The 144,179-nt window shown below is 43.0% G+C and overlaps 1 protein-coding gene across 1 annotated transcript; it reads right to left on the bottom strand.

Moving 5' to 3' along the window:
• Positions 1-1,440: 1,440 nt before the first annotated feature.
• ADAM10 (ADAM metallopeptidase domain 10) lies at positions 1,441-118,002 on the bottom strand. The gene is made up of 16 exons (XM_055118351.1): positions 117,687-118,002; positions 86,884-87,034; positions 76,913-77,031; positions 70,983-71,141; positions 44,449-44,549; positions 37,269-37,418; positions 33,659-33,751; positions 30,759-30,942; positions 22,707-22,870; positions 20,006-20,189; positions 17,907-18,057; positions 15,293-15,476; positions 13,717-13,825; positions 12,796-13,016; positions 6,036-6,162; positions 1,441-4,050 (listed from the first exon to the last, which is right to left on the bottom strand). The coding sequence occupies exons 1-16, from the start codon at positions 117,739-117,741 to the stop codon at positions 3,956-3,958; spliced, it is 2,247 nt and encodes a 748-aa protein (XP_054974326.1). The 5' UTR covers positions 117,742-118,002; the 3' UTR covers positions 1,441-3,955.
• Between the last annotated feature and the right edge of the window lie 26,177 nt (positions 118,003-144,179).

A 144,179-nucleotide genomic window follows, 5' to 3' on the forward strand; every position in this document is an offset into this window, starting at 1 on the left:
CTTCCAGATCCTTACTGGTGTGGCTGTTCTCAGCCTTGACCAGTGAAAATGTCAGGGAGTTTCTTAATCTCTTGAACAGACTTCTCACAGCTTCCTCGACCTCAGATGTGACAGTTGTTCCCTAGGCTCTTACTAGACACAGGGATCCACCATTCATCTACAGACGGCTGGTTTCTTTGGAGAAAATGGCATGGAGAGCACAACAATGGGGTGGGACAGAGGACTTCACTTTCCAGGTAGGCTCAGGTTGGCGAGTTACACATTGTTTCATTGCTGGGAAACTGAAACTGTTTTAGTTCTGTAAGGGAACCTGAGGCCTAGCTGATTTCTGCTGCCTTTCCGTAGTCAGTTTCACCCTCACAGACCCAGGGAAAGCAGTGAGCTAGCTACTCTGGCATCCAAAGGGACCTGGCCAAAGTGCCCTAATGCTTAACTATAAGTTAAGAGCATAGTCATGGACAAATTTTGTCATGATCCAAAAAGTAATAACTAGATTTGGACCCTGTGGGGTTTGGATGATTAATCCGGCCTGAGCACTGTAGTCTGAGCCTGTGGTGAGGTGTTCCCAGGAGAGTCACCCTAAGCCTTAAAGTTTCTATTACTGTGTCCATACAGAATGATAAATATTAGAAAGGAGAATTAAAGATGTTAATCAAGTTGCAGATCTAAGGACAGGAGAAACACCTGAAGGGTGTTATGCCTCGTGGGTTGCAGGTGGTTGTGGCCCCCAAACAAACAAAAACCAGAGGAACACATTTCCTGTTATTTATAGCTTAGGTATCTAGATTGTTCGTTATTTTAAGCACATCTACAAGGAAAATCCTTGGCCTAATATTAATATTAAAAGAAATTTCCAAAGTGGAATTGTTGGTTTAAAGTTTTTTTAGGTCATTAATAAAAATTATGTTACTGGGCTGGAGCGATAGCATAGCGGGTAGGGTGTTTGTCTTGCACACGGCCGACCTGGGTTTGATTCCCAGGTTCCATATGGTTCCCTGAACACTGCCAGGTGTGACTCAAAAAGCAAAGAAAAAATGCTGACATGGAAGTGAAGCTCTGTGTGACTCAGTGATCCTTTTGGTTTCTCAGAAGTCAAAATTACTTTTCAGAAAACTAATTTCTTTCAACTTAAGTTTCTTCTCTAAAGATGAACTGTCAACTGATCAGTACAACATGGATGATGTTTGCCTAAGCAGCTGACCCAGGCTCAACTCTGCCATCCCAAATGGTCCCCCAAGCACTGCCAGGAGTAATTCCTGAGTGTAGAGCCAGGAGTAACCCCTGAGCATCGCCAGGTGTGGCCCCCCAAAAAATAAATATAGAAAGGTGGACTATCCCTGGCTGACTTACCTATTAATTCTCATCACTCTCTTGAGTCTCCCTGGCCCTGAGATGTTGGGTGTTTTTTTAGTTAGATTGAGTAGAAATAATGAACAGCAGTAGAGGTTTATACTTTCTATTTTTTAATGTTCATTTGTGTGTCAAAGGAGAAATAACAAATCACAGAATTTCTACGTGAACATGTAACTAGGCAGAAAGATTTCTGTAACTGTATGAAAAAAGACAAATCCCTTCTGCGTAAGTCTCCTTCACCCAGCAAGGCAGTCTGTGTTGCTCATGCTTTCCCCCGGGTGCGGGGTTTCAGGAGCCCAGCAGTCCTCAGGCAGCCCTGCCATGCCAGAGGCCCTGGTGCATGCCAGGGACGCGTCCCCGCCCTGGGAGTCGTCTCCCTCGGCTGGTCAGGAAAACGGTCAGAGACACTCTGGACAGCCGTGTCCAAAGAGTAAGGAGCCTTTAAGTTGATTTCATCAAGTCTATTTATTAATGCATTTCAAGTTTCAAAAAACCTTACATCTTTGCACAATACTTTATTTTTTGCAGTTTTTAGTAAAAATTTTCAAAGTGAACAAAAAGATACTGTATAAAACACAGTGGACATTAAACTGACAGTAGTATTAGATCTTATTTGTCTTGATCCTTTCATTTAACCACATCTTGATTTGCAGTGGAAAGAGTTCAGTGCATGTATCTCTTCTCAGAAAACATTTAACTTAGAGTCAAAATAAAAGAGGGCAGTGTGTGACTGCCAAACCCCTACCACAGGATAACATCACAAGCAAAAAATGTACATGGTTCAAAGTCTACCACGCTCAAGAAGTTACTAAGAACCCTTGCAGAATAAAAGTCACCATTTTAGAAAGGCAAGCCCACCTCCAACCTCTGCACAGTCCAAAACCAAAGGCATTTAAATGATTTTAAAGCAATTACATACATATCTACCTACTTGTTTGTTTAGATTTATAGTCTATCTGGGGTTTCATGTACAAAATTTATCTCTAAATCATGTACAAAAAGCTGTATTTTGAAAAAGTCACCACATACTGTACAAGTTTACAAGGAAGAGATCCATTATTTTCTCTAGCATTTTTGGCCTTGCTGGCTTGCGTCACATTATGAGAATGATTGTGTAAACCTTATACTCTTAAGAAAAAAAAAGGAAAAAAAAAAGTCAAAACGCAAATCTAATCAGCTTTCCCTAAATTACCTCCTATGCGAGGCCAGGAAAATCATAGCCTTTTACTTCTAATTTAAGTGATGTCGTTGGAAAACAGAAGCAATAAATACATCATAAGCTTAAAAATGTTTCTGTAATGCCCCATTCCTCTCCTGCATAGCAATAAGCCTATTAATACATTAAATGCATTTGCTTTCTTTCTTTAAAATGCCAATTATTTACATCTGTTTAAAAAATAAATCTGGAATGGGACATTGTGCTATATTACCACCTTCATTGTTGTTAAAATATTTTAGGGAAAATTATCAGAAGGCCTACCTATGTTATTACTAGTTGAGTGATTCACTCTTCTTTAGTGGTTACAAATGATCAGTGACTATATGCTGGGGAAAAAAAAAACTGTTGAAACATTTTCATTAAAAAGAAACAAAAAGACACAGCTTTTTTTCCCATGTCAGACAGAAGGAAAACATAATTAGCATACTTTAGATACATGGGGGACACAAATAAGTGGCTACACAGAAAAAGAATCACTTTGATGAAGTCATTCCTACCAAAGCATGAATAGAAGCTCACCTATCAATTCAAAACTGGAATTGAATTAGAAGTCTAAGGGAGGAAGAACCCAGACACAGACTAAGAGTGAACTCTGAAGTAGTATCTGCCACCCCTGGGCTGCGCTGCGTGTCCTTCAGCGCTGTCACTCCTGTGCTCTTAGCAGCCACGGGGTAAAGACAAAATGAGTATCAGAACCAACTCTATCTTAGGAAAAGGAACGTTGATTCTTGTTTCCAAACTGCCTGTGTAAAGCATTTTAGAATCCTGGACCACTGAATACCACCATTCTCTGTTATCCTGAGTATGTCAATTAAACAGTAATTTTTCATTTAAGAGCGGAAAAATTTTATAATACAAAGAAACATCCATATTGCAATTTGTTTACAATTGCACACAGAAGTACAGTGTCTGTAAGAAATACATATCTGCATATAACAAGGTATGTACATTGGCAAGTGATGTCTCCGATGCTGAGGCGGCTGCACCTCCAAGCCTTGATTGGCAGTTGAAAAAAATAGAGATTTATATTTCGATTTGTGATCAAAGTTTCTCGAGAGCCAAGTTTGCCTGCAAGTGAAGAAAATGCAGCAACGAAGAACAGGGGACATGGGGCACATAATAATATCCTAAGACTTTGTGCCATTAGGTTAAAAATATCTGTCCGTAAGAAAATTGGGTTCCTTTCCCACCCGCCACCCCCGAATTGGAATTTGCAGGCTTTAAATTTTAGGTGATTCCACCCGGTGTGAGGACATGATTTCTTGCCATCTGTCGTCGCCGGGCGTCGGTGAGAGCTAGCGGGGATGCTGACTGGAAGGGTTCTCTTTGGAGTGAAGTTTCCCACTGTAGGCACTAGGAAAACCAAGGCAGGAGCTGCTGTGCTCAGCGTCGCATGTGCCCCATCTGGTAGCTCTCCCGGGGTCGCTGCCGTTGCGGCTGCTGCACGGGCTGTGGAGGCCGCCTCCGCTTCAAAGTGCCTGCGAGCCACCAAAAGAGAAAACATTTTACTAGGAGCTTTGTATGGCGTCAACCTGGGGATTCTGCCTCAGGGTCACACCTGCGGGTGCCTGGGAGCTACTGAGGCAGGCCAGGGAGGAAGCCGGGCTGCTGCATGCCCAGCTCCTGGGCCCTGCGCAGAGCCCCGTGACCTCCCGAGACAGCCGTTATCTCAGTAAGAAAGGTCCCAGAAGAACACTGTCCAACAGAAGCAACGACAGGAGTCGTAGGTGTCACTATATTTTTCTGGGGGCCAACTGAGTAAGGTAAATAAAGGAACAGGCTGTATGATTTGAATAACTGGAGTAGGGGCTGGGGGGCATCACCCGGCAGGAAGAGTGGATTCGCTCCATGCAGGAGCCCAGATCAGCCCAAACCAGCATGAGCAGCTCCAGTCCACTGTGCCCAACAGAAACAAAGGAGCATTGTTAAAGAAACACTTCTTTATTTAATACTCATTCTGTCAAAATCTGGTGTGTATTCTATATTTAAAACACATCAACTGATATTCTTCGTATTTCAAAATGCTAAAGAATCCAGTATCAGATAAATATAGATTCTGAGCAAAGAATCTATGATAAGGAAAAGAGTATTTTTTAGCAAATGATTAACTAATCTAAAACTCAGGAGCCTTGTTTGTCAAACAAGCTTGATAACTAATTCATGATAATTGGTGTGAGGATTAATGCAAATTCAGTACATACCACTTTTTAAGAGGGTTTAATAAAAGACAACTAGGATTTCAAAAACTTTTAAAGGTGAAATCTGCTTAAAGTAAAATCAAGTTTATTGAGTAATGTCCCCCCAGATGAGACCAGAAACTGTAATGTCTCCCATTCCCCTACCAAATAATGAGGCTCTTTAGACCTGCTAAAAGAAAGAGGTTAAAGAAATTGCTAAAATACCAGAGTGCTAACACTGTAAATTCATGTAAAGCATTATGATATTAAGTACAAAAATCAAATTTGTTCTAATGTATGTTATGCCTCAGTGTAAATAATGGGCTCCCTGGGGCCGGAGAGGCAAAGGCGGAAGGACACCTGAGGGGAAACAGGAACTAAGGAGGTCCTTGTTTGAAGCCAATTTGAGAAGACAAGTGGATCTGGCTTATAAGGAAGCTTCTGGAGAAGTCTGTGGAAGCTGGGAGAGGGAAAGAAGGATAGGCTTCACTGCCTAGACAATACAGTTCACAAGAGAGACAGATGCTATTCCAGGCACCCTGAGGGTGGCACAGACCACAGGCTAGGAAGCAGCTGCTTCCTGGCCTTCTCCAAGCTCCTGGAGCTGCAATAAAGAGGGTTCCGCCCAGTGCCCTATCAGACTGAGAGGTACAGGGTGAGGCACCCCGAGGGAATGTCTGCAGGGGTGGAGAGTGGTGATTTGGTGATTTCTCCACAATCAGAAACTCAGAGACCAGGGGGCTGCTTTGCCTGATAAATATCACCCCTAAGGAAAATGGTCCCCCAATATTTCTGGAGTAGGAATATTAAAAATAATAAAAGAAGCACAGCGACAAGATACAAAGACCAATTGCTTAAAAGTAGTCTATCAAAGGGGCCAGAGAGATACTGTACGGGTTAGGGTGCTTGCCTTTGCATACGGCCAACCAGGTTTCAACCCCCAGCACTACCAGGAAATCTCAATCTCTCAATCTATATCTCTCTCAATCTCTCTCTCTCTCTCTCTCTCTCAAGAAAAACAAAAACAAGTGAAGATGATAGAATGTAAAAGAAAAATAAGAAAATAAGTATCAAGCACCAAGCATTCAGGACAGAATTCCACCCCAGTGGCAAGCATTATCCATATTAGATTGCTTTGAGCACTTAAATATTAACTAGATATCTCATTCTAGTAATCCTGAACTCAGTGAGGAAGTGATATAAATTTATAAAGGTTCATTTATAATCCAATCCTACTTGAACAACTGGGAGTTAAAACAATAAATGCTTTGTCCAAACTGGCTCACCTGGGAGAGGTTTGGGAGGGGGCAGCTTTGGATTACTGCTCGGAGTGTGGACACTGCATATCTTGATGAAGCCGGCCATCAACATGATGAGGGCAATCCCCATGAGCAACACTGCCCACCAGTGCGCCTAGAAAGAAACAGATGTTTGCACTGAAAGAATGAATGGTCAAATACTTCATGCTACACAAAAGAGAACATACTGTTTTAGCTTTCAAAGAACACTTATTAGTGGGCATTTGTATAGAATGTCACATAAGGCACATACACAGTCATTCCTTAAATGTTAGAAAAGGAGTGAAATAGTAAAAGGAGTATAAAGGAATAAAAAAAAAAATGACTGTAATTTTATTTCTTAAGAAAACCACCTTAGGGGACTGGAGCAATAGCACAATGGGTAGGGCATTTTGCCTTGCATGCGGCCAACACGGGTTCAATTCCCAGCATCCCATATGGTCCCCTGAGCACCACCAGGGGTAATTCCTGAGTGCAGAGGCAGGAGTGACCCTTGTACATCGCTGGGTGTGACCCAAAAAGCAAAAAAAAAAAAAAAAAAAAAAAAAAAACCACCTTATTTTCCTTTGTCACATATATATTCACACACACATAAACAAAGAGGTAACCCTACATTCAAACTGGGATCATTTTACCTAAAGTCTATACTGCATTTTCATCTATTATTCGGTATCTTCTGGTCTGATACTGCTTCCACTTCAGTTTGACACTCCTGTTGTGTATGTATAGTTTGCTTTTATAAATAACATAATATGAGACTGACATCCAAAGACACTAGTAGAGACAAGGACCAGGAATACTGCTCCATAGTTGGAAGCCTGTTTCATGAGCTGGGGGAGAAGGCTAGAGAAGGGATAGAGAAGGTCACTAAGTCAATGATGGTTGGAGGAACTGTTCAGGATGGGAGATGTGTGCTGAAAGTAGATAAAGAACCAAACGTGATAGCCTCTCAGTATCTATATTGCAAACCATAATGCCCAAAAGGAGAGAATATGGGGGGAACTGTCTGCCAGAGGCAGGGGGAAGGTTCGAAAGGGGGGTTAATACTAGGGACATTGGTGGTGGAGAACGTGCAATGGTGGAGGGATGGGTGTTGGATCACTGTATGACTGAAACTCAAATATGAAAGTTTGGTAACTGTAGCTCACAGTGATTCAATGAAAAATATTTTTTTAAATAATAATAATTTGCTTTTATTTATAGTCTGCAGAGACTTAACTTACTTTAAATTCTTCAATTTGGACAGACTGGATTGGGGAAGGGGACAGGACAGGGGAGTACCATACACAGCAGTGCTCAAGACATTCCTGGCTCTGGCTTCAGGACTACTCCTGGCAGTCTCGGTCATCACATGGGATGGCAGAGATCGAACCCGGGTCAGACACACGCAAGGCGTGTGCCCTCCCTGCTGTGAATATCGCCAAGGCGCCTGGACAGATTTTTAAATACTCTTTAACCGTTACATGTTTTAAATTATCATAGCTAAGACTAAACTTCTTTACTGAAATTTCATTTCCTATTCTTTCACATTTCATCTGGAATTAAAGATCCGTACTGCTGCTATGAATTTATTTTTATATGACATCTTAATTTTACTGACAGATAAATTTAAAGATTAATTATCACTGGAAAATATACAATTCTAAAAACAGGCAAAGGTTACCTTATCTAAGAAACTATGAGTTTTATTTCTGACTTAAATCATACTGAGCAAATAAATTTGCTAATGAAAAACATTTAAGGAACTGGGGTGCCTCAGTGGCAGAGAACAGGCTTTGCCTGTGTGAAGCCCTGAATTGGATTCCCAGATTTGGTCTCCCCCAGCCACACACACAAAATAGCTCTAATATGGGAGATGAACCAAGAGCCGCGGCACGAGAAGCAGAGCCTCCCGCCTACTGACTGTGATCCTGAGGTCTCCTAACCCATTTTGGCACCAGAGCAGATTCTTGCAGCCATGCATTTTGACTGCGAACTGAACTACAACCTCGTGCAGCCCGGGGAGGGATTTTTTCCTCTCCACCCCATTTTTCTGAGTGAAAATGGCGGCAGCGGCAGCAGCCACGCGGTGAGAGCCACCCTCTAAGACCCCTACACCAGGAGGTAGGACTTTCTTTAGTGACGTAGCCTGTAGGTGATCCTGGGAGGGGAGGTGTTCCCGGCGCGCCTTCCGCCCAGAGATGAACCAAGAGCCGCGGCACGAGAAGCAGAGCCTCCCGCCTACTGACTGTGATCCTGAGCTAAAGTATTAGAAACCCAAAACCGCGCGGCCGCGATAGCGGCCGCGCGGGCTCAAAGTCTTCACTTTTACCAAGGAAGAGAAATTATTAGATGATGCTTATTCAGCAGGCCTGATTGTTGGGGAAAATTTCCAATCAACAATAGTGAGTTCTGTATGGAAATATGAAATGTACTCAATATATAGAGAGAATAATGGGAATATCATCAACTACTTAGATGGGGGTGGGGTGGGAGGGGGGTGTATTGGGGTTCTTGGTGGTGGAACGGGTGCACTGGTGAAGGGATGGTGGTTTAATCAGTATTTGACTGTGACTTAAACCTGAAAGCTTTGTATTTTTTTTTGTTTTCACGGTGGTTCAATAAAATATTTCTTTAAAAAAAAAAATAGCTCTAATATAATATTTTGGGTGAATATAAACTTCGTTATAGAAAAATAACTTTTCACTTTTAATTGTAATTCTCTTATGCAAAAATGTACTGACTAAACATCATATGACATAGCCCAAGTTTAAAACTATGAAACATCAAATCAGCTTAACAAACTGTTATAATACATATGTAGTTATTGCTAGTTATTGCCAATGAAACTAAGATTTTCTTTTATTTTCTTCTTTAAAAAAATTTTTTTATTGAATCACCGTGAGACAGTTACAAGCTTTCATGTTTGGGTTACAATCACACAATTATCAAACACCCATCCCTCCACCAGTGCACATTCCCCACCACCAATATCCCAGGTATACCCCCCCTTTCCCACCCTCCCCCTGCTTCCATGGCAGACAATATTCCCCATACTCTCTCTCTACTTTTGGGCATTATGGCTGGCAACACAGAAACTGAGAGGTCATCATGTATGGTCCATAACTGCTTTAATATTTTCTTGAGATAACAAAACAGAAAATATTTGAGAATAGTCCTGGGACCCCACAAGAAACCACACCAAGAAAAGAATTAAAGTCAGGGCGCCCAGGGGCAGAGTAACAGTACGGCGGGTAAGGCATTTGCAAGTGTCCAACCCATGTTTGACCCCCAGCACCACATACGGTCCCTGAGCTCACCAGGAGTGACCCTGAGCACTGAGCCAGGAGTACACCCTGAGCACCATTGGATGTGGCCCAGAAACAAACAAAAATGTAGGCACTCAAGCCTCAAATTTCCAGGAGATTTTGTGCTGTGGAACAAGGAGAGATGCTGACTTGAAAACTCAGCCAAGTCCTGCTGAATGATGCTAAGAAACATCTCTGGACCCAGGTACTACTCCCAGAGAAGAACACTGCTGTGGAAAGAAGCATGAGGGTGGCTGTGTCAAGCCCAGGATGGCGGTACCTGGAGTGCCTGCAGCATCCCAGACGGGGTGCAGGGGCCCGAGGAAGGCAGCCCGGGGGATGCGGAGGGCCCAGACTTCCCGGACTCACAGCTGTGTTTCCACATCCACTGTGCTGGGGAGCAAGTGACTGAGGAGCAGACGCTTGAGTCAAGGGCTGGCACTGGGGCTGTCTCAGCTGCTGGCAGCTCCTGAGTGAGCCCCACCAACGAAGGCCAGCAACAGAGCAAGCTCATGGCTGGGCAGCACTTGCTCAGTCGAGCCAACAGACTCGGACCCTAGCCCTCCGTCAGCTGATAGCAAGGTCATGCCTTCCCACGCATTTCCTGCCAGCAAGAAGCAGAAGTTCAAGTTCACATGACAAGGGTGATGCCTCAGGCGCCAGAGCCTGGTAAGCAGGTCTGGATCTCCACACCCAGGTTATGCAAACACAGGAGACGGCGGGAACTGCTAAATGCGTGGAGCAGAGTGCCCAGCTCTCGGCTAGGGTATTCCAACAGAGGGTCAGCACCATGGCACATTTGTGCTCCGACACTCAGCCCTGGGAGGGACACATGACCACAGACAACAGTCACTCCACAGGTCAGCCAGACTTCAGTCTCCCATCTGCTGCCAGATCTGCGCCAATGGACTTTATCATTACAAGCCACAAGTGACCACAGATCTCTAGTAGACATCTAGGCCCGCAATCAGAGATGCAAACACTGATTTTGATTTTACAAGTCAAACTCCTGATGCTTCCTCAGGTCACTGAGAACTCAGATCTCCACCCCCAGTTTCTCATGCAGCACCAGATATAATGAAGAAATGGAGAAAGGCTTCACCCTCGTCATGGATGGGAACAAAAAGGAAGATCTTCAAACATTCCAGAATTTTCTAAACTCTTTGAGGAACATTTCCAAGCAACCCCAAGCTAGAGAAAATGTTAGGGGTAAATCCAGAAATGAAGGTCCTAAGGAGGAAAAGAAGTCAAATGCTATCTTTTGCCTGACAGGATCAAATACCTAGAAAATCTTAGAGACTTCACCAAAAAACTGTCAAAAAGGCAAAACAGGAGAGAAGCCCCGCTGCACTGAAGCTGGTAGGGTAGTGTCTAGGCCAGACGGCCGGAGCCCGCGCGGAGCGTGCAGGCTGAGCCCCTGCCCTGGGGGAAGGCCCAGGTCTCCATGGGCATCTGCTCCTATCTAAATGGCCCAGCCTGCACTGACTGCCCACAGAGAATGTGGCAGCTGAGCTGGGCAGGCCCAGGACGTCCTGCTGCTGAAGCTCCCCAGGGCCACCGCACAAGAGCAGGCCCAGGCCAGCAGAGTCACATCCCCGAAGTCCACACAGCTGACGGCCCAGCAGGAACAGAAAAGCAGAAGGGACAGTTGTGCAGAAGCCCACCAAGCTCAACCAGGAGCAAAAACCATAGCACAGAGGCTGAGGGAGCACCTAACAGCTCAGCAAATCCCCAGTGACGCGTTATGAGATATGACATTACTGATGTATTATAACCAGAAATATAAAGGACATTAGTTTGTGTCTGCTAAAGGGCGGGGGGGGGGGGGGGGTGGCTGGTGGATGGGTTACTTAAAACACTGGTGAAGGGAAGTCACAGTGGTGACTCAGATGGAATACAGGATACCCAAAATGATTATATTATGAACAGGCTACAAAAGTGCCTGTATAAAGTAACAGGCTACAAAAATCAACACACAAAATATCTATTGCATTTTAAAAGAAACCCAATTACAACTATGTACAGAAATACCGTGCACTTAAGTTTGCACTTAACAAAAAAGGTGAAAGACAAATACTATCACTATCACCGTCATCTGTCATCCCATTGCTCATCGATTTGCTCAAGCGGGCACCAGTAATGTCTCCATTGTGAGACATGTTACTGTTTCTGGCATATCGAATACGCCATGGGTAGCTTGCCAGGCTCTGCCGTGTGGGCTAGATACTCTCGGTAGCTTGCTGGGCTCTCCGAGAGGGGCAGAGGAGTTGAATCTGGGTTGGCTGCATGCAAGGCAAATGCCCTCCCGCTGTGCTATATATCGCTCCAAATACTATAAATCACTACAAAAACAAACGTAAGACTCAGAGAGATCGAAGTCTCTCTATATGTAAAATATTATTTACAACAAAACAAGAAACAAACCAGATTTGAACCATGGTCTGCAATTTGTCTATTCCTATCATTTGTCTTTTTGGTTTTGAACCATCCCCATCAGTCGGGTACTGAAATACTGTTTCTGGTAGTGCTCAAGGGACCATGTAGGGATAGTACTGGACCCAGGGACTCACACACACAGGTCAAGTGATCATACCCAGCCCTGCCATTGTCGATCCTTTACCCACATAGAGCACATCAGTTTGGGAGACTCAACCTACATGGATCCCATCCAACACTGACTACAGTCTGACCTCTATCCCTCTACCTGGGGGAAGCTAAGAATAACTTACTGGCTATGGAAAGAGTCCTGTGATTTGGACAGTTGCTCAAGCAATCAGCACTCACATGCCAAAGAAATGGCTCCCATCTCTAAGCAAAACCAGAAACTACCCCGTATTAAAACACAGATAATCAGTTTACAGCCTTACAACCCCCAGTTCAGATGTTCTGGAGTAGGTCATACAGTGACACTGGTGCGGGGCCACACTGGCATCTTCAGGGTCACTCTCCTCCCTGCAGTGCTGAGGATGGAACCTGGGCCTCAGCATGCTTGAGCCTGTTCCTGAACCCCAGAAAACTGCATTTCAAACAAGTAGACTAATGGTCAAGACAAGATGAGCATTTCTTAGACAGCGTGCACAAACTGGGGCCTGCAGTATAGGGTCATCGTAAGCACAGCAGGAACTTTAATCACCGTTGCCTTCACCAATCGAGTGCCTCAGCTACCGTCTAGGGAGGAACCTCTACTGAGATGAAATCCACAAGTGCAAAGGAACAAGAGTAACACAGGAATGTCAGCAGAAATATGAAATTTGAAACACTGACACATAAGGCAAATTCTTTTAAATGCCTGATTAATCTGCTTTACTGTATAAGTTGCTCTTATGATCAACCCTTTCCCCTCCTTCCCCTTTTTTTCTTTTTGTGATGCAAAGGATAAAACCCCTGGCAAGTGCTCTGCCACTAAGCTATATCGCTGGCCCAGGTCAAAACATGTCTTTATAAATAAAAACTGCACTTACCACAATCCATTCAGCAATATTTTCATAGAGCTCCGGACTAAAAATTGCCTTTTTAAGTCTTGCAAGAGGACCATCAGCGTCTACTAATCTGCACCGCATGAAAACATCACAATAGCCTCTAAAATCATTGCAAGGGGATCCAGGCTGCAGGGTGATAGTTCGGCCAATGAAGTGCTTGCTCCACTGCAGCGACCCAGTGCTGGCACAAGTTAATGGCTCCACTGTGAAAGAAATATCAAAGGTCAAAGAAGGACCACCCACAGCCAACCAGCTGGGCACAGAGGGAGGAAAAAAGACACTGCCTGAAATCATTAACACAGCATGCACTGAATTTCATTACAGTTAGACTGCACACCATGGTAATTTAACTTACATGTTAGAAACAACCAACCAGGAACTCAACTTATGGCATACAATGGCTTTAAACTCTTCTGGCAATATTTATATTGATTACTGGCATACAGTTGCAAGTTTTGGGACTAGTACATCATTTCAAAGATACTCTGGGGACTAAACAGCAGAAACATAATGCTGTACTATTTTGAAATTTTCCTCAAGACGACTGGCCAAACTGGGAACAATCTGTCCAAAATTTTGTTCAAGTTTGGAGTTAGCTTTGGAGTTAACTTAGTTCTTAGGAAGGAAATAATGGGTTGTGAAGCAAAATAGTTTTTTATGGACTAAAATCCTTAGAAAGATGTATTTTGAGGGGAGAGAAAGAAAAGAACGTGTTCAAGAGAAAATAAGGGGGGAAAAAAAAGAGAGAGAAAATAAGAGCTTCGCCAGAGTGGAAAGTATGTGTGGGGGTGGGGTGGGGTGGTCCTTGAAAGAGTGAGGGCACGGTGGGGGAGTGGGGGTATCCAAGGAAGAATGAGGCTTGAAAGAGCAAGCCTGGATGGATTCCTGTTTTCAAACACTCACTCTTCTTCATACAGCAGACATGGCATAATTCCTTGTCATCTTTGCCATCAGAGCTGGCACAGGTACACTCCTCCAAGCCATATTTCTCACATATAGAACCTGCACATTGCTGAAAGGAAATAAGAAACAAACTACTTAATCTCTATATAGATAAGTCCACTGCTCATAAAAACAGGCATGCATATGCTTCCAGTGTCAAACATAATTAAGTAGAAATGTAAAGAAATGTCAAAGGAAGCAGAGAATACTGTCATAACTGAAAAAGAGTGAATGTAAATAAAATAGGAGATCCGGGGCTGAGCAATAGCACAGCGGGTAGTGCATTTGCCTTGCAAGCGGCCAACCTGGGTTCGATTCTGGCATTCCATGTGGTCCCCCAAGCACAGCTAGGAGTAATTCCTGAGTGTGGAGCAGGAGTAACCCCTGAGCATCGCTGGGTGTGACCCAAAAAGAAAAAAAAAGGAAACCTGTTTTAGTTTTGTGGCCACACCTAGTGATGCTCGGGGCTCATTCGCTCATTCCTGGCTCTGTACTCAAGGGACCATATCGGGCACCAGGGATTAAACCAGGCCGGCCTTGTGCAAGTGCCCTGCCCATGACACTATGGCTCTGACCCAAGACAAGAACTCTCCTAAGCAATGGGAAGTGGCCGGGGAACCATGATGTGGCCTGACAGACATGCAGGCCTGAGTACAGACCCCATGCAGTGTCCCTCCAGTGCCAAGTACATACCTGGCAGCTCAGACTCCCAGCCAAGTGTCTGCAAACATCCCCCACAAATAAGGGGGTGCGGCCCTACAGCATGAATAAAAGATGCGCCACAGCCCCGTCCGAAGATGTGGCCTGGAAAGCCTGTGAGCACCACACTAGGGTTCCCAGGGTTCAGAGTATGCCTACAGGGAGCACTGTCCAGGCAGTGAGCCAAAGGCACAGACCACGCAAGCAGCGCTGATGGCACCCCAACCACACCTCAACCTGCCACTGGGGCGCCAGCAGGCTCTGCAGACAGGCCCACACAAGCCCCTGCTCTCCAGCAACAGGAAGGGAAGGGGAAAAGCGCAGCAATGAATGCACAGAAACTGGGGCTTCCAGACACCTGGGCAGTGGCCCAGAGAGCGAGCAAGCTGGAGTGCAGGCCTCGCGTGCTCAGGCTCAGGCTCGAACCCCACCACCAACTGCTCCCCACACGCTAAGGGAACAATCTGTACTATATTGGTCACTGTATCTCTGGAATAAGAGGAAAAAGGCTTCCATTAACATTTAGAGAAAACGGAACCAGAGAGCTCCTTCACGGAGATATGAAAGTCTGAGACCTAAAAGCAGCATAAAGTCACATGCCCCATTACACAACTATTTTTCTCTCAAGAATATCAAACACACAATGTTGAGAAAATTAAAGACAAGCCAGTAGTTGCTCACACGCTGTCACACGCTACCAGGCAGGCACGTGCCCCAGTCCCTGTGCCGTGCAGGTAGACAGGGCGAGGCTATTCACACAGCGCTGGAGTCCATGGACAAGCACCACAAAAAGCAGCTTTACAAGATTAAATGGGACACACATAACCCCAATGCTCACCCCATTAATGCACACTTGTGTATTCCTGTTACAGTCTGTAAAGTTCGGCTTCGGGTCAGACGCGGGGCAGAGCGCGGTGACTCCGTTGCATATTCCTTCTTTTGCACAGTCAGAATCATCCCGACACTTCTCAGTTTTCGATTTGAATGCACACTGCGCTGTACAGCAGGGTCCCTGGCTGGGGCTGGAGGAACATTGAGGGATTCAGGCCACAAGAGTACTTCTCACTCACTTATCTATGCTCCAAGTTTTAATCCTAAATCTCACTTTACAAACAAGGGAGTTACTGGCATATAATTCTAATAATAGAATGAGAGGATACTAAATGTCAACATTCTAATAATTGCAAAAAAATGACTCGGTTTCGGGGCTGGAGAGATAGCACAGCGGGTAGGGCGTTTGCCTTGCACGCGGCCGACCCGGGTTCAAATCCCAGCATCCCATATGGTCCCCTGAGCACCGCCAGGGGTAATTCCTGAGTGCAAAGCCAGGAGTAACCCCTGTGCATCGCTAGGTGTGACCCAAAAAGAAAAAAAAAAAAAAAAAAAAAAGACTCGGTTTCTATCTAATATAGACACAGTATATTCTGCATTCTTTGTCTGCCTTTAGAGAAAGACTACCATGGAAAAAAGAATTAATAGGCAAGTTATTTAATTACTTTATACATCTGCCAATTTACCTATTTTTCTCACATTGATACACTAAAATCCAGGGTAACAAAGCAGTTATTTAAAAAGTATCATGCATACTACTTTAGTTCTTATATCTATCATTACCAAAGTTAGATTTAATGAGTGCCATAAAACTATATATTACTAAACTGCATGAGTGTGAATTTCATATAATCTAAATATGTGATGATTATAAAAATATGGAAAATAGCATTTAAAATATAGGGTCAAAATAATATGTATTTTATTAAGCGTCCTATGTATGTTCTTTTTAAAGACCCTGTGCACACCAGAGCGGATTCTTGCAGCCATGCATTTTGACTGTGAACTGAGCTAAAATATTAGAAACCCAAAACCGCGCGCGGCCGCAATAGCTCAGAGTCTTCATTCTCAGCAATGAAGAGAAATTATTAGATGATGCCTATTCAGTAGGCCTGATTGTTGGGGAAAATTTCCAAACAATAATAGTGAGTTCAGTGTGGAAATATGGGATATACTCAAAGTATATAGAGAATAAAGGGAATATCATTAGCTACTTAGATGGGGGGGTGGGAAGGGAGGGGGGTGTATTGGGGTTCTTGGTGGTGGAACATGTGCACTGGTGAAGGGATGGGGGTTTAATCAGTATTTGACTGACTTAAACCTGAAAGCTTTGTAATTTTTTTTTTCACGGTGATTCAATAAAATATTTCTTAGTAAAAAAAAAAAAAAAAAGACCCTGTGCACAACTAAAAATCACAAGTAGAACCTCACCAGACTGAGATCTCCAAGTCCGCTTGGATCAGGACTGAGCCTCCTCCCCGCAGGTCCCCAGTTTTCCAGAAGTTTGGCAGTCACACCCACAAACTGCCCCTGGTGCCATGTAATCACATCAATGGCCAAGGCCCAGAGACTATAAACTAAAGCTCCCAGAGGAGAGCGCTGCAGAATGCCCTGACCCCACGCCAGGCTGTCTTCACCGGGACACCTCAGAGGGTGGAGGGCTGAGTTTCCCTCCCTGCCCCAAGTAGAACCCCAGCAGCTGAAAACCTCCAGCACCCAAACACGGCCATGCCCAAGGCCACTCTCCACATGCTCAGATGAGCCTCACCTAAAACGGGATGAACCTCACCAGAGAGCAGACTGGCAGGAAAATCCAGATATGCAGGAACCTGTGACTGAAATCTCTAAGCCCACTTGGATCAGGACTGGGCCTCCTCCCCCCCATATCCCGTTTTCCAGAAGCTTGGCAATCACACCCACAAACTGCCCCTGGCGCCCTGTAATCTCATCAATGGCCAAGGCCCACAGACTATAAACTAAAGCCCCTGGAAGAGAATGATACAGAATTTCCTGGATATTATATTCTATCCACAACAAGCAATACAAAACAAATCATCTAGCATTGCCTTTTTGGCAGGTTTGAGTGGTGGTGAGACTGGTGTCGAAATGGCAAATGTAACCAAAGTAGATAGAGAGAGTATGGGGGATAATGTCTGCCACACAGGCAGGGGAAGGGTTGGAAGGGGGATGGAATACTGGGGATTTTGGTGGTGGAAGGTATGACTGGTGAAGGGATGGGTGTTTGATGATTATATGACCCAAGCTAAAATATGAAAGCTTTGTAGCTGTATCTCATGGTGAATCAAAGAAAGGGGGGGGGGAATAATAATAAAATACAGTTAAATTCAGAATAGAATAAAAAAAAAGTACTGTGGAGTTCATGTTCAATTCAATCAGCTTAATCAATGGCTGAATAAATAAGAGTACTCCTACATTATTAAGAGATAAAAATCACAAGTAGATCTAGTTGTTAACCACCATTCATTATGTATTGCTATTCCAGAAAAATAAATAGCACAAAGATAAAGTTTCAAAATCATGTGCATATCTTAATCTCAGTTTTGAATATGCCTGAACTGTGTTTGAGTGGCTTTATACAGAACATGAATGTTACATGGTACCTGCACTGCTTTCCAGGTTTCAGCTTGCATTTTCTCCCCTCTGGCTGGTTTGCATCATAGCAGCATTCATCTTTACACTGATCACTGTAGCCACAGTCACACTCTTCACCTTCCTCCACCATTCCATTTCCACAAATAGGTTGGCCAGATTCTGAGAAAAATAAACCATATATAGTAAATGTTGTATGTATACATTAATTTTATCTAAAATTCACAAATTGGGCTGGTACAGTGGATGTGGCAATTGCCTTCAAAGAGGCAGACTCCAGTTAAATCTCCAGCATCCCATATGGTCCCCCAAGCACTGCCAAGAATTGAGCACAGAACCAGAGTAAGCCCTGAGTACTACTGGGTGTGGCCCTAAGACCCCACACCCCCAAATAATATAAAACAAAATAAAACTCATCAATTTTTTAGAACTCAAAAGAGAGGGAGAAAGGAAAACAAATGCATAAAAGAGTGGGACATGGGCCAGAGGGATAGTACAGGGGGTAGGGTTTGACTTGCACGTGGTCAACCCAGGTTCAATCCCCAGCATCCCATAAGGTCCCTGAGCACCGCCAGGAGTAATTCCAGAGTGCAGAGCCAGGATTTGAGCATTGCTAGTGTTACCCCAAAAAACAAACAAACAAAGTGGGACAAACCACAAACATCGAACCAGCGAGCGAACCCCAAGGACAGAGCCAAGAGTAGGCCTAAAAACCACTGGGGACAGAGCACCATGGGGTACGGCCTTCATGTACTTTAAAATCTTGTAAAGAGGACAGGAGTGCAAGGAAAATGATTACAAATATAAAATTTAAACCACATTAAGTGCCACAACAGGCATATAACATAGATGAGTAAATACAGTATATCAATACAATGCTCACTCAATGGAATACTACTGGGCCTTGAAATACCATTCTGACACATGGTACAAGTTGGATAAATCTATAAAGTACTATGCTAAATGAAGTAAGCCATACACAAAAGGGCAATTACTTAATGATTTCATCTATATAAGGAACTTAGAATAGGTAAATTCACAGAGAGAGAAAATATACTAGTGATTCAACTTTTAAATTCAATTTTTAAAATAGAAGAAAAGGAAAAATAATATGCTAAAGGCTACCAGAGGCTCGGAAGAGGGAGCAAGAATCATTGCCCTAATAGCGACCAGATTTGCACGGAGTGATGAAAAGTTTAGAAATACATAGGGATGATGGCTGAACATTAGCTCTATACCACACTGTACACTTGAAATTAGCTAAAATACAAACTACGGTGCCTATTATATTTGTATCTTTTACCAAATAAGAAAAAATTTTTCACGGCAGATTTATTCATACTAGTACAAAACTGAAAACCAAGGCAGTTACAAAGAAGAGTGACAATGCAAACTGATCCCTATCATGCAAGCACATTACACAACATACACAAACTACACAGAGTAAAACTTCTCAGCCAGGAAGAGGAACAAAGCTCAATGATGAAGCTTCAGGTTTTACGCCTTCCACAAATGGGTGTCAGTTGAATGACTTCATTCGTAAACCATACAACAATAACTTGAATAAAGTTGAGATATATTTAAAAAAGAACATTTTAAAGGACGGTGAAATAATCAGAAAGGTGGTTGCCTCTGGGGGCGAGTTGTGGGTAGTGTCTAATTGGGAAGGAAAACAAAGAGTTTTCTGAGGTTTAGAAATGCTCTCTATGTCTTGATAGCGTTTAGGTTTAAAAAATATTTTCTCAAAGTTCATAGAACAAGTGAACTTATGATTTATATTCCATGTTATATATATTACAAACATAAAGAACTATATGTAATATTAAGTTCAGTTTGTGACATGCAGATTCTAATGTTTAGGAATAATGTCTATAATCCACATAATATGAAACAAAAATTATGAACTGAAGGATGGATTCATTGATAAACGTGATTAAAACAAGTACAGAAAAGTGTTAACAATTATAAAACATAGATACATGGTTATTCACTAATAGAGACCAGATTTGCACGGAGTGATGAAAAGTTTAGAAATACATAGGGTATTATTTCCTTTCACACTTTCTGAATGTTCAAAAATATCCATGAAATGTCAGAAACATATACATACCAACAAAACAGTTGTTTCTTTTCTTCTCAAGCACTTGACTTATATTTCTAATACTACAGAGAGAGAATTTGTTGTTGTTAAGTTTGTCCCCAGATGTTGCTCTTGCGTACATGATGTAATTGCCATTTTCTTTTTGGCCTAAATTCTTAGATTCTCCTGGAGTGCACTCTGTCCCAGAATCATGCTATCAAACAGAACATATAAGTTATGTAAACAGGAAGAAAAATAAGGTTTTCAGGTCATCTGATTAAATATAATATTTTTATCAAAAGAACAATGGATGCTTATGAATTTTCCAGTAGAAAAGGATCTTTCAATTGAGTAGGAAAATAATTTGATGTTACAGTAAGAAGAAAATCAATTTGCTCTATAAGGGACTACTGTCTTCAAAGGGACGGAAAAAACAAAAGATCAACTACAACAATTTATTGCTTTTGCAAGTGGAAAGTAAAAAGAAAGCAAATAGCAGTAATAGTCTATTAAAAATAAGCTCACCCACAATTGGGGTGGAGGGTAGGGAAGCTGAAAACAACCAGCAGCAAGTGCTCAGGGGCTACTCCCAGCTTCATATTCAGGGCTCAGACCATGAGGTGCCAGAAAACAAACTTGGGCCTACTGCAAGCAAAGTATACACTCAGCCTCAACTGGAGTTACATCTCCAGTTCAAGCTTACCCATTTATAAGACTAGTAACAAGGGGCCAGAGAGATAGTATAGCAGTAGGGCACTTGCCTTCATGCAGCTGAACTGGGATCAATCCCCAAAACTCAACAGATTTCCATGAGTCCACCGGAAGTGATCCCCAAGCACAGAGCCAGGAGTAAGCCCTGAGGACCAGAGTGTGGCCCCGGAAAATAAAAATAAATAAATCTATTAAAAAAGAAATAAACTACTTTTAAAAACTGTATCACTGTATCACTGTCATCCCTTTGCTCATCAATTTGCTCAAGCGGGCTCCATTGTGAGACTTGTTACTGTTTTTGGCATATCGAATACGCCACGGGTAACTTGCCAGGCACTGCCGTGGGTGGCGGGACACTCTGGGTAGCTTGCCGGGCTCTCCGAGAGGGGTGGAGGAATTGAACCCGGGTCAGCTGCATGCAAGGCGAACGGCCCACACCCACTGCACTATGGCTCCAGCCCTTTTAAAACTAAGTAATTAAAAACAAAGGAATCAAAAGAGAATTGTAGAGGTAAGTACAAAGAGAATATGCATGTAAGAGAGTTGACATACCAACTAATTCATAAAAATGATAACTAAAAAATGAAGGAAAGAAATATAAATGTTGAGTAAGAATAGAAATACAATAACCATTTCTTTAAAAAATATTTTCTTTAGTTCCCTTGAATCAGAGTTACTCGTGTTTGGATTTCAGGCATACAACTTTCCAGCACCAGTCCCATCACCAATGTCCCTTGCCCTCTATTTCCATTTTATTTTTGTGGTAAGGGTGATGGTTGGAGTCACATGCAGCAGTGCTCAGAGCTTAATCCTGGCAGTGCTTGGGGGACTATCTATAGTGCCAGGGATCAAATCAGAGTCACCTATTGTAAGACAAGCTTCTTAGCCCCTTACTATCCTCTAGCCCTCCAATGATCTTGAAGAAAAGCCAAGAGGTTAAAAAACAAAATTTGCTTTAAAAACTAAAATAGAAGATACATGGGTATATGTGCAGAAATAGTATCAGATATGGACAAAGACATCCTAAAACTATAGTCCCATGAGTTTTCTTCATGAGAGCCATATGGCCCCTGAGCACTACCAGGAGTGATCCCAGCACCGATCAGGTGTGGCCCCAAAACAAGAAAAGAGAGAATATATAAAAGAAACAGCATTGGGACTGGAGATAATACAATGGATAAGGTGTCTGCTTGGACTCAGTTGACCAGGGTCAATCCCCAGCATCCCATATGGTGCCCTAAACACTGCCTTGTGCAGTCAGGGGGAAAGAAAGAAAAGAAAGAAAAGGGAGGGAGGGAGGGAGGGAGGGAAGAGGGAGGGAGGGAGGGAGAGAGGGAGGGAGGGAGGGAGGAAGGGAGGGAGGGAGGGAGGAGGGAGGGAAGAAGGGAGGGAGGAATTTGTATGTTTTTCCCCAAAAAAAGAAACAAAGAGAAGCAGCACTGTCAGAACACAGCAGCAATGCCCCTATATGCATTTAACAACAAAGTGAACCTGACATGTTCCTCAACCGGCCTGTGTCAGGAAGGGTCAGAAACCCCTCTCTGGTCAAAGGTCACACACGTAGGGTTATATACACTGTCAAATAGAAATGACATGATCACAGCTAGACAAATATCCTCTCAAAGTCCACCAGCATTAGGATTTTCATACCAAAAGAAACTGGCCTTGACGACCACCTCTCCCAGGAAAGCTTCCCGGAGAGCCAGAGAGAGGAAAGCAAGACTATCACTGTGCACACAGCTGGCTGGGTTTGACCCCAGCACCCATCATGGTCCTCAGATTGCTGACAGGAATGAAGACTGAGTGCAGACCTAGGTTTAGAGCCTGAGCACCACCAAGTATGGCCCCAAAACAAAGAAGAAAGAGAAAGCAAGCAAGCTTACAGGGCCAGGAACAGCTCAGACTAATGTGCCAGACCTGCATGGATTTGCTTTTGTTATAAACAATGACAAAAATTATTCATCGTAAGAGTGAATATACATGCACTACATTTTTCAGTTAAGAATCAGGCAATACTTACTGGAGATCCAAAGTTATGTCCAACTTCATGAGCAAAAGTAATATGAGAGACTTTGGGGGGCACATGAGACCCGTAGTTCTGAACAGTGATGATTCCAGTGTTTAAGGACTTCCTCTTACCATCCGAATAGAGCTTACTTTTTTCACAGATTCCTCCAGAGCTCCCTAAATCAAATCAAAAGATGGCTAAATTAGCAACCATTTCCCTCCAAAATCAACTTTCATCTTGGAAAGTCCAAAAATGCCATAGGTTGTAACCACATAAACCAAATACTCAAAAAACGAGTTGGAGTCATTTTAAATAGAATGACTCTTCTATTTAACAGTACACACATAGCCCTAATATGATGCTCCTCTTTAGAATTAAAGAATTCCCTAATTTTCACTCCTGATAACTAAGCAAAGTATTTAAGTGTCTATTAAATTTTAATCGATATTTTCACTGAATAAAAATCTCTACTATTTCTCTCTATAACCTGTCAGTGCTGGAGGGTCGCATGAGGGAGGAGCAGGGAGAGGAGGGTGAAAGAACACAAACTTTCAGCTAGTAAGATCTGAGTTCAAATGTTCAACATGATTACAGCTGATAACACGGTATTATATAAAAGAACTTCATAAAATTAGAGTTTCATAAAATTATCAATACCAGAAACTTGAGCACTCCATTAACTATACTATAATAAATATATAAGTAATAATTTTGATACTATTATTTTTAAAAACACCTCAAAACAGTCTAAAAAAAGGGTAAGTATTTGGGGTAACAAGTATTTAACTTGGTGGAGGATCCTTTCAAAATGCATAGAAATATCAATCATCAACTTGTACATTTTATCTGACAATTTTAATTATTGATTATACTCAGAAAAAAACTGCAAGGAAAATAATTATGACCAAAAAAGGTAAAAAGGCAAAAAGATGACATAGAAGGAAAGAGATTGAGTAGCAAAAGACAACATATTTGGTCAAGTATTAACTGATACACAACCTATGTATTTATATACACTATACCAAGATGACTATAGTTCTCTTTATAAGTCTTAGCAAGTTCTTTATATTCACATTGAAAAGTCTTATTTCGTTTTTATTAAAATATTATCAAACAAACTGAGGCACCACCCAGGGAAGGGCGAACCCTGAAGAGAGGCGACAGAAGAATTTAAAAGTCATCTAAGAATAAAAGGCCATCAGCAGTGCAAGGCTTTCCCTGTAACAATGCCCAGACTCACTTCTATCTACATAGAGGGCTTTGCCTTGCATGCAGCCGACTGGGATTCTGTCCCTGCACCTCATAGGATGCCGAACCCCGCCAGCAGTGATTTTCAAGTGCAGAGCCAGAAAGAAGTCCTAAGCACAGCCTCAAAACAAAATGAAATAAAAACCTTCTCCAAAGGCAATTACAGGCTTTTCTTCCAAGTTTACTTTCTCTATTGCGTACTCTCTCTCCACTCCCCCCCCCACAACAACCTCTCTTAAATCTCTTTCAACAAAAACTATTGTCACTAAAAACTAAGTTAAAAATAAAATACCATCAAATAGATTAGTATAGTTTGATGACAAACCAAAATATATTCATATTAGCTTTCTACATCTGTTTCAACCAAGTTATTAAAATCCAGGGCTGGAGCGATAGCACAGCGGGTAGGGTGTTTGCCTTGCACGAGGCTGACTTCAATCCCCAGCATTCCACATGGTCCTCTGAGCACGGAGGAGGGGGAGGGGGAGGGGGAGAAAGAGGAGGAGGAGGAGGAAGAAGAAGAAGGGAGAAGGAGGAGGAGGAAGGAAGAGGAAGAGGAGGAGGAGGAAGGAGGAAGAAGGAGGAGGAGGAGGAGGAGGAGGCGGCGGCGGCGGCGGCGTCTTGGGGACCTTGTGTGGTACCAGGTATTGCATACCTTACCTGCTGCAAGACTGAGAACAGAACTTGGGGCTTCTGAGTTATACGCAGTAATGCTCAAGGCTTACCCCTGGCTCTGTGTTCAGGGAATCACTCCTAGTGGTGCTCAGGGAGCAAAAGTGATGCCAGAAATTAAACTGGACTTGGCCACATGTACAAAAAGCACCCTTAATCCCTGAACTCTCTCCAGCCCATCTGTCCTTCCTTTAAAACAGATAATCCTGTCAAGAAAGAGAGAAACAACTAGTAATATAATACCTTTTGTAAGGCTGGAGAGAGAATACAGTGGGTAGGGGACTTGCCGTGCATGCAGCCAACCTAATTTCAATATATTTTGTGATTTCAGCTGATCTAAAACCTACTATGCTGAATATATACTATTTATCTGAGGGGACGGAGAGAAAGTAGAGGAATAAGGTACTTGCCTTTCTTACTACTGACCTCAGTTCGATCCCCAACATCATATATGGTCCCTCCCGCACCAATAGGTGTGATCCCTGAGTACAAAGCCAAATGTGTGCTTGTGACTCCTAATCATGTGACTCTCTTGGTCTCTTGGCCTTGGAATGAGAGGCCTTCATAATGGAGAAGGTTAATTGGTAAACTGAGGATTATATTGTTGGAGTCCTGTGTCGAGGTCCTTTTTAATATTTACATTAACATTTACATTAATATGTAAAACCAAACTAAAACTTCTAAACTAAAAAATTACTAATAATTTCTTCTGAAAGAATTACCTCAAGTATGTTCTTAACAAATGGCAGGTGGGATGTAGAAACACCCAGGACTAACTATGAAGATGAATTCCAGAAGTAATCTTATGCAGTGAACTCAGACCATATTAATTAGGCTAACTTCTAAGATTAAGATAAATAATAAGTAGGCAGAACATATCTTAAAGCAAAAAATGGTCCTTCAAAAGAAATGTTAACAAGTACAGCAAATTAAGAACAAAAAGGATTACCTAATATAAAGAATTTATAGTCTCTAAATCCTGAGACTAGTCAGAAGCTTCTGTAGACTCCTTTCTAGGCACTGGAATATGTCCCCCTTATCTCTCCTTTATTACTGTTGTCGTGAAGACTGGGGCTGTACACTTGACCTAGGATTAATTTCTGAGTCTTGCCGGGAATGGCTCCAAAACTATATATGTATATGTATATATACATACATACACACACATGTTTATATATATACACAACCTCACACACTGGGGCCAGCATAGAGCCCAACAGCAGTGCTGCTGGATCACACTCGGAACACAGGCTATGATGGGGATCACACTTCCAACCTCACTGAGACTCTTGCCACCGGAGCTACCCCAGTACCCTGGTTACATGAAATGGGTGCCCGCAGGCCAGCCCAGGAACCGAGTGTCCGACTCATGCAGGGCTCAGGCAGGAGGCACTGCTCTCGTCACCAGGAAAATCCAAGGCAGGGGCCAGCATGGGGGGAAGGGGTCACGGTGCTGCTGAGCTCAGCAGACCCTGGTCTGGTCTCCAGTGCTTCAGATGCCCCCCAAGACCACCAGGAGTGATCCCAGCTGCTCCAGGACGATGGAACTACTCTACAAATGGAGTCTTCCCTGCTATGCTGCCAGGGACAAGACTGAAGCTCAGCCTCAAACACGCAGGACATGTACTAGAGCCCAGCACAACGCGGTCTCTGCCAAGAGCCACAGCAGCACGAGCATTCCAGAGAACAGAACCATGCTCCTGCAGGCGCAAAGTACCACTAATGAGTAATCGTCTGGAGTGAAAAATGGCAGAACCTTTTTAGCTGAGATCACTAATCATTTGTGCACAAGCTTCTTTAGAGACAAAAATATTAATATAGTGACTCTCAAACCTTAGATTGCATCAGAATTTCCTGGAGGATCAGTCTGTTAAAAAAGAGACCGTTAGGTTTGTATCTGGAGTCTGAATTAGCAGATACGAGGAGGGTCACGAGGTTATATTTCTATCAAATTTCTAGGTAATGCTGATTCTACTAGGTCAAAGAGCATGCTTTGTGGACCCACTATTATAAAAATGATATATGTATGTATCGCATTGCCCGCTTAAGCAAATAGATGAGCAATGGGATGACAGTGATACAGTAATATGTATGTATATGAATTACCTGTTTTCTAAAATCAAATGAATCTTATAATACACACTAATGAATAAAGGGAAGGACAGGGCCAGAGAGATAGTACAGGTGAGGCTTGCATATCAACACTGTAAGCCACCAACGCCACTTGGATCCCAGCTCCACATATGGTCCCCCAGTACCGGCAGAAATGATCCCTGAGCATAAAGCCAAAAATAGTCCCTGAATATCATCATATGTGTAGAGAGAAGGAAAGAGAAAGAGAAAGAAAGAAAGAGATGATTAAAAACTTGTGGATAAAACTATCCAACTATTCAAAGGGGAAAATTTCATAATACAAAGTCAAAAACTGAACTACTAGGCCAGAGAGATAGTACAGCAGATAGGGCGGTTGCCTTGCACACAACCAACCCAGGACTACCTGATATGGCCCCAAAACAAACAAAAAATTAAAATATAAAAGACTGACCTTAACAAAAGAGACAAAAATTATTTATGAAAAAAATAAATAAAACAACCATAAACCATCACAGAGGGGGTAGAAACTCAATGAGGTGAGTGCATGCTTTGCACAGAGAAAGCCCAGGCTCCACCCCCAGCACTGCACTGCCCCCACTGCCAGGAGTGACCCCCAGGCACAGAGCCACAGAGCCAGAAATAGCCCACAGTCTCAGGTGTGCCCTGCCCACCAAAAGAAAGAAAGAAAGAAAAAAAGGAGGGGCTGGAGCGATAGCACAGCGGGTAGGGCATTTGCCTTGCACGCAGCCGACCCGGGTTCTAATCCCAGCATCCCATATGGTCCCCTGAGCACCGCCAGGGGTAATTCCTGAGTGAAGAGCCAGGAGTAACCCCTGTGCATCGCCGGGTGTGACCCAAAAACCAAAAAAAAAAAAAAAAAAAGGAAAAAAAGAAAGAGAAATACAGGGAAGAGGACCCTGTAAAAGCTAGTGACAACACAAGTACCATGAAATAAACTTAATAAACTTAAACCATCATAAGGGACAAGTATGCCAAAATACTGATATAGGCAGACATGACATAAAACTCACACATTAAAAACATCAGAAAGGGTGGTATAGTGCCGCCAGCAGGCCAACCTGTACCTGCACGGTGAGTGCATCAGCAGCCTGATGGTGCCTTCAGGCTTCCTGATACCCCAAAGTTGCTGCTGTGCCTGGACCCCAACAACTTGGGACCAAATTTCCTGAGAAATTAAATAGCCAAAATAAGGTATGTGAGAATCACGCCCACTGATCACTTCTGGCTCAGCTATACAAGCCCATTTTTTGGCCTTGCTTCAGAGACCCATAAATAAATCTTGAAAGAAATCAAAAGTTGTAGTTAGTCTCAGACCCAAGCAAGGCTGAACAGACTGGGGTAAACAGGAGAGGAGGAGGGCAGATCAGCCTGGTGGCCACCCAAGCAGAGTCCCCAGCAGCCACTTGCTTCCATAATCTAAAAATCACTGCCATGTCCCTGGCCCAACTCCACGGTCTCAGGACAGACCTCACTGAGACATAATCTGCTGAAAATTCAGGTATGCAGGTTTTGTGACTGAAATCTCCAGGCTTTCTCAAGGTCGGGATGGGCTACCTCCCCCACTTCCCTGTACTTCTGGAAGCCTCAACAGTCACATCCATAACCCAAAATTGCCACCCAGTTAAAAAGCTACTCCAGTCTTACCATCCCAATGAAAATGCCCTGAACAAACACGATGACCTCTTAGTACCTGTATTGCAACCATAATGCACAAAAATAGAGAGAGGCTGAGGGTGAGGGGTGGAGTGTTGGGAAATGGTGGGCGGGAACCAGGGACATTGGTGGTGGAAAATGTACACCAATGGAGGGATGGGTGTTGGATCGCTGTATGAAACCCAATCATGAACAGCTTTGGAATGCTCTATCTCACAGATACTCAGTAAAAAAAAAAAATTTTTTAAAGTAATGTGGAGTTCATGCCTGCTTCTGTCTCCTTAATAAGTGGCTGAATAAATAGAAGCACTCCTACATTAAAAAAAAAAAAAAAAAGAATACCAGGAAGTTAAGTACACTTTAAACCATGAGAGAACAAGGCATTGGGTATTTTGAGAAGGATATTCACTCTTGGGATTTGGGATGGGCAACCTCCCACTGGGTGCACAGAGAGCCTGTGGGCAACTCCTGGCAACTCTGGGCCAGCGGTTCAGCACTAAACCCCAAAGATTTGGTGCTACTCTGGCCCTGTGGTGCTGGGGGCCACTAGGACCACACCCCACAGGGGGTATGCAGGGCTTGGGGTAGAACCTGGCCTTGCACCTGACCCCTCCACTAACTCCATGCCTCACACACTCAAGGCAAGTGCTTTCCTGCTGAGCCACAACCCTGGCATTCCCACTGCTGGTTTTAAAAAGGAAACAGGCATCGAGGATGTGGCTCAGTGGCTGTGTACATGCCATGCAGGTGCCAAACCCTAGGCTTGATCTCCTGTAACCTTGCCACACACAGGATGTGTGATCCTAGAGGCCCCAAGCAGGCCTAGCCACCAGTCAGTGAAAAGAAAACAAGAAACATAAAGGTCTAAGAAAGTACAGGACTCGCTCCCCGCTGAGATGTGACCCAAGCAGCTGCTCACGTGTGGCCTCTCCGTTGCTGAATGACCATGATACCGGAGGCCACCTATCTACTTTTGGTACCAGCAGCTTCTTTGCAGAAATGTCTGTAGACTGTGAACTAAGCCACAGCCCCATGCCGCCCCAGGAGAGGAAAGGTTTTTCTCTCTCAGCTTTTCCTTTGGGGGGGGGGAGAGAGAGGAAGGGGAGGGCGCACGTGGCGGCAGTGTGGCGACCGCCATATTATAAGAACCACTAAAGAGAGGTACGAGCTTTGCAATGATGAAATTTCTGGCAGAAATTTCCCTGGACTAAAATACTAAAATACAGAAATCCAAAACCTCGCATCTCATCATTCTCAGCAATGGAAAAGAAATTATCAAATGCTTCCTTTTTAGCAGTTCTGATTTTTTTTCTGGAGGGGGGACGACTCCAAACAATAAGTGAGTATTTTGTTGAAATATTGAATGTAATCAAAGTAAAGAGAAAGTAAAGTGAAAATTATCAGCTACTTTGGCGGGGGTGAGATGGGAGGTATACTGGGGTTCTTGGTGGTGGAACATGTGCACTGGTGAAGGGATGGGTGTTCGATCATTGTATAACTGAGACTTAAGCCTGAAAGCTTTGTAACTTTCCACATGGTGATTCAATTTAAAAAAAAAAAAGAAAGTACAGGACTACTAATGTTAGCATGTGCACAACAAATCCAGGAATTCACAAGCACTAGAAATGGGAACACCTATCTTACCTTGGATAAAGCAGAAGCTGATTCTTTTTAAAGACAGAGAAGATGCAATTTCTTCTTAGAAACTGTCATGTACAGTTCAAATAAAAGGCTAAAGACTATCAGTCAAACTCCAAGTGACAAACTCTAAATTCAAAGGACCTAGGCTCCATCATTCAATCAATAGAGTTATATTTCTCTGAATGAGACTACTGTGCGTCCCTCACCTCCTCACTGTACTGGGAAGGGCACTGGCCTCTCTCCCAGCTACCCCAAGATACCAGGTCTCAGGGCCATGATGCCCCCACACAGAGCAGGCACCGACAACCACACTGAGGAAGCCTGGGCACTGCATCACCTCTGTTCCTGGGCAGGCTCTCTCAGCTATTGATCTCACTCCATCTCACTGCACAACAGAAGCAAAATGTGTGTCCCCAACCCCCAACTTCCAAGATCATCTTTAAAGTTTATTTTAATTAGTAGGGTTTTCTTTGGGGGAAGTGTTGCTTTAGGTTAAATATTTCAGCAACCAAATTTCAATGTAGAAATATCAGACTATCTCCCCCATTAGTACTCATTTCAAAATAAAATGCACACTCCTGTATTTTCGCAGTTACATTATGGCTACAAATCTTGCCTAACTCTCATCATTTAATTAAGACAGTATACAAGCATTACTTTCTCCTGTATTTTATAAAATTCTCTTTGTCCTGAAAATTGCTTTGTTTCAAGTCAAGATATGTTTAGATAAACTACCTGAAGGTGCTCCAACCCAAGCCAGACCAAGAACTCCATCATCAAAGTCTCGGTCTGTGAAGACATAGGCCAAACAGTAGTCATCATGATTCTGTTCAGAATTCAATTCCAGAAACTTCTCCACACCAATGTTTGGGAAACGAAAGGGATTTGTAGGATCCTTCTCATCAGCAGTTGTGTTGATCTAAAATTCAAACAATAATTTAAATAAGTTAGCAGAGCCTTAATATTAAGTTTCTGCTGACCTTCTTCATCTGTCAAAATGTTTGAGTCCCAGAAAAAATGAAGCCTGAATTAAGACTTCTTTCAAGTGCTCTCCCCACTATCCTCATCCCTTATCTGATCATACAGAAAGGGAGAAGAGAGGAGGGAGGGAAGGGGAGCAATGAAGACAGAGGAGGAGAAGGGAAAAAGAGAGAGAGGGGAAAGGATGGAAACAGCAGCATAAGGAAATGAAAACTGCGTGTTAAATTTCAGAGCCAATGCTCTCTGAATTCATGAGCACTGAATGCTTGGGATAGAAATGCAAGTTCTACTAGCAAATAAAGCACTTGCCCTGCACATCGCCAACCCAGATTCAATCCCCAGCATACCACCCCAAGGTCCCCAGAGCAATGCCAGAGTAATTCCTGGCAGAATCAAGAGTAACTCCTGAACATCACCAGGTGTGACTTACCAGCCCCCCCAAAAAAGAAAAGAAAAACAAATTCTACTTTCAAAACTTCTAATAAAGATAGTAAGTACAGTTTCTCAAATTTAATTATCTGAGCAAGTCTCCTTTGGTGCTAATCTCCACATATGGTGACAACTCTAAGGACATAAAAGTTAGATTTTTCCAATTACCTGAACATAAAATGGATATTGAACTCAAGGCTGTCAGTTGAGCAGACAAATAATTTCCTTGATTCTCCTTGCCTAGAGTCATGAGTGAAGTACAACACACTGCAAGATCAAATTTATTTTCCCTGGATATGAGCAAGAATTTTATTTTCTTTTTACTGCCAATTCATTTCTCTTGCTTTCAAGATGAGTTCCTACACAATCTTTCCTTGGATACTTAGTTATGATCCTGGTACAAATTCCTTCTTTATAATCTGAAGAATAATCAATTTTGAAATCAAATTTCTACTGAGCAAAGCTTTAGTTTATTAACCCTGTGCCTTCTTTCAGGGATCTATCATTTGAGGCCCAGAAAAATTCTGATTCCACCAAGTAAGTCAAAATGATATATAAGACTGATTTTCTTGGCTAGCATTTTTCAGAAGCATCAGTAATCCTCATTCTACTGAGTATGTATGTTGTAAAAGAGGATATAAACACTGATGAAATGAGAGCTACAGGTCTTCTAAGGATCCACATCTTTTAGTAAAACCACAGGGTCCTACTTAGGACTGCAAAGATAACTGTTGAGGGCCAAGCGCCAAGGCCAGATTTCATAACATCTGACTGATTCAACAATAATCAGTCCAAAATAACTGGGTCTAGTCATCCAACAAGCATAACACATACTATAGTCTATACTTAGAGACATGCAACAGCTAGTTTTTCTCCACTTAACATAAACATAAAATTCCCTGACACTATTAGAATATTGCTTCAAGTAAAACTGCACCTAAATTTTAGTTATTCGTATTAAAAATAGATGATTAATAATTAAATATTTGCTGATGTAACTAAAATTTCAATCATGTAATGGATCACAATCTTCAACAGATATCTGAAGTTTTAATTTCAGTAAAAGCCTGAAAACAAGTGTCTCATTTATATACATGTATTTCTTTATAATGCAAATAACCGTACTCAAAAAAAAATTTGCTGCACTAAAATTTGTTCTCTACTTCTTTAATACTTAGCCTTTTATCGCTCTGCCCACTAAGCTTGCCTCGCCTACCTCTCTTATATGCCCACTTACTTCATGAAGGCTTACACTGCTGTCAAGATACATGAACATACCTGATTATGAATGATTCTTATACCATAAATCTACAGTTTTCACCTTAAAATATGCCAATTAATATTTCATTATACTCCTAAATTGAATACCTTCAACTGTGTTTTTAACTGCATGTACTAAAATTATAGTCAATAATATTTCAAGAAAAATAGGAACACAAATTTCAAACTCTTAAAAGTTAATATGCATTGAAAGAACTCACATTTAGAAAATATTTCAATTAGTCCTACTCTGTAAGTAATGACCACTTACTTACTTACAATCTACACCATTAAAACTAATCATCTGCAACACTGTGGGTCTAAAACACACACTCAAAATGCATTCTGGGGCTCTCTGAAATTTCAGTGAATGGTGATACAAAAGATGTCATGGTCAATTAGTTTCCAGAAATATGAGTTTCTTTCCCAAAGAACTTCTTAAGGCTCGAGATACATTAGTGTACACTATGAATTTTCAAGTTTTTCTCAATTCTTATTTTACATAACCATTATCTCCCTTCCCATCCCTAGAGCAACAAATAGGATGCATAATGACACAAGAAAAATCTTAAGAAACTGAGAAATAACATCAAGCGCTATGGGGATGTCAAGCAGCGAAGATGTAATTTCTGAAATTAGGACTTCCCTACTGGCACGTTAATCAGATGCACAAAAAGCAGTACCACTCTACTTTCCAATTTCACAGTTCAGACTTAAGTCACATGAATTTAGAGCTCATTTCCCTCTCACCCACCCCATTCTTATATTACAAACTCGTGTGTGTGTGTGTGTGTGTGTGTGTGTGTGCGCGCGTGCACGCGCGCTAAGAGTTAAACTACTCCAGTATAATTTAATCAAAGCACAATTTAAACAACTTGACTTCTTTAAAGTGAAGGAAGTGAAAAGCAAACATTGTTCTTTTGGTAGATATGATGCTTATTGTTTTAATCATTGAAATTCCTTACTCTTATGCGTTTCACCATAAAACTGATGTTACGGATTCCAGAGAAGTCTGTGGTCTGGTAAATTGTATCAATCGCTTTAACATGACTGGATATCTATTGATTTAAAAAGAGAAGAACATTTTAGAGGCAATGCTGAAATGCAAAAAAGAAAATAAATATTATTTCCCAAATCAAGAATTTTTCATATTCCACCACTTCAAACTTACAGATGTGTACAGTTTTAACTAGAAGTATGAATAAGACGAGTGAAGTGGGGCTGAGCAGATATTCTATGACTTTTCTATACTCTTTTCTGACAAAATCCAAAGATGCACTTCTGCTTTTGGTCACACAAACTTTGACTTAATCCATCCTACAATACCAGAACTTTTCACATTCTGTTTCTTTCTTATACTTAGTTCAAAGACCTTTTCTTGAGTGTTTTCCTGACAGGGCCCAGAAGAATAGTGCAGTGGGTAGAAAATCTGCCTTGCAAGCACGTGGTCATGAGTTCAATTCTCTAGTGGTACCACACTTGATCCTGGCAGCTCTGTTATTCTAGCCTGGCAGCAGTATTGTCTGCAGTCCTGGTACTGCAAAGGATCCGGCCACAGTGTAGCCAGGTGTGAGAGAGCATGAGAGGAGGTTAGCACAACCAAACAGACGCACGAGTACCTCGGCCACCCGTGAGAAAGCACAGCCCTCTGGGAGCACACGGGGGAGCACTGCAGTGCCCCTCCCAGAAGGACACTCAGAACATGGACCTGTCAGCTAAAGAGTGACCTCCAGTGAAAAGAGTGGTGCCAACACCACAACTGAAGGAGTACGAACCTCGGGGAACTATCCCACAGCCTGTGTGTGAGCACCACGCCTAATGTGCAGCCCTGAGCCAGCCCCACAGATAAGGACAATGTGTGAGCACCACAATCAGGCACATAAACAGCCCTGCAACAAGGAGGAGGAAGAAATGAAACTAAAAACAAGGGTGGCAGAGTGACCCACAGGCTCTTTCACAAACCCAGGGCACCTTGAAACAATGCATTAGGAGTGGCCACTGGGCACTGCCTGGTGTGGTCAACAAACAAACAGTTTTAAATCTTTTAAAAGAACTTTCCTAATAACATGATAAAACTCCATCATTCTCCAACTTTAGTGTTTCTAAGCTTAGGTGCTAGTAAACAGCTCTAAGTTTTGTTGAACACTTGCTATGCACTACTTTAGGTGCTAAGGAAATGGCAGTGCCATAAGGGAAAGTTTTCTATCAATTTACAAATTTGTTCTAGAAGGAAAAAAACAAAAGAATAAAATATAAATAAGACATTCCATATTTGCTGAATTCTAGGAGATTAAAGTGCTAAAACACAAAAGTTGCCTCCTTACCTCATTGATTCCCAGCTAAACTCTGTCTTCTTAAATCATTAAACTGCACATATCCTTTCTAATTTTATTTATAAACAGCACTCTTAAAACCAATTATGTGAATGTGCATATATGCTTTCAAAACTACTTTCAAAAAAACTACACACACATTAAGATAGCAATAAGTAAAATCTCAGAAGTAGACCACACTGCTAATCATTGGTAATGAAGTTCGGAAAGTACCTATAGGGTTCACTAGAAAAATTTTCTTTCTAATCTCAGTCTGACCTAAATTCTGGAAAAAATTATTATGAAAAGTAGTTGATTTTTAGTGAATCCGTCCTCACTGTGTCAGCTCCATGCCCAGGGGTTTAAACATTCGTACTCACTGAGAGTTCACCTTGACTTTGCTCACCCTTTACCTCTTTTCTATCTCTTTCCATTTTCACCTTCCTCAGTCATGTCTTTCCTTAAGTGTAATTCTTTATTCCTTACAGGTTGCTTACTGGACCTTTAAGAACATTGCATCTTATCAATGTCTCTTTCTCTTATATCCTAATTGCTACTCATTTTCTTCTTCATATCAACTAGTCAATTTATTTTCTGTTATACTTTCCTCTCCAAATACTCCATATAATTTTGATTTTGTTCTGGGGAGGTCACGCCCTGAAGTTCTCAGAGCTTGTTCCTGGCTCTCTGCTCAGCAATCACCCCTGCAGTGCTTGGGAAACCAGTGCTGGATACTGAACCCGGGCTGGTCACGTGCATGACAACATCTCACCTGCTATACTGTCTCTCCAATCTCCCTCATGCATTTCAAGTCACATTTCCCCCACAACGTCTCTTGAAAGCTCACTGCTTCTGTCAGTTTTTTCAATATTTTACGCTTACAACTTTAATTAGAGTTGAAAGATCGTCAAACCTAAACAATAGTACAGGAGTTAAGGCGCTCACCTTGCATGTGGCTGACCCTCCTCTGAACCCCTGTGCCCAACCAGGTCCACCTGAGGACCTCCAGGAGCATTCCATGAGAACAGAGCCGAAAGTAGCACCTAAGTATGCCTAATGTGGCCCAATATCCACCCAGATAAATATATAAATCATCAAATGTTACAGGAACTAAAAATCAACTACATTTCATAGTCCTTTTGTTTCCCCCTCCAGAATTGAGGCATAATGCATAATTTTGGTCACTAAAAATCAACTACTTTTCATAATCATTTTTTCCAGAACTGAGGCAAAATTGACAAAAACTTTAAGATATTTAACACGTCCATCATGACTATCCAATACACACATACACTGTGAAAGGATCCTTTCATCTAACCAATTCCTTAGAGTCATTCTCCTTGATACGTTTGACTTTTTTTTTGCTTTTTGGGTCACACCCGGCGATGCACAGGGGTTGCTCCTGGCTCTGTACTCAGGAATTATTCCTGGCAGTGCTCAGGGGACCATATGGGGTGCTGGGACTCGAACCTGGGTCGGCTGCGTGAAAGGCAAACACCCTACCCACTGTGCTACTGCTCCAGTCCCTGTAATGACATTTTTAACTATGCATTTTGCTTTAAAACTTGTTTCTTCTTTGGCTAATCCTCTACAACTGTTTTGTTAAAAGTTTGGCAATTATTTGTTTTACTGCATAGCTTATTCCCTTAATTTCCGTAGAAAGCTCAAGGCTAACCTCTTACAAATTCCTGTTCTACATTTTCAACAGCCCCAAGAAATAACTGTCTCATATATGTCCAAAACTAAGCTACCACAACACCATCAAAACGAGCTCGACATTTATACTAGTGGCACCTCTAATTCTTTTATTCTCAAATCCTTTAAATAAAACAAATTTATCAAACTCTATGTGGTATCTTCAACATAACAGACATTTTGAAGGGAAAGGGTTAAGAAGACAAAATGCAAATAATTAAGTGACCTAAAAGTGTTAAATAAAATGGAAATACAGAATAGGCATTAAGTACTTCTTCTGGAAGGATCCTCTATCCATCCCTCCTTTAAATTGTAAAGTAAAATTCATGCCTATTCTGAAACAACACTACAGTGTCATTTTCTTCATGAAATCATTATCCTACACCTCTATTCTGAACAACAGGAAAATATCTAATCCTACATATTTTATCGTATTACAATCGAAAATGCATACTCTTTTCCAAAAAGAAAAATAGAAATGTACTAACTTTAATTTTTAAAAAGAAAATTTAACATATGTTTTCAAGTTATATGAGAACTACTTAAATAGTAGCAAAATTATAAATACCTGGGCAATCACAGCTTCTCGTGTTCCATAATATTTAAAAAACAGATGGTCAGTCTGAATATAAAGTTGACAAGTATTTTTTTCAGCTGAAGTTGTGCGTTTTTTCCTTAGGAGTTCAGGGCCATGAACAGCATTTTCTTCTTGAGGTGTCTAAATTTCAAAAAACAGTCATTTCTGATCACTGGCATGTTTCATTATTATATATACTTAATAGTTAAGCTATATATTATAGGAAATTTCATATCCTGGTAAAATGTCTTCAGGAACTGCAGAGGTAGTAGAGTGGGTAAAAGCACTTGCCTCGTATGCAGCCCTCACAGGATGTAATTCCTGGTAACCCATATGCACCACCAGGTCCCAGAACCCGTGTGTGTGTGTGTGTGTGTGTGTGTGTGTGTGTGTGTGTGTGTGTGTGTGTGTGTGTGTGTGAGAGAGAGAGAGAGAGAGAGAGAGAGAGAGAGAGAGCACTGATTAATGGAGGGAGCAGTGAAACAATGCTTGGAGGAGGTTTGGAACCATGGGGTCCAGGGTAAGAACCTGAACCCCCACACAGATACTTCAGAGCACTGTGCCACCTCCATGGCCCCAGATCAGACAGACAGAGATATATTCAAACAATTCCTTCACTTTTGAATACTTTTAAAACATATCTTTCAATAAACAATCATTTTATAGTCATTTAATATCTTCTAACCTTTTTGGTAGTTAATCTATCACCCAACCTTGTCAAACTTATCTCTGAAATACCTAGGGAATCTGTTCAATGTTTCTGATTCACCCAAGTTACGATCACTTATAACCTGTGATAAGTACTGTTTCAATGCAATCTGTCTAAATTTATTACTGGTCTGTGATCTTTTCTCCATACTACAATTTTCAAAATGCAAATCAGAAAAAAATCAGCCTTGTGCTAATAACTTCCTATTACCTAAGGATAAAGCCCTAAGTCCTACATATGCACCACTAAATGAGCTTGGTAGCTTTTACTTACTTGTTAAATTTCCTCTCATTCCATATTACTTTAGCAGACCAACTCTAGCTCTTTGTGTGGCAGACAGCTACACAGGCCTTTTTTCCAATTCTCAACCGGCCTTTGCAATCTCTTTTGATTTAGTTAATCACTGCCTTTAGACTTGGCAAGTCTAAAACCCTCAAACCACCTCAAAGACCACAAACCCATTTTCCTTCTATCAGACAAATTTGCAATTTATTGAAGCTATTTGTTTAATTTACACTACTTCACTAGAACATAAGCTCAAAAAGAAAAATTATATCTGTGCTTGCTTCTCACGAGACCTATCACACATGTGCCAGGTACTCTACAGAGTAGACACTCTGTAAGAATTTTAACTGATATATATATATATATATATATATATATATTTAATTAAATCACTGTGAGAAGAGTTACAAAGCTTTCAGGTTTAAGTCTCAGTCATAAGCAAATATATATACATATATATATATATATATATATATATATATTTGCTTTTTGGGTCACACCCGGCAATGCACAGGGGACATTCCTGGCTTATGCACTCAGGAATCACCCCTGGCGGTGCTCAGGGGACCATATGGGATGCTGGGATTTGAACCCGGGTCGGCCGCGTGCAAGGCAAACGCCCTACCCACTGTGCTATCACTCCAGCCCCACAAATATATTTTTTTTTGTTCTTTTTGTTTTGGGTCACACCCGGCGATGCACAGGGGTTACTCCTGGCTCTTCACTCAGGAATTACCCCTGGCGGTGCTCAGGGGACCATATGGGATGCTGGGATTAGAACCCGGGTCGGCCGCGTGCAAGGCAAACGCCCTACCCGCTGTGCTATCGCTCCAGCCCCTCCGCAAATATATTTTTAATGGTGAAAAACTGAACGTACTCCCACTGAGTTCAGGTATCTGGTAAGGATGCCCACTGTCTCCTCTCTTATCTTAGCAATAGTAGTCAGGCAAGAAAAAAGGCCAAAAATGGTAAGGAAGATATCAAATTATCTCTATTTGAAGATGATATGGTATTATATATAGAAGACCCAAATGAATCAACAACCAAAATAAAAAATCTAGAAACAATAAACCAATACAGCAAGTTGGCTGGCTACAAAATCAATACACAAAAATCATTCACATTCTTATAAACAAATAATAAATCAGAGGAGAAAAAGATCAAAGAATCTATCCCAATCAAAACAGTTTCCAAGAACATCAAGTTAATAGGAACCAACTTAACAAAAGAGGTAGAAGATGTATACTGTCAAAACTTCGAAACTCTTAAGAAGGAAATAGAAGATCTTAGAAAATATTCCATGCTCTTGGATTGGAAGAATCAATATTGTCAAAATGGCCATTTTATCTAAAATATAGATCCAATGCAATCCCTATTCAAATTCAGAAAACATTCTTCAGAAAAGTTCATAATAAAGCTTGTATGAGAATAGCCAAAGTCATACTGAAAATACTATAAAGCATAATGATCAAAACAGCATGGTACCGGAGTAAGGATAGAATAAGGATAGACACCCACATACGTGGTCAACTAATATTTGACCAAGGTGCTGAGAACATGAAACGGAGTAAGACCAAGAAATGGAGTAAAGACAGTCTCTTCAACAAATGGTATTGGCAAATCTGGATAACCATGTGTAAAAAATTAAAACTGGGGGGGCTGGAGTGATAGTACAGCAGGTAGGGCGTTTGCCTTGCATGCGGCCAACCCGGGTTCGATTCCCAGCATCCCATATGGTCTCCCAGTACTGCCAGGAATAATTCCTGAGTATAGAGCCAGGAGTAAGCCCTGTGCATCACTGGGTGTGACCCAAAAAGAAAAAAAAAAAAGTCAATAAGGGGCTGGAGTGATAGCACAGCGGGTAGGGCGTTTGCCTTGCACGCGGCCGACCCGGGTTCAAATCCCAGCATCCCATATGGTCCCCTCAGCACCGCCAGGGGTGATTCCTGAGTGCATGAGCCAGGAGTGACCCCTGTGCATTGCTGGGTGTGACCCAAAAAGCAAAAAAATAAATAAATAAATAAATAACGAAAAAAAAAATTAAAACTGGATCAGAATCTCAACATCTTACACAAAAGTCAAGTCAAAGTGGGTCAAAGACCTGGAGATCAGACCAGAATCTATAAACTGAAGAAAATATAGGCAGAATGGTCCAAGATCTGGACCTCAAAGGCATCTTCAATGATACAATTCCATTGGCAAAGGAAACAAAATCAAAATTAAACAAAAGGGACTCATCAAACTAAAGAGTTTCTGCATGGCAAAAGAAACAGAGGCTAAAACTAAAAGCTAACTAAATGGGAGAACATATTTACAGTCAATACATCAGACAAAGAGTTGATATCCAGATATACAAGGTTCTCACAAAGATCAGCAACAAAAAAATCAAAACCTCCATCAAAAAATGGGAAAAGGAAACGAACAAGGACTCTCTGAGAAAGACCAACGAATGGCCAGAAGGAACATGAAAAATGTCCACCATCACTTATTACTTGGGAAATCCACAACAAGACAACAATGAACTACTATCTCACACCAGTGGAAATGGCACAAATCAAAAATACTAGGAACAGCCTGTTTTGGTAATGATGTGTTGTCAGGAATGTTGTCTGGTTCAACCTATGTGAAAAGCAGAGGGCTCTCAGTAAACTCTAAATTGAGCAACATATGACCCAGCAATTCCACTTCAAAATATCTACCCCCAAGACAGAAAAACATTCATTCAAAAGGACTTGTACACACCATTATTCATTGCAGCACTCAGTATAATAGCTAAGATTTGGAATCAACCTTGAAGTCCAATGACAGATAAGTGAACCATGAAGATACAGTGTGTGTGTGTGTATATATACACACATATGCATGTATATGTATGTATGTTGTGTGTATATATGTATGTATGTATAATGCAATTTGCTGCAACATAGATGGAACTAGAAGATATGTTAAATAAAGAAAGATAGAAGGACAGACATAGGATGGTATCACTTATATGTTGCATCCAGAGTAACTGTATGATGAAATACAATGGTTTAAAAGGGGAAAGGTTATATATAGTGCCCAGAGCATAAGGAGAAGGAGAGAAACAAAGTGAAGGGAAGGGGAAGAGGATGAGAAGCAGTAGCAGCAGGGGTCAAGGGGATTCAGATCCATCAATGATGTTTAGGAATGACACAGCTAAATATCCAAACCAGAGTCAACAACAATGAAGTCACAAGACCCATCTTTAACAACAGAATTTAAAAGATGCCTGTCAAGATGGCAGGCTGGGGCTGGGGCTGCGGAGGGAGTACCCAGAGACTCTGGTGGAGGGAGTCTGAAACTGGTGGTGAGATCAGTGACGGGACACTGTAAGTCAAAACCCAATTATGAATAACTTTGTGGTTCACGGTATTTAATAAAACTGGGGCAGGAAGGGAGTTTCAAAGTTTTTCTTTTCAAAATGTAATACTTTATTCTACCTGAAGCTGTTTGTTTCAAATATATATGTTTGAGATTGAAATACAGCTTTACCTATTTCCACATTAACAAAACCTTCCTGACTTTACCTCCAGCTCTGATTACCTAAGCACCCAATCACACTCCTCTGGGCAGTCTGCTCATCCCTGCCCCATAGTCAACCACTGAATGTCTTAGTATTTGTAAGGGAAATTGCTCTTTTCTGTTCACCACCTTGGATAGGTCCTATTTCTTAGATTTTACTTTTCTATAAATTTTAGACCCATCAAATACTAACAACAGATCTGTGGTCTTTTGTACTGAAATTACACAAACTCTACAATACAGGAGAAAAATAGGTATTTTATGGTATCAGGTATTATTTCCTATTGATATGAAACGTATCTTCAGTTATTTAAAATAAAAAATCTTAACATTTCCAATAGAGCTTTTTATAAGTTTCTTTATCTATACCTTACACTTTGTTGCATTTATTCTCTGATGCAATTCTTGACAGTCATATTACTGATGTCCTTCCTCATTACATTTCTGAATCTACTGCTGAGATAAAGAAATGAAACCTACTATGTATAAATATTATATCTCATTACTATTCAACTCTATTCTATCTAGCACTCTAAACTTACTATGTCAACCATCTGTGCCACTGATACCTTAGCAGAGCCTATTACCACTACATGACAGAATGGCCACAATAGTCTTTCCTTTTGCTGTGGCGGTGCTGTGCTTGGGGACCAGGACCATGCCCAGTGCACCATGGTGAAGTGCTTGATGCCCTACAGCCATATAGAGCTGGGGACCAATCCAGCACCTCACACATGCAACACATGGTCTCTACCACTCGTGTGAATCCCCAGGCCCTTGACAACTTTCCATTTGTCTCCTATTCTCTGTGTGTGCAACTTAGCTTCTCCAGCCTTGCTCAATCTTTCTGGACTTTGTAGAATTATCCCTCTTGTCTTTTACATCAACCAAACTCCTGCTTACCTTTCCAATTTCTGATTATTATTCTCAAATACTTCTCAGACTGGATCTCCCTATGTTGAATCTTCTATTTCTTAACTACTCTCAAGTGTTTCTCTCTCAAGCTATATATATATATATATAAATTTTTAAAATTTGTGTTCACTTTATTGGGCATATATTCTCAGATCCTAAGACTGTCTCTGACACCTAGCAAAAGATCAATAAATAAAAGAATATAACCTCACTTACACCGAGCCACCTAAAACAAAATTGTTTATGGCACTTTTCAGATCAAAGACAACACAAGGCTCTCTCTGGGACTTAAGGAACTCAAGAGACATTACCATGCTTTTCCTTAATTTAAAACTGTTTGGCACTGCAGTCCCACTGTTCATAGATTTGCTCGAGCGGGCACCAGTAACGTCTCCATTGTGAGACTTGTTGTTACTGTTTTTGACATATCGAACATGCCACAGTGAGTTTGCCAGGCTCTGCCATGTGGGCAGAATACTCTCGGTAGCTGCCGGGCTCTCCGAGAGGGATGGAGGAATCCAACCTGGGTTAGCCGCATGCAAGGCAAACCCCCTATCCGCTGTGCTATGGTGCCGGTCCTAAAACTGCTTAATCATTTAAAATTGTTAATTAATTTTAAATTATGTTTTAAATAACTACAAACCGAGAGTAAAGAAAAAAAAGAAAAAAACGTAATGGGAACATTAAAAGCACTGTGGTTTTCAAAGTGTGGAGTCTCAGGCAGGAACAACAGCACAGCACGGAAGGCTCTTGCCTTGCACGCAGCCAGCCTGGTTCAATCTGCAGCATCCCATACGATTCCCTGAGTCCGCCAGGAGAAATCCTTGAGCACCGCCATGTGTGGCCCAAAAAGAAAAATCAAAACAAACAAACAAAGTATGGGAAGCCTCTAGAAAGCCAAAGGAGTTGGTCAATCTAATGCTCACACTATTATAAATACTTGAATTTATTCAAAATGCCTGTTCACACTAAAATGCTGTTTTCATGCTCCCACTGCAGTTTTCTTTATTGGATGGGAGCCTTCCGAGCAGTGTCCAGGACCCCCAGAAAGCCTCGGAGGGATGGTCAGCCACCAGGTCTGCAATGCAATGCCCAAGCAAGGGCTGCCCTGCAGTTCCCAGGAGCACCCAAGTCACCTCCCAGGGCTCTGGGGCCTCCAGATTTCACCTAGCAGTGCTCAGGGACCAGGTGGACTGATTTCAACCACACAAGTTACTCCTTAAGCCTTCTCCGACCTCTCCAGGACTCCTAAATTACTTTTTGTTTTTTCAATGAAACAGGTAAGACGGCATATATTGGACATGTAACATTTAATTGAGCCATGCAGATTTGTATTCAAATCTCAGCACCAAGTTTTTATTCTAGGCAAGCTACCAAACCTCTATGACCATTAAAACTCAGGAATGTTGGGGCTGGAGCGATAGCACAGCGGGTAGAGCATTTGTCTTGCATGTGGCTGACCCGGGTTCAAATCCCAGCATCCCATATGGTCCCCTGAGCACCGCCAGGAGTAATTCCTGAGTGTAGAACCAGGAGTAACCCCCGTGCATTGCCAGGTGTGACTCAAAAAGCAAAAAAAAAAAAAAAAAAACCAGGAATGTTGCCAGCAGCGGTAAGAATTCTTCAGAAATTCTACAGCACATATTTTTAACACAGAAACAAAACCATCTCCATCTTCTCAGTGCCCAAAACAGAGAAGGGAGACTCTGAAGCCCTTACCTGTGTGGCCTCCTGCACCCCCGTCATCTGGTACCTTCTCATCCTTTCAAACACCGAGTGGTCTGCACAGCCCCCCTGCGGGCCATACTTATGGGGGTAGTCTAAAACACAAAGAAGAGATGCCATGGCAGTCACATATTTAGAGATTTAAAAGTATCTTCTAAATAAAATGTTGTCCTAATTAATGAGTACCATCAGAAAGGCATGCAATGTATTACCATTTTAAGACACGGTCAACTCATAAATTATCTCTCAATAAAACATCGCTAATCTTTAAATTTTTGTCATATGAATGATTTGTGGGTTCTAAAAAAGAACAATAATCATTCTTTATTCTGGGTTTAGCCTTACCAACCATTCTGCTTTAATATATAAAGCATCTTAACACTGCAATTTACTTCATTTTGTAATTTAGAACTTCCCCTTCTAACATATTAAATTTCCTATGCTATAAATGCACAAATGGGGCCCACTGTCGCTACTTGTTGCACTAACATATGCCTCACAGACCTGGGCCCTACAAAAGCAGGATGAAAAAGCAATTTGGGTATCCCAAAGAGGAACTGAAAGAGCTATGCTTAGAGTATCACATTTCACTCAAGTGAGAGAAAGAATCCGGAGTTCCGACCCGACCTCTGTCAATGGTCAAGAATCAGGGATACTGTCTCGTTTGCTAAGGCGTCAAAAATCAGATGGGCCAAACACATAATGCAATTCAGAGATGACCTCCGGACTAGCACTATTACCAACTGGATTCCACGGGACGTCAAAAGACAGAGTGGCTGCCCACCAACGAGATGGTCAGACTTCTTCATCAAAACCCTGAATGAATGGTTTGAGGCTCTTCCTGTTCCTGGAGTGAGCAGATATCATTGGGCTACACTAGCATGTGACAGGGACAAATGGAGACATTACTGGCACCCACTTGAGCAAACGAAGATCAATGGGATGACAAGTGATACAAGTGATAAATGCACAAATGTACCCCATTATGAAGTAAGTTAGGCTAACAGAATAAGGTATTTGGCTTTAATTCCTTTCAATGAACATTAACTGCTCTAATAAAATGAATCCTAGAAATATTTTCTGTGGAACAATGAGAATCATATAAGTTTAACCAATAACTATTTCATTATCATTTGTTTTTATAAAATAACAGTAGCTTTATACACTTTTCTCTTAAGACCATTCTTAGTTTGTGAACATATTTTAGAATTCAATTAAGTAACAATAATTATGAGAACTATGAAAATAAAATATCAAGACGTGAATGAGAGACGAGGCACTGAGAAACCCTTCCATAGCGTCTGTACGTAAAGAGCGCGTGGCTATCGGGAGCAGGAAAGATAGTACAGTGTACCGGACACTCCCTTTGGCCATCTGGGTTCAATCCCTGGCCCCCCAGATGGCCCCCGAGCTCCAGCAGGAGCTATCTCTGAGAGCAGAGCCAGGAGCAAGTTCTGGGCACTGCCCAGGGTAGACCCCAAACCAAAAATAAATTAAATTAAACACAGATGGCAACTTAGCTTCTCCAGCCTTGCTCTATCTTTCTGGACTTTGTAGAATTATCCCTCTTGTCTTTTACATCAACCAAACTCCTGCTTACCTTTCCAATTTCTGATTATTATTCTCAAATACTTCTCAGACTGGATCTCCCTATGTTGAATCTTCTATTTCTTAACTACTCTCAAGTGTTTCTCTCTCAAGCTATATATATATATATATATGTTTTAAATTTGTGTTCACTTTATTGGGCATATATTCTCATACATTCTCATATATTCTACCAATTACTAAGTATTACCTCTACTTGTAGTTTCTTAAGAAAGTGTAAAATCAGGGGTCCAGAATAGATAGTGGAAGAGAACCTGAGTTGCAAGCCTGAGTCCCAACATACCACAACCACGTGTGCATGAGACCTCAAATAAAGTAGGTGGTTCCCGTAAAGAACTGCAGTCAACATGTGCGTGCACAGCACGACTGAAATGTGCTATCCTGGTGAGCAGCATCACCCAGTGTGAGCACTGCAGCTGAGTACTAAAAACAAAAACCAAGAGAGAAAGCTTTTGTTCTTAATCTAGAAACACTAGCCCATTTTATTGAAAATACTCATTAAGTACTATAATACAAATCTAAATAGGAGGTGGGGTGTATAAACAGTCTACCTATACTGCTATCTCCATCAACTTTTTTTTTCTTATTTTTGTGGGGACCACAAAATGTGAGTATTTTTATGGGGACCACAAAATGATGCCAGACCAAACCCATGGTTTCTTACATGCAAGGCTTTTGAGTCACATCCCTTATCCACTTGAGTTCCATCCCAATCCCTCTGTTTTAAATTAGTTAATTTAAAGATTAACTTAATCTTAACTTAATCTTAAATTAAAGAGGTCAAGATTACAACTACAAAATTCCAATCAATAAATAATGGCTTAAAATCCCACACGTATAAACTGAGTTGCCTGCACGGAAGAGCCTCGCAAGCTCCCTGTGACATATTCAATATGCCAAATACAGTGATAACAACAGGTCTCATTCCCCTAACCCTGAAAAGAGCCTCCAATTATTGGGAAAAATGAGTAAGGAGAGGCTGCTAAAATCTCAGGGCTGGGACAAAAGGAAACGTTACTGGTGCCACTTGAGTAAATCGATGAACAACGGGATGACAGTGATACAGTGATAAACTGAGTTAGGTAATTAGCAGGCATTAATGAATGCATGAAAACCAGTGAAAGACGTGAGATAGAGGCCAGAGGATAGTTCATTGAGGAGGAAGCTTGCCTAGCATACGGCCAACCAGGGCTCGATCCCCAGCATGTCATATGGTCTCCCAAGCCCCACCAAGAATAATTCTTGAGCACAGAGCAGGAACCATCCCTGAGCATTGCCAGGGATGACCCCCTCAAAACCACCCAACAAACCAAAAACCAGAAAGATGCAAGATAACAAGGTAATTCAGTCGCTACAACACTGCAGACTGCCAACTAACTATAAAGGAAAATGCTACTTTAACATCAGATATATTTCACAAATGACCAAACTAAGCATTATTTTAAAAAATCAACCTTATAAATGCCTCCTGCTGTAATATAGAAAGAAATATCCTACAACTATGCAATGTTCTTTCCAAAATATTCTAGTCATGAATCAGTCACACCAAGAAAGTGAGATATTGTACAAGTCACTGACTTAGACATGTGAAAAAAGGGAAATGGACCAAAAGGTAGAGACAGTACAGTGGTTAGGGCATGCGCCTGGCACATCCGACCTAGGGTCAGTGTCCAGCATCACAGATCCTCCCACTCCCAGAATCTCTGGGTGCAACTCTGGAGGCCCCCAGCACTCAAGGTGGGGAGGGTGGGCTGCAGGGTCACACACACTGCAGGGTATGTGCAGCATCCATCTTCTGCCCTTGCATGAACCACCAGCCCAGTGAACGGAAAACCACTGGTGGCACCCCCATCCCCAGGACTCAAAAGCAAAACAAAAAATAAATTAAAAACACAAAAATGTTGAGTACTAAAAGTGGTGTGGGGGCTGATAGTCAAAAACCAAAGTAACAAAATATGCAAAATATCTATTTTTAGGGCAACTTAAAAATTCTATTATAGATTACAGATAAAATTATTGAATTAGTATTAGTTTCTAGGTGGAAAAGCTATTCTGGCTATTTTTTAAAAAGTACATATTCTAGGAGATGTTTTCTAAAAGAATTTAATTTGAAATTTCATGGGTGTCTGCACTTACTTTCAAATGGTTTCTCAAAAATGTATACTGGAGGGGCCAAGGCGCCAGTCGAGAGCCGAATGCTTGCCTTGTACACTGCTGACCAAAACTCGAGCCCAGGCACCCAATATGGTCCCCCAGAGAACAGGAATGATCCCTGAGCACAGAGCCAAGAGTAATCCCTGAGCACCCTGAGTGTGCACCCTCCCACACAAAAATAGACGAGATGGAAAATATTAAAAATGGCAAATATGTGGAAGATATGTGGAAGGATGTATGTTCTTTATACAATTCTACTAATTTCTTTTAGGCCTCAAAATTTCAAAATGAAATTAAAGACTGAAAGAGAGCAGTATCAGTGGAACAAGTTCAAATGATTTCAAAGTAGTAAACAATCTAAACGAAAGTAGTCAACAACTTAAATACACATTGAGAAAAAAATCTCATATATTACTATTTCTATTACTGAAAAGTGACTTCTATTTCTATTCTATTAGTATTTTCTGTCATCCCATTGCTCATCGATTTGTTCGAGCAGGCACCAGTAACGTCTCTCACTGAGAGACTTACTGTTACTGTTTTTGGCATATCCAATATGCACGGGTAGCTTGCCAGGCTCTGCCGCTCGGGCTCGATACTCTTGGTTGCTTGCCGAGCTCTCCGAGAGGGGCGGAGGAATCGAACTCGGGTCAGCCACGTGAAAGGCGAATGCCCTACCGCTGTGCTATTTCTATTTCTATTGCTAAAGATTGATCTGGGATTGATTCTATTACTAAAGATTAATTTGAGAGTGCCAGAGAGATCGTTCAGGGATTAAGACACTTGCCTTGCATGTGGCTGGCTCTGGTGCAAACCCTAACACCATCCGGACCCCCAAGCACTCCCTGAAGCAAGCAGCCCCACGGATTGTAGATATGCCTGAAGCACCCCCTCCTCCCCCAAAATAAAAAATACTGACTTGGTGAAAGTAAAAAAATGGTACCATCCAACATATATTTATGTTACCATCCAACAAATATATTTGTACCATACATATATTAAGAATCTACCATGGGGGGGGGGTGGAGCGATAGCACAGCGGGTAGGGCGTTTGCCTTGCACGCGGCCGACCTGGGTTCGAATCCCAGCATCCCATATAGTCCCCTGAGCACCGCCAGTAGTAATTCCTGAGTGAAGAGCCAGGAGTGACCCCTATGCATCGCCAGGTGTGACCCAAAAAGCAAAAAAAAAAAAAAAATCTACCATAAAGACTAGACATTTTTACAGTATTATATGCTAAGACTTTTTTAGCAGATGAGTTATATTCCAGAAACTTGGGTATCATCACCACAACTAACACTCTCTTCTACAGCTAGAATTGTCACTGTCACTGTCATTGTCATCCCGTTGCTCATCGATTTGCTCGAGTGAGCACCAGTAACGTCTCCATCATGAGACTTATTACTGTTTTTGGCTTATCGAATACACCATAGGTAGCTTGCCAGGCTCTGCTGTGCAGGCAAAATACTCTCAGTAGTTAGCTGGGCTCTTACAGCTAGAATTACAGCCTGCAAATCCCCTAAGTCTTGCCCATATCTTTAACAGGCTTGCCTGCCTGGGTCATTGATGGAGAAGTTCCACCACACCAACAACACTGATTTCAGTAAGCAAAGAAAAGGCTAAAGGTCCAGTTGAGCTGATAGAACATATTACGAAGGAGGTCTGGAATACCCCACTCCGAATACTAGAGATACTAGAGGTGGTGGCTCTCCGCTCCAACCGCCATGGTCAGAACAATTAGTCATTATATATATATATATATATGTGTGTGTGTGTGTATATATATATATATATATATATATATATATAAACCACATGGCAAAGCCTGGCAAGCTACCCATGGCATATTCAATATGCCAAAAACAGTAACAAAAAATCTCACAATGGAGATGTTACTGGTGCCCACTCAAGAAAACCGATGAGCAACGGCATGACAGTGACAGTGATATATATATAAAAAACACATATATATTAATATATGCAAAGCATACTCAGTGCACACAGATCTAAGTTCTTTTCTCAGTTAATAGACTGTAGACTACTTGCAATTTATTTGTTTCAAGTATTAAAGTTAAATATTATTAAAGTTTGATGTTATTTTTATACCCCTCACTGCTTACACAGTATAGTATTTAGTAAGGAAAAAAAAACGTAGTTTGATTCTCCAGCTAGTTTCAATCATGGTTATGAAACTGGTTCATTTGTTCCTTTTAAGGCAGAACATATATGAGAAGAATCAAATGACCCTCACAGAAATAAAGCAGAAAAAATGTTCTCAGGATATTGGAAATGATTCAATTATTTTATAGTTAACTTGATTTCTATTTCAGTGTTATTATCAATAAGCTTATCTTCAATCCATATATTCTTATTTTCCTTTATAGGCTAGTTCATGGTACCATAATTGAGATTTAAGTATTCAGCCATTACTTAATTTTTTTTTTAACCATTTACCCCTGGCAAGCTTAAATTCTATTACACAGGTGTGTATTTAACAACATTTGATGAAATTCTATGGATGTAATCAGATCTACACACACACACACACACACACACACACACACACACACACACAGGTTTTTATTTACTGCAGGGATCTCCCAAGAACTCAGGGTGTCCAGGGCCACGCCCAGTGAACTTGGTCATCTGGGCCTGCAGGTCAATGCCAGAGCACTGTGATCAGTTTTCCAGAGCAGCTTCCCAGAATGACGGCAATGTCTGGTGTCCCCACCCCACACACAGCACCCCACACAGCACCAATACCAAATATGGGGCAGGGGGAGACTAAGGAGAATCCAAGAGGATTGATCTGTTTATTAAAAGATTCCAGCTTCGGGGCCGGAGCGATAGCACAGCGGGTAGGGCGTTTGCCTTGCACGCGGCCGACCCGGGTTCGATCCCCGGCATCCAATATGGTCCCCCAAGCACTGCCAGGAGTAATTCCTGAGTGCAAAGCCAGGAGTAACCCCTGAGCATCGCTGGGTGTGACCCAAAAAGCAAAAAAAAAAAAAAAAAAAAAAAGATTCCAGCTTCCTCCAAAACCTTCTTGACTTTGTCACTCAACCAATGAAGTTTTCAGATGTTCAACAGTGTATGTAAAAAGGTTGGCAACACACACACACACACACACACACACTCTCTCTCTCTCTCTCTCTCTCTCTCTCTCTCTCTGTCTCTCTCTCTCTCTCTCTCTCAAGGTCTTGTTGAAGCAACAGAAACAATAAGGAATTTCATTAGCCAACTTCCACCATGCTCTTTCTCCCTTCTGAAAGATTAATAAAAAACAACTTGGAAATAGCTGAATAATAGACACAAAACAAAGAAGCATGAATTCCTGAATCAATTCATAGACAAAAACAGCGTGGTGAGAAATACTCACACCAAACCTGTATCACGGTGAAAAATAAAATTTTAGTACATTTTGTCACTGAATTTGAAGGTATCACAAATGACCCCACCTAACACACAGTGAAAATGTCAAGAACAGAACTCATTCAAGCTCCCCGGGGCATATTCAATATGCCAAAACAGCAGCAACAAGTCTCACAATGGAGACATTACTGGTGCCCACTCGAGCAAATCGATGAGCAACGAGACAACAGTGCTACATACACATATATATAGGAATATATGTACTGATCTAGCTTATGAGAAATTATTTATTGTTATCGTTGTTTGCTGATTTGCAAGGGATCAAACCCAGAACTTCACATTTGCCACGGCTGCTAAGCTACTGAGCCCCAAACACTTCACTCATTTTAATAAAGCTGTTTTCTAAATGGACTGATGCGATAGCACAGTGGGTAGGGCATTTGCCTTGCACGCGGCCGACCCGGGTTCGATTCCTCCATCCTTCTCGGAGAGCCCAGCAAGCTATTGATAGTATCCAGCCACGTATCCTGGCAAGCTACCTGTGGCGTATTCAATATGCCAAAAACAGTAACAAGTCTCACAATGGAGACATTACTGGTGCCCGCTCAAGCAAATCAATGAACAATGGGACTACAGTGCTATAGTGCAGTGCAGTTTTCTAAATGTTAGCATTTGCATAACCTTTACCCTCAAATTAGTCATATTATTAAGATGAAGACTAATACAGAACAGTAACAATTACTTTTTCTCTTTGGTTTCTGGGCTATACCCAGCGATATTCAAGACTTTCTCCTGGCTCAAGGCGTCACCTGCACCCTCCTGGTGGTGCTCGGGGGACCCTATGCAGTGCTGGGGATCAAACCCGGGTTTGGTCATATGCAAGGCAAGTGCCTTACACCATACTATCTCTCTAGCCCCATACAGCCATTTTTCATCTAAGATAGAAGCACAGAGACTTTATGACAACCAAATCAAACATTTCACATGCTTAGAGAAATAAGCACTATTATTTTTTCAAAAAGCTTCTCAATGAAGGACCTAGTCAGAGCCAAAGCTCAAAGGGCTGGAGTGAACATGCCTTGTGTGTAGGAAGACAAGGTTTAACCTGCACTGCATGTTAACCCTGTGCAGGTTAACCCTGTGCAGGTCAACCCTGCACTGCATGGTCCACTGAGCACCACCAGGTGTGCCCCAAAACAAAAACCAAGAAACAAATTTGCACAGGACAATATAGTGAGGGTTTTGTTTGATTTGAGGCACAAGGGGAGAGGCATGCGGGCCTCCCCCGTCGTGTGCTTGGGGCTGCTCCAACTGGTGCTGGAGGATATGCTCACCAGGCTGGGCTGTCTTCCCAGCCCCAGACATTCCATCTTAGAGAGGAGAAAGTAGTGTAGTTCCTTTTACCCAGTAATCTGGCTAAGTTCAGCACATAATGAATATGTCAAAACAACACCTTTCCCATTTCCAGATAATTTAGCTCTATAAATACATATCAATATATGCAAGTTGATATGCCTGATTTTATTCAAATCTGAGGAATAATGTGATCATAATGTAAATCATGATTTACCTTCATTCAAAGCATATTATGAAATGTTTTAATTCTGCTCCTAAACAAACACCTACAACATTGTTCTGTAAAAGAGAATTTCAAATCTGCCAAACACTTGAACAACTGTATGTACTATGGCACTGAACTAAACATCTCAGTGTCCAGGAATAGAACAAAACAAAAATACCACTTTCCATAACCTAATAGTAAAGAAAGCCAAAAGAGAATAGATGTTTCTTTTATGCATGAATGAGCAATTTCTATAATAGTAGCCCAATAAACTATATTTTCAAAACAGTCATCATAGTAAACATACCTCCACTGCATCAATATACTGCACCGACCCTGGGCATGTAACTGCTGAGATCAAGATCATGTACAAATAAGCACTGCATAATGGGCATCTCACCTACCTAGTAAAATGCATATATGTAACTGGTATATTTATAAACATAAACAGACACTGGTAAACATATACATATATTCTTATGATGCATATATGCAATTGATATCAGATTTCTACCTCTCCCCCTCCCCTCCACAAGGTGAACAGCCACATGAGCACTGCACCTCTCACAGCTTTCAGCAGGAGCTTTCTATTCACAGGAAGGCAGTCCCTTGCCCCCTTTCACCAAGCATTGAGAATTTATCACTTTTTCTCCTTTGGGCTCATTATTTTCATCATGGTACAGCTTCAAAGCGCTGAGATTATGCCACCACACAACAGTCCATCATTCAGACCCTTGCTGCACTCAAGTATAAGGAACTACCCTCCATTTGCTTATTCTTAGCTCCCAGCTCACTGAGGCTGTCTCTCCCCCTGACACTATTCCGTCATGATTCTTAGTGATACCAGCATTCAGGTTGATGACATGTCACCCACAGCACTATCTTTTTTTAAAATGATGTTCTACTTCACATTTCCATAATTTTACATCTAGTATAGCTGATAATTGAAATCTTTACATCATCAATTTCTACATCCTGCTTTCTTTGCAACACTCCTCTTTTCAGAACATTTCCTCTAGCTTCCAGTGATCCTTTACCACTAGCCACTGAGACCCTTCTGCTCCCAATGCTACCACTTAGCAACTGCCTCGCTAATTACACTCTTCAATCCAACTGCTACTATAATTACCCCACTGTCATTTGCCTTAGACTCCCTTTGCCACCTCCTCCCAAATCCAATCTGAACTCTAGTCAAATTCAACTTTCCATCTACACCTCTGAAGCAGAAAGTCTGAGGAAAACTTCTGTCTAGTCGTGCTCAAAAAAAGCGACTTTATCTTCACACAGTTTCATTGTCTGGCAATGATACTGTACTTTCAGTCCTATTTCAATCATACATAAGCACATCGGAAGGACAGTAAACTTGATATATAAAAAGTAAAATTGATCTTACAAAGCAACTGTGAGAAGTACAATTCTTCCATATCTTTAAATTTTGTCAAAATGGCCAGAGAGTTAGTTGGACAGGATGGGCTCTGCTGGGCTCTGCAAAAGGCCTGGGTATGATCCCAGACACCATATGGTCCCCTGGGCACAAAGGCAAGAGAGCCTCCGAGTACCACCAAGCAACAAGCTGTTGTCTAAACATTAAACTATCTTATGACAGGGCCAGAGGGAGAGAGAGGACAGTGTGTGTCTGGCATACTTCTGACCACAGTTTGACCCTCAGCACTACATGGTCCCCTGAGCAAGAGCATCACCAAGAGCAGACTGAAAAGACCCCAACACCACAAGAGCTCCCAACACCGCCAGGGAGGCCTAGATCAGTGCTGGCAACAGAAGGCTAAGTAGCACCATATCCTAAGCCCACGGACTATACCACCAGCCTGGCTGACCGTCTCAGAATGACTCCAGAGCCTCCCGACACAACTTGAGAGAGGCCATACACTGCCCCGCAAATAAATCCCTTCCACCTGTTTCTAAGGGCATAGAAGCAGCAGTAAGAGTGGTTATTATAAACTGAAATATCACAAAGTATTTTTAAATTCGGACTTTATTCCTTTATAAATTCATAACTTATAATTTATATAAAATTAAAAATTAAAGACCCATTCTTGGGGCAGGGCGGTGACTCAGGAAGCTCGGGGACCCAACACCACATGTCTCCCTGCACTGTGAGGTGTAGGCCTCTCTCCCCAAGCAAACATCATTTCTTCCAAAAGCTTCATATTTAAATGTTTCCAAAGCAGCAAAATAGTATTTACATATGCATCAAATTCTGCCAATACATGACTCTCTCAATAGAGAAAGGAAACAGTATAAATTTCTTCCTATATACTTTTCAAAACTTCTAAAAGAACCTATTACCCCATCACCTTATTAACTATGAAAATGGACATTTTCTCCCTAAAATTACCAACAATATTAAACCCCATTTCTAGAAAAAAGTCTTTGTCCCTCTGATGAATAAGCCCTCATTGAGATGCTAAATCACAGGCCGCACTGTAGCTGCCCTGGAAAGGCCAAACAGCATATTCTCTCACAAAGCATGACTCATGCTGTAGAAAACTCAGCCTGCTGAAAACAAAGATCAGCTTTGGGTCCACTGCCTTTCTTCCAGGTCCTCTGCATGCCAAGCTCTAGCTTTTGTTTTAGGAGGCAACAAATATAAATAATGCATATACTGTGATACCACCTCAGACAGGAAATAGCTAGGTTAACTCTCAATCCTCCATTGCAAGAAGGGGGAATAGTCTCAGTGTAGATTCCCTTCCCTACAGATCCAGGCATGAAACACCCAGTTCTCACTATATAGAATCTAGTGTATATCTTCCAGACTTACCTCAGCCGAGCAGCCCTCCTTCTGTAACTGGGGCTAAGGAATCTGCCTTGGCTCTCTGCCAAGACTATCAAATCAAAACTTGGTGTAAGTGCTCCAATAACATGCTATGAATCAGTAAATTAGGTCAATCTCTCTTTTATTATATCAACTGGATTTGAAAAAGAATGATTCCAGGGGCTAGAGTGATAGCAGAGCTAGTAGGGCATTTGCCTTGCACGCAGCCAACCCGGGTTCAATTCCCAGGATCTCATATGGTCCCCTGAGCACCGCCAGGGGTAATTCCTGAGTGCAAAGCCAGGAGTAACCCCTGAGCATCACCGGGTGTGACCCAAAAAGAAAATAAATAAATATATATAAATAAATAAATAAATAAAAATCAAAAGAATGACTCCACAAAGCATAAAAAGTGATTTTGTAAATAACCAAAGGAGATAAAAGAGACACAATGAACATGGAATATACAAGATCCACAACTCAACACATACCTGCTAAATTTAATTTTTCAATCAGCAGTTTGGTTTCCACGCCCTGCTAAGGTCATCTTTGAACCAAGACTTGTTACTGCTGATTCTAATAATCTCCTTTTTTCCCCCTGCATTCTACCTATTGCAATTCCAAGAATGGCATATTGTAAATTGTTTCTGTAAGAACCTGTGCCCTAAATCCCTCCTATTTTGCAGACAGGAATAAGCCCTGAGCACCGCCAGGTGTGGCCCTAAACAAAACTTAAAAAAAAAGCAAATAGGTTGGAATAAAAAAAATAAATAAATAAAACAGTATATAGATCCCTTAGAAAAATTTTAAAAGGAACTGCCATATAATCCAATGGTGCCAGTCCAGGCCATTTCTGCAGACAGGAAAACAGTAACTCAAGATATTACTTATACTGCTGTGTGCACAGGTAGCTAAAACATGAAATCAAGCTAAATGCCAAAAATAGTAGAATAAGGGGCTGGAGCAATAGCACAGCGGGTAGGGCGCTTGCCTTGCACGCGGCCGACCCGGGTTCAATTCCCAGCATCCCATATGGTCCCCTGAGCACTGCCAGGAGTAATTCCTGAGTGCAGAGCCAGGAGTAACCCCTGTGCATCGCCAGGTGTGACCCAAAAAGAAAAAAAAAAAATAGTAGAATAAAACATTTTAAATAGCAGAAGTGAAAAAAAAAAAATCAAGTGACAGAAACGCCTGGCCTCATCTTTTAGCCCTGGGAAGCTAAGTGTAAGGCAGCTCAGCGGGAGAGCTCCTGGGGTCCAGGGCACAGCCCCCGTGCCAGAGTGTGATCTCGAAAGCAGTTCTGCTAACAGTATGCAAGTACTAAAGCAGCAACTCACACACAACCATCATACGAAACAATAATAAAGACAAGGGAGGGCCGGAGTCACAGCACAGTGGGGAGGGCACTTGCCTTGCACGCAGCAGACCTAGGTCCAATCCGCTGCACCGTCACTAGTGATTCCTGGGCAGGAGTGTGCCCTGAGCATTTAGTGTGACCCAAACCCTCTCTCCCCCAAAATAAAATAAAACAAAGGGAAGGGAAGATGAAAATAAAAACAGATAAATACTGGACTCGGTGAAAATTATAGGTGGGAGAAGCAGGTTGGAAGGTTGGCTTCAGATCCCTGGTGCTAGTGACAGGGAATTCTACAAACATAGAGCTAAACTTGACCTCTGAAATCCTCCAGTAGTGTCAATTAAAAAAGACAAAGAGAACACAGAGAAACAGTGTGGTGGTTCAGAACGCAAGTTCAAATTCCCAGGGTCCCACATGAGCAGAAACAGTCCTGGCAGCTATGCTGTCTGCAAGCCTCAGGTACAAGCATGCAACTCAGGTACAGCAATGCAACTAAGGCTTGTAGAGCTGCCATGGGCAGGGAGACACACACACACACACACACACACACACACACACACACAGACACGGGCACGACAGCAAAACCACCACCATCTCTTATGTGTCCCAGCCTCCATCAAGAATGGGTGAAGGAACTGCACCAAGGAGTGGAACTCTCCGCCAGAGCCAAACATCACGGTCAGACATGCAACTCCAGAGAGCACCTCAGCCAGGGCTGCGTGCAACAGCCAGGAAAGGAAAGGAAGTTTCTAAAACATTTTTACCAAAAAGAAAAACTGATGAATGATTCTAAGGCTCTAGTTGCTGAAAACAGTAAGGTCAACATCAGTCCCCAGTCTGTAACACTGGAATAGAAAGCATCAATCTGCATAGAAGTAGGTCAACAAGGCTGTGTAGACTGTCCAAACTCCGAATTTACAAACTATGCCAGAATTTAGCATTAAAACCATAAGTATAGGGGGTTTGGTGCCGCCAGCAGGTAAACCTATACCTGTGGGGCAAGTGCATCAGCAGCTTGATGATGCCTTCAGATTTCCAGATACCCCAAAATTGCTGCTGCGCCTTTGACAACAACTTGGGGCCAAGTTTACCAAGAATTAAACGGCCAGATGTTAGGCATGTGGGAGACATACCCACAAACCACCTCCAGCTCAGCTATATGAGCTCATTTATTGGCCTTATTTCAGAGACCCATAAATCTCAAAAGAGATCAAAAGATGCAGTTAGGGCCTGTAGCGCAGAGGTAGGTGGGAACCCATGACTGAGAGCCCCAGGCTCACTTGGATAAGGACTCCTCCCCCCAGGTCCCCAGTTTTCCAGTAGCAATACAAAACAAAGCAAAACAATACAGAACAAGCAATACAAAACAAATTTTTGTTTGTTTGTTTGTGGGCAGTCACACCCACAAACTGCCCCTGGCACCATGTAATCTCATCAAGGCCAAGACCCAGAGACTATAAACTAAAGTTCCCAGAAGAGAGCACTGCAAAATGCCCTGACCCATGCTAGGCTGTCTTCACTGGGGAACCTCGAAGGGGGGTGTTTCCCTCCCTGCCCCAAGCAGAACCCCAGAAGCCGAAAACCTCCAGAACCCAACCACCGCCATGCCCAAGGCCACTCTCCACACACTCGGACGAGCCTCACCCAAGAGGGCACAAGCCTCCGATAGCACAGCGGGTAGGGGCGTTTGCCTTGCATGCGGCCGACCCGGGTTCGATCCCTAGCATCCCATATGGTCCCCCAAGCACCGCCAGGGGGTAATTCCTGAGTGCAAAGCCAGGAGTAACCCCTGAGCATCGCTGGGTGTGACCCAAAAAGAAAAAAAAAAAGAGGGCACAAGCCTCACCCAAAATGGGATGAACCTCACCAGAGAGTGGACCGGCAGGAAAACCCAAATATGTGGAACCCCATGGAGACTGAGATCTCCAAGCCCACTAGGATCAGGACTGGGCCTCCTCCCCCCAGGTCCCCAGTCTTCCAAACGCTTGGCAGTCACACCCACAAACTGCCCCTGGCCCCATGTAATCTCATCAAGGCCAAGCCCAGAGACTATAAACTAAAGCTCCCAGAGGAGAACAGCACAGAATTTCCTGGGCATTATATTCTATCCGTAACAAGCAATGCAAAACAAGTCATCGAGCACTGCCTTTCCAGCAGGTTTGAGTGGTGGTGAGACTGGTGTCAAAATGGCAAATGTAACCAAAGTAAAGGTTTCCCCCACAAGCAAGGGAAAGGTTGGAACCGGGAGGGGGCTGGGGGGTGGGGGAAGAATACTGGGAATTTTGGTGGTGGAAAGTGTGCACTGGTGAAGGGATGGGTATTTGATGATTATATGACCCAAGCTAAAACATGAAAGCTTTGTAGCTGTATCTCACGGTGAAACAAAAGAAAGGGGGGGAAATAATTAAAAAATAATAAAGTTAACATTCAGAATAGAATAAAAAAGTAATGTGGAGTTCATGCCCAATTTAATCAGATTAATCAATGGCTGAATAAACAGCAGTACTCCTACATTATTTTTTTTTAAAAAAAGGGGAGGGGTAGAGCAATAGCACAGCGGGTAGGGCATTTGCCATTTACACTGCTGACCCGGGTTGAATTCCCAGCATCTCATATGGTCTCCCGAGTGCCGCCAGAAGTAATTCCTGAGTGCAGAGCCAGGAGTAACCCCTGAGCATCGCTGGGTGTGACCCAAAAAGCAAAAGAAAAAAAAACCATAAATATAATATTTTTCACCACAGTGCCTATTCAGAAGGCTGTTTTAGGGACCAAGCCCTCCGGCAAATTCACTGGTCCTGAGCACTGTGATGATGAAAACAGAACAAGCATAAAATTAACTGCCAGGTCCAATGTCCAAGTCGGAGAGCAGGGGCCATTAGAAAAGGAAACATATTTTAAAAAAAAAGGAAACTTATTAACACACATCTCCGTGCCTGAGCACTTGGTAATTTGACTTTCTACCTGCACCCACCTTCCTCACCAAAGCAGCAGCCCCCAGTCGCCTAGAATGGGGGATCAGAGCCACAGTCTCTCTCACAGAGACTGGCTGACAAAGGCCACCACATCTTGGCTTCAAAGAGGAACAATCTCGCAGACCCCAGGGACCAGGGAATGGATCAGACGTGAGCCCAGCAGTTCACTGTGAGGGCTGAAGAAACACTGTCTCACAGAAGAAAATGCCCTGGTTTGCTGGCTGGATCTGATAAAGAAACAATCCCCATTCCACCACCACCCCTCAAAAAATAATCCTCCATTGTAAACGCCCAGGATTTGAAGACCTGATTATGATTATTCGCTTTCGAGCTGAGGATGAAGTTCAATGAGAAAACGTAGGCCTCACATGTATTGTTTCCATCCCCAGCACCACAAAATTAAAAACTTTTACAATCTTTTTACTAACAAATGTTTATAAAATTTTTTCCCAAAATCTCAAGATATTTGACTTGACAAAATTTTTTATAGAATTTAAAACAGCATCTTTAATAAAAACAAATAAATTTAAAGTATTTAAAGCAGCATCTTTAATATTTAGATTGCATAATGAATTAAGGTTCTTTTATTTCCTTATAGAAACATTTCAAATGCTGGAGCCACAGAGATAGCACATTGTGCACAGTGGTCATCTTGCACACAGATGCCCATGATGCATGGATCCCTGGCACCTCATATGGTCCCCCACCAGTCCCCACCAAGGGTGATCCTTGAATAAAGAACCAGGAGTAAGCCCTGAGCACCACCAGATGTGAACCAAAAACAAAAATCAAACAAAAAAATTTCAAGTGCTTCAAAATTGAGTTATTTCTCAGAAAAGGAATAAAATTCCAAAATATTTTTACTAAGTAAGATATTTTGTTTTTCTCCTGTGAGGGCCACACCTGGTGATACTCAGGGACCATGAGGTGCCAAGGTCCCTACAAAGCAGGAGCTCTTTTCAGCTGTCTCTCTGGCCCTTTCTAAGATGTCACAAGCTGTTTTGCAATGAGAGCTTTCTTTTGTCCTTTCAGTTTGGAGTGGGGAAGGGTGGTGCTAAGGGATCAAACCCAGACCACCAGAACACAAAGCATGTGCACTTATGGGGCTGGAGTGATAGCACGACGGGTAGGGCCTTTGCCTTGCACATGGCTGACTGGGGTTTGATTCCCAGCATCCCCTATGGTCCCCTGAGCACCACCAGGAGTAATTCCTGAGTGCAGAGCCAGGAGTGACCCCTGAGCATCACTGGGTGTGACCCAAAAAGAAAAAAAAAAAGAATAAAAAACAACATGTGCACTTGTATTCTGAAGGAGATTGTCATGTTTAAATGATCTATATATTTGAAGTAATAGCCATTACTTCAAATATATTAATAAAATATTTAATTAAATATCTATAATATATGCATAAATATATGTGCGAACCTATTTAAGAAGACCTTGATATAAAACTCTCAACTTGCTGAGTTTCTCAGGGAGCGTGGGGACCACCAGGCAATGATTTGATGTCAGGGTCCCAAGACTCGGGGCAGCTTGGCCTGCGGATGCCGGGGCCTCCAGGATAGCTGGCAGGGCAGGGGGTTTAGAGGAGGGGCACGGGTACCCAGGATCTAACTCAGAACTTGTAAGGAGCACTTGTAAGACCCAAACCATTGATCCCTAAGCAATCTCCTCAGCACCTAATTAGACTGCATAAAAATGAAATAAAAATCACACTTCTTACTAAACAATCACACGGCAGAGCCTGGCAAGCACCCCATGGCGTATTCGGTATGCTAAAAACAGTAACAAGAAGTCTCACAATGGAGACATTACTGGTGCCCGCTCGAGCAAATCATGAGCAACGGGACAACAGTGCTACTAAACAACAGGAAAACACTAAAAATATCTTTTCCAAATATTGCCCCCAAAAAAGCCTCCCTCTCGTTTTATCAAGTCTTGTTCATTTGTTTTGGCATGGCGCCACATTCGGCTATGCTCATGGATCTCTCCAGGCAGTACTTGAGGGGACCCAGTACAGTGCTAGGTAACAAACTGGGGTCAGCCACATGCAAGGCGAGGGCCTAGACCCCAGTATGATCTCTCTGCCCCTTTCACCTCATTTTTTAAAAATACATTCCCAATTTAGAATCTTATATGTCTTATCAACTATTATTTTTAAAACAGCCATTTCTAATAATCTTCTCAACTTTTCTACCTTCATTCTGAAAATTAAAGAAACTAATTTATATTTTTTTCAAGATTAACTGGGTACAGAAACAAAGATAAAGTCAATTATATGTTTAAAGTTTTATCTCTCAGCCATTTGGTTTAAAAAATCCAATACTGGAGCTGGAGCAATAGCACAGCAGTTAGGGTGTTTGCCTTGCACATGGCCGACCCAGGTTTGATTCCCAGCATCCAATTTGGTCCCCTGAGCACCACCAGGAGTAATTCCTGAGTGCAGAGCCAGGAGTGACCTCTGTGCATCTCTAGGTGTGACCCAAAAAGCAAAAAAACAATCCAATATTTAAGATCAATATTAAGCATGTAAATTAAAACAGTGAACAGATTAACCAATACACTTGAATATACTATGGGACCTCAAATTTACAGGCCTTTTAAATCACAATCTCAAACCATTCTGCATCCCAATTAAATAAAGATGAGAGCATTTCATTCCTTGATTTTTCCAATTATCGACCAGCACTTGTCACAACTCATTATGCATATAAGCATGTTTCCAAGCTCCAGTCTCTCAAAAACTAGAACATTGTTTGAGACAGTATTCAGAATTTCCTGTTACTTAAAGAAAGATATTAACAGATTTAAATATAAACTTGCTGGGGCTGGAGCAATAGCACAGTGGGAAGGGCATTTGCCTTGCAGACGGCTGACCCAGGTTCGATTCCCAGCATCCCATATGGTCCCCTGAGCACCGCCAGGAGTGATTCCTGAGTGCAGAGCCAGGAGTAACCCCTGTGCATGACTGGGTATGACCCAAAAAGAAAAAAATAATAATAGAGCCATGTCTCCAGACTGTGAACTAAGCTTTTGCCCCATGCCGGCTAAGTGGGGAAATATCCTTCTTCCTTGGTTTTTCTTCCCTCCAGGAAGAAGTGGCATGGCGTCCGCCATATTATGGAACTTTTAAACAGGTATGAACTTGGTGGTACGGGGAAGAAAAAAAAAATGTGTTTTGAACTTGAAACAGCGGGATGCTGGGGAAGTCTCGGGCCGGGGCCGGGGCCGGTACCGGCTCTCGCTCTGCCGATATTCGACCCTGGTGGCCATGCCTTTGCACAGCCACTTCGCTACTGAATGACCAGGATCCAGAGCCAGCTATATTACTTCTGGTCCCGGCAAGTGCTTGCAGCCATGTCTCCAGACGTGAACTAAGCTTCTGCTCCATGCTGCCCCAGGAAAGGAAATGATGCAATTTCCAACTTAAATCTCCCTGGACTTAATTACTAACATAGACAAGTCCTAAACTTTATATCTCTTCATTCTCATCAGTGGAAAACTAATTATCAAATGTTTCCTTGTCAATAGGGCCATTTTTTTTTTTTTTTTTTTGCTTTTTGGGTCACACCCAGCGATGCTCAGGGGTTACTCCTGGCTTTGCACTCAGGAATTACTCCTGGCAGTGCTTGGGGGACCATATTGGATGCCGGGGATCGAACCCGGGTCGGCCGAGTGCAAGGCAAACGCCCTACCCGCTGTGCTATTGCTCCGGCCCAATAGGGCCATATTTTTGAGGGATAAACTCCAACAAGAATAGTGAGTTCTGTGTTGAAACTCCAACAATAGTGAGTTTTGTGTTGAAATAGGGAATGTAATCAAGGTAAAGAGAAAATGAAGTGAAATTTATCAGTTATGCAGGTGGGGTTGGGGGTGGGTGGGAGGTATACTTTTTTTTTTGGTGGTGGAATATGAGCACTGGTGAAAGGACGGGTGTTTGAGCATTGTATAACTGAGACATAAGCCTGAGAACTTTGCAACTTTCCACATGGTGATTCAATAAAATAAATTTTAAAAAAAAGAAAAAGAAAAAGAAATAATAACAAAAAAATATATATAGACTTGTTCAAGTATATGACTAAACACACGTAAGTCAAATTTGAATAATGCTAGTTATTATCAATACTTTGTAGTTCTAATTCTTCCCTCCTCTTTTCCTTCTTTCCTGTGTCTTAACCCCCCACTACTAGTTACACAAGTGTTGGAAGTCTTAAGTGGCCAAATTCTTCTATGTCAACTTCAGAAATAAAAGGTGGAGCCCAGAGAGAGTTCAGAGGTCTAGGGCCACACTCCACATGCAGGGAGGCTGGGCTCGACCTCCCGTGCTTCGTGGTCCCTAGGAGCACCAGGAGCAGCACTTCCCGGCACCAAGTCCAGAGCAGCCCTGGAGCACCGTAAGACGTAATATGCAACTAATTTCTTGGGAAAAAACCCTGAGGTTTCCAGAAATGAGGCTTTTCAATCAATGCATTCTTTACCTCCAAAAGGTCAAATATGACGCTTAATAATCTCAATGATCTAAACAAGAAATGAAGCAACAAGAGAAAAGAGCGACGCCGTGAGCTCTGGCTGAGTCTACGAGGGCCCACGGTGATGCAAACAGGCCAGTCTACGCACCGGGGGCTTTCCCCTCACACAATGCACTGAAAACAAAGAATAAGCCCATCGACACCAATTCTCGAGCCTCAATATAATTACTAAAAGAGTTTCTGAGCCCACAGTGATTCCTGAGCAGAGTCAGAAGTCCTGAGTACTGCCAGGTATGGCCCCAAAACTGAAATAAACAAAAAATAAAAAGTTTCTTCTGAGCCCAGGTTCAATCCCCAGCATCCCATCTGATACCAGGAGCACTGCCAAGAGTAATCCCTGAGTGCGGAGCCAGCAGTAATCCCTAAGCATTGCCAGGTCTAAGCCAAAAACTAAAAAATAAAAAGTTTCTAAGGCCGAAAGAGAAAAGTACAGAGGTAAGGTGCTTTTTTTGCATGAGGCTGACGTCCCTGCATATGGTCCCCAGAGCACTGTCTTGAAGAGCCCTGAACATCCTAGTGGAGCCCATACTGCACCACCCTCCAAAATGTCTTTTAGCTCATAAACGAAATATTGGCCCAGCATGGAAATTTTATGTAGACCTTCACTTCTCAGAGAAATCGTTCACAAAAGATCAGTATAAGGAGACCTATAGATATTAGATATAGATATAGGTACATTATTTGCAATCAGTAATCTCAAGCAACCATATATTTAATATTTAAACAAATATTACTAATAATAAAGTTAAAAGTGTAGTTCCGGGGACAATGTTCATGCTGTACGCCAGGGAGCCCACTCAGAGGGTGGAGTACATGCTTTGCCTTCGGAGGCCTGGGCTCCACCCCTCATGAGCACTCAATGACTCAGAAGCAATCGCTGGGCGGGGCCTGGGTATCACCAGCATGACCCAAACAAAGCATAACTACATACACACACACACACACACACACACACACACACACACATACACACACGCAAGTGTGATGTGCCCAGAGGCAGGGGACCAAGTGGTGGCAACCCCATCATAACTACTGACACTCTACATCCTAGGAGAGAATGCTGTAACTAAGTACAGAACTGAATAGGTATGAAGTTTAAACTGCATAGCACCTGCAACTATCACCAGCAAATCTAACAAGATTCAAAGCCTAGAAGTCACTAAATATTTTCCCTGAAAACTGTCTCTGACCTGAGAAAGCCTAGAAGTCATTTCCTAAGGCTTCAGAAGAGCCATGGTTTTCCACAGCAGTCCCAAACATTGATGCCTACAGTTGCAACATGAGCATTGCAGAGGACAGCCAAATTCTTGTCAGAACTCCTACCCATGCAGGGTACACACCTTCCCTGCACCTGCTTTACTGAAAGTAACACCCCGAACAGCCAGTTCGCACGCACACAAATGCACTGAGCTAAGCAGCCGTAAGTACTGTAGCTAGGAAAAGGAATGGCCGCATTTCAGCAAAATATGTAAAAGCAATGATTAGAATAAAGAGACAACCTCTCCCTTTTTATTAATTATAAAGTACCCATTGAATACCCATTGTTGGCAGGCTCTGGAGGTGGGAATGAACCTGGCAACACTGGTGGAGGGAAACGACACTGGTGGTGGGAACATGCATCAAAAATTCAGTAACTTTGTAAACCACAGTTCTTTTAAAAAGAAGTTTTAATTCAAATAAATAAGATGCCTATTGTCAAATACCTTAAAGAAAAAACTTGGTCTGGAGTGACAGCACAGCGGGAAGGGTGTTTACCTTGCATGCAGCCTATCTGGTTCAATCCCTGCCATCCATATGGTCTCTGGTGCTCTGCCAGGAGCGATTCCTCAGGGTAGAGTCAGGAGTAACCCCTGAGCATCACCGGGTGTGCCCCTCTCCAACCCCCCCCCCAAAAAAAAAACACAATAATAGAAGAGCCAGGGGTATAGCTCAGTGGTAGAGCGCTTGTCTTGAATGTGTGAGGCCCTGGGTTTAATTCCTGGCAGCACCATCACCACCAAAAAAAAAACAAAAAACCTAGCAATAGAAGCAACTATGTGATTTTAAGGGCAAATTATATATCAGAAGCCTTGAACCCCCTGGAGTAATAGCATAAATTCATGGTTTTTCTTTCCTTTAGTGAAGCAGAAAAACGAATGATTAGCATTTAATCCATAATTAAGTGACCAAGTTTTGTAAGTTTCCTCATCTATAAAGTGGGCATAATACGTAAGCCTTTTCCTTAGAGAATTATTGTAAAGATTAAATGAAATGAAAATAAAATAACTTTCTAGATATACATTAAGTAGCAACAGTTAATACTGATACTGCTTCTTGTGGCATTCCTCACACTCTGCTGTCCCCACTCCCCTTACTGCCATGAGAAACTAACCAGCATTTTTTTATTTATTTTTTTTGGGGGGTCACACCCAGCGATGTACAGAGGTTACTCCTGGCTCTGTACTCAGGAATTACCCTTGGCGGTGCTCAGGGGACCATACGGATGCTGGGATTCGAACCCGGGTTGGCCACGTGCACACCTGCAAGGCAAACGGCCTACCCGTTTGTGCTATGGCTCCAGCCTCCCACTGTGCTATGGCTCCAGCCTCCACCATCCATTCTTTAGAAAGGGGTAGACCAGACAGGGCTGGAGCGATAGCACAGCAGGTAGGGCGTTTGCCTTGCATGCAGCTGACCTGGGTTCGATTTCCAGCATCCCATATGGTCCCCCAAGCACCACCAGGAGTCATTCCTGAGTGCAGAGCCAGCAGTAATCCCTATGCATCGCCCGGCGTGATTCAAAAAGAAAAAAAAAAAAAGAAGAAGAAGAAAAGAAAGGGGCAGACAAACAACATGCTATTGAACAAGAGTCTTATTTGACATACAAGCTAAGAATATACTTTACATTTTTTGATAATTTAAAAAAAAATGGAGGTGGAGGTGGGGTTGGGTGGGGGTCCCCTTTGCAGAGCTGCTGGGCCAGGGAGGCTCCTCCCGCCAGCGTCAGCTCAGCAGTGCTCCTCAGAGGCAATGGTAGCTAAGGGTCACCAGAGATATCTATGTTGGTATAGGTGGGGCCACGAGGTGCACAGGATAACACTCAGGCCTCTCGTGTGCAAGGCACACACTCCAGCCCTTTGGGCTACTCCCCGCAAAGTGCCTACAGAATGTTTGAACTGTTGTCTAAGACCAGAGAGGATGTGTGAGAGGGAAAGCACCTGCCCTGCACAGCCAACCTAGTTCAATCTCGGGCACTTCATCTGGTCCCCCTCTCACCATCATAAATCACTCCGTAGTACAAAGCCAGAGAAAGCCCCTGAGCACTGCTGAGTCTAACCAAAATTAAATAAAATAATACCTTCTATTGTGCAAAAATTGTAAAAACTGAAATTGTATATGACGAACAGCGGCACTTGTTCAGTAATGTATTTTCTATGGCTGTTTGCATGCTACAATGGCAGAATTAAAATGTAGCTGCAATAAAATTCATATAGCGAAAAAAAAACCTGAAAATTTTATTATCTGGCCGTCAGATAAAGTTGGACAATTTTTAGTGTAGAACAGAGTTCCCAATCTTATTTGTCCAAATGTCCACTTTTCAGAGAAGAAACATCAGTCAGTACCTCCCCAGAAGGGGCTGGAGCGATAGCACAGTGGGGAGGGTTTTTGCCTTATACGCAGCTGACCTGGGTTCAAGTCCCAGCATCCCATATAGTCCCCTGAGCACTGCCAGGAGTAATTCCTAAGTGCAGAACCAGGAATAACCCCCTGTGCATCATCAAGAGTTACCCAAAAAGAAAAAAAAACCTCCCAGAAATCTACCTTTAAGCAAACCAGCCAACCACCCTCCCCCAAATGCATGGAGGCTATTACTACCCCACTGCATTATTCCAGTGTCCCGTCCCCAAGGCCCCAGGGGGCCCTATCACCCACTCTGTGACAGTGTATTCTTTCTAAGATTACGATTAATTTGACAAATTTTTCAAACACTTTCCAAAACTTATCTGTAAAAGTCAGATTATGTGTAAGGTAATTTCTTTCCTACTCTAATCCTCATACCATTACATTTTCATTCACTATGAAAAGTGAAAAAACATTCTAAACTTCGTTTCTAATCACTCTAACATTACTATGTATACAAAATAACTTAACAAAATTGAAAGCTCTAATATTGCTATTAGTACATAACTTGTTAAATATGAGGAAAAAAGCCTCATTACCATGAACTTTCCTTAACTCTCTTTACCATTTACATGCACAAGTAAAAAAAAGAGTGAAAATCAACAGTAAAGTTAAATGCCAGAAGACACAAGTCACACCCAAAGATAATAATCCTTCAAACTAAGTCATCTTTAAAGATAAAGAAAGAATGACATAAAGCATGATACTTGGAAGTTATTAAAAGAGGAAAAAAAGAAAAACACAATTACATGGCAAGAAAGAAATAAAAATGATTTTTAAAAAAGAGCAGGGAGGGGCCAGAGCAATAGTACAGCAGGGATGGTGTCTGCCCTGCACATGGCAGACCGGGGTTCAATTCCCAGCATCCCATGTGGTTCCCCAAGCACTACCATGAGTAATTCCCACATGGAGAGCCAGGAGTAACACCTGATCATCACTGGGTGTGACCAAGAAAAAAAAAAAAGAGCAGGGTATGCTTAAATCACAACAAGTGGAAAGATAGAAGCAGGCAAATCAGAAAAGACAGACGCAAAAATAGAAACCATCAAAGGTAGAACAGACAGTGAAGAGGGTGCTTATGGGAAGTGAGAAGCAGAGGTAAAGTCTGAGTATAAAATTTGGAAAGGGAAAGATGAGTTCAAAATCTGTCAAGCTATTCTCTTCCTTTCCCAAAAGGTCTTGTTTGGCTTTGAGAAAACATTATAAAGAAAATATTTTAAGACCTCATTAAGAATCTATGAAGAAAATCCAGCAGAAATGCTAAAGGAACAGAAATACAGAAATTAGAGAGTTGACATATTCTGACAGGAAAAATAAACTTGCAAAAACATTCAATTATTAGGAAAATTCAAACATAACACAGATGAAGTAGAGCTGGAAAGCAAGAGGGTAGAGGGAAGGAGGAAGGGAGAACTCGAGGCGGGGAGGAGAGAGGGTGAGAAGATTAAATTATATTCTAATTTGTAACAGAGTATGGCTGCATGGAATTTGAGAACTGTTTAGAATACCAAGAAAGAAAAAGAATCAAATAGGGATAAATAAAATATGGGCAAGCACAAAAGTTTGACGGACCCGAGTATCTGAAATCATAAGTATGTACAACCTAGAATATTATGCTATTTTCCACAGTAAACCAGCATCAAAAATAACAAGCTCCAGGACAAACTGAAGTATAAAATCAGAGCTAATGAAGAAAAAAGTTGAAATGGTTAAGGTTTTCCAATATATTACTAGGGGTAAGAATGAAATTACTGACGATATATGTCTGGCTGTAGAAATAAAATTGAAGCCAGGAGGAAGCTGTCAACTTAGAAAAAAGGGCAAAAACTGAGACAGTCTTTGCACAGTCATATTTTATTTATATGATTATTCAAGCAGTATATAAATTAGAGAATTGCATTTCTAGATTTTAGTAAAGCATTTGCTGTGATTAGATTACTGTGGATATTAAGATAATATCAGAATTTAAAAATGAAATTCAAATATTTTCTATCTTTACAACACAGAAAAAGAACTATGCAAGTAAATGACCACCATATAAAGACACCAGACAGGACAAAAATCCATAATAAACTGACAGTCTCAAAGTCACTACTTCAGATTCCAGAAAGAATTTAAAAGAATTTTAAAATCACAAAAATACTAAAATGTTCCTTAACTACAGAATGTCCACAGCGACACACTTAAGGAGAGGGACACTCTAGCAGGCCACACAGACAAGCTGTAAGCAGCACTGACCGGCGAGTGCTTGAACACAGATTTCCCAGTTCAATCAGAATCAGTTGACACACAGTTCAGACAGAATTGGCTACACCACATTAACAAAGTAGAACTGGTATGGACTGACAAAGAAATTGCCTCATTATATAGCTCTATTATTCACTAAATTGAGACTTTATAAATTAAATTCAAACTATTTTCCTATCCAGATTAATAGTTTAGGAAAGAAATCAGTTTAGGTTTTATTTGCGGCCACAAAGTCTTAACTATTTCAAACGCCTTTTTACAAAATTTTACTTGGGAACATTTAAATACTTACTAATATCATCTTCATGATAAATGACAGAGTGGAATGGAAGAGCTCGGTCTTTAATATATCTTTCTGCTGGTTCAACATAAAATGTGCCACCACGAGTCTGAATGAATCCTTCAAATCTTCCATCAATAACAGATCCATGGCTAAAAGTTCCTTCTTCACCTATTAATGAAAGCAACAAACTCTTTAAAATTTAATTTTCACATGGATGTTAAATTCATTCTTCTTTTAAAGTCCACTCTTACATATTTCTTTTCCTGAATACATAAGTACTGGGGAAATTAATTTTTACACAAAATATAGCAAACCGAATTTGAGATGTGAACAACTAGTACTTAGCTCAGACATATACAATTACCAGCAACTACAAAAAAAAAAAAAAAAACAGAATTTCTGGTCTCATTAAGAGACTCCGACAATCTGGGATGCACATAAAAACTGACTAAGGGGGCCGGAGCGATAGCACAGCGGGTAGGGCGTTTGCCTTGCACGCGGCCGACCCGGGTTAGATCCACGGCATCCCATATGGTCCCCCAAGCACCGCCAGGAGTAGTTCCTGAGTGCAAAGCCAGGAGCAACCCCTGAGCATCGCTGGGTGTGACCCAAAAAGCAAAAAAAAAAAAAAAACTGACTAAGTATCTGCCGGGGCTAGAGAGAGTACAACAGGGCTGACCTAGGTTCAATTCCTGGCAATACAAACAGTCCCCTGATAACTACTGGGGATAACCCCCCAAAAAACAAATAATTAGTTTGATTAAACTTAAAAAGGAGTGGAGAGACAGCTCAATGGGCGAGGGGTATGGTCTACACACAGGCGCTCTGGGCTTGATCCCAGCACTCTCTGGCTCCCAGAGCATCTCCAGAAACAGCCCCTGAGCACAGTGTCGGGAGCAGCATGGGCCCTCCAAAAACCAAACAAAAACTTGCAAGAGAAAAGAGATTCTGGGCTGGAAAGATAGCACAGCGGGTAGGGCGTTTGCCTTGCACGCAGACGACCCAGGTTCAAATCCCAGCATCCCATATGGTCCCCTGAGCACCGCCAGGGGTAATTCCTGAGTGCAGAGCCAGGAGTAACCCCTGTACATCGCCAGGAGTGACCCAAAAAATTAAAAAAAAAAAAAAAAAAAAAAGAGAGAGAAAAGAGACTCAATGATAACACATACACTTTCCAACTAAAGACATTAAAATTCTTTTGAAGTGTTGCTCTGGGAGTCCGATGTGACTAAGTGGTAGACCCCACACCTCACAAGTAAGGACCTAGACTCAATTCCCCTACACTACACACATACAAAAAGTGAAATTTTTCTTTAATGACTTCAAAGTTCATTTCACATCTGACACTCTGCATAAGCATTTTGGGTTCCCTACCACTACTATGTTCTAAAACTGTCAAACTGTTCTAAAACAATTAGAATAAAAGTATACCAACAATCTATCTTCTTGTTTGTCTGGGGGCCACAGCTGGCGATGCTCAGGGGTTACTCCTGGGTCTGCACTCAGGATTCACTTCTGGCAGTGCTCAGGAGATTAGGTAGGCTGCCAGGGATCAAGCCCAGGTGGGCAGCAGGCAAGCCAAGCTCCTTACCCACTGTACTATCTCTCCAGCCCACAACAATCCTCTTTACGATTAAGGGCAGGGGGGGCTGGAGTGATAGCACAGCAGGTAGGGCGTTTGCCTTGCATGTAGCCGACCTGGGTTCGATTCCCAGCATCCCATATGGTCCCCTGAGCACCACCAGGAGTAATTCCTGAGTGCAGAGCCAGGAATAACTCCTATGCAATGCCGGGTGTGACCCAAAAAAAAAGAAAAAAAAATTAAGGGCAGGGATACGATCAACAACAGAGCACTTACCCCATACATGTGAGACCCTGGGTTCAGGCACTGCCCCCAGTAAAACAATAAAACAAAACAAAAAATGGAACCAAGGAGATAGGTCTGGAGTGCCTGGTTGGTATTTCCAGGTCCAATCTCTGCACCACATCCTACTCTGACCCCAACCACCACCAAGAGTGGGTTGCCCCAAGCACCAAGAAAGGAGAAGCTTCTTTGTTGGGGCTCAAAAATCAAAATTTTTAAAAATAATCTTGGGGTCTTAAAGATAGTAAGCAAGTAAGGCTCTTGCCTTGCACACAGCCAACCCAGGTTCCATGTGTTCCTCTGAACACTGCCAGGAGTGATCTCTGAATACAGAGTCAGGAGTAACCCATGAGTATTGTCAGTTGTGGCCCAAAAAACGAGCAGTGAACCCAACACACATACAGAGATGACAAGCTACAAGCCTGGAACTCTAGAATAGTGCAGACAGATGATGATTCAGAAAGCAGGGAGAAGAGTGGGGAATTATACTTCACTGAAGGAAATAACAGAAAGAAGGGTGCAAAAACAGATATTCATTCTTAATATAGTCACAAAGAAAAGTTGAAAACCAAACATCAGAAAATATAAATGCAAAGTATAAATTTAGAAGTTAAATTTCCATATTGGTGGTGGGGAATGTGCACTGGTGGATGGATGGGTGTTTGATCATTGTGAGATTGTAACCCAAACATGAAAGCCTGCAACTATCTCACGGTGATTCAATAAAATTAAAACAAAAAAATTAAATTTACCTGGGGCCAGAGTGATAGCATAGCAGGGATGCGATTGCCTTGCAAACAGCTGACCCAGGTTTAATCCCTGGCACTACATATAGTTCCCCCAAGCCAGACCAGGAGTGATCCCTGAGTGCAAGGCAGGAATAAGTCCTGATCACTGATGGGTATGCCCCCAGTCCTGGGAGGGAGGGAGAGAGGGAGGGAGGAAAAAAATAAGAAAAACTACAATGGCGCTGGGGAGATAGCTCAAAGGGCCAGTGTGCACGCTTTGCATGAAGAAAGCCAGGTTCAATCCCCAGCACCATATCCTCTGAGCACTGCCAGGTGCTACCCTTGAGCACTAACTCAGGAAAAACTCCTAAAAATCCCAGATGTGGCATTAAAACAACAACAACAACAACAACAAAGAGGCACAGAGAGATAGTACAGGCGTTAAGACACTTGATTTGCACTTAGAGACCCTGACAAAATCCCTAACACCAAAGAAGTTACCCTGAGCACTACCATGAGTAATCCCCGAGCACTCATAGGTGTGGACCCCCCCAAAAAAAATTAATTAATTAAATTAAATAAACTATAACCACAACTAAAAGCAAAATTAAGTAAATGAAATAAAATAACATGAAACGTCAGCTGTCGAGTCGAGATAGTTGGTGAGGCAGCCCAGAAAGCTGGGGCTCATGGCCAGCAGGCCTCAGGTCCAGCCCCTGGCCCACATGCTCCCCCACACCCCGGCACCACTAAGTGCAGCCGAGAGTCAGGAGCACTACCCAGGCTCAGCCTGCTCACCCGCCCCTCCCGGCCGGGTCCTGGCATAGGGCACGCCACGCCAGGGCACCAGGAGGAGTTGGAGGGACGGGAGACTACAGCAGAGAGCACTCCTGGGGCAGGTCCCGAGCAGCAACTCAGACTCAGGAGGAATCAATAAGTAAGAACTGTTCTGAGAAATAAAACACTTCTATGAGCCAAGCTTAGTATGCAAGTGAGAAATTTTCAGACGGTAATGTCGTCACATATCTGGCAGAGTGAAGACCGTGCGTATTCCTGGACAGGGAGGGAGCCAGGCTCTGCCCCCAGAGCAGGCTGCAAGCACAGCGCACCCCTCAGGTCTCCTCAGAGCAGGGCCGGGTGCAGCCCAGGGTCACTCCTCAAGCTGCTTACTCTGACTGCGCGCCTGTGGTGGTGACACTGTCACCAGGCCAGGCAGCACTCAGTGGCATCACTCAGTGCTAGGGAACAAAACCAGGGCTTGCACATGGCAGGCAGGTCCTCTTACACCTCAGCTACCTCTCAGTCCTGCAAACATCCCCTTCACACACTGAATTCTCCAGGACTGTGGACACAGTTCAGCAATGGAGCCCTTGCCTTGCTGCAAGGCCCTGACACACTCACACACACACACAGACATACGCACACACACACAGTTTTTCACAATGTTATGATACTGAATAGACATCACTCATGTAAAACTAAAATTTCAAAGGTTAACTCTGCTTAATACTGAGGATCATCTTCCGTATTTATTAATGTGTAAAGTTACATCACAAGGGAAGAGAGCAATAGGACACAGGTAGCGTGTTTGCCTTGCACACGGCCAACCTGGGTTTGGTCCCCAGCATCCCATGTAGTCCCTCAAACTCTTCCAGGAGTAACTCCTGAGTGCAGAGCCTGGAGTGACACCACCACGAAGGAAAAAAAAAAAAATAGAAAAAAGAAAAACCAACCATGTGATTGTACACTGACTAGGACATTTGCTTTGCATGCAGCCAACCAAACCCTGAGCACCAAACCAGGAATAAGCCCTGAGCACAGCCAGGTTGGCCCCAAAACATAACAAATCAAAAAAGTTCAAGGTTTATTGGACAGCTAGGTATGAAACTGCAGTGACGTGACACTCGGGGCCACACGGGATGGGGGGTGGAACCGGCCCCTCTCCCCACACCAACGAGGCCCCAAGTTGCTGCCCACGAACGGCTCTGGCTCCTGAATGGCCATGATCCCAGAGCACACAAACCAATCTCGGAACCCAGAGCTTTTGACAGAAATGCCTCCAGACTTATTACTAAAATATCAGAAATCCAAAATCATATGCTCTTCATAATCAGCAATAGAAAACAAATTATCTAATGATGCCTTTTTGGCAGGCCTGATTGTTGGGGAAAATTCCAAGTAATACTGGTGGGTCTTTTATCGAAATATTGAATGTGATGAAAGTGGAGAGAGAGTAAAGTGGAAATCATCTGCCACAAAGGCAGAAGTAGGGGTGGGATAAGGGTATTTGGGGGGTTCTTGGTGGTGGAAAATGTGCACTGGTGAAGGGATGAGTGTCTGATCATTGTATGACCAAGATTTAAACTGAAAACCTTTGTAACTGTTCTCACCGAGATTAAAAAAATAAAATTTTAAAAATTTAAAAAATAAAAGTTCAAGGCTTTAGAGAAGGACCAATATTACAGTGGGAAGGACATTTGTCGTGCATGAGGCTGAACCAGGTTCAATCCCCAGCAGCCCCATATGGTCCCCCAAACATAACCAGGAATTCCCTAACACAGAGCCAGGAATAAGCCCTGAGTACTAATGGGTGCGACCCCTTGCCAGCCCCTAATAAAAAAAAGTAATAAAAGTTATAGCACAAACTTTACAGGCCACTTCTCCAATACCTACAGAAAATAATTGGTTTTGGGGCTAGAGCCACAGTACAGCGGGTAGGGCATTTGCCTTGTATGCGGCCAACCCAGGTTGGATTCCCAGCATCCCATATGGTCCCCTAAGCACCACCAGGAGTAATTCCTGAGAGCAAAACCAGAAGTAACCCCTGTGCATCACCGGGTATAACCCAAAAAGCAAAGTAGTAGTAGTAGTAGTAATAATAATAATAATAATAATAATAATAATAATAGGTTGGGAAAAATAATAATAATAATAAATTGGTTTTAAATCATTTTTATGACCTCTGTAAGTGTTCTAGTCTCCCCACACAACTAAACTGCCTTCTGCTGGGCAGCTTGCACCCCAAGTCCCCCAGACAGCATTTAATCAGGTGTAGTGGAAAACTAGAACTGAAAGACTATAGAAAACATTTCTATTTTTTTTAATCTAACAATTTGGAGGTACTAAGTCAAAAACTTGCATACTTTATAGAAGTCATATGAGCATAATTCAACATTAGATATATATTTAAAGACAGGCCCAAAGAGTACTTAATTTTTTTTCTCCATAATGTATCAAATCTCAGAATTTCTCCTACCTTTTAAAAACTACCTGGCTATACCCAAATTTTATATGTGTCCTTGTACAGAGAAAATTTTAAAAAAGGGTTCTTTTATGGTTCAACTTACCATAAATATGCCCAGTGTAAATGTGAGAGGTATCATAATCAAGCACTTTATTTGATGTCTCTACTTTAAATTCATCACTGAAAAGGGAAGTGTCCCTCTTCATTCGCAGGTTGAAATGTCTGTAAAACAGGATGGAAAAGGGGGAAGATGAAATTTTAAAGATCCAAATTTTAAACAATTTTTCAAATTAAAAATTCTGTAAAACAGAACTGTTTCACACAATCTATTTGGGGAATACAGTGACCAAAATTTTCCTATAAAATGTCTGCTCTAAAATTCAACCCAGAAGCTGTGATACAATTCTAAATTACATACAATGAAATAGTAACTGTGACATATTTAAAAACTAAATGTCTATAGTCTAATTCCCACATGATAAAATTACAACAGCGACCACGTTGCTCGGAGATGAAAGCAAGCCTAGGGACCACTATGATACAGCACTGCTTGTGTCTCTGTGCTCCTGGCGACAAGCGCTTACCACACAGCAGTGCAGTGCAGGGCCTGGGGCGGCGCTGCACAGTCCTGGGTGCTCAGGAGGGCAGGTGGTCCCAAGAACCACAGCAGGTCAGGTGCATCGGCACATGCCAGCCGGGTCTCCTGACTGCTCTATCTCCCAGCCTACCTTTGCCAATTTCCTAATTTTCACCATCAAAAATCAGTGACATTGGGGCTGGAGAGATAGCACAGCGGGTAGGGCGTTTGCCTTGCACGCGGCCGACCCGGGTTCAAATCCCAGCATCCCATATGGTCCCCTGAGCATGGCCAGGGGTAATTCCTGAGTGCAGAGCCAGGAGTAACCCCTGTGCATCGCCAGGTGTGACCCAAAAAAGCAAAAAAAAAAAAAAATCAGTGACATTATAGTAAATATTTTCTATTTCCCCTCAGCATACATATTTTCTTATATGTTCATTTCAGAAGCTCAGAAAGTTAAAAAAAAAAAATAGGGAGGGCAGCTCTGAACACCACGCAGGGAGTGTGTCTGGGGATGGGTACCACAGTAGAGCACTTGCCTCACAACCGTGAGCCCTGGGTTCAAACCCAACCAAACTGAATCACATGCACTTGAACTGCCCTTTATAAAGGAGAGGGGAAGACCAAATTATTTAGGTGACTTTAAATTTTAAATTAAGGATTCAGAGTCAGGCTCAGAATTAAATTGGAGGGAGGGGTCCCTTCCCAGTGGTTCTGCGGCAGGCAGACCTGCACCCAGCAGTGCCAGCGATAGAACTCAGGGTCTGGTATACGCTAGGCATGTGCCACTGCAGCCCACTGCGCTCTCTCCCACACCCCACTACTGCAGTCCTTACTCGCCCACTGAGCTATAGCAAATCTTAAGCCTAAAATACATGAACCCACAATTCCTATCTGGGAAGAAATGAAGATAATACAGTAAACTTCACAGAACCATTCTGAAGATTAGAGATTATAACACATGTAAAAAAATATTCAAATAGTACCTGGTATATAGGAGATATACAACAAATGACAGCAAATTAGCTGTTACTAAGCTCTTAACAAAACACAGAGAGAAATGTGTGTGGGGAGAAAGCTCTGGCAGCTCGAACACATGTTGTTGCATACCAGAGCCCCCAGCTGGGCCCTGGCACAGCACCATCCCCAGCTCTCTGCCAAGAGAACCTCTGGAGCTCTGAGCCGGGAACAGTCCCCAAACACATTCAAGAGTGGCCCCAACCTCCCACACACATAAATATAGCGATGGGGTGGGAGGAGGAGAAGAGAAAGAGGGTAGGGCAGGGCGCGGCTCAGCAGAAGAGCACAAACTTCAAACCATACAAGATTTGATCTATTACCAGAGGGTTAGGGGAAGCAAGCAGGAGAGAGGAGGGGATGGGGAATCAGTACATAACACAATTTCTACTTAATGAATTTAAACCAAAATCTTAAATTAGACAATTCCCAAATTTTAATGGGAAATGACCAAGATGACCATACATTGATAATGGAGGTACAAAATGAAGCAATCGCTTTAGAAAATTGGCAGGTTTTAACTTTCTCTCACTCTTTTTTTTTTTCTGGTTTTGGGTTTTGGGTAACACTCAGGGCTTACACCTGAATGCATTCAGGGACCACTCCCAGTGGGGCTTTGGGTACTATATACAGTTCTGGGAACTAGATCCATGCTGGTCACAAGCACATTAGCCCTGTACTATCTCTCTGAATCCAGAAAATTGGCTGGTCTTTATAAAGCTAAACATACAAAAATCCTATGACCCACAATTTCACTCAAGGAGAAATGAAAACAGAAAACATCTGTCACACAAACAGCTGAACACAAATGTTCACTGTAGCTTTGTTCAAACTGGGCATATCTTGAAATATCAACAAGCAAGGAGATTTTAACATGTGACGAATGTGGTTTATTTATACAATGAAAAACTACTCAGCAATAAAAAAAGACCAAGCTACTAAAGACACAAATTTCTGTGAAAACAAAAAGAATAGATACAGTAAAATTTCACATAAATTTTATTAATTTTAGAATAGTCAAAATAACTAACTAGAATAGTCAAAATAGTAACTCAAGAATAGTCAAAAAATCTATCAGTGGTGGCTGCAAGCAGATCCATCAGTGGCTACCTGCATGCGAGAGAGAGAGAGAGAGAGAGAGAGAGAGAGAGAGAGAGAGAGAGAGAGAGAGAGAGAGAGTATGGGTCGAGGGGCATGGCAGGGCTTTCTGCTCAGAGAGGAATATCCTGTATTTAGTCTGGGTGGTGATGCCACAAGTATATACAACTGCCAATACTTCAACAAAATACTTAGAAAAAGTACAAATAAAGTCTCACTTCATATAGATTGTAAGTTCTTGGAAACTGCTACTTTAAGAGAAATGACCTATAATAAAACCTATTTTACTATGGCTAATCAATGCAGAGTTAAGTTTCCGTAGCCTATTTCTAGTTACCAAAAAAATATATATATATATCAAACTTCTGAATAAAGACCTGAAACATTTCTAATACTCAACAACCATCTGCTTATCCATGTGTTCATTTTCCAGCTGTCTGTTCCGGCCAGATCTGGGGTGGACGGGCCTGTGCTGCAGCTCCTGGCGCAGGGCTGGAACAGGAGAGGGGCACAGCAAAGCATCCATGACCTCACATTTAGAAGGGATGCCCAGGCACGCCAACCAACCTAACGGGCACCTCTTCGGGATGCAGGAGGCAAAGAGAACACCCTGAGAACACCCACACAGACATGAGGAAAGATGCAAATCCCAAGCAAACACAGCTAGGAATCACTTTTTTTGTTTCCACTGACATAATGAAATGATGCTAAGTGAAATGGCATTTAGGAATCTGCTGTATACTCTCGGTAAGTTTGCTTCAATGCAGTTGATTTTTAGGGGCATTTTTTTTTTTTGGCTTTTTGGGTCACACCCAGTGATACTCAGGGGTTACTCTTGGCTTTGTACTCAGAATTACTCCTGGCAGGGGAATCAGAGGATCAAACTCAGGTCAGCCACGTGCAAGGCAAATGCCCTACCCACTGTATTCTCACTCCGGCCCAATAAAGTTGATTTTAAAGCTGGAGACAAAGGGATAGCACAGCATGTAGGGCACTTGCTTGCATACAGCCAAACCATACAGCCAAACCTCCTGGCTGGAGGGCTCCCTGATCACAGAGCCAGAAGTGAAGCCTGAATGTGGTCCAAACCCAAAAAACTAAATAAACTTTATTTTTAAGGAAAAAAAAAAAAACTAATTTTTCAAGTGAATAGAAGTGAAGCAGCTACACAAATTAGCTTCAGAAAGCATGTCTCTCTTGAGCATACTTCGTTTCCTGACAATCTTGGCACCCTCTGACTTTGACACTGAACTCATTTTCTACCTGCCAAACTCTACAGCACAAACCCTTAGGGGTCCCTTGGTGCTTGTAGAAGGGCTCACATTAGGACAACCTGAGAGCCATATGCTTCCAAGCTCCCAAATCAAATAATCCACGAATTAGAACACATCCTCTAAATAGGAATCTACCAAGTTAAAAATAGGCTACCCTGACCAAACAGGAAGTCTGCCTGAATTCTTGTTGCACATCCTGACTTTTCATAAGTTATGTTTGACATTATTAGACAGGAAATTCCTGATAACATATGCAGGCACATATTCATACTGTTTTCTTTTTAAAAACTGCACTATTTTGAAATTTCACTATGTATTTTTATTTCTATCTAATTAATACCAGTAAGAGAGCATCTTCATTAAACAGAATAAAAAATAAAATCCAAAGACTTCAACTTTGCTATCACTCAGGAGTTATTAATCAGCAAAGCTATTGTGTCCTAAACCCATTAAAGTGAGAGTTCTTATGTTCCACACAACCAAGAAAAAGAGGTTGATGGTTTGAGGAAGGCATATAAATTCAGGAACAATTTCTGTCCACTGAGCATAAGCGAGGGTAGCTCTGGGTGTCCAGGGCTAAGTGGGATAGAACATCCAGGACTGAGCATCACTGGGGTGGCCCCACAGAAACAGAAGAGCTGGCGCTACAAGGAAGTGGGGGCAGGAAGAGGGCCAGGCCTGAGGCCCTAGAGTCTGATCCCAGCACAGTGCCACAGCCTGAGTGCAGTCCTGGCAGCACTAACACCCAGGTGCCATCTCCTGCACACCACAACCTAGTAAGTGTGAGCCCCAAACCAAGTTAACATGTCTCTGGTCACTGCCACAGCATCAACGAGATAGAAAGGAGGACAATTTTTTTTTTATTTAATCAAAATGAAAGGTCATGGGCAGGGAAATGACTCAACAGGCTGCAATGCGTGCCTCACGCAGAAGCCCTGAGTTCAATGCCAACACAGTCCCCAGGAGCCCAGAGGAGGAACTCCTATCCCCAATACTAAGTCAAGGGTAGACCCTAAGTACCAGTGGACATGCCAGCCCCTCGAAAAGGGAACAGAAAATAAAAACAAGATGATTGTTTAAAAGCAACTGGGAAAACAAGATACGTAAAAAGACAAGACTTTAAAGTGTATGCATATACCAAAAAGGAAAACATTTAATAGTATACATTCTCATGTATTATTTCAAATTCCACTGTGAAGCAGTATTTCAGAAAATCTGTGCTTCTCTTCAATGACAAGTGCCAAGAAAAGCAATAAATTAAAACACTGAATTCAAACAATGAAACTTTAATTACTATACACACACACACATACACAATTAAAATCTCATAGGAGGCTGGAACACAAGTTTTGCATGCAGGAGGCCTGTAGTACGTCCCTGATACTACATTGCTCCCTGGATACCAGGGAGCATGGTCACCCCACTCCATATCCCCCAAGAAAAGGAACAATTGCTCAGGGCTGGAGAGATAGTACAGGGACAATGCTTGCCTTGCACATGGCCAACCCAGGTTCAATCCCCAGGACCCTATATGGTCTCCAAGCACTGCCAGGAATAATTCCTGAGAATCAGAAACAACCCCTGAGAAACTCCAGGTGCAGCCCAAAAAACAAAACAAAAGAAAAAAGAAAAAGAACAATTGCTAAAATTAGTAGAATATTCCAGACTATCCAATATTTTAAGCTCAAAACCTATTTCCTAGGTTCCAAATAGATTAGTGTACTTCATTTTCTAACAAGTTAATGTAAGCAAGTAACTTTCTTTTTCTGACAAACTCTGTGAGGAGCAATCCTAAACAAAAGTATTAATTATTGGGTCCGGGAGAAAATACACTGCATGGTCCCTGAGCACTGCTGAACATCATTCTCACACCCCAGATCAGCACAGAATCACAAGGAGACCCTGGGCTCGATGGGAATATGACCAAAATACCCTCTTCCACCACCAGAAAAATAAATATATATAGTATCTCCCGTGGCAATACCTTAAGCCTATAAATGCCACAGGTCCTTCTTAATGCTTCATCCAGTTAACCAACATAATTTAAATGACCACTCTGTGTAAAATGTAATTTAAATGACCACCATCTGTGTAAAACATAAATATAACTCTTTAAAAATTTAATTTAAAAAAATGAGGAGGGGCTGGAGAGATAGCACAGCGGGTAGGGCGTTTGCCTTGCATGCGGCCGACCCGGGTTCAAATCCCAGCATCCCATATGGTCCCCTGAGCACTGCCAGGGGTGATTCCTGAGTGCAGAGCCAGGAGTAACCCCTGTGCATCGCCAGGTGTGACCCAAAAAGAAAAAAAAAAAATGAGGAAATCTTTCCAAAAAAACATAAATATAACTCAGGGTGCGCCCTTCGTGTTCTCAGGAAGCAAAGGGCATGTGTATGCAAGCAAAGTAATAATAAAATGTTGTGACAAATGCTATAATTCACATATAGGGAGAGTTAAGTGACCAGACTCGGAGAAGGGACTAGCAGTCCACTGATCAGAAGTTATCCAAGTGAAGCAATTTTTAAAATCATAAAAACTCTTCATTTCTCTGTAAAGTTCAGGAATGTGTTTGATTCCTAGAATTTATTATCCCCAAAAAAAAAAATGAGGGTGAGGAGAATTGGGGCCATACCCACTGAGACTCAGGACCTCTCCTGGCCTGGTTTTGGGGATCATCCTGGCAGTATGCTGAAGAGATCCTGTGGCCCCAGGAAGCAAGCCCAGGGCTCCAGCATGGACACATCCACTCCAACCCTCCAGGGTAGCTGTGAGGTCACAGTACTTTCACAGTCCATGAATACTCCGAAATTAAAACATCTGCAACTATACCAATGGCCTGGATGAAACTTGTTTCCGAAGAGCTCTATTCCAAAGGCAACAGTCTGGAGTTAAAGAATCTTGGCATTTCTTTATTTAATACTTCATTTAACATGAAATGCAAGTTCCCTTTTTTATTAGGAAATGCTGATGCCAGACTGGACATTTGTTCACAAGCTGATGAAACAAAAGCAGGGCCAGAAGGCAGCGCTTGGTGAAGGTGAACGTACACCTGAGCCCATTCTGTACCCAGCACCACAGGTTGCCCGAGTACTGCAGAATGTGATTCTGGAGACCCAGACGACTACTGGGTGGTCTGGATATCCCCTGCACTGCAGGGTCCGAGTAGCACCATCTTCTGCTGCCCTTGTACTGACTGACTGGCCCACAGTCACACCAAAACAATGTTTCTGGTAAGCTTTGTCTTTAAGTTAATCTCGCAGCTTGACATATTATGCCTTTTTGGAATCACTTTTTTCTTATTAACTAAATGACCAAATTTGAACATAGACATAAATTCCATTAGGAGGGTTTATAGTACTATCAACACTACCTCTTTGATAGCTTTGTTGTGGGGGGAGGGGAGAGATTGGGTTTGTTTGTTGTTGTTTGGGGGGGGGAGTGTTCATTGTTATTTGTTATTTGTTCATTGTTATTATTACTGTTTGGTTTGGGGGGCCACACTCAACAGATGCTCAAGGCTTACTCCTGGCTTAGCACTCAGGAATCACCTGGGCTCAGGGAACCTAAGGGATGCCAGGGATCAAATCAGCATGGGCTATGTACAAGGTAAGCACTCTAACCTTTCCTAGTTTTAATAGGAAATCTATTACTATACTATATACAAGTCACATATAAGCCTGTATTTCAAGAAAAGAGAGAAACAGAATTATCAAATCATCACAAAGTATATCAGATGACCATGTTTTGGGGCACAAATTCTAAGATGACATGAGTACATAAGTATCAAAGCTAACACACCAGGGCTACAGAGCTAGGACAGCAAGCACGGTGCTGCCCTGCACATGACTGCCCAGGTTCATACCCAGCACTGCACAGGGGCCCTCAGCTCTGATCCCACAGCAGAGCCAGTGTAAGCCCTGAGCACTGCTAGATGTGGCCCAAACAGCAAAATAAAAGCAAACAAACAAAAACCCTGACACAACAAAATAGAATGACTGAATTTAGATCTATTCATCTATTCTAAAACTGCTTTTACTTAGTTAAGCAGTTTTATAAACCTGCATGAGATTTCCTGGCTCTAGGTACTTTGCGAGACACTCAACCAGAAGTAAGTTCTGATTACTATCAATTATTACCTCCTGTGAGTATCAATATGATTTTATCTATAAAGAACAGCATCATCTTATACAATGACTTATGCGCATCTTGCAACCTCAGTTATGATTTATATTTCTACCACCCACAGCCTAAAAAAAAGGAAGTTTCTAACTCACCGCCTAAGTATCTTTTGGACAACTACATAATAGCTAACAGCATGCACCAGAAGCATGCACATTCTCAGGGATTCTCTCTCTCTCTCTCTCACTCACACTCACACACACACACACACACACACACACACACACACACACACACACACACACACATTCTCTTGCCACATGCTCAATATGAATTATATGACGAATGTAATAAAGATCTAATGATGTAATGGGAACGTGGGTATTAAAACCAAAGGCAGCTCTAAGGATCTCAACTTTTCCTTTTGGCAATCAATCTATATTTGAAATAAAAATTTTAATTTAGGGCCAGAGCAGGTTTAGCAACAGATTTGGCATTTGCCTTGCACATGACCAACCCAGGTTCAATCCCCAGCATCCCCAAGCACCACCTGAAATAATTTGTGAGTGCAGAGCCAGGAGTAACCCCTAAACCAGTAGTAACCCCTGAGCAGACCACATGTAACCCCAAAAGCCAAAAAATATTTTATTTACTTTAAGATGTCCACTAAAAACTTAGAAAGACGAGTTATTCCTTATTTGTGGTTCTATTAAAGTGCAGGAAAATCGGGCTGGAGTGACAGTACAGCAGGTAGGGCGTTTGCCTTGCATATGGCTGACCCGGGTTCGATTCCCAGTATCCCTTATGGGTCCCCTGAGCTCAGCCAGGAGTAATTCCTGAGTGCAAAGCCAGGAGTAACCCCTGTGCATCGCTGGGTGTGACCCGCCCCCCAAAAACATTTAAAAATAAGAAGTGCAGGAAAATCAGAAATATCAGTTTATAAAAATTTAAACTGCTGTGACCAGATTCTTTATCTAGAACAACAGACCCTGAAATAAATCTTGTCCCCTGTTTTAAGTAAGGAAATGCATATAAGGCATTTTCAAGTACCTGGAACATGTCAAAGACTAAACAAAAAACGCTCCCTTGACTCCCTTTCAACCCCTGAACAGTGCTGACATGGGCTGGAGCAAGAGTACAACAGAGACGCATTTGCCTGGGTGCAGCTGACCCCAATTCGATCTCTGGCACCATATACATTGCCCTGAGCCACCACAGCAGTGATCCCTGAGCACACAGCCAGAAAAAAGCTCGGAGCATCGCTAGGCATGACTGAACAAATAAATATTGATCACTGGGCAGAACAGGAGGTGATCTATCTCCAAGTTGTCATCTCAGAGATGATGACAGGTAATCTATCTCCAAGTTGTCATTTCAGAGATGATAACACTAAGTTAATAATATAGGAAAAATGACTTATCCAGGACATACAATTGCAAACTTCACTGCTGACACCCAAGACAAACAAGCTGACCATGAAAACACGTAAGAGGGAGCAGGAATCTATGAACACAGACTCTTCATCACAGACACAGCCTCTGAGTCGGAGCCCTAGTACGGCAGGTAGGGAATCTGCCTTGCATGCGGCTGACCCAGGTTAGATCTCCAGGATCCCATATGGTCCCTCAAGTACTGCCAGGAATAATGTGCAGAGCCAGGAGCAATACCTGAGCACTGCCAGGTGTGACCCAAAAAGAAAAAAAAAAAGCAGCCTCTAATAATACAATAGAGAATCTGATTTAAACCATCTAAATCTAACTATCCCTTAATATGAAAAGGAAATCTATCCTTTTCCTAAACCATCTAAATCTAACTATCCCTTAATATGAAAAGGAAATCTAAAAAAGAAGACACATTTTTACTATATAATGCCAGCAAAGGCTGAATTTCAAAATAGGGATCTTTCCATTTAAGAAGGAAAATTAAGGATATAAATTTAAGTTAAAGGGAACACTGGGGAACTTCAGACACAGCAATCAATTTACTCACCTTCCATGTGCATGGAAATCTAGACGTAAAAACTGGTCCTCATGTGAAACTGCTCTTTTGGCACGCTGGTGTTTTTGGTGTAATGAATCCACATCATAAGATAATCCTTCATAATGTCTAATGTATTTATTTAATGGATTTCCATACTGACCTATAAAATAGAAACAGTTCCAATTTAATATTATTTTGAAGGCCCATCCCAGTTCTAATATGATTCCATGATTCCTCAAATACTTACAACTATATAAGGAACAATTTTCTCACTAAACTTAATATACACATTGCATTATACACATATTATATACGTGTGTTATGTGTATTACACCTAATGCACACATTTATACACAGTCTGTTTTGAAACTTAACAGAGAGACAGCTCCAGGGTGCAGCTCATGCCCAGCCACTCTCACCTGCACAGCCGGGCGGAGCTGGGAGCCCATGCACTGACAGGTGTGACAGGTGTGGCCTGTGGCCCAGAGCACTAAGTGGGCGGCCCTGGGGAACCACCCCTGCACCACTGGGCCTGAGCAGCTCCCAACAGTCGGCCAAGCATCAGAGCATCCAGGACACACATGCCAGGTAGACAAAGGGAGGAAGGGAGAGATGGAAGGAGGGAAGGAGAGAAAGAGGGAGGGATGGGGAAGAGAGAGGGTGATAGGAGAGAAAAAGAGAGCTGGAAGGATTTATGAAAAACTGGAATTTTTCACCACTGAAGATGCTTTCTTTAAGCAAAGCTTAACTACAAAGCCCATTTCTTTTTGTTTTCTTTGGAGGAGTGATCCAGCAGTGCACAGTGCTCTCAGCTTGGGGACCAGATGCAGACAATATGTTGTGACAATTTGTGTGTTCCCACATTTTTTCTCAAGCTTTGTAATGGGACCAAGTGAAATGGCTCAGGAGTCTACTCCTTTACAGACCTGCTTTTATGACATTGGGTCAGTCAGAGACCATGTACATACCCCACATCTGAGGCGAGAGCCACCCAGCGCCTTTCCCAGTCTGGCCAGCCTCCTCTCAGTGTGAACACAGACCTGTTTCTTCCCTGGTTCGGGCTACTTCCTTACTGACTGTTGGCCTGCACACTCCAGGGAACCTCTGTGGCTCTGAGGGCTTCTCTCTCACACACTCTCTAAGCAACTCGGCTGCCTTAGTCTCCCTTAACACCATTTTCTCAGCTCCATGCACAAGGGGCCTCCTCCTCGGCGCCTCCCACAGCACTGCAGTCAGAAACTCTCACAGCAGAAAGCTGGTGCCTCAGACACCACACTTCACGGTTCCCACTCTCTGACATCCACTGCCAGGTGAACAGTGACTTAGAAAAACTGCTTCTGCTTGTGCCCTAGCTTGCTCTAAAGCAAAGAAGAAAAATCTAGTCCTGATTTCTCCATCATCTTCATGAGTAAAAGTCAGAACCAGTGTTTGCTGGTCTCAGAGAGACGGTACAGTAAGGCGCTCTGCTTGCATGGCCGGCCACCCCCAGTCCAATACAGGCCCCTCGCATGCCCCCCCCCCCCGAATACCAGGAGTGAGCTCTGACAGAGCGGTGGTCAGAAGGTCCCTCCCCCCCACCCCCAGACAAAACAAAGGGGTTGGGAACAACAGTACAGCAGGTAGGACATTCGATCCCTGAGCCTGCCAGGAGCGATCCCTAAGCACAGAGCCAAGAGCAAGCCCTGAGCACTGTCAGGAGTGACCCAAAAATGCTTTTAATTTAAAATTTTTTATTTAAAATTTTAACTAAAAAAAATTAAAAACCAATGACTTGTCTAATTGATTAAAGTCTTAATGTTTCACCATTATGCTTTCTGTTTATGCAGTCTGTAACTAGAAACAATATGATTAAGGGCAAAAACACTTCTGTCAAGTCATCTGGGTTTAAGTTATTTCAAAATAAGGCACATTTTGAAATGTGCCCTTATTATAAATTTTGCCTTAACCGTTTTTGCTTATTTTTTGGGCCAGACCTGGCAGTGCTCAGGGATAACTCTTCACTCTATGTTCAAGGATCACTCCTGACAGTGCCCAGGGAACCCTATGATCAAGCCCATGATGGCAGAAGACCAGGCAAGCAACTTGCCCACTGTACTATCTCTCCACCCCTATAGTAAACTTTCTGGATCTGTTCTACTTCGGGGGCCCTCGCTGGCTATCCTCAGGGCTGACTCCCAGCTCTGCACTCAGGGATCTCTCCGGGGGACCATATGGGGCATAGGGATTGAAGCCAGGTTGGCTGCATGTATTACAAACACCCTATCAATTGCATTATTGCTCCAACCCAAGAGAAATTTTTTTTACTAAAATAAAAAATTATCTTGGTTTGAATCCCATTAATCCCAATTATTATCTTGTTTCCCTAATCAAACAGAAAACATCTATTTCTCTCATCCATTAGTGAAGAGAAATAGAATAAATCTCTCTGAAGGCTGTTATGCAGAGTAAATTATTAAATGATTTAAAGTCATGTGTGAAATTTAGCAAACAGTCCACCATACATCAAAAGCTCAAAATGATTCATCATCAATATACTGTTATGTACTCACTCTCCACCAATTCCTCCTACCACACCTGCCCTTGATATCAACCTACGTGAATTTATACCACAACACCAGGCATAAAGACCAAACTGAATATGAATTCTGCACTTCTGGCCATAACCACAAAACTGGAAATTTAGTTTCTGTAAAATTTTGGACTTTGTTTTAATATGTAAAATATAAGCATTAATAATTACCTTAAAATGCATGCAAACTGCTCAGCATGAAGGCTGCTTATGCAAGGACTTTCAATCTGGACTGTTTTTCAGGGTCCAGGAATTTTGAACAAAAGAGTACCTGCCTTGCATCTAAGACCATGGGTTTGACAGTCTTAGCATTAGCAGCACAAAACAATTATATTTTTAAAAGATGTGCAGTCACTTGACCATATTCCTGAATGCAATGCTCTCAAAAACGGTGACAAAAATTAAGTAAAAAACACAACTAAAAGAGAATGTACAATGAAACAAGTGTAAGAAGTAATAGCCTAGTACAGCAATTAAAAAAACTAAATAATGAGATCAAGTATTATATCGATCCATTTTTCATACTGCTTAATCATAGCTTAAGTTTATATCTGGATTTAGAATTTTTCTTCATAAGAGAACTCAAGAAGAAATCAGGAACGAGGAAGTTAGTATGAAAATCTGGGGCCAGTTTCTTTCATTTTAACATCAAACGTTAGATTTCTACTGAGTTACTGAATTACAGGGAGGGAAGGAGGGAGAGGTAGGCCAGGGAAAGGAGAGTGGTCGGGACATCATCTGGGGCCAAGAACTTGGGCGTGGTCGTGGTGTGGTCCTGGCTTACACACAGCCATGTTCTGGCACGCTAGGAGTGTTCTGCAGACCAGAGGCACCGGGGCACAAACCTCAGGCTCCGGCCTGCAGAGTATGTGCTCCCGCCTGGCCAGCCTAAGAAGCCAACTTCTCCACTCACAGTTCGGAGAAAGTATTGTGTCACCTCTGGCATGTTCAAACAGTAACTAATGCTGTTCTAGTGAGGCACATGGGACAAAGGCTCCCCCACTTGTATGGAGAGAACACTACTGGGAGTTCTGAGACAAAGCCATCGTGGCTCTGTCGCACACAGAAAGGAATCTGAAAAAGCAACACAGTGCTTACTAGCAAAGAACTTGAGTAATGGTTTTCTGAATCTTCAAACTGAGATATAACATGACTCATGGCTTCTCACTGGGGAAGTGAAAAATGGTACCCAGGGACACAGTTACCAAGACCACTTAATTACCATCTTCTACAGAAGGCTTTTGTTTCTGTGTTAACTGTGCCTGAAGATCCATCTTTACATGATCTCAATATGCTTAAAAGAAAAATTCATTGGTTAAGACAATACATCAAAACTCTTCCAATTGCTGGGGCTGGAGCAATAGCACAGTGGGTAGGGCATTTGCCTTGCACGCGGCCGACACGGCTTCAATTCCCAGCATCCATCCCATATGGTCCCCTGAGCACCGCCAGGAGTGCAAAGCCCTGTGCATTGCCGGGTGTGACCCAAAAAGCCACACACACACACACACACACACACACACACACACACACACACACACAACTTCTTCCAATTTCTCTCCACTAATTTCTAATGAAACGGAAGGAGTCACAAAAATGAAAGAAAAAATAACCAGGAACACAGCCTGCTCTGGGGGCAAGGATGTGGCTCAAGAGGTCCTGAGTCACTCCCTAGGCCCTCTGCTATCCACAGCATGTTGGGGTCGCCACAAGAATAGGACCCACAAAAACTCAATTTTAAAAAACACTATTCATATCAGCCCACTCCCACAAGTTTTTTAAAAACCCAAGAGCTGAAACCAAGTGAAGGAAAGCCGATGGCTGGAGCTTTGCTGGAGCAGACTGTGGACGTGGAACACTGCTAAGAGCAGAAAGGCACACACCAAGGAATTCCCAAACACTGGAATAACCACTGAAACAGGAAGTCAAGTAGATTAACAAAATACTCTGATAAGGAAGCGGGATGGTATAGTGCACCAGCTCTGGGCACTGTCCCTGACCCGCAGGGCCATATGACCCACTTTATTTTTAATCTAAAGAGAACAGTTCTAAAATTTCTAAATAACTTGTATATGACCAAAATGCCATGACCACAGAAAAACCAGCAAGTCACAGGTAATAAGCACCTCAAATTATGAATTGAGAAGAAAAAAAGGGGAGAGGGGCACCAGAGAAACAGCACAGTGGGCAAGGCACATGTCTAGCAAGCAGCCCACCCAGGTCCAAAGCCAGCACCACAAAATTCCTGAACCCTAGCAGGAAAGACTCCTAAGCACTGAGCCATGAGTCAGTCCTGAGCACTGCCAGCTGGGGCTCTAGTACCAGGGAGGAGAGAGTCAGAGAGAGCACTATTCAAAGGAAACAGAAAGTACCCATATATCGTGCAGAATAACAGGACAACAGAGTTGCATGAGGATGTACATCACATACTAAGACAAAACAGTGAAGCAAAACATTAAAATATGAAAGAACCCAATTGAGATGGAAAAAAAAATTTTTTGAAAACTAGGAAAGATAGGACAGGGCGAGTAAGATAGTACAAGGCAGATAAGGCACTTGGCCAGCACCGAGCTGACCCCAGTTCAATTTCCAGAACCACGTAAGGTCTCTAGTGCCCTTCCAGCAGTGCTCTCCGAACACAGAACTAGGAGTAAGTCCTGACTAAGTCCTGTGACTCAGGTGTGGCCAAAGAAGCAAAATCTGAAAACAATTCCAGGCCAAAAAAAAATAAGAGTCTTAGATAATAGTATAAAGGAATTACAGGAATTCCTGGTAGTTCCAGTACAACACTGTATTTGTAACAGAATATTTTTTAATTTCTGAGGACTGGAAATGTGGTTCAGCACAAGCTTGATGACTACGTATCAAATGTGATTCCACAGCACTGCAGCCAAGCATGTACCTGCACCACAACCAAAGTATCTGACCAAGGCAAGACGGAGCCCTGAGACCAGGGTGTGTGCCGCCTCAAGCAAGCACTTTGACCTCAAGAGACAGTGAGTCACCATGGTGGTAACAGCAAAGATGGGGTGGAAGTGGGGGGAAGAAAGATACAGAAATAAGAAAGAATATTCTGAATTTATTTTATTTTCAATTATTTAGTGAAAACACACAGAGGCAATTCCTAGGCTAAAGACTGAAAACAGGAATTTAAAAACCTAAGATAATTCAGCAGCATACAAGGGGGAAAAAATTAAGCCTTATCAATATCCGCTTCAATAAAAATCTTTCCTAAATAAAAGTGAAGAAAACAGGGGCTGGAGCGATAGCACAGCGGGTAGGGTGTTTGCCTTGCACGCGGCTGACCCGGGTTCTAATCCTAGCGTCCCATATGGTCCCCTGAGCACCGCCAGGGGTAATTCCTGAGTGAAGAGCCAGGAGTAACCCCTGTGCATCGCCAGGTGTGACCCAAAAACAAACAAAAAAAAAAAAAGTGAAGAAAACACTAGGGTGAAACAAGCAGGTTGCTTCCGAAGACAGCAGCACTAGCGGCCCACTGCTGGCAGACCTGTGAGAAACGCTGGAGGGGTTTCAAGCAGATAAAAGGGGACCAACTAGAAATTTGTACTGACACAAAGGACAGTACCAGAAACTATAAGTATAAGACAAAATGGAGATTTCCCATTTTTAATCTCTTTAAAAGTCATCACACTAAAACAAATGTACTATGATATTTAAGACATTTAGAATTAACGTATAGCACAATAGCACTGTCATCCCATTGTGCATCGATTTGCTTGAGCACGCACTAGTAACGTCTCCACTGTGAGCCTTGTTACTGTTTTTGGCATTTCAAATACGCCACGGGTAGCTTGCCAGGCTCTGCCATGCGGCAGGATACTCTCGGTAGCTTGCCAGGCTCTCCAAGAGGGACGGAGGAATCAAATCCGGGTCAGATGCTTGCAAGGCAAATGCCCTACCCACTGTGCTATCGCTCCAGCCCTGGTAGAATAACAAAGGAGGAAAAAAGAATATTTGTACTACAAATTCAGTAGCAGTTACTTGAAAGACATACAATATTAAGTCATAGATCTGCTGTACAACACTGAAAAGTCCTCTACAAAACTGTAACAAGCATAACACATAAGCCAGTGGCAGAGATAAAATGGGACCATCTTTTAAAATAATTCCGAAGACTGCAGGAAAATGGGGGGGTGGGGTGGAGATAAATATGAACAACAGTAAACAGTTAAGATGGTGTGTTAATCATACTCGATCATAAGTGATCAAAACACAGTGAAAGGCAGAAACTGGGCTGGAGGTGACCCAAAGGGCTGGGGCTCCATGTTTATGTATGGGAAGTGGGAACTCTACTCCCAGAACTACATGGCCCCTGAGCAACACCTAATGTGACCCAAAAACAAAAGAGGGAAACCATTCTTTCAAAAGGCAGGTGTAGGGCCAAGGTGATGATCTAGGGGTTCAATCCCAGCACCATAAGCTCCAAAGCATCACCAGTAAGGCCCTGGGAGCTCCCGAGCACCACCAGGTATGACTGGGTTAGCCTGCAGGACGTCTAGGCCTCCCCCCAAAGAGTGAAAGATGTAAGTACACACTGTCCAAAAATTACTTCAAAGACAAAGACAAGTATGAATTCAAGAGGACAGAGGGGCAGGGATATAACTCAGTGTAACAGTGACCCTGGGGTCAGAAAGATGCCAACTGCATCAAATAAGTCACTTGCCTTGCATGTGGCCAGCCTAGCATCAATCCCCTGCATCACATATGAGGCTCTCAAACCCACAAGAAGTGACCCCTGACCACAAAGCCAGGAGTAAGCCCTGAGCACAGCAGGGTCTGGCCCAAACACCCAAAAGAAAGACCAAAGAGTGCAAGTGTTGAACACAAGAGGCCCCAGGCGTCTCACCTCTCCAGGGCAGAATTACACCTACAAACTCAAATTCAGAGAAAGCTAAAGTGGCTCTAATATTAGCAAAGTAAACTAAAAAAGAAAAAAAACTATGAAAGATAAAGGATATTTCATAATTCATCAGGAGGATATAACAATACTATATATGTGAGCACACAATGGTTTCAAGTCACTTGAAAAAAAACTCATAGAACTGCAAGAAGCACACAGCTCTTTAATTACACTTGGAAATCATTACTGTCTTCTCAGAATAAGTAGACAAAATAGAAGGATATTAGAAAACATTTACATTAGATGAATCTAACTGACCCAGTGGTAAAGGAGCACTTGCATTCTGTGTGTGAGGAGGTCCGAGTTTCCATCTCCAGCACTGCAGGGACCCTGAGAACCTCAGGGCACAGACCGTAACCCCAACCCCGAAAGCAAGCTGGAAGCAACCACTGAGCACCACCAGCTCTGGACTAAAAAATCAGGAACAAAAGAGGGCCAGAAGGACAGAGAGCGAAGAAGGCATTTGCCTTGCATATGGCAGACCCAGGTTCAATCCCCCGAGCTCACCAGGAGTGATTCCTGCGTACAAAGCCAGGAGTAACCCCTGAGCATCACTAGGACTTCCTCACACATGGAAGGCAAGTGCTCATTTACCCCCCCCAAAATAATCAAAGAAACAAACAAAATCAATGACAACAAATAGAAACAAGAACAAAAGAAACCCTATAATATGATCTTATATATTTTTAATTTTTTTTTCTTTTTGGGTCACACCCGGCGATGTTCAGGTGTTCCTCCTGACTCTGCACTCAGGAATTACTGCTGGCAGTGCTCAGGGGACCATATGAGATGCTGGGAATCAAACCTGAGTCAGCTGCGTGCAAGGCAAATGCCCTTCTCGCTGTGCTATGGCTCCAGCCCCCTGATCCTATATATTTTAAAAGGTTGAAATCAGATGATGTTCTCTAACTATAGTGAAGGAAAAAAAACAGTAACTTATTTTTGTAAAACCTCCAGATATTATGAACTCAACACACTTCTAAAACAGTTCATTGTAGAGCACATGCTTCTCATGTGAGGCCCCAGATCTCATCCTACCCCTTAATGCCATAAGTGAAAATCCTTGCCATCACTGGGTGTGAGCCCTGGCTCCACAGGGACAACTCTAAGCAACACTAGTGTGCAACTCCTGCAACATAACCACAACAACACACAAAAATTCTAAATAACAATAAAATTAAATGAATAAATTTATTCATGGGTCAAAGAAGAAACTAAAAGAGATATTCTGGATTAACTTCAAAGAACACCAAGAACTTTATGGGCTAACATAAATGTTCTATAAAATCTAACAGTAGTGGTCTACACCTAAAATTAACTGTTCAGGGGTGAGAGAAAGTACATGGTTACAATGCTTGTCTTTCGTGTGACTGAACCCAGGTGATCCCCACCACCACATACAATCCTCTGTGCACTGCTGGGAGTAAACCTGAGCACAGGAAAGTGTGACACAAAAACAAGAACAAAAAAATTAACAGCTGGATTTTATTGTATGGAAGTTATATCAAATTAATTTCTTAAATCAGGTCCATCAAAATGAGGGGAACTGAATAGACAGACAATTCCTCAAAGAAGACAGATGGCCAATAAGTGGCCAATTTAAGAATATGAAAAAATGTTTTTCATCACTAATCAACAGGAAAATGCAAATCACAAAGTATGATCCGATGTTACCTCACCCCAGGAAGGATGGCATACATAAAAAGACTGGAAACAGGGCCAGAGTAATAGCACAATGGGTAGGACATTTGTCTTGCACACGCCCGACCCAGGTTCAATCCCTGGCATCCCATATGGTTTTCCAAGCATAGCCAGGAGTAACTCCTGAATGCAGAGCCAGGAGTAGCCCCTGAGTATCAACAGGTATGACTCAGAAAGGGAAAAAAAACCCCACTGGGAACACCCAGTGCTGGTGGAAATGTGGGAGGACAGGAACTCTCGCCCACCGCTCTGAGAAGTCTCCGTTTGTTCTACAGAGGCACCGTCTGCTTCAACCTCTGTGCAAAACAGTATGGAGACTTCTCAAAAGTCTAAGGATTGACTTAGACTGTGACTTAGACTTAGATTGACATGTGACCCAACAATTACATTTCTTGGCATCTAACCCAACAGCACTAATTAAACAAAAACACTAACCTAGAAAAATTATTTGTGTCAACTGAGCACTATTCACAACAGCCAACAACCCAAGTGCCCAACAACAAATGAGTCAAGAAACGGCAGTGTATGTGCACTGGAATACCACTCAGAGCAAAGGAAAAAAATGACAGTGTACAGCAGTTTGCTGTAACTGCATAGACTGGAGGGTTCCAGGCTGTGCAGTGAGTAAAATCATCCCTGGGAAGATTATGCTCTCACTGTGGAGCATCATAACAAACACAGTAAGGGAATAACAAAACGCTAGTTACAGACCCTGAGAACCTGCCTACAGAGTTGGGAGGAAGGAGGGTAGTACCTAGACACCTTCGTGGAAAGATGCTGAGAGCCTGATAGTGGGTGTGGTGTAGCAATGCTGTAATATTGAAACAGTAATGCTCTAAGTATTGTAAATCATAGTGCCCAAATTAAAAAGAAAATAACCAAGGAAAGGAAGAAAATAACCATGGAAAGGGGATCATATATTAGTGAAAAGCATCAAATCAAGATAGGTATTTGGGGCTGAAATGACAGCACAGTGGGTGGCAAGGTGCTTGTCTTGCACGCCACTGACCCTGGTTCAATCCATGGGATCCCATTTGGTCCCCTGAGACTGCCAGGAGAAATTCTTGGATGCAGAGCCAGGAGTAAGTCTTGAGCACTGCTTGGTGTGGCCCCAAAACAAAAACAAACCAAAAAAAGAAGTATCTGATACAACCATTATGGAAACAACATGGAGACACCTCAAACATTAAAAACAGAAGTACCATATAATTCAGCAATTCCACTTTTGGGTACTTATTCAAAGAAAATAAAATATTAAGTCAACATATATGCATACTCCTCCCCAGTTCACTACAACATTATCTACAAGAGATAAGATATACAATCAACTCTAGTGTCCGTCAGTGACTCAATTTTTTAATGGTCTTATATATGGATATATATGAAATGTAATAATACTCATCTATCAAAACAACATGAATTTTAAAGACATAATGCTAAGCAAAATAAGTAAAAGATAAATACCATCTGATTTCACTGACATGTGAAATGTGAAACACACACACACACACGCGCGCGCGCGCGCACGCGCGCACACACGCATGCATGGACACACACGGACATGCTTATAAAGACAAAAAAAACATAACCTAGGGCCTGAGTGATAACACGCGGTCAACCTGGGTCTGATCCTGGGCATCTTATATGGTCCCCCCACACACCGCCAAGAATAATTCCTAGGTGCAGAGCCAGGAGAAACCCCTGAGCACCACCAGGTGTGACCCAAAAAGCAAGAAATAAATAAACACTAAAGACAAAAACCAATTGGTGCAAGGGAGAGAACAGAAGGGGGCAAGATGGGTGAGGATAGATTCCAAAGGCACAAGTTTCCTGTTATAGAATGAATCACTGCAGTGTGGTACCCTGTCCAGTGTCAGCAAGTCTCTTCAGTAATTCTGTCTTCCATCTTTAAAATGTGCTAATGGAGTAGATTGTAGAAAGATTTCATCAAACAGACAAAAAAACTGCAGCTATGCATGGTGATGGATATTAACCTGAGACTGTGGTCATTTTACAATAGATAAGCATCAAATCATTATTTATATACATGAAACTATATCAACTATATCTTTTTTTAAAATATTTCACCTGTCCTCTTTCAGCAAAATAAACAAAATCAATATTCTACTCATCACCAACAAACTTCCTTAAATTCTGAAATAATTCACTATATTTCTGTAACTAGGATGTGACCAATAGGGAAAAATAGATGATTAAATGGCAACCAGTGATCGCAGGCACCAAAAACAATGAGGTAAATCACACGTCAGTTAAAACTATCAAACAAGTGGCTGGGAGAGCTCAAGGGCAGGACTGCAAACTTCACACACATGGTGGTTTGACCTCTGGTACCTCCATCTTCCAAGCACCAAAATTATTCAGAGAAATTTTAAGAAACTTCTTAGCAGTAATGACATTCCAACTAGTCAGCTAAAAAGATAAATACCTGGGACTCTAATTTTGTGCATGGAAAACCACTAATAACAGTATCTTATATCAGAATTTTTAAAAATGTTTTGCTTTTTTTTAATGTTTTAAATTAAAAAAAATTTAAATAAGGAAATCTAAAACTCTGGGCTGGAGTGATAGCACAGCGGATAGGGCGTTTGCCTTGCACGCGGCCGTCCCGGGTTCGAATCCCAGCATCCCATATGGTCCCCTGAGCACCGCCAGTAGTAATTCCTGAGTGAAGAGCCAAGAGTAACCCCTGTGCATCGCCGGGTGTGACCCAAAAAGAAAAAAAAAATCTAAAACTCTAATACTTGCCATAAATTTATTCTTTCTGTGTGTGTGCATGTAGTTTTTGACCCACACCCAAGCTGCTCCTGGCTCCATGCTGCAGGAACCATGAATAGAAACCAAGGATAGGAACCATGGGTAGGAAGCAAGGATAGAAAGGGGCTCCTTGCACACATGACCTGGGCTCAGGCCCACCAAGTATCTTCCCGGACTTCCATGAATTCATTCATTACGCTACTACACAGAGCGGAATTTTTGTTTTTCAATGTTAAAGTCCTTACCCAATTAAACTTTTTCTGTCTACAGTATTCTGCATGTTCCTGATACACAGAACCACGGAATTCAGTTTGTGTTTCAGGAACTAGGCACAGGACATCTTCCGAATGACCATCAGCAATGTAGAACCAAGGCTCCCCCAACCCCACACTGCTCCAAGTGACTCCAGCTAAGCCCGTACATGCCCAGCCCCAAAGTGGGCTATATGCACTCTCCAGTATAAGCACAGGAATTCCTGCACTGCTACTAATAGTTACACCTTTGTTTCTACTTGCTTGATTCAATTTAAGCAACAGAGAATTAATAAAGTGAACGAGGTACCAGGAGCTATAATTTAAGCAAGAACTATTTTACCTGACAGCACAGATAAGTTACTGATTTTATGAAATTCCCCACTAATATAAGGCAGAGGCAGACTAACTATAGACTGGAATTGGCCTTTCTCTTCAACCTGGCCAGCTCTATGCTCATTCATTCATGTGTTTTCATACTATAATAGCAGAGCTGAATAGGCAGAGTGTTACAAAACAGATATCAGATCTGCAGGAAGTCGTTGAAGCTCTTAGTTTCATTAGTGTTGACAGGTTATAACACATCTTTTTTCCTCTATTACAGAAATTCTAATCTGAGATTCATATGCCTTTGAAAGGGACTCGTGAACCCCGTGGTTTCTTCATGCAAAACTTAGTATTTTTCTTCTTACTGGGACTCTATTGATACTGTTCTATTGACTCTGATGTGCAATTAAATATTATATTTATCTGTAACTATCTTAACATGCTACAATAAAATAGGACTGCTAAGCTAATAGCAAGTGAGAGCATTTTTATCTTATTTGACTATCATATGAATATCTTTAGTTCTTTATCATATATTCATAACATTATATTAAGGTTGTTTCTTCCCATTCCTATTTTAGAAATCTAGCTTTTTAAAATGCACAAGAAAATCTGGCTAAAGAATCTTTTTTAAAACTTCACATTTCACATATTTAAAGTACCATTAAAAATCCAAAATCACATATACCTATTTTTTTAAATGCAATCATGCTGGGGTCCAGAAGAAAGGAGTGCAAGCATGTACAAGGCCCCAAGTTGCAGCCACAGCTCTGCACCCAATGTAGCCCGAGCAAGTACCCCCCGGTCCCGGGGAGCACAAAAGGATAAGAGGCGCCCAGTCCCTATCACTGCATGGCAGACTCAAAGGCACATGGAAGACAGATTCGATACAATACATTCTTTTTAAAAAATATAAACAGCTTACTACAACTGCAAACAATGCCACAAACAGGTCACTCCTCTTCCAAGTTTTAGGCTGCCTCAGTCCTAAGTCATTGCTGAGGTGAGTCTCACACTGATGTAGGCAGGATAGGGAAGGCCCCCTCCCAAGGCAATGGCAAAAGCCGGATCTTGCAGAAAACTGGAAAATCAGTAAGTAACTAAGGCCTGGTAAGACTTTGACAGCAACAGACCCTGGAGGAGATTGGATCCCTCCCCGTGAAGAAAATTCCTCAAATACCCTAACTTTAGTGATTCAGCCCAAAGAGGACTATCATCACTCCCAACCTCCCTGGTAACCTCTTTAGCAACGGACTTTTACATGGGAGAAACCCTACATAGGGGCAGGTTGGAGAAAAACTGTAACAGCCACCTTGAACAAAAAAAGGGCGCGCACATGCTGCCTGGGCCCATGTGCTGCCTATGCCCACGTGGCCGAGCACATGTGATGCCCGAGCACACATGTCACCCGCATCTCCCCTCTTGAGATGTGTATGTTCATGCTTTCGTGTCTAATGCTGGGATGTGTGTAGGGGCTCTCTCTGCCCTTGGAGAAGTTCTCTCGAGCACGTTACTCTCCCTCTCTCACTCTTTCCCCCTCAAAAACCCTCCAAATAAAACCTATTTTACTTCACTGCCTGTCTACTCCTAAAATTCCTTTCTGCAAGGCGAGACAAGAACCCAGTAACCCTGGGTCCCGGGTGGCAGAGGCGGATGGGAAGAAAGTGTCTTTCTCCTCCACACGCCACATAAGCCACCCGTGGGCCCACAGACATCAACATGATACAGCATCCCTCCACCCCACTCCCCGGCTCTCAGCGTACCTTCAACTACTCTCCCCGTTCTATGTTCAGCCACATTAGTGTCCTTACTATCCCTCTCTGTCTGGAATAATTATCTACCCCAAAAGCAGAGCTGGCTAACACAAATCATTCCAGATATGTATGCAATTTTTTCAAACACTCTCTCATCTGACTACCTTAAAAGGATTTATCCTATAGGGAGGGGTGTGTAGCTCAGGACTTGTGGTAAGTGCCCTAGGTAGGACAGATGGACAGATGGAATGAACATACATACATACATACACACACACACACACACACACACACACACACACACACACACACACACACACACACCCCTTATCCTGATTATTCTCAATTCAATATGCTGTACCATTAATCTCCAAATTATTTTTGACAGTTTATCCCTCTACTAATCAACTATAAGTTCCGTGAGAGCAATGATTTTGTTTTGTTCACTGACATACACTCAGTACTGAGAAAAATCCAAGAGGAAATAGGTGCTCAAAATAGATTTCTAAGAACTAATGGCTTGGGCCAGAGCAACAGCAAAGTAGGTATGGGGTTTGCCTTGGATGCGGCCACCCCGGGGTCATTGACCAGTACTCAATAAAGTCCCCTGCTGCCTAAGTGGGGTGACCCCTAAGTGCAGAGCCAGGAGGAAGCCCTGACCAACACAGGGTTGGTCTAAAACAAAATAATCTTTAAGAAAAAAAAAAGAATTAATCCACTCAATGTTAGATAAGGACTTCCATTTTAATCTGTAGTTATAAAGAAAGCAGTCTACACCATGAAAGTCACAAATCATCAGAAAATATGTAAACCTGATACATATCAAAAAGTATCAGAACTTATAAAGTAGCTTTTGCAAAAAGTAATTTATCAAAATATGAAATTACTACAGATCTATTCACCAGATAAGTGAAAAAAATCAACTACTATTGATGCTGTGACTGCACTTCAGATATCTGTTCTAGCAATCACCCTTGCAGCTCTCATCATGATTCTGCACTACTTCCTAGACAAAGTTGCAACTCACATACTCCTGCTGTGACTAAGATTTCCAATAACCCGGGAGGCTTCTGGTCAACAGCAGACATAACCCAATTTATGTCTCAACACTTTAAAAAGAATTAACTATACCAGTAGAATTAAACATTATGGGTTTGACAGAGCTAGCTTTTTTTTTTTTTTTTTTTTTGGAGGGGGCAGTACTGGGAATTAAACCCAGGCCTCACATAGGCAAGGCAGATGCTCTAAGCACTAAACCACCTCCCGGGGCCATAACATTCATGTGCTGAAATTCTGGTGGCCAAGAATCACCAGTGGGGTGACCAGGCCTCCTTAGCACCATTGGGGAAACCATCTCCCCCAAACCATAAAAATAAGTAACAAGCCAACAGTCATTGAAACTACCAAAGATGTGGTTACCATTTAAATAACATGTGACTTGTACCTCAAAAAATACTCTTTTCTTCCTCTAATTTAAGTCTTTTACTTGCATGAAATAGGTTTGTACAAAAAGAAACTAAGCCTACAAATCTTAGAATTAAGAACAAAACAACAAATTGGTGCTCAGCTTCTCTCTGAATAGACCTTCTTTTCAAAGACCTGGTGCTTCTTTCATTATTGTGCTATGATACCCATCCAGGGCAAAATGAACGATTGGGCACAAGAAATACTTGCGTTGCATGCAGTGAGCTCCAGTTTGATTTTGGCACCACATACAGTCCCCCAAATATGACCAGAAGTGACCTTTGAACATAGAATCTGCAACAACCCCAAGCACCACCAGATGTGTCAAAAAATATTTTTTTAAATAAACGAAATAAACTACATAAAGGATGGCAAATCCCTTTATCCCTTCTGATGAAAAACAGTCACTGAATGTCTCAAAAAGATTCTCAACAATGGGAAAACAGATCCAACAACAGATCTATAACTCAATCCGTGTATAACTCAACAATGATTAAAAAAATACATTTTACCTAAAGTATGGTGACATAGTAATAATATAGGGCCAGAGCAATACAGTGGGTAAAGCACTTGCCTTGCACATGGCTGACCCAGGTTCAATCCCCAACACTACATATGGTCTCGAGCCTGCACAAGTGATCCCTGAGCAAAGAGACAGGAGTAAGCGCCAAGCACTGGTGGATGTGGCCCAGCCCTCTTCTGCCTCCCTCCCAAAAAATAATATTAAATCAGTGGAAATTACAGTTTCCACTGAGGAAAGTTTCTAGATACACTGCACTTGTCTATACATCAAGTATCTTCCCATTATTTCTGACCCATTCTTGATTTTTTTCTCTCTCTGCTTCAACATCTTCCTGAGGCAGGCTCACACTTATTAATACCTTTACTTTAAGAGGTCATAGTTATGTGATAACTAGACAGTTATATTAGTGCACCAATTTTCCTACATAAAATAACAATCTTGTAGTAGAACTATTCTGACAATAGATCATCCTTTCTCTGTTTCTTAATTTTAATCTATACACAAAAGGAGTTGCCAACAGTTTATTTTTTACTCTCTAGTACTTAGTTGCAGTAACCACAAAAAGCATGAAATAAATTCTCAAGATGCTTAAAATTTAGAAGGTCCCTGGGAAGTTTGAACATCCCCATACTTAAAAAGAAAAAATAATCTTCTTGTTTATATGGAACAATGTCGCAATTCTTGTGAAATGCATAGTACAGTATTTAGAGGACAACAGAGAGAGTAAACTAGGAGAGGCACTTGCTTGCACACAGTGGACAGAGGTTTGATTTCCAGTCCCCTGAGCTGAGAGCAGAGTCAAGAGTAAACCTTGAGCACTACCATGTGTGGCAAAAAAAAAAAAAAAAATTAAATCAAATCATTTAATTAAATTAAATCTTCAGGTCAAAGATGTAGCTCAGCAGAGTATCATTGGCTTGCATTCTGTGGGGCCCTGGATTCCAATTCTGGCACCAGAGGGCCCACCAGAGAGCAAGGACAGGAGGGGAGGCATCTGGCTGGCATGCAGCCAATCTGGGTATGATCTCTGTCACTGCTGATGGTCCCCCAAGCACAGCAGGGGATCACTCCTGGCACAGAGACAGGAATAACCCCAAGCACCACTGGGTGTGGCCCAACTTCCTCCCTACAAAGAAATAACTCTGGAACCATTGGGGGAAAAAATCAGGGGGACTGGAGCGATAGCACAGCAGGTAGGGTATTTGCCTTGTATGCAGTGGACCCGAGTTCAATTCCCAGCATCCCATATGGTCCCCTGAGCACCGCCAGGAGTAATTCCTGAGTGCAGAGCCAGGAGTAAGCCCTGTGCATCGCTGGGTGTGACCCAAAAAGAAAAAAAAAATCTTTAAAAATAAGTAACATATCAGGCAAATGCTTACATGCTAAAATAATAAAGGAGGGGCTGGAGAGATAGCACAGCGGGTAGGGCGTTTGCCTTGCACGCGGCCGACCCAGGTTCAAATCCCAGCATCCCATATGGTCCCCTGAGCCAGGAGTAACCCCTGTGCATCACCAGGTGTGACCCAAAAAGCAAAAAAAAAAAAAATAATAATAATAATAATAATAATAATAAAGGAATAAATGGCTTGGGCATATAAAATGAAGAAAATAGCCAATTTTCATAACTAAAAATATTGGGGAAAAGTTAAGCAGTGCCTAAAACAACCACACCAAATCACCTAAAAATGAAGTACAGGGGCCGGAGCAATAGTACAGTGGGTTCGATCACCAGCATCTCTTATGGTCCCCCACACACACCAGGAGTAATCCCTAAGCATCACTGGGTATGACCCAAAAAGAAAAAAAAAAGTACAATAAAACAGGGTCAAGAATGTAGTTAAGAAACAGGAACACTTGTCTTGAGTCCGGGCACTACAATAAATAAACTAACTGCAGGGGTGGGGGGGGAAACAGGTCGGAAACTGGGGACACTGGTGGCATGAAAAGTGCACTGGTGAAGGATGGACATTTGGGCTACTGGGTGTGGACCAAAACCCAGATAATTAATTTTTTTAAACATTCTTTTTTTTTTTTTTGCTTTTTTGGGTCACACCTGGCGATGCACAGGGGTTACTCCTGGCTCTGCACTCAGGAATTACCCCTGGCCGTGCTCAGGGGACCATATGGGATGCTGGGATTTGAACCCGGGTCGGCCGCGTGCAAGGCAAACGCCCTACCCGCTGTGCTATCTCTCCAGCCCCTAAACATTTTTTTAATGCCTGGAACACAGGTACTGCGTGCAGGAAGCCCCAGCTCCAATCACAACCTTGTCTGGCCCGCAAGCACAGAGCCAAGAGTGGTCACAGAACATCACCAACCCCCAAACTGACTACTGCAGAAACAAATAACGTGTGTGTGTGTTTATCAGACAGATAGCATCTGTCCTCAATATTTTTTTCTTTTTTTGGGTCACACCCGGCGATGCACAGGGGTTACTCCTAGCTGTACACTCAGGAATTACTCCTGGCAGTGCTCAGGGGAACATATGGGATGCTGGGAATCGAACCCAGGTTGGCCTCGTGCAAGGCAACAACCTACCCGCTGTGCTATTGCTCCAGCCCCTCAATTGTTTTTAAAAATATAAGTTTACTTTCTTTATTTTATATCATTCACTTTTACTTATTATACATTTATATCAGTTTACAAAACATTTCTTTTAAGTGCCTTTTCCTCATTATAAACATGCATAAAAGTTAAAAAATAATGCACCTATGGTAAAGAACTTGGTAGGCCAATAGTTAAATGACTATTGATTATTAAAATAGTCATTTGACTATTAGTAGTCAAATGACTCAAAAAACAAAGAATCTAAACTATACTTGACTGTAAAATAATCCAACCTACATACAAAAGTAGAATCTAGCACCACCACTATTCAACACTTCTCAATGGACTCAGTGTATGCTCTACATGCAGGAGAGTTTAATACTGGAGCAACCCCTGAGCACTGGGCCTGAAGTAGTCCCTGAAAAACATGGGTGTGGCCCAAAAACTAAAAGAAAAAAACCAGTTTATATAAAGAGACTAGAACTTACAGAACAACATCCAGTTCTTTACTAGAATCCAGTCAAACCATTTTCTGCAAGCAAATATCTGTAACAGTTAAAAGTGTGAGGGCAAAGCAAGGGTCCAGCAGAGAGGGTGTGTTTGCCTTGAATAAGCCCAACCTGGTTGATTCCTGGCATCTTATATGGTCCCCTGAGTACTGCCAGGAGTAATTCCTGGCATCACTGGGTATGACCAAAAAAGGAAAGAAAGAAAGAAAGAAAGAAAGAAAGAAAGAAAGAAAGAAAGAAAGAAAGAAAGAAAGAAAGAAAGAAAGAAAGAAAGAAAGAAAGGCAAAAGCTCAAAAACAGAGTGTTCTTATATGCTTATATATAAGCATATTTCTACATACTTTTTGAAATAAGCTGATCTCTAGAATTCAAAACTAATAAAGCTAGTTGTGAAAGCAGCTCTTTCTAAAATTATAAAGTATGCAAAGTATAAACCATCAATGGCCAAAACCTACTGAATATTAAAGTACAAAATTTATAATTTATAAAATACAACTTCATCTAAAAGTGTAGGGTTGGAGAAAGTGCAGCGGGTAGGGTGCTTGTCTTGCATGCAGCCAACCTAGGCTCAATTTCCAGACCCCCTATGGTCCCCCAGGCCCCACCAGGAATGATCTCTGAGCACAGAGTCAGGAGTGAACCCTGAGCACTGCCAGGTGTAGCCAAATTTAAAAACAAAAGGCGGGGGGCTGGAGAGATAGCACAGCGGGTAGGGCGTTTGCCTTGCACGCGGCCGACCCGGGTTCAAATCCCAGCATCCCATATGGTCCCCTGAGCACGGCCAGGGGTAATTCCTGAGTGCAGAGCCAGGAGTAACCCCTGTGCATCGCCGGGTGTGACCCAAAAAAAGCAAAAAAAAAAAAAAAAAAAAAAAAAAAGGCGGGGGGAACATATACATAATTAGACTTCTATGCTGATCTGAAATGTCACTGTGGGGCCAGAGTGACAGCACAGCAGCAGGGCGCTTTCCTTGCACAGGCCCAACCGGGATTTGATCCCCCACATCTGGTATGGTTCCCTGGGCACCAGCAGCAGTGATTCCTGAGTGCAGAGTGTGCCCCCTCAAAAAAAAAAAAAAAACAATGTTATTGTGTCATTTCAAATAATGTACAGGGGCAGAAAAGGTGGCTCAAATGGCTGACCACATATAAAGCCTGTGGTCGGCCCAACTGAATCACCAGTACCGATCCCAGAGTCCTCAATCACAAAACCACAGAGCCAGAAGGAGCCCCCAGTACGGCTACATGTGCCCACTAACCTTCCACCCCAAACACACACACACACACACACACACACACACACACACACACACACACACACACACACACAAAGGGGCCAGAGAAATAGTAGAGAGCTATGATGACCTTGAGCGCCTAGCATGCAATCAATCTGGTTCCGTCCCTGGAACAAGCAGCATATAGTTCCCTGCACATGGTCAGGAGTGTCCCTGTGCAGAGAGCAGGAGTTATCTCAGTACTGCCCAAAAAATAACAAGTGCACACATCACCACAGACAGTAACACACACAGGGAACTGTGACTTACAACCAACCCAAATAACATACACTCTCATATAAAGGACTCCAGTCACTGCCCTACCATTGATACACATCTACCCCAAACCCTCATTTTATCCCAGCCCACTCTCACCCCAACCACATGCTTCTCCCATATCACATCTTAAACCATCGGACCCTGCCTCCTTCCAGGAAATCTGGACATGTAAATAAAGCCTCTTTGCTATGGGTGTCAATGCCACTAATGGGGGGAATGAAAAAAACTATTTTGAGTACTTAACAAATTTGGGGTTTCTGTGGGTTTTGTTGTTATTGTTTGTGGTACTGGGATTAAGCCCAAAGCCTCACAAATGCAAGGCAGGTAATCTACTGCTAAGCTTTATTACCATCCAAGTTAAAATTTAAAGGAAATTGCAAACGTCAAAATGGAACAGAATTAATCCTAGAGATAGATTAACAAAGTAAGCTGCAAGTAGAATCCTTAAAGACTTCCTCAATGAAGCCAGAGTGATAGATCAGGCAGGTTGCTTGCCTGGCACATGGCCAACCTGGGTTCAATCCCAGCACCACACGTGCTCCCGAGCCTACCAGGGGAGATCCCGAAGCACAGAGCAAGTAAGCCCTGAGCACTGGTGGGTGTGTTCCAAAACCAATAGATACAATTTTCTACTTGAGCTGGAGACACAGTGCAGCGAGCAGGCCTTGCATGCTCCTTGCATACAGCCTACCCGGGTTCAATCACCAGCACCCCATATGCTTTCCCAAGCACCTCCAGGAATGATTCCTGAGCTCAGAGACAGAAATAAACCCTCAAGTACCACCAGGTGTGGCCCAAAAATAAAATGAAACATGCACACGCGCACACGTGTGTATGTATGTGTGTGTGTGTGTGTGTGTGTGTCGTGTGTGTCTTTTTTCCCCTATAGAAACTAAAGCCAGAAGGATACTCCAGCAGGCAGGGCACTTAACTTGCAATCGGCTGACCTGGGTTCAATCCCTGGCACCCCATATGGTCCCTGAACACTGCCAGGAGTGAGCCCTGAGCACAAAGCCAGAAGTGAGCCCTGAGTAACATTTGATGTGGCCCAAAGAAAAACTAAAATCCTATGAATTCAAGCAAAGTTCTTATGGGTTAACAGGTAACTAATACGGTTTGGTTTTTAAATAATCTTTGAGTTACTCATTCACAAATTATAAATTAACAGGCTGTTTTTCTCCATACTCAGCCTAAAAAAGATGGGATAATTGGCAAAGGTAAACTTTTAAGAACTGTGGCACACAAAATATTAGGAAAAGGAAGGTTTGACCAGGGTATGGGAATATGCAGGACACAGGCTTAGATCAATTAACACAGAAAGAGCTCAGAAATAACAAGGGGGTAGAAAGACAGAGTTCAAGACACTGCCTTCCATGTGGCCCACCCACTTTCATCCATGTCACCACTAGCCAGTTGTCTCTAAACTGGCCCAACACCACAACCCCTGCCCAATCCCCGAAAAAAAGAAAATGCAACAATAAGAAAAGTAATATTCGGCCCAGATATGATCCGGAGCTGCGGCGCGAGAAACAGACCCTCCGCTCCTAAAGACTGTGATCCTGAGGTCTTCTAACCCATTTTGGCACCAGAGCGGCTTCTTGCAGCCATGCATTTTGACTGTGAACTGAGCTACAGCCCATGCAGCCCAGGGAGGGATTTTCCCTCTCCACCCCATTTTTCTGAGCAAAAATGGCGGCAGCGGCAGCATCCATGTGGCGAGAGCCACCCTCTAAGACCCCTCAACCCGGAGGTAGGACTTTCTTTAGTGACGTAGCCTGTAGGTGGTCCTGGGAGGGGGGGCGTTACCGGCACGCCTTCCGCCCAGATATGATCCGGAGCTGCGGCGCGAGAAACAGACCCTCCGCTCCTAAAGACTGTGATCCTGAGGTCTCCTAACCCATTTTGGCACCAAAGCAGCTTCCTGCAGCCATGCATTTTGACCGTGAACTGAGCTAAAATATTAGAAACCCAAAACCGCGCAGCCGCAATAGCTCAGAGTCTTCATTCTCAGCAATGAAGAGAAATTATTAGATGATGCCTATTCAGCAGGCCTGATTGTTGGGGAAAATTTCCAAACAATAATAGTGAGTTCTGTATGGAAATATGGAATGTACTCAAAGTATATAGAGAATAAAGGGAATATCATTAGCTACTTAGGTGAGGGGTGGGGTGGGAGGGAGGTGTACTGGGGTTCTTGGTGGTGGAGCATGTGCACTGGTGAAGGGATGGAGGTTTAATCAGTATATGATTGTGACTTAAACCTGAAAGCTTTGTAATTTTTTTTTCACGGTGATTCAATAAAATATTTTTTATAAATAAAAGAAAAAAAGAAAAGTAATATTCAAAATTCCTCTAGAGACTGAACATGATGGCCACTCAATACCTATATTGCAAACCACAGCACCCAAAAGGAGAGAGATCAGAAGGGAATGCCCTGCCACAGAGGTGGGGTGGGGTAGGGATAGAGGGGGGATACTGGGATCATTGGTGGTGGAGAATGGGCACGGGTGGAGGGATGGGTACTCAATCATTGTATGACTGAAACGTAAGCATGAAAGTCTGTAAGTCTGTAAATGTAGCTCGTGTGATTCACTTATGAGTAAATAAATAAATAAATACAATAAAGACAGAACCAATGCTCTGTGACTCTAAAAAAAAAAGCGACAAAATTCCTCTAGAGCAGGGATTTTCAACTTAAGCACTACTGACATTTCAGCTAAATAGTTCTTTCCTATGGGGGCTATCCTGTCAATAAATTTTATTGGCTTCACATTAAATATCTGACAAGTTTACAAGTTTTTCTTCTTGTATTTCTTGTTCTATGTTTATTTATTTCTTACAACTGCCCTAATCTAGGATTCAAGCAGCATATTTAATCTCTCACCACCCGTCCACATGTGCAGCTATCATTCACCAGCACTCACCCTCCCACTCAGCACAGCAGCCTCGGTACAAATAATCCAAGTCAGGGTAGTTCACCTTACCAGGCTATGTGCCTCCCCCTCCACCTCAGACACCATTTCTGAAACAGGTATTACCCAACTTAATGAATCTTCAACTACAACTCATACACTTCACCAGAATGCTCTTTATCAAAGCATTTCTATCTACAGTGACAAGCTCAGTATTTTTCAATCCTTCTAATCCTAGACTACAGCTTCAAGGCCATAAAAATGGCCCAAGCAGGTGTGTTCCTGCCTTTCAGGTGCAAGGAGGGGGTTAATTCCTAGTATCACAAGCCTCCACCCCACCCAGCACCACAAGCATGGGCCTGGAGCCCCCGAGCATCCTACTTACGAGCCTAAGCCCTGACCCCAGCAACTACACAAAGACAATGCCTCTGTGATTCAAACTAGCCGGACATGCCATTAACTACAGCAATACCCTCACTGCGCACATTCTCACAGAACTGAACTGGAACTATAAGAAATTCATTCAGCAGCGAAGAAAAACGACATTTCCTGAGAGCTCTCCTCAGTACTGCCATTTCTTAGAACCCAGCTCAGAGAAAAACGTCCCGAGAATTATAGACAAATAACCTTGATGCTGCCGGCTAGCAAGAGTACTGCCCTCAGAGGAATATAATCTAACTGCTAGGATTATTAAATTTTTCAAATTACCCTTAAGGTTGCTGCCTTTTCCTAGAAAATTGACAGCTACAGGTGCCAGAGAGTCTTGCAAGCAGCCAATCCAGGTTCAATCCCCAACACCCCCATAAAGTTTCCTGATTCCAGCCCCGAATGATCCCCGGGCACAGGGCAAGAAGTAAGTACTAAGTACAACCTAGTGTGGCCCAAAGACCAAAAGGGAACAAAATTGAACAGTGATGGTCAACATGTGACTCAAGAAGCACAGCAAAGCCTTGCATGGTGAGATTTTGGGATCAATTCCCACATGATATGCCCACTCCTCACCCACAAAGCCACAGAATGTGGCCCTCAGAATAGCACCCCAAAATGTTTTTAACAAATGGATAAACATAATATACTTTAAATGTTTTATTTAAGCAAAGAAAACATTAAATGTTTACTTATAACAAATGAAATTGACAGAATTTAGCGCTACTGGACTTTTTTATAACAAACAGACTTCTGGGGCCAGAAGTAGGCAGGGCACCAGCCTTGCATGCAGCCAACACTAGTTCAATTTCTGGCACCACAAAAGGTCCCTCATCCCACCAGGAATGATCCCCTAAGCACAGAGCCAGAAGTAAGCCCTAAGCACCATCAGGTGTGACCCAAAATTTTTTTTTAATTAATTTTTAAATTTTTTAAAAAATAAAAAGTAGACTCTTAAAGAGTTTTCTGGAAAGATCACTAATAATTCTTCCTCTAAAAAAACAAACAAGAAACTTGGGGGTCCTTCCCAATAGAAACACCCATGTGAAAGTAAAAGCAAAGGTAAAGCCTCCAAACTGGACCGAGTGTCCCTGAGATGGGAATGGGGCTCCAGGTGACAGTCAGTGTTTCTCTGTCCTATCTGTGGTTTCTGTGATTCCCCTCTCCCCATCATCGCCACACAGCCCTCTGTAGAAGCTTCATATTGGCAGTCACAATGACCAAAAGCTATATTCCTGCCCAAACCTCTCACATAAACTCTATTTTTGGTACTTCACAAAGACTTACATTTTTACATTAAGCTATTCCAAAAATATACTTCCTACTTCAGCAAAATTGTTCTACACTTTTTTTTTGCTTTTTGGGTCACACCCAGTGATGCACAGGGGTTACTCCTGGCTCTGCACTCAGGAATTACCCCTGGCGGTGCTCAGGGGACCATATGGGATGCTGGGAATCAACCTGGGTCAGCCGCATGCAAGGCAAACGTGCTCCCCACTGTGCTATCACTCCAGCCCCCCCCCCATTCTACACTTAAGATATATTCAAAGACAAAAAAAACTCAGCTTCACAGATATCTCAAAATCATCAAAACTGAAGCATACAACAGCTACTTTCTGCAAATTAATTTTTTTTGGGGGGGTCACACCCAGCAATGCACAGGGGTCACTCCTGGCTCAGGCACTCAGGAATCACCCCTGGCAGTGCTCAGGGGACCATATGGGATGCTGGGATTTGAACCCGGGTCGACCACATGCAAGGCAAATGCCCTACCCGCTGTGCTATCACTCCAGCCCCTAATTTTTTTTTTTAATTACTGGAAGGTCAAGTATGTGGCTCAGTGGTAGAAAATATGCCTTATAAGAAGTCTGAGGCTCTGAGTTTGCCGCATAGCACCACAAAAAAAATAAATAAATAATAAATTAAAATGCTGGAAACTTCGGTTGTCTCCCTTTTGCCTACTCTTTCATTTAAATATGGAATACACTATTTCTTGCCATTTAAATTCCTGCAGAGAATTATAATTAGATAGCTGAAAGCATGCTTGCTAAGTATAAAGCCAAAGCTCTCATGATTCACAACTAGGAAATAATCTACTTTGCAACCAACGGAATACACATTTTCTTTCATGTTGTCCTGGTTACTAATCAGTTTCCTCTCTCCAGTCTATCCTGTTTTACTTTAACTAGTGAGAGGTATCAGTACAACCATCCTAGTTTTCAGAAAGTAAGAGCTTTAGCACGCAACTCTATAAGGCTAAAACATATGTCCTAGAAAAGAAAAGCCACATGAAGCTGGTATATTTAATTCCAACTAAGTCTCAAAACTTACTTCACTTTGTGTGGAAGAGTGTCAGATATAATTATTTACTTTCCCCATGGCAAATATCTTAAAAGACTAGTATGCAAAAAAAAAAAAAAAAGCCAGGAAACCAGGAAATCTAACTAAGGAGTTGGAAATACTTTTGAAACTAAAAATAAAAATAAGAAGCTTGGGCCAGAGAGATAATGCCCGAGGTAAGGCAGTTGCCATGCAGATGGTTGACCCTGGATAAATCCCTGGCACCATCCAGGGTTCTCCAACCCTCTGCAGGAAGAGATCCTAGGGACAGGAGTTAGGGGCTGGAGTGATAACACAGTGGGTAGGATGTTTGCCTTGCATGCAGCCGACCCGGGTTCGATTCCCAGCATCCCATATGGTCCCCTGAGCACCGCCAAGAGTAATTCCTGAGTGCAGAGCCAGGAGCAGCCCTGTGCATTGCCAGGTGTGACCAAAAAAAAGGAAAAAAAAAATCTAGGCACAGGAGTTAGAGTAAGCCAGTTGTGACCCAAAAACAAAACAACAAAAGTCTAAGCTTAAGTTCAGTACAACTTAAAAGTCAGTAAGAGTCAAATGAATCTTAGAAAAACTTCCATCAAATATGAACATTTCGGGGGTTAGAAGAGAGTATAGGGGTAAAGGTGCTTGCCTTTTATGATCAAACCAAATCTGACTTGATCCTGACACTGCGTATGAATACCACTAGGAATGATCCCAAAGTCAGATGTGGCATACCACCTCAACACACACACACACACACACCCCACACACACACACACACACACACACACACTAGGAATGATCCCAAAGTCAGATGTGGCATACCACCTCAACACACACACACACACACACACCACACACACACACACACACACACACACATACCACCTCAACACACACACACACACACCACACACACACACACACACACACACACACACACACACACACACCCAGGAGCCAAAGAACCAAAAACCAGGCTCTTATACCTGCAAACCAAACTCTCTTACCAATGAGCTACATCTCCAACTTGGACCAAATTTTAAGAATGTTTCCAGAATTGTTATATGGGAATCTTCTCATATCTGAAATTATCATCTATGCCCTAACAATGTCAGGGAAAACATAACACTGAATTTATCATGCCATTTCATTTTCATGTTCATATTTACAACACTTCTTAAAAGGAAAATGCCTGGGTTTTTTTTTCTATTTCCATGATCTTAATTATCCCTGTGGATCTCATTCCATTACAAAAAAACGTTTTCTTATTTGCTCAATGAGACCTAGAGAAAACATAACAATTCCTTAAGACCCTCACTGTTACTATTATCAATTTTTTAATTCTAATAACCTAATATTGGAGTCAAAATAGTCTCATGACTTTTGTTAACAGTTTGAAGAGTATATGAAAAGTGAAAAAAAATGCCCCAACAAGTAAATTAAAAGTTTGTAAAGCAGCTGGAGCAGCTGGACATGCGGCCGACCCAGGCTCAATTCCCAGTATCCCATATGATCAGGAGTAATTCCTGAGTGCAGAGCCAGGAGTAACCCCTGAGCATCGCCGGGTGTGACCCAAAAAAGCAAAAAAAAGTCTGAAAAGCAATAACAGCATTTAAAAAAAAAAATAGTTTGCCCCATTTTGATTCATCTATACAAGAAGCAGCACAGAGGCAGAGATGTGGAAAACTTACTAAAAGCAAGTGAAGAAGGCCAACCAAGAACATCATCAACAGAAATAATGAGAAACTGCACTTCAGGAAATGCAGAGAGCAGCTGGAGTCTGGAGTTGTGTGGCTGTGTGCTGCTGCCCAGAGTCTGACCCCTGCACCCAGCACAGGCTCCCACCACAGCACCACCTGGTGGCCCCCAAGCACTGCTGGGTGTGACTCTGGTGGCCCCACAGCCTCCAAGCAACAGCACAGGGCAGTCAGCATGCACTCTGAGTTTGGAAGTCCTAAAAACTAAAGTGGGTAACCCAGCACCATTGGGGTACCCAGGTGATCCTCAGACCCTGGCACTGATAGCCAGATTAGTTGGGAGAAAATTAGCAGGGTATGGGTGATGGCTCTCACCCTTCCAGAAAACTTACATCTACAAAATGTATAGTACAAACCAAGTATTTACGGTAGGTCTTTATAAAATAATACATCATGCCCTAGAGTTGATGTTAAAGACTGAATTTACTGCTACAACTAAATACCTTTGATCCTTCAAATACGTCAATTGATTATTCTGTAAGATACACAGAATTAAAAGTCTCATGTATATAAATATTCTTCAGACTATTTAATAAAAATCATTTCAGCCGATTTTTAAGACAAATAACTTTTGAAAAAGTACTTTTACATTAGTATTGTAGTACATACCTATCAGATACTTGCCGAGCTCTCAAAACTTTAAGGTATCTTCTTACAAACTATGAGAGGATATGAAATAGAAATGAACAACTTAAGGGAAGTTTTTATTCTGAACAATTTAGTTTTCCTTCCAACTTCACATACTTCATGGGAATGCGAGAAAAAAGAAATTGATGCAAACCAATAATGATGGACAAAAGTACTGAATGGGGGGAAGCAACTAAATTTATTAAATACCAAAAATGAGTTCTTCATTAAAGTACACATTTTCACCACAACTTCCATCTACACAAGCGTGTTCACTACATATGCTAAAACAAATATATTCTGTGTGAATGCATTTCAGTCAAAAAAATCAGGGTCACTTAAGCTTACAAACTTGACCATAAAAAGCTCAAAATTATCGATGAAAACAGTACATACTACCTAGAAATTACAAAAATTATATTCTTGGCACTATTTTAAAATAATTTTGTCCTTTCAGTTTTGCTTAACAACAAGCAATCTTTTAACCAGTACCCAAAGCAAAATGACACTTTATAAAGACCTCCTGAAATCTGAATTTAGGGACTTTTTGAAGAGCCAATGTTAACACACTAAAGATTACGCTGTTAATTTACTTTCTTCAACCATTATCCTACACCACTTTCGATTCTTAACCTTTGATTAAAACAAAAGGACAATTTTACATACTGCTAATCAGTAATTTCAAGGACCTTGTGAGTATCTTGCTTTTTACTACCTCTTAGAAACTAGTTTCTAACTCGACTTTGAAAAGTGAAAACAGAAAAGGGATTTGTTAGAAGCCATTAGAGAGTAGCTACAAATGTGAACTGTTACAAAAATAAATGAAACAATGTTACCGAGGGTCTCCAGCACACTCCTGAAACCTACAAGCGAACCACTTTATCTAAACTAACAAATCAATACAAGGTACAAACAAAGTAGCATCCTTGGAACCAAACAGAACCCAGAAGGAAAACAGACTTGGCTCTGATGGCTCTGAGAAGTGCAAGACACAGCGGTAAAAACAAGCTACACGAAACCGTCGCCTCTATTCCAAAGGACCAGAGGCTACACGTCCAAAGCATTACGGAATGTTGTCCCCTCTAGCCCACTGCTCTAGAAACAGAAGGTTCGGACGGCATACTTTGGGTCTGAAACAGAAAGTTTTCCTAGAACTCTGCATTGACCCAAGGATGCAGCTGGTCCGAACAAGGACAGGAAGTAAAAACCGGGTCTTCAAAACCCGGTTTGTGAAGGGCTGTTAATATGAGTTCCTGGGGGCTGCTGGAGCGGGGGAGGGTCGCAAGAGCCCGGTTCTGCCAACCTACTCCAGACATTATGCGTCGGTGCCAGGCAAAGAGTTTCGGAAAACTTGGGTGGGCTCGCGCGAAGACCAGCCGTGCCCCCGCGCCCCGCGCCCCACCGGGCGGACACACCCTCGCGGCGCCCGGGACCCGCAGGCGGAGGCGGCCCTGGGCGCCCGCGGGGGCGTCGCTGCAGTCGCGGGTGGCCGCGGGCCCCGCCAACAATGCGCCCGCGGGGCCGGGCCGAGCCGGCACAACTTGCCGCGAGTGAGCGCGGCGGCGGCGGCGCGGGGCGCGCTCCGGGCAGGGCCGGCAGGCAGGGCCGGCGGGAGCGCCCGGCGGGAGCGGTCGCGGGCCCCGGCGCCCCCGGCCTGCGCTCCGCGGCCGCCTCCCGCCTGCCGAGCCCTCCCGCCCGGCCCGCGTCTCAGCCGCGGCCACCTGCGCCCCCGCCCCGGCCGCCGGGCGCTGCGGGGGCCGGGATAGGCCGCGCCGGAGCCCCGCGCCGCCGCCGGCCGCCGCGGAAGGAAGCGCGCCGGGGCCGCGGGGGACAATGGGGAGCGCCGGGCCGCGCCGCGCTCCGGCTTCAGCTCACCTCCCAGCCCCGCCGCCCAGGACAGCAGCGGAACCAACACTCGGAGCAGCACCATCTTCCGCCGACGCCGCCGCCGCACGGGCTAGCAGCAGCGCATCGATCCCGGCGCCGCTCCGGGGGCCGGTCCGAGGCTCCGCGGGACGTCGGGACCGCCCGCCGCGGGAGCAGCGGGAAGCGCCTCCCTGTCGCTCCACTTCAGGGGCCGGCCGACGCGCGCGGCTCCGCCAAAACACGGACCTCCCTCCCCCGCGCCGATTCCTGCCGCCCGGCCCCGCGCCCCTTCCCTCGCTCTGCCCCGTGCCTCCGCCTCCCTCTCCAGAGCCCCAGGCCACGGCCTCCTTCCTCGCCACGTGACGCGCGGGCGCCCAACGGGCTCGCGGCACCGCGCCCCCGCCTCCCGCCCTTCCCCCTCCCCCGGGGCCGTGCGCATGCGCGCGGGGGCTGCTTCCCGGGCGGCCGGGCCGCCGCCGCTTCCTGCCGGCCTGGAGCGCGGGGCTGGGCCGGGAGGCGGGGCCTCGGCCCGGCCGCCCCGCCGGAGCGCGCGGGCCCCTGGCGCCATCCCGCTGCGGCCGCGGGGCCGGGGACGGCGCGTGCCGCGAGGCGGGGCTCCGGCGCCCTGTTCCGCGCGGTACCTGACCCGCGGAGGGAGCGTTTGTGCTTTGGCCCGGCTTCGTGCGGCGCGGAGTCGCGGGCAGCGCTCCTGCTCCGGCGACCCCGGGGGCCGCTGCGGGCACCGCCGAGCCGCGCTCGCGACCGTGGCCGCCTCGCGCCTCTGCGCGGCGGAGCCGTCGGCCTCCGGAGCTGCCCAGGTGGGCTCCCCGGCGGCGCGCGGAAACAAAGCCAGCCCCGGCGACGTCTGCACTCGCACGCCCGCCACCGTCACCCGAACTTCGCCGAAGCGGAATCTCCGTTTTCTCAGTGATTCACTTCCGTTTTTAAACTTGCGTTTAATCCATGCAAGGATTAAAGACTTCAACATAAGACCCGAAAAGCGTGAAAGTCCTGAAGGGGAGCACAAGCTCCTTGACCTTCCTCCTCAACCTTCATAATGAATTGGGGGCTGGGGAGGAGTGATACCCGAGTTCAAGACGTAAAAGCACCTGGTGTTAATCCCGAGGTGTAACTCTGGTGGTCCCCAAAGCACTGCTGGGGGTAGCCTCTAAGTGGGGGGGATGAGGGCTGGGCAAAGGAACTGAATAGACATTTTTCCAAAGACAATGCCAACAGGTACAAGAAAAGTTCACTAATCAAGAAAATGAAAATGCCAATGACGGCACCTCTCACCCCTACTAGAACTATCATCAGAAACAGGAGATAATGTTAATAAGGATGCAGAGAAAAGCGACCCATTGCATGCTGTTGTGGGGACCTCAGTAAAGCAATTATGGAAAATAGTATGGAGGCTCTTTAAAAAGCTTAAAATGGGGGACCAGCTTTAAGTGGTATGGAACACATGTTTTGCAGGTATAAGAACCTGGACTCAATCCCCAGCACCAGGAAATTAGAAACATGGGGCCGGAGACATAGTACAGTAGGTAAGGCACTGGCCTTGCACACAACTAACCTGGATTCAACCCCAGCATCCCTTAAGGTCCCCTGAACATCTCCCGGAGTAATTCCTGAGTGCTGGGCAAGGCGCAACCCCTGAACATCACTAGGTGTAGCCCACAAACAAACAAACAGAAACCCCAGTCCCACAATTGTTGGGCTGGAAACTAGCAGGGAGAGCAAAGCACATCACTGGCAGACTGGGCGCCCCTGGCTTCAGTCCTCAGCACCACCCTCTGTGACCATGGTGGCCCCACACTCTGCTGGACCTGAGCACCCATCCATGGTGCCCACCCTGCAGCAAGCATTGCCAAGAAGACCCCATCAGCTCAGCTAGGGTTGACCCCTGTGTCAAAGATCAGGCGGTCCAGCAACCCCCAGAGAAAATGAAACAAGCAGCACACGCTTGTGCTTGGGGTGGCATTCATCTTCCCCCTTTGCTCTTCCTGCTGTTGCTGCGTGTCATGTGCACTCTTGGTTTCGAGTGCTGTACACTCTGTGGGCACTCTGGCACCAGGACCAGACCGAGAGCTGCGGGGCTGGTTTTTGGTATGTGTGGGCCACACCACATTATATCACAGCTATAAAAAGAGGATGTCAGAGAAACTCAGTGGGCTACACTGCAGGCCTTGCAGGCACGAGGCCCTCATTTGATCCCCAGCATCACAGCACTGATCATTGAGCTCCTGAAAAATACCAGATGTCACCCCTAAAATGGTTTGGGGAGCCACACCCAGTAGTGCTCATCAGCCGTTTATCAGTCGTGGCTCCCAGGACCCAGGGCCTCAGGCATACAAAGCATGTTTTGAACATGCTCAGCCAGTTCAGCATTCCAACCCCTCAGAGAGGTGTTTTTTAAAACATCATGGAATGGGAGCTACAGCTCAGCAGCTTAGATCACCAGTGATTTGCATGCAGAAGGCCCTAGTTTGTTCTCTCATACCACATAGCCCTCAAACACTGCCAGGAGTACTGACCTGGGAATAACCCTGATCACAGCGGTATGGCCCAAAAACAAACAAAAAAGATGATTCCGATCGCAGTGGGGTAACAAAGAGAATAGATGAAGTGGTACAGGGGGAGCGAAACTTGGAATGTGGCAGCACAAGCAGACTGGGATGTTTCACTGGGTTGATTAAAGATGACTGATGATCTACTGCACTTTAAAAGATTGCCTCACAGGACTAGAAAGATAGTGCAGTGGGAAAGGTGCTTGCTTTGCATGTGCCGAAACCAAGCAAAATTCCCCAGCACCACGTGGTCCCCTGATTACCAGGATATGGCAAAGAAAAAAAAGAGAAGAAAGGAGGGGGAGGGAAATGGAAAAGGGAAGAGGAAATGAGAAGATAGGGAGAAAGGAGGGGGGAGGAAGGGGCAAGAGGAGAGGAGAGTAATTGCATGGCTAGTGGGCCAAGAGATAGTGTACTGGTTAAAGTCTGCAGTGGCTCAGGAAGACCAAATGAGTAAGGCACTTCCTGAGCACACAGCCAACCTGGGCTCCATCCCTAGCACTGCATTTGGTCTGATACTGATCCCTGAGCACAGAGCCTAGAGTAAGCCCTGAGCACTGCTGGGCATGGCCCAAACGCCCTATAAGTTAAAATAAAATCGAGTGTCTTGTATCAGAAAGCCTTGAGCTTTGTTCCTGGCACTGCCCACATGCACTGGGCAACTCTGTATGGCACCCCCAGAACTGCAGCAGAAGGTGCAATCTCCAGCACTCACCAGCACCTGTGCGTGCTCCCCAGTGAGCACGAGTGAGCACCACCCTGACCCCAGAGCACAGCTTAAGAAGGATGAGCCCTGTGGCTGGAGCATAGCACAGTGGGTAGGGCGCTTGCCTTGCACATGGCCAATCCGGGTTTGATTCCCAGCATCCCATATGGTCCCCCGAGCACCGACAGGAGTAATTCCTGAGTGCAAAGCCAGGAGTAACCTCTGTGCATCGCCAGGTGTGACCCAAAAAGAAAAAAATAAAGAAGGATGAGCCCTGGAAAGCACATGTGCCAACACTCAGACTCGATGTGCACGACCCCCAGCAAGCACCACAGTCATATATGAGCGACCCCAAGCATTATAGTAATCATGATAAAGGAACGGGATGAGGAACAAAACAAATCAAAATTTAAATGCACATATAGAGGATTTAAAAAAGTGAAACCTGGGAGCTGAAGCAATAGCACAGTGGGTAGGACATTTGCCTTGCACGCAGCCGACCCAGGTTTGATTTCCAGTATCCCATATGGTCCCCTGAGCACCGCCGGGGTGATTCCTGAGTGCAGAGCTAGGAGTAACCCCTGTGTATCACCAGGTGTAACCCAAAAAGAAAAAAAATTGAAGCCTGGGGGCCAGAGGGACAATGCAGCAGGTGAGGGTGCTTGCCTTGCATGTTTTTGGTTCAGGCTCGATTTCCAGCACCCCCATACCATCCCCCAAGCTCCACCAGGAGTGATCCCTGAGTGCAGAGCCTGGAGTAAGACCTGAACACAACTGGGTGTGGCCCAAAAACAAAAATCAAAAACTGATGATGCTGGGAGTTAATAAGGAATGGGAACTTAAAGAACTTCTGTAGCAAGCAGAACTAAGGCCCTAAGTCGGAGCCACTCTGAGGATGCAAGTTCATCATTCCATTCCACTGCCCTCAACTGCAGGTGCCCTCCTGAACACCCTGTCACTTCCATCTTCAGCACCTTGGCACTTTTTTGTTTGTTTGTTTATTTTTAATTGAATCACAGTGAGACACACAGTTTCAAAGTTGCTCATGATTGGGCTTCAGTCATACAATGTTCCAACACCCATCCCTTCACCGGTGCACATTTCCCACCACCAGAGGACCCCCCCCACCCCACCCCCCATTTCCCTCCTATCCCCCTGCCACCACCACCACCACCACTTTCAAAGTTTCTATTCCTCCATGCAAAACAGCTCCTCATTGGCCGCATTCTTACCCAATTAAAAGAAACTACCACAAATCACTTTAAGACATTGAGGTGGGTGAGAAGGGATTAAGATTTTGTTTTCTATCGGAGCTGAAGAAATAGAACAGCAGGCAGGACACTTGCCTTGCATGTGGCCAACCCAGTTTGATCCCCATTCTATTAAGCTAGTTAATACTTGGGGACTCCAAAGCCTTCTAAACTTTTTCCCTTCTAAATTTGCTGCCCTTTACAAAATGTTATTTGTGTTATTGGTTTAGGGGCCACACCCACCAGTGCTCAAGGATTCCTCCTGGCCCTGTGCTTAAGAATCATGCCTGGCAGGGCTTGGATGACCATATGGGGACTGAACCTGGATCAGCCACACATAGGGCGATCACTCTGCCTGCTATACTATTTCTTCAGCCCTATAAAGTATGTTTTTAGGACGGTGGGTGCAGGCAGGGGGATGGCTCAGATGGCTGGAGGACAAGCTTTGTACGTCAGAACCCTGGGTTGAATCCTAGCACAATGTCCCCAGTCCCCTGAGCACTGCTTTTTGTGACTCACAAACAGCAAAGCAAGCAAGCATGCAATCAAGAGAGAGTGGAGGAGAGGGAGAGAGAATTAAAAGAAACTACCAAAAGGCAACACTATGTGAAAGCCCCACAGCCCCAAATTGAGACTTAAGTTAATTACAGTTTCCAGTCTCCCAAAAATGTAGTCTTCAGCGAGTCACCCAGGTGGCCTTATCAGCACTTGTTAGGCTGTATGCTTTATAGCAGAAAAGTCAACCTGCCAAATAACCTGCTGATATTCCTACTATAATTTCTTGTCCCTGCACTCTTCCTTCATTTTGTAAAGTTTCTCAATTTCCTTTTCTTAGGGGACAGGGAAGGAGACCCCTGGGCAGTGCTCAGGGCTTACTCTTCTGAGTCTGTGCTCAGGGATTACTTCTGGATCAGCCACATATAAGGCAAAGAAACTGCCTGCTGTACTATCTCTTTCCATGGCAGAATCCTGTCTTTAAAGAAGAAATGTATATATGCATATATACATATATGTATACATATATTCCACAACCGGTGGTGCTCAGGGATTACTCCTGTCTCTATACTAAGGAATCACTCCTGTCAGGCCAGGGGAACCATATGGGACACTGAGGATTGAACCTGGAATGGCTGCATGCAAGGCAAGTGCCCTACCTACTGTACTATTGCTCCTTCCCCCACAACCCTGTATTTTAAGGGAGCTAATACATATATCTAATTTGATTTATACTATACTTACTTGGTTATCTTATTCTCATTTTTCAAGGAAGTACTTAATAGTAACCCTTAAACACTTCTGAGGTACTGCACCACATTTGATGGGATTCAAAGTAGGAAGCAACCTTAGAGGGAAATATTATATTAATTCGTTTCTGCTCTGGGGCAGGGATTGGGGTTTGGCAGAAACACTCAAAATATGGTGGTGGGAAGGTATAAGGGTGGTGGGATTGGTGTTTGAATATAAATGTAATCAAATATTGTGAACTACTTTATAAAATTTTTTTTAAAATAACCACTTCTGAGGCATTATATTTTTACTTTATAGGTACTTATGTTGAAATCCTCCTTAAAAGACTGTAACCAGTTTGAGAACAGGAGCAGCAATATAATACTCTATTATGTGCATATATATGAAATTCCTATTTCACAAAGACTTTCATCTTCTTCCTTCTCTCTTGACCACATATCTCTCACTTTCACTCCCCCTACATTTCCCTAACTTTCTATAAAAATTATTTTACATCACTGAAAAATAAAAATAACAAAAGAAAACCTTTTTCTGTGGCCAGAGAGATAGTACAGGAAATAAGTCACTAGCCTAGCCTTCAGCAGTGCCAGCTCCTAGTTTTGACTCTGTGGTACCACATATGGTTCCCTGAGCACCACCAGGGGTCATTCTTGAGCATCCGGAGAGCCAGGAATAGTCCAAAAGCACCAATGGCTATAGTCAAAAGCCAAGAAACAAAATAAAACAAAAAATCTTTTCCAGTCCCTTTTTAATTTTTTTCTACTACAGTGAAAATAGAAGTTAAGAAAAGCAAATTGACTTGTGCAGGGCTATAAAATTATAGTGGCAGGTCTTGTGTTCATTCCCACACTGCACCAGGCAGCTTCGTGTGTGTGTGTGTGTGTGTGTGTGAGAGCTATCTTCCCTATGCCCTAAGCACCACAGTAGAGACCTAAATAAATGACAGGTGTGTGCATTATTGTAATTATGCATCCCATGAGTCAGAGTTCTTACTATATGCATAGTAACAATTATTAATTCTGCTTCTTAACAATGCAAGTAGTTGTTTGGTACCGTTCTAAAAGAGTGTGTCTTCAATGGAAACTCTCCACTAACTGCACCAGAATCACTTAAGATGTCTGGTTTTTTTTTTCTTTTTTGCTTTTTTTGGGTCACACCTGGCGATGCACAGGGGTCACTCCTGGCTCTGCACTCAGGAATTAACCCTGGCGGTGCTCAGGGGACCATAAGGGATGCTGGGAATCGAACCCGGTTTGACCGGGTGCAAGGCAAACACCCTACCCGCTGTGCTATTGCTCCAGCCCCAAGATGTCTGTTAAAACTGCAGATTCCTGGGATTTCCTCCCATTCTGTGGATCAGAATTCCAGGGGATGATGTCCAGAAGAAAGTGGTTTCAAAAGACGTTCCACAGCAGTTAATTGCCCTGACGCTTGACGGTCATTTTGGTAAACAAATGTAGTAAGAACTGAAGTGAGCTCAGGTCCTCATGGAAAGCCATTGTCTGTGTATGAACATAATAGAGTGCTGGATGTGGCTCAGCAGTAAAGCACGGCCTTGCAAGCAGGATCCCCAGCCACACACAGAAAGTGTCCTTGAGGGCATAATTGAAAGGGCTGAGCACTTACCTTGAATGTGGGAGTCCCAGATAACATCTCCAGAATTGTATACGTGTGTATTTACTTTATTGAGTGGTCAGCAGCAAATCTTTGTTGTTGTCGTTGTTTGAAAGCACTGTTTGACTTGGTAATATACAAAGGATTTTTTGTTTGTTTGTTTGGCTTTTTGGGTCATACCTGGTGATTCGCAGGAATTACTCCTGGCAATGCTTGGGAGACCATACGGGATGCTGAGGATCAAGTGCCCTCCCCTCTGTACTATCGCTCCAGTCCACAATGTACTTCTTGAGGGAAAATAAATGATAGAGAAATCCATCAGCAGCTTTTTTGAAGGTGATTCGGAGGAGGGGGTTGTTGGGGCCACACTCAGCAGTGCCCAAGGCTTACTCCTGGCTCTGTGCTCAGCAATCATTCCTGACAGGCTCAGGGGCCCATAGGGATGTTGGGGATTGGATCGGGGATTGGCAGTGTGCGTTTTAAGCACCTACCCACTGTACTCGGCCCCCTCCATTAGCAGCTTTATTCTGATACACAAACTGATGTAAAAATGAAAAGCAGGGCTGGAGTGATAGCACAGCGGGTAGGGTAGGGCGTTTGCCTTGCACTCGGCCAACCGGGGTTTGATTCCCAACATCCCATATAGTCCCCCAGCATTGCCAGGAGTAATTCCTGAGAGTACATCCAGGAGTAACCCCTGTGTATCTCTGGGTGTAACCTGAAAAGCAAAAAAAAAAAAAAAGAAAGAAAAGAAAATGAAAAGCATAGCTTACGTAAATCATTCATAGATGGGACTGGGGAGATAGCACAGTGGGTAGGGCACTTTGCCTTGCACGTGGCCTACCTAGGTTTGATCCCTGGCTTCCCATATGGTCCCCCTAAGCAGTGATTTTTTTTTTTTTTGCTTTCTTTTTCGGTCACACCCAAAAAGTGATGCACAGAGGTTACTCCTGGCTCGTGCACTCAGGAATTACTCCTGGTGGTGCTTGGGGGGACCATATGGGATGCTGGGAATCAAAGTCAGGTCAGCTACATGCAAGGCAAACGCCCTACCTACTATACTATCACTCCAGGCCCCTAAGCTGTGTTTCTTGACTGTAGTAGGAGTGATTCTTGACTGCAGAGCTGGAATAAACCCTGAGGTTTGTATATACTGTATCACTGTCATCCCGTTGTTAGTTGATTTTTTCAAGTGGGCACCAGTAACATCTCTATTACACTCAGCCCTGAGATTTTAGCAGCCTCTCCTTACTCGTCTTTCCCAACAATTGGAGGCTCTTTCAGGGTCAGGGGAGTGAGACCTATTGTTACTGTTTTTGGCATATTGAATTCGCCACGGGTAGCAAGCCAGGCTCTGCTGTGCGGGCTGGATACTCTCGGTAGCTTGCCAGGTTCTCTGAGAGGTATGTATATATCTGTCACTGTGTTTGGGATATGAATACTCCCGGGGAACTTGCCAGGCTCTCCTGTGCGGGCAATAGACTCTCAGTAGCTTGTCAGGTTCTCCAAGAAGGAGAACTAGGCTCTTAGATGTCATCCTGTTGATGCGGCTTCGCACTTCCAGGAGCTTGGTTTTATAGTCTCTGGATGTTAGCTGTTGATGGGATTACACGGTGCCGAGTCTGGCCCAAAAAACAAAACAACAAAAATCATTTGCAGAAAAGTTAAATCCAGTTCATTGATTTGAAATTCTGGAAGTTTCTGAGAAAAAAAAATTTCTATTTGTAAGTATACAAATAGAAAGTTTGGGTTAAAAGGATATTGTTTGTAACAGTTAATCTATAAAAACTATATAAATGTTCAAGAAGCAGGAATTAGTTTAGCCATGCAATGGAATATAATTCACTAGAACTGTTGCAGATAAATATATATCAATGTGTGACTATATTCACAATACATTGATAACTAAAAAAATGTATTCAAAATGGCTCTAATTTTGTCTACCAAAATAAAAATTCAGATGCTAGATAAAATTTGGGGAATGCTATATGTAAAGTGAAATATTTACATAGTGTGGCAAAGAGTATTTTATTTATTTTTCTTATTTATGTATTAATTTTTAAAATTAGTAACTTTTAGCTTTACTGCCAGAGAGATAGTAACAGAAGGTCTGGGGTTGCTTTGCATACAGCCTCACATATGGTGGAGCACTCTCGGGGTCAGTCCTGACACGGAGCCAGGAATAAGCCTTGAGCACCACTGCACGTACCCAAGTTCTCTACACTCAGTATTAATAAGACTATTTTAGGTTTTATATTAAAAATCTAAATTATTTGTTTACATCAAACATTTTTATTTTGTTTTGGGGGAAGGCTGCTGCAGTGCTCAGGGATTACTCCTGGCAGTGTTCTGAGGACCATATGGGATCCCAGGGATCTAACCTGGCTTGACCACAAGCAAGGCAAACACCCTACTACTGTACTATCTCTCTAGCCCCTAAATTAAACATTTTAAACTAAAAATAGGGCTTGTTGACTGAAAAAACTAAAACAAAACCATTTGAATATTTTTTAAGCCTAGGTGACAGATATAACTATGGAAAATGTGGGAAATGTGAGAATAAAGAATAGCAGCATTTTGGGGCTCAGAAAAATAAATATAATTTTGTTGTTGTTGTTTTGGGTCACTCCTGGGTATGTTCAGGACTTACTCCTGGCTCTGTGCTCAGATATCTCTCCTGATGGGGCTCAGGGAATCCTATGGGATGTTAGAGACCAAACCCTGGTTGGCCCTTGTGCAAAGCAAGAGGCCAGCTACCTACTATACTATTGCTCCAGCCAGAAGTCTTGTACACTTGCTAAAGTCTATTTAATTTCCATTGGGGTGGAAAGGAAGGTTGGCCTTAAGTCTAGAGAGGTAGTTTTTATGGAGAAGATGGGGTTTGGGCCACACCAAGTGGTGCTCAGGGTTTACTTCTGACTCTGCCTCAGGGATCACTCCTGGTGGGCTCGGGGCACCATTTGTGGTGCCAGAGATTGAACCAGAGTGGCCACATGCAGGGCAAGTGCCCTGTCCTCTGGACACATAGAGTCAGAAAGATAGTATAGCAGGTATACTATGCTATAGTATAGCTCCACCCCTAAAGAGGTAATTTTTAAAGTTTATCTTGTATAACAGTGTTGTACCCGGGTTTTTGGGTCACAGCGTGAACGACACAGTCAGAGAGACAGTAATGCAAGTGCAAAGGAGTTTTATTCCAGTCAACTGGGGTCAACTATCTCACCCACAAAGTGGTCTCTTGATAGTGACCTCGGCCTCCAAGTGCAAGCAGTTTAAATAGGTTCCAAGGTTGAGCAAACACTATGATAGCAGTGATCAAGAAACAGTCATCATGGTTGAAGAAACTTTGGTACATCTATACAATGGAATACTATGCAGCTGTTAGAAAAAGTGAGGTCATGAAGTTTACATATAAGTGGATCAACATGGAAAGTATTCTAAGTGAAATGAGTCAGAAAGAGAGAGACAGACATAGAAAGATTGCACTCATCTGTGGAATATATAATAATGGACTAGGAGTCTAATACCCAAGAATAGTAGAAATAAGTACTAGGAGGTTGACTCCATGGCTTGGAGGCTGGTCTCTCATTCTGGGCAACTCAGAGAAGGGAGCACCAAGTAAAACGTGGTCGGAGGTCATGCGGGGGAGGAGTGACGTGTGCCAAATGTAGACTAGAGACTGAACACAATGGCCACTCAACACCTTTATTGCAAACCACAACACCTAATCAGAGAGAGAGAACGAAAGGGAATACCCTGCCATAGTGGCAGTTTGGGGTGGGGGGAGACGGGACTGGGGAGGGTGGGAGGGACCCTGGGTTTACTGGTGGTGGAGAATGGGCACTGGTGAAGGGATGGGTTATTGAACTTTGTATGGGGGAAACATAAGCACAAAAATGTATAAATCTGTAACTGTACCCTCACGTTGATTCACTAATTAAAAATAAACTATTAAAAAATTAAAAAAAAAAGAAACAGTCATCAGCGTTTAGTCAACATTTGATAACGGTCAGTTTCTAATTGTTCAAAAAAATGGACGTAGTGACAGTCAGTTTGTGGTTGTTCCAAAAAATGGACATAGTGACCCCACATGATCAGTCCAATGATCTAGCAGTTCCTTACCAGAAATCGCAAGTTCAATTTCTCAGAAATAGAAACTTGGATCTAATCAAAGCTTGACTTAGCTGTGTCCTGTCGTGGCTGCAGTCTGGCTCTGGGTCTGGCTTTCGGGGACCTAATAACAGCTCTCTGGGTTGTGGGATATATGCAGAGTTCCTGATTCTGTAGGTCTGGGCTAGTACTAGAGAACTTTTACTCTTTTTAGAAATTCCTAGGAAATGTTACTACTATAATTCTGTATTTCTGGGGTGACTTTAGAAAATCTTTCCTTTTACTTAGCTCCAGGTGATATTGGTACTGCTGCTCCAAATGCTCTCTTTCACCTTGAGGGGCGGGGGAAGGGAGGAAGGAAGAGGAAGTGGTTTGGGCCACATCCAGATGTGCTCAGGGATCACTCCTGCAAGCTCTGGGGATCAAATGGGGTGCCAGGGATAGAACCCAGTCAGTCACACACAAGCCAAATGCCTTACAGGCTATCCTATCTCTTCAGCCTCTCACTTTGACTTTTGCCATGGCCAACTGCAAGTAGGCCAGCTCCCTGTCTGTACCAGAGGGTGGATTCCCCGTGGCACCCCAGGGACCCTGCAGTGTTAGGGATCAAATGCACACCTCCAGCATGCCAAGAAGCCTGTGTGCCTGCCCTTTGAGCTACCTCTGTGTCCCACTTTGGAGACAACTGTCACAAACTGTTACTGACAGATATCATAAATCGGTGGGTTAGAAGGCTGTGTTTGATGAGAGAATGCCTAAGAGGCACATGTGTTAATTTGACTTAATTAACATTAACTAGTGACCTAATAATGGAGAGAAGGGATTCTGAATTAGACATGATGGAAAACATTCTTTAATTTATTCCTAGTGCAGCTTATGTAGGCCCATACTGATGTCTTGAAAGGAATACCTCGGAGTCAGATAGTATAGCACATAAGACTTCCTAGCATGCAGCCAACCCAGGTTTGATCCCTGACACTGCACATGGTTCCTGGAGCCCCTCAAGGATGGTTCTGGAACTTAGAGCCAGGAGAAAGCCTTGAGCATTGCCAGAGTAGCCCAATACATTCAATAAACAAAAACAAAAACAATAAATATTTAAGGAAATAGATAAACAAGAAATAACTCAAATAAACAACCTAAATTCACATCTTAGAAAAAGAAAAACCAATGAAACCCAAAGGAAGAAGGAAGAAAATAATAAAAGCTAGAGCATAGACCAATAATATGGGAATCAATAAAATAATAGTAAAGGTTAATAAACCAGGAACTGGTTTTGAAAAATAATAAATAACAATCATAAAAATTTAGTGAGAAAAGTGCTTCTTTAAAAAATGTTTATTATAGTTTAGGTAATAGGGTTACAATGATATTCAGGTTTGCAGTTTTGATGTAGAAGTTCAGAAGGTCACCACATACCACCACTACAGAAAGTGCCCACAAATTTGCACCGCTGTCTCTGTCACCTCTGTCTGACAACCCCCCGCCCCACCTTCCCACCCCTACCTTCTCTGTTGATTAACAGTTATGGTTTTAGTACAGACTGTTTCCTCCCTCGCACACCTACATGCTCCAGCTATGTTCTTTCAGTACTTCCAGTCAACTTGTTTGTTTCTCCCCTCCTCCTTGAAGGCTGGTACTGGGGTCTGCATTACAATATCCAAAGTTTATCAATTCATTAATAGTGGATATACCTTTGATTTGTTTCTTTTTTTTTTTTTTCTTTTTGGGTCACACCCGGCGATGCACAGGGGTTACTCCTGGCTCTGCACTCAGGAATTACCCCTGGCCGTGCTCAGGGGACCATATGGGATGCTGGGATTTGAACCCGGGTCGGCCGCGTGTAAGGCAAACGCCCTACCCGCTGTGCTATCTCTCCAGCCCCACCTTTGATTTGTTTCTCTAAATACCACAGATGCTTAAGATCATCAAGGACTATCCTGCCTTTAGCTTTTTTTTTCTCATCCAAATGCCCTTCAGTTCCATCCAAGTGACTGTGAACTGCATTACTATTTTTTTGTAAATGGCATATAGTATTCCATTGTTGTTACTGTTTTCAACAGGTCTTCACCAAGACCCTGAATAAACAGTTTGAGGCTCTACGTGTTCCTGGAGTGAGCAGACGCCATTGAGCTACACTAGCACACAACAGGGACAAATGGAGACATTACTGGTGCCCGCTCAAGCAAATCAATGAATAACAGGATGACAGGTGATACAAGTGATAGTATTCCATTGTGTACATATACTAAAACTTCTTTATTCATTGATTTGTTACTCTACATCTGGGTTCCTTCTATATCCTGGCTATGGTGCTAAACTTTAATGAACAGTGATGTGCATGTATCTTTTAAAATTAATGTGGTTTTTTTTGCTTTTTTTTGGGGGGGGTCACACCTGGCTCTGCACTCAGGAACCACCTCTAGTGGTGCTTAGGGAACCATATGGGATGCTGGGAATCGAACCCAGGTCAGCCGCGTGCAAGGCAAACGCCCTACCCGCTGTGCTATCGCTCCAGCCGCTAAAATTAATGTTTTTGTTTGGCGGGGAGCTAGAAATTTGAGAGTGGGATAGCTCTATTCTTACTTTTGTGAGGTGTAGGACTCATCTTACCTTTTCAAGAAATCTCCTGGGGCTGGAGTGATAAAGGAGGGTTCCTTTGTCACCTAAACTCCAGCCAACTTCTTGTTTTCAGGTTTTTGGATATATATGTTCATATATAAATATACATGCATGTATGTGTATGTGTGCTTGTATGCTATTTTTATGGGTATGAGGTGATACCTCATTGTTTTCATTTGTGTTTCCTCCACACTAAGTGATAGTGAGGCCTTTTTTATATGCTTATTGGTTATCATGTCTTTCTCATGGAAATGTCTATCCCTTCCTCTTTAGTTTAACTTTCTTTAGTTTGAATTCTATTTGGGATGATGTAAGTGTGACTGTCTAGACCAGAACTTCTTAAACTTGCCAGTTTTTAATCAGGGCCTGAAGCTAAGTAGTACGGTTGGGTAGTACATTTGCCTTGTACCCCTGATATAAAGTGCAGTTCAATCACCTGCATGCTGTATGTTCCCTTAACCCACCAGGAGTGATCCCTGAGCACAGAGCCAGGAGGAATCCCTAATTATCACCAGATATGACCCCAAAACAAACAAACAAAAATACCTTTTCACCAAAGAAATTTTTATATGACCCAGGTATAAAGATATATAAAATAGATATACAAATAAAACATAGATAACAAATCATATACTATTTTATTTTAAAACAATCCTTTTATATAATATAATTTTACCAATAATTAATGACTAATGCTATTTTTATACTAATGAGAAGAATATGCATATTTATTTTTATATAGAATTAAATTATAGATGAATATTTGACATGGTGGGACATAAAGCACCTTCAATGGTTTTTCAGAGTTGATCAATATTTTGATATTGTAATCATCAATTCTGAAAGTGCCACTTTGCATAAATCTGTAGCACAAAATGGCAGAATCATACTTAAGGTCATTTCAGAAATTGTTGGAAATTCTGTTCTAATGCAAGGCCGAAACTTATCTAATAATTTTTAAAGTTTTTTTAAATTAAGAACTGTGATTTACAAAATTATTTTTTTATGTAGGACTACTGCTATTTATTCAGTCATTGATTAATCTGGTTAAATTGGGCATGAACTCCACATTACTTTTTTTTTAATTTTTTAAATTGGATATCTGTGAGATAGGCCATTACAAAGTTGTTCATAATTGGGTTTTAGTCACACAATGATCTGGCACCCATCCCTCTACCAGTGTACATTTCCTACCACCATACCCCAAATCCCACCCTCAGCCTCCCTCTATGGGAAGCACTTTCCTTCTTGCTCTCTCTCTCCCTTTCCTATTGGGCTTCATGGTTTGCAATACAGGTGCTAAGAGGTCATGGTGTTTGTTCAGGGAATTTGGAACTTTTATTGGGATGATAAGGCTGGAGTAGCTTTTCAATTGGGTAGCAGCTTTGGGGTGTGGATCTGACTGCTGAGCCTGCCCACCACAACACCAAGAAAGCCTGGAGATGTCAGTCACAAAGCCCGCATACCAGAATTTTCTTTTATTTCTTTTTTCTTTTTCTTTTTTTAAAAATAATGTAGGGAGTACTATTATTTGTTCAGCCATTGATTAAGCTGATTGAGTTGGGCATGAACTCCACATTACTTTTTCTTTTAATTATATCACCATGAGATAGAGTTACAAAGTTTTCATGTTTGAGATTCAGCCATACAATGATAGAACACTCATCCCTCCACCAGTGCACATTTTCTACCACCCACATCCCAGTCCTCACCCTGCCTCGATGGCAGACAATTTCCCCAATACTCTCTCTCTAATTTTGGGCATTATGTTTTGCTTGAAATTTCCCACCACCTTTCAAGTCTACTTGCCAGGGGCAGATGCTTGATAACTTATTTTCCATTGTTCATTTTGAATATCATGAGAGCTCGCATGGCCATGATTGTAAATGTAAATTTCTAGATTGTAAATGATTGAGTTCTAGAGACATCTCTGTTTGGCACTAATCCATCTTGGGATTCAGTTGGGAGTCTCTGGGCCAGGGCTGTTGGTGCACTAAGATGGCACTCGGAGGCAAATTGTGGGCATGACAGCCAGTCTGCTGGGCTGGTGGGGACCCGGGGAGGGACTCTGATGCCATGCGGCCTGGAGATTCAGTCCTGGGACCCGCATACCTGGGTCTTGCTTGTGGAAGCTCTTGGTCGTCAGGATTCCATCTGGAGTAGGCAGGGAGAGCACACCTGCTCTGTCTGAGGTGCCCCAGTGAAACTGGTTCGGTATGGGACCCGGAGAGATCTCTGGCGCTGTGGTGTCTTCTGGGACTTACTACTGTGTCCCTGAGCCAGGGCTGTTGGTGCACATAGATGGTGCCTAAAGGCAAATTGTGGGCATGAGAGCCAGTTTGCTGGGTTGGTGGGGACCGGGGGAGGGACAGCCCGGGTCCTCTGCCACCATGCAGCCTGGAGACTTAATCCTGGAACCCGCATACCTTGCATACCAGAATTTTCAACAGATTATAACTTGGTGAGGTCCTGTCTGAGACAGTGGAGTTAGTCCAGGGGTATGGCAGTGATTTTGGATTGTGGGAGCAAGCTGCTGCTGAGGGCTCTGCTTGGGCAGGCCACTAGGCCAACCCGCCCCCCTCTGATTTACCCCAGTCTGTTCAGCCATGCATGAGTCCAAAATTAACTGCAGGGTTTGATCTCTTTTGAGATTTATCTATGGGTCTCTGAAATAAGGCCAATAAATGAGCTTATATAGCTGAGGTGGTTTGTGGGTGTGTCTCCCACATACCTATCTTTTTTTTAATTTTATTTTTCGGGTCACACCTGATTATGCACAGGGGTTACTCCTGGCTCTGCACTCAGGAACCACTCCTGGGGACCATATGGGATGCTGGGAATCGAACCCGGGTTGGCCGCATGCAAGGCAAACTTCCTACCCGCTGTGCTATCACTCCAGCCTCCACATACCTATCTTTTGGCCATTTAATTTCTTGGTAAACTTGGCCCCAAGTTGTTGGGGTCTGGCCAAAAGCATGGCGGCTATTTTGGGGTATTAGGGAGCCTGAAGTCACCATCAGGCTGCTCATGCATTCACCCCGCAAGTATAGGTTGACATGTTGGAGGCACCATATCCCCAGATTTACAAAATTATTGATAGTTGAGTTTTATGCTTATAGCATTTCAACATCAATCCCCCACCACCATTGTCAACTTCTCTTTACCAGTGTTCTCATATTCTCTTTCCTCCCCAATCCCTGTCCTATATCACCTATCAAATTGACAAGCACCTTACAAAGTTTTAGGTTGCAGCTTAGATTTCATGCTTTCAGTTCTCTTAAGTCTGTGTTTCAGATATATATTCACCCATATCACCAGTATCACTGAAGTCCCGGTGCCTGCTCACCCATTACTTCCCATTCTCTTCTACCCCCATGATTTCTTTCCTTCTCTGTCCTGTCTAAACACTGGGGTCAATGTGATCTCAGCATCCACTCTTTTTTTTTAATTTTTTTTTTTTTTTGGTTTTTGGGTCACACCCAGCGATGCACAGGGGTCACTCCTGGCTCTTCACTCAGGAATCATCCCTGGCGGTGCTCAGGGGACCATATGGGATGCTGGGATTCGAACCCGGGTCGGCCGCATGCAAAGCAAACGCCCTACCCGCTGTGCTATCGCTCCAGCCCCTTAATTTTTTAATAAGTGAGTCACCATGAGAGTACAGTTACAAATTTACCCAACTTCGTGCTTGTGTTTCCCTCATATAATGTTCGAGAACCCTTCCCTCCACCAGTGTCCATTCTCCACCACCAATGAACCCAGTATTCCTCCCACCCTCCACTCCCATCCCCACCCACCCCACCCCACCTCTGTGGCAGGGTATTCCATTTTTTTCTCTCTCCTTTTGGGTGTTGTGGTTTGTGATAGGGGTATTGAGTGGCCATTGTGTTCAGTCTCTAGTCTACTTTCAGCACGCTTCTCTCTTCTCGAGCAGGATCCCCAACCACATTTTACTTGGTGTTCCCTTCTCTATCCGGGCTGCCTTTCCCCAGCATGTGAGGCCAGCTTCCAAGCCATGGAGCCAACCTCCTTGTATTATATACTGCTATTCTTGGGTGTTCGTCTCCTACTCTGTTATTTTATATTCCACAGATGAGTGCAATCTTTCTATGTCCGTCCCTCTCTTTCTGACTCATTTCATACTTAACATGATACTTTCCATGTTGACCCACTTATATGCAAAGTTCATGACTTTATCTTTTCTTACAGCTGCATAGTATTCCGTTGTATAGATGTACCAAAACTTCTTTAACCAGTCATCTGTTCTCGGGTACTCGGGTTTTTTCCAGATTCTGGCTATTGTAAACAGTGCCACGATGAACATATAAGTGAAGATGTCATTTTGACTATACCTTTTTGTTTCTCCAGGATATATTCCCAGAAGTGGTTATTGCTGGATCAAATGGAAGCTCAATTTCTTTTTTTTTTATTTAAATTTTATTGAATCACCATGTGGAGGGTTACATAGTTCTCAGGAATATGTCAGTTATACATTACTCAAACACCCTTCCCTTCACCAGTGCCCATATTCCATCACCAACCACCCCAGTATACCTCCCGTCCCACCCAGTCCCCGCCCTTGTAAGTGATAAGTTTCACTTCGTTTACGCTTTATCTTGGTTACATTCCATGTTTCAACACATAACTCACTATTGTTGCTAGGGTTTCCCCCCAAAAAAGAAAAGACAGTCCTACTGTCAAGGAAGCATTTGATGGCTCTCCATTGCTGAGAATGTAGAGATATTAAGTCCCGCTGTTTGTTACATAGCTTTTCTATTTTTTTCCCCCCTTGTCCCGCGCCACGGAGTTCAAGCCTGTTTAGTAATCACCACGCTGCCTGACAAAAGGGAAAAAAAAACGAAAACTAAAACGATGGTTATTTCCCGTCATCAGCCAGCGTGGGGCTCTGGCTTAGTTGATAGTCTGGTAGAATGTCTGCAAGCAGTTTCTGGAACCAAAAGTAATATGCTGGTATCGGGCCCGGCTCGAGATTCCACCAGCGTCCCGCTGTTCCAAGTACATAATAATTTATTCCCTTGTATCCCATTCCCACGCCACCAGGTCCGTGTCAGCTTAATGGACATCATACTATGGTTAACGCCACGCCGCGTTTCTTCCCGAGAAAGAAGGATATTTCTTCTCAGCCGGCGTGGGGATATGGCTTAGTTCAGTCTATAGAGATGGCTACCACTTTGATTGCCTTCAATATTTCAGCAAAAGACTTACTATTCTTGTTAGGATTTCTCACCAAAGTCCGACCCGTTAAAAAGGAACCATTTCATATTGGTGATGACTAAATGACATTAGGTTGCGCGGCCATGGCAGCGGCCTTGTGGCTTTGAATTTCTGTATAAAGTCCAGGGAAAGTTCAGCCAGAAATTACACGTCACTACAAACTTTAACCCTATTATGGTCCCCCCAAAGTCCAACCCGTTACAAAGGAACCATTTCATATTGGTGATGATTAAATGACATTAGGTTGTGCGGTCGTGGCAGCGGCCGTGCGGTTTTGGGTTTCTATATAAAGTCCAGGGAAAATTCTGCCTAAAATTCTACCGCTACAATCTTTTACCCTTCAACAAAAAACTCAGTACTATTGTTTGGAGTTTCCCCCCACGGTAAGCCCTGCTAAAAAGGAACATTTACACATTGCTGACAATCAAGAGATATTAGGTATCTAATATTAGATATTAGATATTAGCTATCGCAGCCGCGCGGTTTTGGATTTCTATATGAAGGCCAGGGAAAATTCTTTTGGTAATTGCATCACTCGCTGGCGGCGCCTGGGCCAGTAGCTCCCAGCACACAGTTTGGAGGCATTTTGGGGGCGCCACTCGTGTCCAAAGTGCTTCAGTTGCCTCCAGGGTCGATCTCGCGCGGCGGCAGAAAAGAGCATACTCACATGGCTCTGTGCTTAAATATCAGCCCAGGGCGGATCCGGAAGTCCCGCCCCATTGGCTTTCCCGGGCTTCCTGCATAGTCTAAAAACCGGCTGTTGCCTCGCTGCGTTCAAAAAGAAAGAGTTGAGAGAGAAAAGACCATACCCCGCTGGCGGCGCCTGGGCCAGTAGCTCCGAGCACACAGTGTGGAGGCATTTTGGGGGCGCCGCTCGTGTCCAAAGTGGTTCAGTTGCCTCCGGGGTCGATCTCGCGAGGGCGGCAGAAAAGCGGAAGCTCAATTTCTAATCTTTTGAGAGTCGTCCATATTGTTTTCCAGAAGGGCTGAACCAGTCGGCATTCCCACCAACTGTGTAGAAGGGTCCCTTTCTCCCCACATCCTCTCCAACAGCGGTTGCTTTTGTTCTTTGGGATGTGTCAGCATCCACTCTTTACTACTATACATTTCCTCATACAGAAGTCCATATACCACAGATAAATGAGACAGCCTGTGTTTCTTTCTCCTCTTGGTTTACTTCACTCAACATGATGTCTTCCAGTTCCAAACAGTTGCAGCAAATTGCATTATTTCATTTTCCTTGCAGCTGCATATTATCCTGTTGTGTCCATATATCTAACAATTTTTAAGAGACTCCAGTTTCAAATATGTATTGCTTAAAACCTTGGCAAAATCTGCTGACTTTTTTTTTTTTTTTTTGCTTTTTGGGTCACACCCAGCGATGCACAGGGGTTACTCCTGGTTCTGCACTCAGCAATTACCCCTGGCGGTGCTCAGGGGACCATATGGGATGCTGGGATTTGAACCCGGGTTGGCCGAGTGCAAGGCCAACGCCCTACCCGCTGTGCTATCTCTCCAGCCCCCAAAATCTGCTGACTTTTTAAAGGCAGATGACTGTTTTACTTCAGTTGAGCATGGCTTATGAGACAACAGTGTTTCTTAGAATCAAAATTTGGAGGGAAGTAGTTCTGAAATTATGTCTCCAGGCACTTCAGATGATCAATTATAACTTTTTGTAGTTTAAAGAAATTTACTTAGAGAAAGGGGATGGGTGTTCAAGAAAGAACAAGGGTTTCCTTAGGGGGGAGGAAAATATAATTCTTACAATTAAATCTTTGGAAAGGTTATTTTCAATTATAGAATCATCTATAGTGTAAGCATTAGAAAAACATTTTCCTCCATATTATTCCATGTTAAAACTTTAAAAAAACTTTTAATTTTTTTTTTTTTTTGGTTTTTGGGTCACACCTGGCGATGCACAGGGGTTACTCCTGGCTCTGCACTCAGGAATTACTCCTGGCAGTGCTCAGGGGACCATATGGGATGCTGGGATTAGAACCCGGGTCGGCCGCGTGCAAGGCAAACGCCCTACCCGCTGTGCTATCGCTCCAGCCCCTAAAAAAAAAAAAACAGGGGCTGGAGCGATAGCACAGCGGGTAGGGCGTTTGCCTTGCACGCGGCCGACCCGGGTTCAAATCCCAGCATCCCATATGGTCCCCTGAGCACGGCCAGGGGTAATTCCTGAGTGCAGAGCCAGGAGTAACCCCTGTGCATCGCCAGGTGTGACCCAAAAAGCAAAAAAAAAACAAAAAAACAAAAAAACAAAAAACAAAACAAAAAAAAACACTTTTGTTTTGGGGGGAGAGGGTTGGTTTTTGGGTCACATCCAAATGTGCTCAGGGATTACTCTTGGCTCTGTGCCCAGGACACTCCTTGGGTGCTGGGGTCCATATGTGATACTGGGGATTGAACCAAAATTGGCAGTGTGCAAAGCAAATGGCTAAATACTATCGCTGCAGTTCAAAATTTTTATTTCATCTTTAAAGAAATACATTACAGTATTTTCCTTTAAATCACATGTTTAAATCATTCATTCCAATGGAACAGGGTTGGATACTTTGACACACACCCCCAAATATACGATCATCTAATCTTTGATAAGGGAGCAAGAAATGTGAAGTGGAGCAAGGAAAGCATGTTGAACAAACTATGCTGGCAAAACTGGACAGCTACATGCAAAAAAATGGGCTTAGACATCCACCTATCACCATGTACAAAAGTCAGGTAAAAATGGATTAAAGACCTCAACATCAGACCAGAATCCCTAAGGTACATTGAAGACAAGGTCGGCAAAACCCTCTATGACATTGAAGCCAACGGTATTTTCAAAGCTGACACGCCACTGGCCAAGCAAGTGAAAACAGAAATACATAAATGGGACTATCTCAAACTAAGAAGTTTCTGCACCTCAAAAGAAACAGTGACCAAAGTACAAAGACAATCTACAGAATGGGAAAGGATATTTATGCAGTACCCATCCGATAAAGGGTTGATACCAAGGATATACAATGCACTGGTTGAACTCCACAAGAAGAAAACTGCCAACCCAATCAAAAACTGGGGTGATGAAATGAACAGAAACTTTCCCAAAGAAGAAATCTGAATGGCTCAGAGGCACATGAGAAAATGTTCAACATCACTAATCATCAGGGAGACGCAGATCAAAACAACAATGAGATATCATCTCACAGCACAGAGACTGGCCCACATCCCAAAAAACAAAAGCAACCAGTGTTGGCATGGATGTGGGGAGAAAGGGACTCTCCTTCATTGCTGGTGGGAATGCCGACTGGTCCAGCCCTTTTGGAAAACAATATGGACAATTCTCAAAAAATTAGAAATTGAGCTTCCATTTGACCCAGCAATATCACTCCTGGGAATATATCCCAAAGAGGCAAAAAGGTATAGTAAAGATGACATCTGCATTTCTATGTCATTGCAGCACTGTTCACAATAGCCACAGTCTGGAAAAAACCAGAGTGCCCAAAAACAGATGACTGGTTAAAGAAACTCTGGTACATCTACACAATGGAATACTATGCAGCTGTCAGAAAACATGAAGTCATAAAATTTGCATATAAGTGGATCAACATGGAAAGTATCATGCTGAGTGAAATGAGTCATAAAGAAAGAGACAGACATCGAAAGATTGCACTCATATGTGGAATATAAAGTAGCTGAGAGGTACAAGCTTGCAATGATACAATTTCTGGCAGATATTTCTTTGGACTTAGTTACTTAAATACTAAAATACAGAAATCCAAAACCGTGCGGCTCCTAGTGCGGCCACTCGACCTCATATCTCTTCATTCTCAGCAATGGAAAACAAATTATTAAATGCTTCCTTTTCAGCAGGTCCGACTTTAGGGGAGAGAAACTCCAAACAATAATAGTGAATTTTTTTGTTGAAATATTGAATGTAATCAAAGTAAAGTGAAAGTAAAGTGAAATTTATCAGTTACACAGGTGGGGTGAGGGGCTGGGGAGGTGGGGGTGAGGTATACTGTGATTCTTGGTGGTGGAATACGTGCACTGGTGAAGGGATGGGTGTTCGAGCATTGTATGACTGAGACTTAAATCTGAAAGCTTTGTAACTTTCCACATGGTGATTCAATAAAAGAATACATTAATTAAAAAAATTTAAAAAATAAAGTGATACTATATAAAAATAAATCATTCATTAAAAATTAAACAAAAGCAGTCCTGAAAAGCTATAAGTAATTATGAAAAATTAACAAAATCAGATTTTTGCTCAGTCAAAAATATAACAACTTCATCTCTCAATTTCAATAATCTGTTGAAACCTTACTCTGTTGAAAGTCACCTCTGCATGTAGTAACAAACTTTTATAATCAGAGTCCATGTCTTTGCAAACGATTTTAATAAGTGACTATGGTTATTAGTGAAATTAATTAGTTATGATATGGCAAACATAACATTTAAGTCTAATGACTTTTTTGTTTTGTTTTGTTTGGGGGCCACACCCAGAGATACTCAGGGGTTACTCCCAGCTCTGCATTCAGGAACCAGTCCTGGGGTGCTCAGGGAATCCTAGTGGGATACTGGGGACCCAACCCAGGTTTGCTAGGTGCAAGGCAAAGCACCCCACCTGCTGTACTATCTTCCCAGCCTTCAATGATAATTTTTGTCTGTAAGTTCTCACAATAGTTCCTGAATAAGAAGTTGGTTGTGGAGCTGGATAGTGCAGCAGGTAAGGTGTTCCCCTTGCATGCAGTCAACCAGGTTGAATCCCCAGCATCATATGTGGTCCCCCAGTCACCACCAAAAGTGATCCTTGAGCCCCACTAGATTTGGTCCCAAAACAAAATAAAAGTTAATTGCCACCAGCTCTAACTTTTGTAGCAAATACAGCATTCTTACCCATCGTTGTTCCAGCATTGTCTATTTGGAACCCAATGCAATTTTTTTTTTTCGCTTTTTGGGTCACACCTGGCAATGCACAGGGGTTACTCCTGGCTCTGCACTCAGGAACCACCCCTGGCCATGCTCAGGGAACCATATGGGATGCTGGGAATCGAACCCGGGTCGGCCGTGTGCAAGGCAAACACCCTGCCTGCTGTGCTATTGCTCCAGCCCCAGAACCCAGTGTGATTTTTTTCACTGTAAGCCTTCATTTGTGAAATGTTCATCACCTTGAAAATCAACATCTTCCCCAGGGTGACAAAACCTTTAGAAACATATTTTTCAGAAGGAAGGAAGTTGTTTCAGGGAACTGAACTGCATTACAGACTTTGAGCTACAGTTAAGTCTGATAATAAGCTGCTGGAGTTGCTTGTTAGGAATTTTATAAAGTTTTTTAGCAACAGTATCATTCAATAAAGGATTATTACAGATTTCATTCCCATATTTTTCCCATGTACAATATTTTTAAATGTAGTACCGATATTTATTTAGCCATTGATTAAGCTGATTGAATTTGGCATGAACTCCACATTACTTTTTAAAAAAATTGTTTAATTGAATATCTGTGAGATAGACCATTACAAAGCTGTTCATAATTGGGTTTTCTGTTTCCCTCCCACCATCTCCCAACACCCTACCACCCTACTCCCTCAATGGGAGGCACTTTCCTTCTTGCTCTCTCTCTCCTTTTCCTATTGTGTATTATGGTTTGCAATACAGGTGCTAAGAGGTCATGGTGTTTGCTCAGGAATTCGGTATTTGTTTTTGGGTCACACCTGATGGATGCACAGGGGTTACTCCTAGCTCATGCACTCAGAAATTACTCCTGGCCATGCTCAGGGGACCATATGGGATGCTGGGAATCGAACCTGGGTTCGATTTGCCTTGCTTGCAAGGCAAATGCCCTACCCGCTGTGCTATCACTCCAGCCCCATGGAATTCGGTATTTTTATCCGGACTGTAGGGCTGGAGTAGTTTTTCAATTGGGTGGCGCTGGAGTTGGTTCATGGGAGTGACTGCCAATGCTTCCATGTGTATTGGGAAGTGGAGGAGGTGGCCCACCCCAACTCTGAGAGAGCCTGGAGATTCCATGAAAAAATTTTGACATATGATAGCAGTCTATTACACGCGATCTGCTCTATTATGTAGATTTTTTTGTATTGCTTCGGGGCTGTTCTTGACAGTGAGGACCACTCCTGGATTTGTGCTTGGTGGATCACACAGTGCTAGGGATCAAAGAAAAAGGAGAGAAAAAGAAAAGGAATAAAAAACCTATATAAGGGGGTATGGTGCCTCCAGCAGGTAAACTTGTACCTGTGGGGCAAGTGCATCAGCAGCCTGATGGTGCCTCAGACCTCCAGACACCCCAAAATTGCTTGCTGTGCCTTTCGCCAGACCCCAACAACTTGGGGCCAAGTTTACCAAGAAATTAAATGGCCAAAAGTTAGATATGTGGGAGACACACCCACAAACCACCTCCAGCTCAGCTATACAAGCTCATTTATTGGGCTTATTTCAGAAACCCATAAATCTTGAAAGAGTTTAAAAGACGCAGTTAGGGCCTGTAGTGTGGAGGTAAGAGGGAACTCATGACTGAGAGCTCTAAGCCTGCTTGGGTCTGAACTGGGCCTCCTCCCCACAGGTCCCCATTTTTCCAGTAGCTTGGCAGTCACACCCACAAACTGCCCCCTGCCCTCTGACACTATGTAATCTCATCAATGGCCAAGGCCAAGAGACTATAAACTAAAGCTCCCAGAAGGCCACAGAATGCCCTGACCCCGCACCAGGCTGTCTTCACCAGGGCACCTCAGAGGGGGGCGGGTTGAGTTTCCCTCCCTGACCCAAGCAGAACCCCAGCAGCTGAAAACCTCCAGAACCTACTCTCCACGTGCTTGGATGAGCCTCACCCAAGAGGGGATGAGCCTCACCCAAGAGGGGATAAACCTCACCAAAAGAGTGGACTGGTAGGAAAACCCAGATATAAGGGAACCTGTGGCTGAGATCTCCAAGCCCTCTTGGATAGGGACTGGGCCTCCTCCTCCAGATCCCCAGTTTTCCAGAAGCTTGGTGGTCACACTCACAAACTGCCCCTGGCCCCATGTAATCTCATCAAGGCCAAGCCCAGAGACTATAAACTAAAGCTCCCAGAAGAGAATGACACAGAATTTCCTGGACATTATATTCTATCCATAACAAGCAATGTAAAGCAAATCGTCTAGCACTGCCT

The sequence above is a fragment of the Sorex araneus genome, chromosome 10 (genome assembly GCF_027595985.1).
Source record: "Sorex araneus isolate mSorAra2 chromosome 10, mSorAra2.pri, whole genome shotgun sequence".
Classification (NCBI taxonomy): Eukaryota; Metazoa; Chordata; class Mammalia; order Eulipotyphla; family Soricidae; genus Sorex; species Sorex araneus.

Bases quoted from the DNA above. Each gene is read 5' to 3' on its own strand.
- ADAM10 (XM_055118351.1), bottom strand. From the start codon at position 117,741: ATGGTGCTGCTCCGAGTGTTGGTTCCGCTGCTGTCCTGGGCGGCGGGG. The intron at 77,032-86,883 runs GTGAGTAAATTG...CCTGTTTTACAG, and splicing joins GATTTCCATGCACATGGAAG to ACATTTCAACCTGCGAATGA. The intron at 44,550-70,982 runs GTAAGTATTTAA...TTTGTGTTTTAG, and splicing joins TTATCATGAAGATGATATTA to ACTACCCCCATAAGTATGGC.